General features: G+C 45.5%; 5 protein-coding genes across 10 annotated transcripts; 2 read left to right on the forward strand and 3 right to left on the reverse strand.

Moving 5' to 3' along the window:
* Positions 1–8,192: 8,192 nt before the first annotated feature.
* On the reverse strand, positions 8,193–33,778 carry drk (growth factor receptor-bound protein 2 drk). 2 transcript variants are annotated; one of them, XM_050176895.3, is made up of 6 exons: positions 33,263–33,778; positions 25,800–25,897; positions 22,332–22,479; positions 21,452–21,589; positions 19,919–20,047; positions 8,193–14,275 (listed from the first exon to the last, which is right to left on the reverse strand). In XM_050176895.3, exons 1-6 carry the CDS (start codon positions 33,338–33,340, stop codon positions 14,102–14,104), a joined length of 765 nt encoding a protein of 254 aa, XP_050032852.1. In that variant the 5' UTR covers positions 33,341–33,778; the 3' UTR covers positions 8,193–14,101. The 2 variants fall into 2 exon arrangements, with proteins under 2 accessions (XP_050032852.1, XP_050032853.1); XM_050176896.3 differs by lacking the exon at positions 19,919–20,047 and having other exon boundaries at positions 33,263–33,754.
* A 774-nt stretch (positions 33,779–34,552) lies between these two features.
* Ucp4A (Uncoupling protein 4A) lies at positions 34,553–64,345 on the forward strand. 3 transcript variants are annotated; one of them, XM_050176904.3, is made up of 10 exons: positions 34,554–34,940; positions 40,260–40,370; positions 42,544–42,606; positions 43,769–43,853; positions 49,549–49,671; positions 51,221–51,333; positions 54,692–54,776; positions 58,679–58,771; positions 59,362–59,464; positions 61,026–64,345. In XM_050176904.3, exons 1-10 carry the CDS (start codon positions 34,838–34,840, stop codon positions 61,095–61,097), a joined length of 951 nt encoding a protein of 316 aa, XP_050032861.1. In that variant the 5' UTR covers positions 34,554–34,837; the 3' UTR covers positions 61,098–64,345. The 3 variants fall into 3 exon arrangements, with proteins under 3 accessions (XP_054925724.2, XP_072145933.1, XP_050032861.1); XM_055069749.2 differs by lacking the exon at positions 59,362–59,464 and having other exon boundaries at positions 34,553–34,940; XM_072289832.1 differs by lacking the exons at positions 59,362–59,464; positions 61,026–64,345 and adding an exon at positions 59,148–59,184 and having other exon boundaries at positions 34,553–34,940.
* Positions 64,346–71,329: 6,984 nt separating this feature from the next.
* Positions 71,330–92,629, reverse strand: mRpL27 (mitochondrial ribosomal protein L27). 2 transcript variants are annotated; one of them, XM_050176900.3, is made up of 3 exons: positions 92,526–92,629; positions 73,810–74,015; positions 71,330–71,593 (listed from the first exon to the last, which is right to left on the reverse strand). In XM_050176900.3, exons 1-3 carry the CDS (start codon positions 92,614–92,616, stop codon positions 71,387–71,389), a joined length of 504 nt encoding a protein of 167 aa, XP_050032857.2. In that variant the 5' UTR covers positions 92,617–92,629; the 3' UTR covers positions 71,330–71,386. The 2 variants fall into 2 exon arrangements, with proteins under 2 accessions (XP_050032857.2, XP_054925723.1); XM_055069748.1 differs by lacking the exon at positions 92,526–92,629 and adding an exon at positions 87,999–88,135.
* LOC126529297 (uncharacterized) lies at positions 90,782–92,519 on the reverse strand. The gene has a single exon (XM_050176899.3). It carries the CDS (start codon positions 92,393–92,395, stop codon positions 91,793–91,795), a length of 603 nt encoding a protein of 200 aa, XP_050032856.1. The 5' UTR covers positions 92,396–92,519; the 3' UTR covers positions 90,782–91,792.
* A 61-nt stretch (positions 92,630–92,690) lies between the features above and the next one.
* On the forward strand, positions 92,691–118,623 carry mms4 (Methyl methanesulfonate sensitivity 4). Of its 2 annotated transcripts, XM_050176893.3 has the most exons (12): positions 92,691–93,148; positions 94,228–94,350; positions 103,161–103,437; positions 104,858–105,028; positions 106,107–106,265; positions 107,797–107,895; positions 109,041–109,153; positions 110,447–110,570; positions 112,363–112,478; positions 114,391–114,559; positions 116,885–116,941; positions 117,694–118,623. In XM_050176893.3, exons 1-12 carry the CDS (start codon positions 92,871–92,873, stop codon positions 117,802–117,804), a joined length of 1,797 nt encoding a protein of 598 aa, XP_050032850.3. In that variant the 5' UTR covers positions 92,691–92,870; the 3' UTR covers positions 117,805–118,623. The 2 variants fall into 2 exon arrangements, with proteins under 2 accessions (XP_050032850.3, XP_072145934.1); XM_072289833.1 differs by lacking the exon at positions 117,694–118,623 and having other exon boundaries at positions 116,885–117,199.
* The last annotated feature ends 25,048 nt before the right edge of the window (positions 118,624–143,671 follow it).

Here is a 143,671-nt window from a genome sequence, read left to right on the forward strand (position 1 = left end):
TGCTGAAAGGTCGGCCTGAGGTATGTTCCTCTAGCCAGCTACTCAGAGGAACTCACCCAAAAATGTGGGCGGAACCCGGAAACAGTGGAAAGAAGCGGTAAGCACACAGTGTGCTACTTTTCCCAAGAGGCATCACATGACGTCATCAGGTGACATCATCACTTGACGATGACGTTATCGCGTGGCGTCCCGTTTGACGTTACAACGTCAACTCATGACCTCATCAGGCGATATCGTCGCGTGGCGATGCCGTTATCACGCAACGTAACGTTTCATGTGATATCATCACGCGACCTTTGGTGTGACGATGTCATCACGCGACGTTTGACGTGATGATCCAATCATGTTACGTCATCATGTCAAACGTGACGTCACCATATGGTCACACGGTTTTGCTACCATCGGATGATAACGCCGGATTTTTCTCTTGAGTCATGTAAGCTTTCGCATTTATAAAGAATACCCCTCTCAGCAGATGTAGTGGCAGTTTTCCTCACCTTCGCCGGACATCCACTTTCGCAGGTCCGGGATGGTAAGCCATTTTTTTTTTACTTCTTCCAATCCTACTTGACCCCAACAACAGCCGAGAGAGCACTGATATATGCACGTATAGTCTGACGCACTTTTTTATTCTCTAACATACCTGGCGACGACGAGAAAGAAGTCGCGGCTCGTGGTGACGATATGTACAGATGAGGAAGATGAGATGCAAATATTGTGCTCACATCTCATTCATTCGTGTATATGAGCGCGTGTGCGTGCCGCCCTATGAGGGCCCCCCTCCGGTGAAGGGAGACTTCAAACCCTGAGCGTGGGAAGAGTTAGCCCATTACGGGAGGATTTGAGCCTTTGTACAACGTTTTCCCACTGACGTGCCCCAGCAGAGGGTCCACAGGGCACAGGGACTTCTGAACAGTTCGCCGAACCCGTTCGGAACGATTCCACCAGTAAGTTTCGGTTTGGTTTCAGCTTCAAGATGGCGGAAGAATAACGGTTAGGTTCCCGTTCAGCTGTGAATAACGGTTCAGCTCCGGTTCAGTTCGCCGACCGGCGCTTTTTTTGCGCTACAAGTGAGCGTTGGTGGATCGCTGAGGAGCCATATTCAGTCACAAACTGTGTCACAAAAGGCTCTCGCTTTCATCGTATAGCACATAATGCACCCGCTCAGTGTCCCCAGTGGCCATCGATGGCGCAAAATGCATGGGGCTCTTGCATTGCCCAGGGGGCGCTGCGGAAGAGGTGCTAAAAAGCACCCTCTGTCCTAAAATGGGTCGTACCAAGCTCAGTCGTCTGCTTCGGAAAGCACGTTTACAATATGGACCCGCCACTTTCGGTTGTGTTGTATCACGGCCTGCAGCGAATATCGGGCGCCGAAGATTTTTTCAGGGGTGGCACGCTGCGTAAAGGCAAGAAATTATGCAGTGCCGAATACGTGTACGCCGTTCAAGAATTAAGCGGCTAAGTTTTAGCGCGGTGTCAATCGCAAGTGAAGCGAATCGCGTACGAAGTGGAACATCAGGTTTGCACGCTGCTAGATTCAGGCGCACAAACGCGAGGAAATGCTTGCTATAGATGAATCCACAGCAGCGATAAGCAAGCATCATGTATACGGAACTGCTCGAGCACACGACGGTACGCGCCGCGCCGGCAGCGGTCTTTCAGCATGCCGCGATGTACGAACTGCTCGAGCGCACGATCGTACGCGCCGCGACGGCAGCGGTCTTTCGACATGCCGCGAAACGGCGGGCCTCCTGCAGTCTTTGTTGACTGCATGCCGCTAAACAAGTAGTTATGCCTGCGTTGTAGTAGCGGCCATCTGTCCCTTTTAGTAACTGGCAACAACTGATGCAATGCATATGAGCTCGCACGTACGTGCGAATCGCGCTGCAGCGCGAGCTCGTGCGCTGCTGGCTTTATGTAGCTTTTAATGACAGCGCTCGAACATCGATCTGCTGTAATCAATACTACCTTGCTGCGCTGCCTCAACATGCTGGCTTGAGGTCAAGTATGAGCACATTTAACTCTCTAACCTGTGCTGCTCGTAGTGAGGTAGTGAATTGTCACCGAATCAGCCCGGCCATTTGTGGTCATTTTCACACACCTGGTCACTTCACCACTTCGCATCGGTCGAATTGTTAACTGTCGCTGTGGCCGGGTTTCGAATCGTGAATCACCAGCCATGCTCGCTACTATGTCGGTCTGCCATCGGGACTGCAGATGCAAAAGACCGAATTTTAGAACGCAGATAATCAAGCAAGCTTCAAGACAGGTGAAGCAGTCAGCATGGCGCGAAGTTTCGCCTACCCAGCGCGACGAACTGCAATTAATTATCCAGCGCGCCCGACGCTCCGCTTCGTGAGGCCTTGAAGGGAAACGATAGAATCGGATGTTGGGATTCAGGCCTTCTTGTTCATGGCAGTCCACGACGCAGCAGTATCGACGGTGACGCTTTTTCGATGCTGAGCTAGGTCCCTCCGGATCGGCGTCGCCGATTCCTTCTGCTTCCAGCATTACGGCACACGGCACACGGATAGTCCGTTTTCGTTAAACTATAGGCTGCGGCCAGCTCGCAGCGTGGTCGGCGTGGTCTGTGAGAAGTGCCGAGCCTTTTCGCACTCGCAACAGGGCAGAAAAAAGTGCGAATCGACGCAAAACTCGGCCTAGAAACGTGCTTCGCCACATCCAGGGCTCAATACGACCCAAGCTGGTACGACCCAGATGTCGTTTCCCGCGCCGCCACCAGGCGCCGCTACTATACCTCAAACTCCAGCGCAAGACGCCCATAGGCAGCCATGTGCTCCGAGCATCGCGTTTCAGTCGCCGAGCACTGTACATGTACGTACGATTGTATAACACGTGGTCGCTGATGACGACACAATGCGTGTTTTATTTCGCTTACGCCCTCGTCCAGTACCTATTTCGAACCCATCAATCGGCATGTCGTGAGCTCACGTCGAACGGCTGGAGTAGAAATCACGACGTCGGCGTCGCACGTATACGGTCGCCGTCACCGTCGTCTTGCTGCTGTCGTCACTTACACGCTCGCGTCAGATGTATAGGCTATATCTATTCCACAAACACGAACGCTTTGCCTGATCCCAAACGATGCTAGGTCACCAGCTACCAGTAAAATGCTTTGCATAACATCGATATCCACAGTGCGTGGGATCTGCATCGTTTTTCTTTTTTTGCACAACTGATCTGTCGCGATCGACATTAAAAAAAAAAAAAAAAGAAAAACAAGTGCTTGACAGGCGACCGATTTATATACGTAGCATATGCGGTGATCTAGGAATTCGCTCAAACGGATCCAGGATAGAGTGCTTCGCGGCGCAGCTACGGCGCGGCGTCCGCATCGTGAAAATAGAGATTAGTAGGAGGCGATTGGTAGAAGTAGAAAAACGACAAACAACGGAGGCTTACAAAAACAAAGTTCCCAATAGGGGTTCACAAAGTTTGGTTATGAGAATTCATTGCGGTTTTTTTCTTCTTTTGTGACATAGGTGGGACATTAGGCAATAGAATTACAAGAGCTTGGTGGCACAACCTACCGCCCCGTTCTAAAGGGGACGCTCATACCATCCTTTCATCCATCACTTACCGCCCTCTCGAGTGCGTCTGACACCCAGCTCGGAAACTCTAAGGTCCTTTTAGGAAACTCCGCTGCCGCGGCGCTAGTGCGCATGCGTGAAGGCTGTTTGATCAAACGTTGGTATGACCTCCCCCCCCCCCGCCTATTTTTTTACTGTGCAAGGAGACGTCGGTGCCTGTGACGGCGTCGGCTACTCCTCCTATTTCATAGATGAGCTCAGAAACCTTCTCTTTCTTTTGCAGGAGGAGGGGGAGGAGATGGTCGTGCGTCTCCTCCATGGCCAAGTCGTGGCTGCATATGGCTGCCCGCGCGGTTTAGCGCATATGCGGCTCACGCGGAATATCGTGGAAGTACTCTATGACGGGTGCAAAGGCAAAAAGGCAATCTGAGGCGGCTGATAGCTCCATGCGCGCTTTGTTCCCGCGCGCCCTAGTGTTGGCGGTCGCGTAACCTCAAGTTTCCGAAACGCGCGGTGAAGCGAGAAGCAGCGCGAAGCGTTTGGTTTCCGCTGCAGGCGCTTTTCATCACCCCAGCGTTCCGACAGCGAGTGTCCGCGACCATTGAGTGAGATCAGTTAATGCTTGCCTGTGCGCGCGCGTGACACCAGGCTTAAGTTATACTAGTAAGCGAATGCTTGCTGCAATATATACGCCCGACAAAACAACGAACGTTATCGTAAGCTGTTTAATAATTTGCTATCAATATCAATCCATATCGCCTTTCGGTTTCGGGCGACAGTGTAACCTTTCTTTTTGCAGGAAACACTTATGCAAGCACTGGCGAGTAGTACACGGGGTTTTACGAGCTGCTCAGAAAGCTTTCCCTGTGCCCTGGAAGAAGTGACTGTGACACTTTCCATTCTGAGCGAACAGGGGGAAAGGGACGTTGTGGTTGTATGCTCGGGGAACGTTTAAAATGTGTAGGACGATTAGGACCATTGCAGAGAGCTACTTATGCGGGCACACGAGAACATTATCATCATCATCATCAGCCTGGTTACGCCCACTGCAGGGCAAAGGCCTCTCCCCCTTCCTCCGTGCCTCTCCCATACTTCTCCAACTACCCCGGTCATGTACTAATTGTGGCCATGTTGTCCCTGCAAACTTCTTAATCTCATCCGCCCACCTAACTTTCTGCCGCCCCCTGCTACGCTTCCCTTCCCTTGGAATCCAGTCTATAACCCTTAATGACCATCGATTATCTTCCCTCCTCATTACATGTCCTGCCCATGCCCATTTCTTTTTCTTGATTTTCAACTAAGATGTCATTACCTCACGTTTGTTCCCCCACCCAATCTGCTCTTTTCTTATCCCTTAACGTTACACCCATCATTCTTCTTTACATAGCACGTTGCGTCGTCCTCAACTCAAGTAGAACCCTCTTCGTAAGCCTCCAGGTTTCTGCCCCGTACGTGAGTACTGGTAAGACAGAGCTGTTATACAGTTTTCTCTTGAGGGATAATGGCAACCTGCTGTTCATCATCTGAGAATGCCTGCTAAACGCACCCCAGCCCATTCTTATTCTTCTGATTGAAAAGTCTTATGATCCGGATCTGCGGTCACTACATGTCCTAAGTAGACGTATTCCCTTACCGCTTCCAGTGCCTCGCTACCTATCGTAAACTGCTGTTCTCTACCGTGACTGTTAAACATTACTTTAGTTTTCTGCAGATTAATTTTTAGACCCACCCTTCTGCTTTGCCTCTCCAGATCAGTGAGCATGCATTGCTATTGGTCCCCCGAGTTACTAAGCAAGGCAATATCATCAGCGAATCGCAAGTTACTAAGGTATTCTCCATTAACTCTTAGCCCCAATTCTTCCCAATCCAGGTCTCTGAATACCTCCTGTAAACACGCTGTGAATAGCATTGGAGAGATCGTATCTCCCTGCCTGACGCCTTTCTTTATTGGGAACATTATACAGCCTTTAATATAGCAGCGTTCTAGAGCTCGGTGTCCTGAACGATAAATATTTAAAGTGTGTGGGTTAATTGTGGGCTTTGGAAAAGATTCTAAAGCAAAAACTTCGAAAATTAATTGTGTTGTGATTCTGGGAGGTCACACAATTAGACCTGCTGTGTTTTCGTTTTGAAACTGCGTGGAGCCAGCAGAATAGCAAGTGAGAAAGGAACCAATTACAGTTGTTTTCCCATCCCACAAAAACTTTTCGGTTAGTATTACAAATTGTGCGGCAAATCTCCGAAGTGCATACCAGCCACGTTGAGCTCCATAAAAGGCATATGCAACAACACATATTTTACTGAACCGGACTTTCGCTTTGAGAGTGAGCTCGAAATTTTCAACTGTAGCAGAGATCTCTCCACATTCTTGGTGAAACTCGACTAGAATAACGGAAGTCGCAGTTTCGCCCGAAAGTAGAAGCATCGCTTGCCATAGCAAATTAGTAGACAGCTATACAAATAGTAGTTTTATCGTCTGTATAAACTTGTACGCTTAACTAAATTATTAAGCATGGCGTCAGCTCGCACAGGCAAACATGAACACGCCACACTCAATGACCGCGGACACTCGCTGTCAAAATGCAGGCGGGAAGAAGCGCGGCAGCAGCAGCGAGCGAAATGACCTTCGCGCTGTCTATCGCTTCAACGCAAACTGAGCGGCGAGAAAACAGCACGCACAAATGATGCGCCGTCGGCGCACCTTGACTCTGCCCCCAACGCAAATCACTTTCAAGATACGGCCCGCGCGATGACGCACGGCCGTGCAATACGCAGTTGCTGCGGTAGTAAAGCCCCCCCCCCCCCCTTCTCCCCTTTCCTCGATGCCTCGCGCGCGATGCATGACAGCACCCTTCCTCCCCGCTTCCCTCTCCGCGGTCGTCAGTTCCCCTCGCACTTTCACACGCGCATACACCACACAGAGCGCGGCGACGGTGTTATCGGCCTTGGCCTTTATGCGGAACATCACGGCGACGGCAAAAATGCGCCTGGAATGTTCACAAAATTGCTATTGCAAAAAAAAAAATCCCGCTATTTTGTCTCTTAAATTTCTCAATGGGAATATTCCAAGAGTATGCGCCGCGGAAGGCGCCAAAATGCATTTCTTGCATTTAGTGTTGAGCCAGCTCCACATTCTCGGGGGAAAAAAATCAAATCTAATGCATACATTGGAACCTATGTGAAGCAAAGGTTTCGTAAAGCGGTTAGTGAACTACTGTAAACACCCATTTCATTTCTGCATCTTTAGTGCAAAGGAAAATGGTGCGTGTGCAGCGACCGTCTGTCACTTCGCCATGCCTCACCCATTACTCTGGATATTCAGTTTACCTCGCCGTGGGGGTCATTGCCCTATGCTCTTTCTTGGAACCGAGATGGCCGCCTGACTAAGGCGCCACCACAGCCACTCGGCAAACCTGCTTTTACTTTTGACTAAAGCCAGTTGACTCGCCGTTCTCAACGGATCAAGATGTCTATTCCTTGCCTCCGCTAGACAGAGCTCCCAACATGTGCGTGTATTCTTGTGTACTCGTGCAGCACAATGTGACAAATCTTATATAGACATGAATTATATAGTGACAAATCTTATACAGACGAGAATTCTACTTAGCCGGACTCACCCTCACCGAAATTCTATTCAGTTGGGGTCACTCGGATTCAGACTCAACAACCTTCTAATCAGCCGAGCTCACTCGGACTCGCAGTAGCTGTAGTCAGCTAGGCTCACTCGCACTCACCAAGAGCAAGCTTGGCTGGGCTCAATCAGACTCAGACTCGCACACACACACAAATGATAGCACAGTTTCATCATAAGGGCAAAGCAATGCATGCGATAGCACCGCGTCGCCGCCTGCCGGCAGCTGCAGGCAAGCGACACAAGTTTATGCTTACGCCGTTGCGGCAGCAGCTCGCATCTCCAAAGTGCAGGTCAATTTGCGCTTTTTCCTTTAAAACCAGGCAATTAACTACGCCAAGTGCTTTACTAAACAACGTAGACTCCCAAATGCAAGCTTGCTGCAAAATTTGAGCAAGAACAGTGCAGCTTCAATACATTGAAGCTGAACTCTTTCTAGTAGGCCATGCGCCATTGGCTATGCTAGCAGCAGTTGACTTGCTAAATATTTGATAAAGAAAGAAACATTGCTAATAGCTAAAGAAAGAGACACGACAACCAGACTGCTGCTCGAATCTCCACTGATATAGACGTCGGATGCCGTTAACAGGAGGGATGAAAACATGCCTCAAGTTTATGCCCGTTCATTACATCATCTACTGAGTATTTAAGTGGACAACAGCTCTACGTCTGATACATTGTGAACAAGGAACCTGTACAGGTTGCAAAACGTCAAACTTTGCGTTTTTCACTTGGTCAGTGACCATAATATTTCATTAGTACAACAAGCTACCTGACCAGACAAGCTTTCGTCAAACTCTTGATTACAGTTGACTTAAAGCGTGAACTTGGTACTCAGCTGACATGAGGCCATTGTTAGTTCAAGATATTTTGACAGGCTGCACCATTCTACACTGTAACCTTCGCAAAGAATGAAAAGTGACTGCACGAGACTTAGTATGTGCCTATTCTGTGGTGCTCACTTTTGAGCACACATTTAACTTGTCAGAAATCACACAACATGCAAGACATAAAGAAACAATTCATTTTTATTTTGTTCTCAAGTAACAGGTTTACTTCTTTTTTCATACCGGTCGCACATACACTTGTAGAACCACCATGCGGAAAAAAAAAAGCATCACACACACAACACACACACACTTGTACATGAAACTTGTTCAAAACAGTCATCACTCCAAAGCTCGCTTTGTGTTCTCACGACGAAAAAGAATTATAATAAAAGTCTTCTACAGGAAGGATGTCGTATGAAAGTATGGCTACAACTCAGGGACAGTGCTGAGCAAACAAGTGCGCGGAAGCACATGGAGTAAACACGGCACACCTCACATGCGCAGCTAAAAAAGAAAAAAAAAATGGAAAGTAAAATATACCACTAAGGCTGCTGCCTCATGTGCAGCAAGGTATTGCAGAAAGAGGTGACCAAAAAGACCTTGACTGTGCACAACATCACTGGAACGAGCAGCAACAGTAGTAGCCAAGGCAAGATTTGTTCCAGTAGGGGCTTCCTTGACGATGCTCCGTTAGGGTTCTTAAAGACTTCCCCGTGATGCAAGCGTCAACTTAAGAATCAATTACATTGGACAAATACCAGCAAAGGTGGTGCAACTTTGAATTGGGTGCTGCTTAGAATGCAGCACCTAGGCTTACTGTGGCACAAAGACTGAAGATACAGATACAGAAACACACACTCACACAGGGCCACAGTGTTGGCCATGAACAAGTCTGAAGCCTTCGAACGATCTGTGAGCACTTTGATCAACTAGGAAAGAGGCTGAATGCTCGAAGATTAGGAGTCAATGAAAAAAAAGTAAGAGAGGCCTGAATCTGTGAAACTGCACAAGGAAGCCATTAACAAAAACGTACAAAACAAAGTTGCAATAATAAAAATAAAGGTTGGCCGTCTGCCTGCAATGTCTCCGCACCCGACCTCCAACCATAAGATGTATATGTGTGACCGCAGGAGTGTCTAATGTGGGACAAAAACATGTGCACACAAAAGGACAAAACAATGGAAGACATTGCTAAAGATGTGTCTGTTTGAGAAGCAAGGGGGCAGCCGTCATGGGCAGTTAGTGAATATAAGTCAGGAAACGAAAGAAACAGATAACAGAAACTCAAAAAAGAAGACAAGAAACATGCAATATAAAAAGCAGCCAAAAGAGGTCCTCAATACTATACAGGATGGCATCTGTATCTCTCTAGCTCCCTGGTGGCATGACCAATCAGTCTAGGCCAGTCTTAAACAGACCTTAAACAGAGCAAGCCATCAACTACCTAAAAAGTACTGTATGCTTTGAGTTTACAGTGTAAAAAGCAGCGAGCGTAAGGCCCAGCATTGTTATTCATCACATGCCTGCAGTAACAAGACCTCACATACGCGGTAGGGAAGAAAAAAAAAAACGAATTAAATGCTGTACTATGTGTATGTATCAACATACAGTGTTGTCTAAATGAAATGTGAACGGGGCAGTCCAGTCATTTTCCCAGAATACAGAAGTTAGTAACACGCACACTGGTCCCATTTCGAGGTGCATTGCCAGTTACAGCAGCTACTGTGTAGGGCAGTAGAGTTCCATCAGTCGATGTACGACAAAGCAGAAAATGGTTTTTATGCACAAAGAACAGTGGACCATGCGACACACATGAACATACAAACAAAATGTCCAGCCTTTGGGTTTTGCTTCTCTGACCTGAATGTGCCCCTTCACATTTCACACAGTCACAACTGTACGAAACATCCGCGCTAGCATGACAGCGACTCAGTAAACTGGCCTGGCATATGATTGTGAGAGTCTAGAACGTCACTACCGCATTGTAGCCAGTGTGACACACTGGTTCGCCAGGTTCCACCGTGATTCAACAAGTGGGCCATCCACAGCAAAAGTTCACGTGCCAAGCACATGCGGCAAATTCAGTGCAGACAACAATGCTCACGAAGTACACCAAAGAAAGCTAAACACCTAATTTATTCATGACTCCCAGTACAATGGAGAAATAGAATGACCCTGCAAAGCCCTCAGTGAAAGTTTGCACTGTTTGTGCTGAAGCAACAAAGAAGCTCGGAGCAAAAACAATTAATGATGAATGTGCCTGGTGGAGCACCACAGGGATGCCAGGAGCCTCAAGGGAGGCCAGGGAGGACTGCACCATTTCACCATTCAAGATGCCATACCCTGCCACTTTCCTGGCTCACGTTCGAGTCGGGCTTGGAGGCTGCCGAGGCAGTGATGGCCGCAGGTGGCAATGCACAAGCGAGGGGAACGACACACAGAAGATGCAGGAGAGGGAGACGGCTGACTAGACGACACATTTCACTGCGGCCATTGCCTCGTGTCCCAAGACGGTGAGGGAAGGAGTAGACAAGCCTCAGGAACCCCGGCCACACAGCCAAAAGCCAAGTCGAGGGCCTATAGTGAGGGAGCAGTGCCAAGGTGGTAGAACAGAAGTAAAGCAGGCGACAGTTGTGATGGCAGATAGAGTAAACGAGACGGCAGCCCCTGGTCATGCCTTGGGATGTATTGAAGAAGTGGTGCTACGATGGCCCAAGGTCGCAACATGTCTGATTTCGTTATGGTGCTCGGACCAATAATGGTGCGTGTGGTTCGAAAGAAGACGAAAGTGGAAGGGGGGGGGGGGAATTAGCAGCATGTATACACACACACGAACACACACTTTTCACTTGCACGCTGCTGTCTTTGAACGGAAGATAAATGAGGCAAAAACAAGAAGTGACTTCAAAACAATCTTTGCAATTCAAGGAGAACAGAAACAGAGAGAACAATGGAGCAAGAAAAAGAGGATCCTCCCTGGCCCCACAAAAAGAAAAATAATGGAGGGTGGTAGGCGAGCAACGGCTGAAAAAGGACAACCCCAACTCGTGTAGCACTGATGAGAGATGTGACAATTACTCTGAGTAGCACGGTAACGTTACAGCGCTACGCTCACTGTCCTATAGCCATGCAGCTGATAACGAGATAAAAGCAGAGACACAAGCAGCTCTCCAGGCACAATCTGCGTGGAGACCAGCCTCAGCTGTGCTGCCAATGAAGGCCTTATGTGGATCGCACAGACGACGAAAGTGGGACTAAACTTCAGCGTGCTCAGTGTCAACAGCAATGCATGAGCAACACCACCGCAATGACGTGTTCGTAGCCGCTGCAAGTAACGCAAAAAAGAAATAAGTCCATTTGGGCTAAACAAAAATTTCCCGCACAGAACATCTGCAAGTTGCACAAAGAGATCTGCAAAGCTCTCCAAGGCTCACGACACAAATCAACTGTTCGCACATCTGAAGGCAGCCCTTTCAAAATGCTGCGAAGAAGCTTTCGTTTTGTTACATTTCTATGCCACATTTGGCCATTTGTGCATGCAAGAAAATGTGCAACACCCAGTCGACAGATGGCACCACCAAGAGGATTTGCTACACATTCTGCTAGCTTCGCAAGTGGAACGAAGCCACAAGTATACTACACATATGGACAGTTAGAGTTGCCTACAAATTTTACTCCCGAAAAAGCAACAAACACAAGCAACTCCGTGAAGTTGGGTAAAACGAACACAGTGCTGGCAGAAAACAACAGCTGTAACACTGCACTTAAAGAAAGGCTTGCACTTTTTTTTTTTCTTTAAGCTGGCTCACGACGCCAGCAGCAGCTTGAGACAATGCAGTGCCAAGGTAGCCCCTTTCTGGCGGCCTCCCAAGGAATACTCATCTTGTGGACTAAAACAGAAGTCTCCCGACAGCAGGGCGTCTGGTTCCACTGACTTTCACAGAGACGGCGTGCTTTTGGGCAAATTTTAAAGCACGAGGCCTCACTTGATGCGAAGCTCACAGGATGCGTCAGAAAAGCGAGCGGACTACTGCTTCCTCCAAATGCCGAAAAGTGCTCATCGCAATGCGTGCCGGATTGTCTTTTCCTATGCCACGGGCGAACCCGCCTACTTGCAAGAGGAATGGCCTACTCGTGACTTGGCACAGTAGCCGGCTGACCTTACTACTAACCGTACTGTTGCAGTGCCTTGGCAAATGCAGCAATACGGAACCCAGAAAAGCAGCAGTGTTCACTGCGTCTTTCTTGAATGTAACAATGCTGACATCACACGACAATTTCACAAAGCAGATAAGAATGTGCTGCAAGTAGTTGCCACCCCGTCGATAAAAAGAAAGGAGAAAAAAACTAATGAGCACTGGCTATAAACTGCGTTTTCCAGAGCTGGCAGAGTCGACTCCTTCAGACTACTTAGTTTTTCCTTTACCAAACTTTACCAAACTTTCCCTTTGAAGCATGGTGTCTTCCAGGGGCTGCTAAGACATTGTCAAGTGCCAGTGTCTCGCAACTCATTTCACAGTACAGCTACGGCCATTCCTCGCCGTGATCGGACTTTCCAACTGCACTGCCAAGTGTGTGCAAGTGTTTCTGGGGGCCTCCTTCTTTGCACCGTACAGCTGCGTACGCTTAGCTACACAGAAAGCACAACTCCGGGCAAGAGTTCAATGTGCCACAGCCTCCGTGCGAGAAGGCACCTGCGACAAGCATTGGCATGAGACGTCGCACTTGCGCAAACACACATCACATCTGTCTCCGAAAGGCGGGATAACGTGTATGTGGCTGCACAGGGCGTAATTCAGCTTAGCATGATGCCGGCTGAGGTGATAAGCTGTACTGACCTTCATCATGGGGGGAGGGGAGAAGGGATGAGAAAATCTTTGACCAGTGCAACGTACGGCGATTGTTGCATCGGATGTAGCTATGTCGCCCCTGTGTGGCACGAGCGCCCTCTCGTCGACAGTGATGCTTGCACCTTGCTTCGGTCACAGCAGTGAGCAGCTGTCACAAGCTAGCAGCCCAGCGACGCTCTCCGAAGCTCAGAATGCAACTAGGAGGAGGTGGCGCGTTTGCCCCAGAGCAGGATATGCATTCCTCCCTTCGGCAGAATGGCCCACATGATGGCTAAACTGTGCACAAAATAAAACATGGAGAGAAAAATTTGGAAGGGCCTCACAATCAGAGAGGGCAGTGACCTGGTGTAAGCCACATCCAATACACCCAGAGCATTCACGTGTCATTCAAGTTGTTCCTCTTGCAGATAACACTCTGATCTTGGCCTGCAACATTTCAGTTCGAAAGTGGCAACAAATACTACTGGCCACAGCTCTGCAGGAATATAATATGCAACCAGCTGCTGCGACCAAATTAAATTTTTTTTTTGAGGAGGGGAGGGGGACAGCTGGCCTGGCGTTAGTCCTCCATTGAGAAACAAAAAAGCATGAAGAATCGAAACAAGGATACGCTACTGGTCCCAGCAATCGTCCAGGGACACTCGCAGCATTTCTCATGACTGTGACAGATCTACACTCATGGCGACCTGTCAGCGTCTTTAGCTTGGGAGCAAACAAGTGGCGTCGTGGCCACCTGTTTTTCGGTGCCACAACTACAGTGGGCTGTGGAAAAGGGCCCCTTGCACTGCTGAAAAATAATGACTGGTGGGCCTGGCTGGCATATGCAATTCGTGCTGCCAAGTTGTAGCATGACAGAAACAAGATGAAAGAAACGGGCAAAGACCAGCACTACACTCACACCTGAAGTTCAAGGAAAGTTTTGTTGCAGAAAGTTTGTCCTACAAAGTCACACAGTCGTCTTTCGTAACTAACCTTAAGTCTGAGTGTAGCACCCATGTATGCACGTTTCTTCCTTTGCACCATTTTTTTGCTGCACTACGATTCGAGAATACCAAAAGCCCCTTGGGCCAGCTGGCTAGACAGAATTTCAGATCACCAGTGCGGTGCAGCTGGTGGACAACACACCCTGCCCCTGGCACCCCACGGTGGAAGGGGGGGCCTGTGCAGGGGGAACAAGACTGTGACAGCAGCGGTGCCTTTTGCGGGGCGCGGATGTGTTGGCCTCGTTGAGAGAGCGCACTACGTGTGGTAAGGCACCACGTAGGTGGCTGGGAAGTAGCCGCGGCGCGAGCCGATCTCGCCCTCCCACCAGTTGGCGTCCGAGCGGTCGTGCACGTTGATGATGTCGCCGCGGCGGAACTCCAGCTCCCCAGACTCCTGGGGCTGGAAGTCGTACATGGCCTGCACCAAACACTGCACAGAGAACGAGACCCGCCCAGTCAGATGCAGCAGCCAGAACACCCATGAACAATTGTTGTTGCAAGTAGAAGTAACGCAATCGACAACTTCCAATTCCTGGGGATATTCTCCACCAATGCATAGACACACTGTCTGTTCCACAAGCTTTTCTATTCATCACTCTTACGTCACCCCACCTGCATACATATCTCATGCCCATCGGTCGCCAACCACGCTCCTCGTGCATGCATGACAACTTAATTTTTCAGCATCCTTCTTTCCCCAGGCAGCCAAGTACTGGAATGTTCTTCCTCACAATGTCATTGCCATTCCCTGCCCGTCATCTGTTTCTTAGAATATGACCGAGTACCTGTAGCTGCCATTTTAAATGTCTTTATTGTTTCTTTCTGTATGCCCTACCCTTATGTAATACGCCTTTATGGGTTATTTAAATGGGCACTAACAAGAAACACTAAATCAAATTAGTCTGCTAAACTGTTCTTTGAAACCTCTATTGTCATTCATTTCGCGATTACAGGTTCATTACTAGAATAAAGAAAGTCGCAGTTTTGCCCGAAAGGCAAAGCACTGATTGCGATAGCAAATTAAAAGATGGCTATATAAAGTAAGGATAGCAGTTTTATCAGTCACATGAACTTGTAAACATTCGCTTACTAATTAAATTAACAACAAGCACAGTGCCATGCGCGCACAGGGAAACATGAACACATCTCGCTCGATGATCATGGAAACTTGCTGTCAGAACAATGGAGGGAAGAACTGCGGCAGCAGAAGTGAGTGAATTGACCTTCGTGCATCTCTCACTTCATCGCGAACGAAACGCCGAAAGCAGTGCATACGAAGCTACTGGCCCTGTGCACACTCTACAAACACTGCAAATCGCTTTGAAGATGAGGCTTGCACAGGCAAGCACTGTGGCCACATCGGAGATCGCTTTCAAGATACGGCGCCCACGTGGCAGAGCCAACAGCATTCAAGTTCACATCAATGCCACCACGCATGAACTGACCCGACTGAAATGACTACATGGTTGGGTGTTTCTGGCGACTATACGTGAAAGCCGCCACTAATTTTTAACTTCTAGAAGACAACACAATTTTGCTTTGCAAAGACCACATGAAATAAAGAAAAAAGGAAGTGCTTAAAGGGACAGCTTATATAATAAAAGAAGAAAGTTGCCAAGCTTGACTTTAAGGAATTTTGAAAAACACAATGATGCACAGAAACAAGCCAAGAACACAAAACAATCCAGAAGCAGAATAGCATATTTAATGAGAAGCAGAAAGAAAATTGTGCATCCATTCGCTTGGCTTTCTTAAATTACGTAAGGATCACACCTCCACAAAGTAGACCCACAATTAAGTATACCCATACGCTACAGCCAGCCATTGCATGCCACTGCCAGTGATGCTGCGGTCAGCGTGACCTGCAGCAAAGTTCCCAAAGTTGGAATACTACAATCGAACCCACTCATAACAATGCCGGCTTTAACAATATATCGGTTATAACAATTAGAAGCTGCTGCACCGTCAACTTGTTGCATGTTTTCCGAGGTGAAATAACCCGCTTACTGCAATGCCCCAATGCCACATTATCGGTTATAACAATGAAGTCTTGCTGCTGGATGTCCGTGCCGAAAGGCAGTGAAATACGAAATCCTTGAAAAGAAAAAAAAAGAAGAGGAATTTGAGCCGCTGAATGCTGGTCTGCTGCTCCAACAGCCGCCGCGCGCTCATTTTCCAGCCTTCTCCGCGTGCCTCTCTCCTGTCGCCCTTCCACCGCTCTGATCACAAATGGGCTGCGCCCACAGCTCTACGCCGCACCACCCTCTAAAACATGAATGGACCACGCCGACTGCGCTTCTCCCAGGTTACTCGCTGGCTCTTCACTCAGCACAGTTCTGCAAACAGCTTAATTGCTCGCGTTCGTCTTTGCTGGTTGCGTCAAAATCGTTCCTGGCCACATAGTTTCTTAGCCTCGTTTGACTCGCTGTCAAAACAGAAGATAGCTGATCCGCCCACTGATAATCGGCAGTGCGCGACGTTGCTGGTGAAAAGAAAGAGCAAGGCTATAGATTTGGGAACTAAGCGCTTCTAACTGATGAGGCGATCGTTGCGAATGTGCTTGCATCGGATAGCGACAGCGACGACGGCAGCGATGACGTGTTAGGGCAGGATGCCTCAACGTTGTCCTCACAGGAGGCCCGGCAGATGATTCAGTTTCTCCGGTGCTTCGTTTTTGCGAGGAACCTTCTACTGCACGATGTGGAGCACCTGGAACATCCTGGAAGGATGTTGGTATGCTTCGTGTAAAGCATACATGATTGAGGGACACAGGGTTTTTTCGTGCAAGCCAGCAAGTACGTGGCGAGACGCCTGTGGCGATCTCGGCTCAGCGTTTCTTCTGGATTTCTCAAATTGACAGGCTGCCGCAGCAACCTTCTCGCATTTTTTAAAAGGCCCCTTTTGGGGACACCAAAGTGATGCCTCGATGGAGCTCAAGTATCGCTTGCCACCCATGACCCCTCTTTGCAGCTGTTATAGCAGTGCCACCCTTTTAATCGACATCGACAGCCGCAGCTTGTTAGGGTATACACGATCGGATCACCCAGGAAGCAGTTAAACAAGTGAACACAATAAGCAGCTGGATGGAGAAAAGTGGTGGGGAGGGACATTGGCCTCCCTGCCATTATAGTTTTCTCAAAAGCTCTGCCAACCACCTATTTTGATTTTTTTCATGCAGCCCGGTTATAACAATTTTATCAGTTATAACAATGAAATTTTCGTGGCACTTGATTATTGTTATAAATGGGTTCGACTGCATCGCACAAGCAGACAATGCTGCTACACAATGCGTGCCTTTCAACACTCTGCAAAATGAGATCGAATTTGCTGGGGTTCTTACTTGCATGTCTAGCTGACAAGGCTGCATTTGCAGGATTGCCAGCACGGCCTAAAATGGCATACATCAGCCTCTACCCTGTAAAATGATTCGCTCGTGAACAGAACACAAGAAAATGGGCGACGACACACTGTGTTTCAATGCCGCTTATGAGGCAAGGTCATCCCGGGATGGATTGACACCAGTTATAACTTGAGAGGGCTTCTGCATGCCCATGTGAAATCAAGCACAGCGGCACTGCTCCGGCAGATTGCCCAGCTACAATGAGGAAGAGATGCCAAAAGACATGGTCGTTATGTAGCCAGCACCTCTGTTGCACGGTGCTCCGTGCTGCATGTTACTATCCTTCTTCGAACTCACTGCGGTGATGCAATAGTTGTGCAGTTAACACGTTGCAGTGGCCTCCCCTAGTTCAAGGTATGCTGGTCAAATAAAAGCACAGAGCATTGTCTCAAGATATCCCGAGCGTATTGGACCCCATCAGTGCAAGAAGCCCAATCAAACCATCTGGGTTGCCACGACTTCCAGGAAGAAGTTCAGAGAGGCAAGAAACCAGCAATAGTGGTGACATGCAGAAATATACGTCGTTTTCCATCAAAGGCTTTCAGCATGAAAGCCCGAAACTAACAAAGGCAGCTACACAAAAGGCATCACTGATGAATGATGGTGCTTTCTATCAGGGCATTGTCAGTCATACACCAAAGGTTTTTTATAAAAGGCTTCCAGGTTCTTTGTGCCGTCACAATTTGACGAGCCAGGAGGTTACCTTCAGCAAGGCATGCTGGTGTGTGCGCTCCCAGGTGCATGAGTGCTAATAGCATGAGCGATGCATACAAAATCTTGTAACGAGTTGCTTGGGCCTGGGCAGGAAGCGTTGTTCGGTTCCAAACAGCTTGTAGGTCCTTCTGGAGGGCTCAGGCTCTGCTCTTGGCTTGGCTTGGCTTAGTGGTCGAGTTCACATGCTGTTATGGAGGAGCCACAGTGCTTGTACAGAGGGCTTGCTTCTGCCATAATAAGCAGGGACTGTTCGACAATGAATCAGTTTTACAAAATGTTAGCGACATAACTGTCTTTGTGACTACTCACAGCACTGGAGGCTGCAAAGTGTATTTCAAGGCAAGGAGGGCTTTGGTTCTGATTGCCTGTGGTCTTTTTAGCCCACACAAGAAGATGAGCACCTATGCAACAAGTCTAAATGTGGCCACAGCAGCCAGAGACCAAACAAGCCTTTGTTTACCCATTGGCTCAGCCCCAAAACCAGACGAAGGAAGTTCCGAACATCCTAGCTCCTTCACATCTGCCTCCACAACGTTGCCATCTTGAAGGCATCGGCTTGACGACCGCACTCAAGAGTGCAGGCGACTAGGACTAATACAAGCGCAGTGGACTGCAATTAGTGGACTGCAACCAAGGACACTTCTAAGCACACCACCACGGCAGTGGATGGTGAAGTGAAAGATTTCAACAGGCAGCTCTCATAATCAAATAATATGGTATCTGCAAGCTTTACTTCTGCTCGTCTCGGGCACATTGCCAGAGACAAGCTCATTTCCTACAGACTGGGTGATCCACTCTCCACGTGGCAAGGCCGTGTTGAGATGCTTGCAATCAGGTGAACCGAAAAAGGGTTCTGTGAATGCACCGCCCTTCTGGTTAGGCAGCCTGTCAGTGGGCCTTTTAGAAAAAAGGCCATTACCCCAGTGCACAACATAGCAGTGGGCTGCAGCCATAACCGTGCTGGCGACACAATGTCTTCCAGGTCGAAACTAATTGCAGCAAGTTGAGGGGGCCTTCCAGAGTTTTTTTTCACACACCCTGGTGTGAAATTTCAGATCTCACGTGGCCGCATTGGTCATAGACGCACCAGCATAGTGCGGAGAAACCCTTTAGAAACAACATTGAAATTAAGACCCACAAAGACTATATGGTGTGCTGTGCATTTCGGTTTCTAAGTTTTGTGTTTACCACGGCATCTTCAGTCAATGCCAGAGAGACGTCTAGACATGACAAAGAACGAAAGAAGTTGTAACTCTTCCGGAGCAACTGTCTCAACCTGTAGTTTTCAACCTGCTCAGCTGTGTAGCTAAATACTAGCAAGGCGATGGTAGCATCATGCGATTGCTGCTTTTGAATTTGCCCCACTATCGGCGGGTCTGAAGCAAGTAACTGGCTACAACTTGTTCTGCAAACTTGTGACACAGCTGGAAAAGTAGTCACCAGTGCATCCAAATCATCAAGGTTCCCACGATGTCAGCTAAAGTTGAGCAACTCAGCACCAGGTGCCTGCCGAAAAATATGTTTGCTGCGGAAAGGGCAAATGCTGCTTTGGCATTTTATGTCTTCAGCCAGGCTCCCAGCAAAAGCAGCAAACAGGGGAGATCAAACCGGTCATTAAACCACAGGACTGCAAGTGGCCCTCTGCAACTTGAAGCTCTGAGGCAAAGCAGCAATGAAAAAGAAAGGGACGAGCCACGCAACACGGGACGCTACGGAGCAGCCACAGTAAGCAGACGACGTTGAAGCAGACATTGCAGAGCTCTGCCAGGTCACTTGGCAGCCGATGTCAAGTGGCCGAAATGAGGGCAAGACGATGTGGCATCCCAGTGACCGTCCCTCGTAGAAAAAGTGGCCTTCTTATGAAACGAAAAACAAACAAAGCGTCTTCGGCATCGGCCGAGCGTACAGCAAGCTGTCGGGCAGCAGAAGTCGTTGACTGGCGAGGTAGAGCGTAAATACCTGGCTCTTGTCTTCCTGTCCACCAGCTCCAAGTCTAGCTGTCTGGGCAGGGTCATTTCCTGTCGGAACCTTGAGCGGTGTCAATACGCGCTGATGCCGTGGCTGAGGTTGCACTCCGGGGATAGCCTCCTGTGCGTGGCATCCCGTGTTTGAGTGAGGGTCAGCAGGGTCTACTTGGCCATCAGGTAATGGCTCTCAGCAGACATTGTACTACCACGCCAGAATGAAATGAGATCACTAGAAATCAGAAACCAGAAGGCGCACTTCCCTTTCCACACTGAACTGTGTGTTTGAGAGGGAATGGTGTGTTTCATTCACAGACTAGTTCTTTAGGCTAGAGAACATAGGTTTGTTTTGTCCAATGCATACTTCATTCAGGCATGACAGCAGGGCGGCATGACACTACTATCCAGGCACTCATACGGGCATGCGCTCGGCAGCGCATGCGTGTTGTTGGTCTTCAGTCTTTGAGGAAAGTAAACACTTTCCCATTTTGCATCTTTATTTTTGTTACTTTGCCTGCTTTATGTGAAGACTGGCTCAAATGGTCCTTGGGCATTAGCCTTTGAATGTCCACAAATTTAAAGGCATGCAAACATCCCGGCTGCATGCTTCAATTGTTGGATATGCATGCTGTTTCATCTACATGCGCTTTGCATGTGTGCAAGCTTTGAAAACTGCTTTCACTATATGCAGCGTGGTATTGCTTGTAGTTAAGATATTCACGACTCTGGTGACTTCTGTTATAAGCAGTCTACACTGTGTATATAAGTAGCTTCTTGCTGCTGGGTACTGTGCAGAACACTTCTACAGTGTTTGACGTAGTAGTTCTGCGGAAACCCGCAAGGTGGAGAGAAGTAATGAATAAAGGGAAAATCAGACATCCACCTGTTCGTAGCAATTGCTACAAAGGAAACCCATACGGGTTCCTGGAAAGAAAAGCCTCATAGCTCAGATGGCAGAGTGGCTGCCCCGGAAGGGCGGTGGTCCCGGGTTCGAGCCCCGGACCAGGATGAATTTTTCTTCAACTATGAGGCTTTTCTTTCCAGGAACCCGCATGGGTTTCCTTTGTAGCAATTGCTACGAACAAGTGGATGTCTGATTTTCCCTTTATTCATTACTTCTACAGTCTTAGTCCATAGTGTGCTAAACCACACTATCCACATGCACAGCTCACTGCAGCTAAACCACACTATCCACATGCACAGCTCACTGCAGCATTATGTGCATGTATGATCATCACTTGTTACCACCGGTGGTACCACCGGTGATACTCCTGCTTCCCTGCGAATGCTGATAAAACCTCCAAACAAAGCGCTGCCAACAAGGAAAAGATGGTCGGCATCGTCGCTGGACCGTACGTACTTGGGCTATCTTTACTACCTCACTTCCTGCCCATTCATTTTACATTCATCAGGCAAAATGTCTGCTCTGATTGCATGTCTCATGAAGCGGCTAAGTGTAGCTACAGGGCCACAACAAATGTGAGCCTCTGTTAAACGACAGGTGAGCACCAGGTGCAACGATCCTCACCTCTTCGGGGTGCATGTCGCGAAGCTTGATGTCCTGGGAGCGGCTGACAGAAGCCGACCGGTGGTACTCGACCAGTTCGTTGAGCGAGGCAAACTTCACCACCCACAGGAAGAACTTGCCCATCGTGTCTCGTAGAACCTGCGCACATTCCGTTGGGTAAAAGAGGGTCACAATAAACGTGTCCTGGACAAGCCAGGTCGCGTCTAGGCATTGGATACTCCCAAAAGGTGAGTTGGTGTCACTGAACTACCAACGTTGCCAACTAATCGAGTGATGCATCATCTGCAGAAGTCAAGGGTCAAGCCTGTGGAAATATGTGGCAACCAACATTTTTGTTTTCTCTTCAGTTTTCTTTTTTTTAAATTCAGCCATCCCCCACATTGCACGAAAAGAAATACACTGTATGAAGTACGACTCATTCCAATGCATCTCAACTTGCAAAATTCCTTAAACGAAATATTCCACTTGTTTTTCAAAGTATTTTGGACAAGTATTTTGCTTCTTGCAAATGGCCGTGGAACTTGGGAATGTCGACAGAGGAAGCAGTTTTAGGCTCAGTTTTTAGCTTAGATCCCTAGACTTTAAAGCTATGGTCAGAAGCACTGGTCGTCAAGCAGCTAGGACCAATGAACCTAAAGAGGTCTCGGAAATCCATTTAACACGGAAGAACTCTGTCCATAAAATAAAAACATTGAATACAAAGATGTCTCTAAACCATACAAATGATAAGCTGAGCATTCTGGGGACAATTTCACGTTTGACACAACGGAGACTTGCACAACACTTGTTCAATTTGCTCCACGGTACGTGTTAAAAAAGATTGCACTGTCATTGAGCACTCGAGCTAGCAGACACACTTGCACAAGAAAGACCAACGCACCTTGAAGTGCTGGACACCGTCACCACAGCGAACTGAGAGGGAGAAATCACCCGGTGAGCTCTCGCTGACGCGAATCAGGAAGGCTCCCTCGTGCTTGTTCGACAGCAGCTTCTCTGCGTCGGCTCGTGTAATGCGTCCATAATACCAGCTGCAGGAAATAAACGTAGGACAAATTACAGTCATACCAAATAAAGAAATTGATTAAAGACTCACACTCGCTCTCAATGCTACAAAAAATTGTAGTGCATGCCAAAGAGCTTGATTACCTCGGTCAGCAGCTACATCCTATGAAATTGCAATGGGTAGTAATAGGTATGCAACTTTTCTGTTAATTACTTTCAATGCCACAAAAGCAATGCGATAAAAATTAAAGCTGTCGTTTAGTTGTAACAAAAACAGGCCAGTTGGGTGCTTTTTTAATCATTATTACTAATGCTGCTGCAAGCCAGCATTACCCTACTCCAAAGACCACCATGCCATCTGTCATGTTCCCTTCCAATTCATTCTTAGGCACTGGAAATATTTCAATTAAACTGCCACACCATTTTCTCTTGGACTGCCGGCTTCCTACCTGTCGGACTTCTGACAGCATAGGCATGCACAGAATGCCTATGCTGCCTGCCCTAGCACATGTGCATCTCTCTTGGCAAAGTGTGTGGAGCATTGTAAAAAATAACCACGAACGACGTGCACAAATAATAGCACATTTGACTTGTTGCTAGGGCACTCAGATTCTGTTAGAAGCAATGCAGAGACCTCCCGACATCGGAGCCATAAAGAAGTGCCCCGTGACGAACATTCAGCTGCTTCCAAAGAAATCAGAGGTGCCACTTGATCAGAATTCGATCAGCTCTCAGTCAGATTCCCGGTTTAACGGCGAAGGCACCTATGAGCACTCTCAGCTGGAGTGTGGTGCTCTGAGTGAGCAAGGTGAACATCTTTTGAGCCCTCAATTTCGACCAGCCAATGTAAGCTGCACTGCAATGGTGCTTAGAAGTGACCAGTCAAATCTGCCATCAGTGACACCTTGAGGTGTCACTAAAGGGAAATGTTAAATCAGTATACTGTTTCGAAACTGTGTTTCGTTGGTGCAAAAATGTTGGCTATCGCAAGAAGAAAGCGGACAGGGCGCCCCAGTGCCACCACACATTTGCTTTAAGTCGCAGCTTTATGCATTCAAAACCTCGAGGGTTCCCAGTGGCTTGCGCACCAAAAGAATAAAAAAAAAAAAAAAAAAGAAAGAAAGAAAGCAGAGAAACACGCACAAAGCAAAAAACGTGCAATGACATCAGCCGAATCTTTCAACAAAAAGAGAACAAAAAGCGGTGGACGCTCCAGCTGTAATGAGTTAAGTACAATCGCAACGCATGACGGAGAAGCCAGCAAACCATGAGCAGCTACCATCCCACCACCAAGGCAGCCAAACTTCAACTAATCGTAAACTCATTGCAATAGCCAATTGAAGAGGTCTACATTTAGTGCTGCAAAAGCCATGTGACGAAAATTAAAGCAGCCATTTTCCTGTATTCTCAGATAGCCAGGTCACTCTGGCGCATTTTCCCCCTTAATGCTGCAGCAGGTTGGTATTGCCCAGCTTGCGTGCTTACTTGAACTCCACTTAAGCTGGCCTTGATTAGCAAAATGGAACTAAGCAGCAACAGCTCTGACCAATAGCAGCAACTGTCACCATGAGGCTAAGAAATCACATAGCAGATGCAACAACACATTTGGCCTGGCTGCATGTGGTAGAGAGAGCAGGGCTGGATGAAGAATGTCGACAAACAAAACGGCAGTGTGCTCGGAAAAGCAGCACAGAGACTGAGAGCATGTGTTGATACCAGGTTATGTATAGACCATGAAGCTATCAGGCTAAACTGAGGGGTTTAATGTCCCAAAGCTGCGGCACAGAGGACTATGAGGGGAGGAGGCGTAGAGGGGTCAACTTGCGGGTTAATTTTGGCCACCAAGGGTTCTTCGTTTAACATGATCGCTGTGGCAGCACTTTTTGAAGTCTTGATTCCTGTGCATGATGGCCTACTGGTTAGTTACCAGGTAGTTGTGATTCTTTGAAACTTCCTCAAAGTCTAGAGAGGTTGCACAAAGAACCCACAGATAAGAAGCAACAATAATTTTTGCTACCTGCTGATTTCTAGCAAAGATGTCGCTTGCACTCGGCAGGAAAGCTTGGAACAGTCACACAAGGAAGGTAACAGCTGCATGATCCCCCCGGAGTCCCATGGTGCAATGAACGTGTTAACGTGCATCCGAAGTGTCAAACATGATTCTGAAGGAGGTGAAATGCAACAGCCGCAGTTGGTCACTGACTCTGCGACTCTGTGCTCCGAAGCAGAATTTTTAGCCAAATCTGTGCCTTCCTTGTCGTTTCAGAACTGTCCATCTTTTCTGTTCAAAAAAATGTCCACTGTCATCAAAGCACACAAGGGACAAGCTTTCCCTTCTGAGTTTTGCACGCCATGTCAGGTCATGTCAGTATGATGTCACAAATTTCATTGAATTTGAGGATTTGTGCGTGTTTTTCGTGTTTTATTGCTGCTCTGTGCATTATTCGTCCAAATGACCACTGGAACGTGGGAACTCACTCTATGTGAACTTCGTGTCAGAGAAAAAGTTGGGCAGAAACCATGAGGATGACTGTCACAGTTAAGCGATAGCTTCCTCGTAAACCTGCTGAGATATGCTGCTAAGGGCACTCGCTGGTTAGCTGTATCGTTCAAATGCTATGAGGTGTGTGGGTGCTGCCACACTTCAACCGATTCAGACGACCCACAGTACAAACCACACTAAATCCTGTATCCTCGTGTATCCTCGCGAGAACACACATTGTGCACTGGTATCAGGATCGGCCTACCAAATCACCACCGTTGACTACACTGTCTTCAGCATTGGCACAGTTTTCCAGATAGCCTCACCTTACGAAATGGGGTGACAAAGTCAAGAAAGTTTCGCTTCAGAAGCTTCGCTCAGTTCATTGTTAGTTCATCTGGGAAAACACAGAGAAATTGTACACTCCGAATGTTAGAGAGGCAGGAACTTGCAGCCGTCTGCTGTCACGCATAACACACTTGCCAAGTATGGAGCCAAACACGACAGAGGCTCAAAGTGATTGCCAGTGGTAGAGCAAGAAACGTCGCTGGAGCCAACTTTTCGACACGGGAACCTTTCTTCAAGGCAGCAAACACTTTCCTTGGCAACATTTTTATGTATGCATAGCTCACTCTTCCACACCTCTCAATGGGGGAGGAGCAGAGCAAGCTATGCGTAGATGGAGGAAAACTGAGCTACGTGCACATAAAAACGCTACGAAGGAAAGCCAGTGACGTTCCTTGCTCAACGATTGTTTGCCAAAGGCGAATGCCTTGTGATGTGTGTTCCTCAACTGCACGCTTCCCAGAGCTAAGTGTGAGCTGCCCTTTCGATGTAACTTAAAAGGAAGGGTGCAATACTCACTCGTGCTTCTTCATCTCGATGTAGTTGCTAGGAATGAGGCCCTCCTTGGAATCTAGCTCAGCCCGGTACCAGTTCATGTCGTCCTCCATGTTCAGCACCTGCAACAGCAGGCATTGCATGTCTTTAGCAAATTGCAGGCATGTTTTTACACCATGAAAGGGAGAAAAAAAGATCACAGGCCCAAAGAGTGCTATAAAAACTGGGCCAAAATATGGCTGCAAAAGGTGTTAGAACATACACGAGCATATATTTCCAGAAAACATGCCAATAAAAAAAATTCACCTATTCCCTACACATCCCAGTAACTGTACTGGGCTTGGCCATCAATTTATGGAAAATATAGTCGCATCACCCAGGGTAAGTGGATATGGCTGATAAAGGCGTTCACCTAAAGTGTACATAAATAGTATAGTGATCATGATGGTTATCAAAGGAATCTGGTCATACTTAAATTAAGCCAAGTGGAGCCAAGGCATGTCCGGATTTTTAATACCTTACAAGAACCACCGAGCAGATGATCAGCAGCCCACCAAAAATGAAAGAAGCAAGGATAAGCAATTTAAAAGCGTGTACGAAGTTCACTTATCCACAGTGATGCACCTTAAACAAATGCTTTGGGCTCAGTGCCCACTACAACTTTGCCCACTCAAATACGTGGAAAACAGACACACTCGCCGTGCAACAGAGAACATAGAAAGCACAATAAACACACCTGTTCTAACCAATGTTAGATACGGGGCCGTTTCCTGAGCCTACTTCGAGTTCCCCAGACCACATCGAATCGCACCACAGCTAAGTAAGGAGCGCAGAAACACGGATGCCACATTCCAGAGGCGCGCACGTGCAAACAAGTTGAAGGCCCCCACTTCGTACGCCGCCGGTAGAGCTATTCAATGCTTGACTCTTCCAGAAAGCGAGGGGATAGCCTGGCACTGTTGCAAGTAAAGTGGGTCCCGAAGCAAGATGGCTGTGATGTACTGGGAAGGCCTGGCAGCGTAGCCCCCATACGCCCATTGTGCCGACGCGTTGCAAGCCAGTGAGGCAAGACCGCAGGGAGAAGTAAGACACCGTGAAATTCTGCCCGCCTTGGTCCGCCGTCGCCCCCACCTGGCTATTGTGACGGCGAGTTGTAAGTCAGCAAGGCAAGACCGCAGGGGGACCAAGCGGCGACTCTCTTCGCCGGGTATGACATCATCGCACGGGCACCTACCATTGGCCGAAAGTGGTGTCATCTGAGCGGGCTCGCCCATTGGCCGAACGTCGTTTTAAGCCAAGACACCGAAGGGCTTAAAAGACGCAGACCGGGAGCAGCAGGAGAGCATTCTAGAGCATTCCTAGAGCATTCCGGGATTCATCTCTTTCGAACTTCTTGCGACGGGCCGCAGCGTCCGAGTTGCTGCCGGCCCGTAATGACTCTAAGACTGTTCATTGACCCTCACTGTACATAATGTAAAATAAACCTCCCAAGTGTTTCATACCGAAGTCCTCCTCAACTCCTACACCAAGTAAAAGGCAAACCAATTTAAATCAGACCAAACTCTAGCAAATGGTAGGGGCAAAACTTGGTTGACTGACTGATTCAAGGGACTAAACGTCCCAAAGCTACACTAGTGCCATGAAAGCTAGACCACGTAGCAAGGGAGCTCTGGATAAATTTTCCCCACCAGGATTTCTTTATTGGACACCCAAAACACGGCAAGTGATTTAAAAAAAAATTAAACTGCCATTGCAATGCGGCCACTGTGGTTGGGAATTGAACGTGACCTTGCGCTCGCAGCACCCGTTCCGTAGTGCGCCGTGCCTGCCGCCGCCGAGACAGTAGAGACACTTCAGTAATTCCGGAGGCCGCAGCACGTGATCTAGGTTGCATGCATTCGCCACAAGTGGCGCTCGTCTTCTTTTGCGGAAAGGAGGAAAGGGAGAGGGCACGGAACCGGGTCAGAAGCTCATGCGGCAGGCATCTAGTAAAGAAGGCAATGCACAAAATCAAGTATAGTTTATGTGCACTGAGCTTCCAGTATGTTGGTGCACTATGTACCGGTAACGAATACAGGTGGCGCACTCTGCAAGCTCTGCAACAGGTGCAGTTGGGCAAAGGTGACACTCCTCACATCGTTCTGTGGTCATGGTTCAAATATGCGATGTTCTCTATGTGATAATTGCTTTGTGTGTTATGACTATAACCGATGATGTCAACATGACGCCGAATCACCTAGCACATTTATATATTTTTGCTGTCGTGGCAAACGTGCCACTACTTAGTCGCGAATGCAGAAAATGTGAAAAGTTGCTCTATCATCCACAGCACGGCCTGCTATGTATGAAATGGAGTGTAGTCTTCAGATGATTCATTTATTTGGAGACACAAAGACCCTTGATTTTTGCCAGGTCATATTGTTAGAAAATCTGTGACATTTCTCATGAAAGAGAGACAGGAGAGAGAGAGCGAAAGGCAAAGGAAAGACAGGGAGGTTAACCAGAAGTTATCTCCGATTGGCTGCCCTGTACTGGGGGAGGGGCAAGGGGATGCAATAGATGAGAGAGAGGATATTAAAAAAAGGGAAAGAAACCTACACACGCACGTACACACAAACTGTTTCTGTGGGCACTGTCACGCAGCCTGCAAAGACGTTCCTAGTCTTACAGTGTCACCATACAATCCTACGTCACACAGTGTACAGTCACAATCTGTCAAAAAGTCCCGTGTCTTTCAGGTACCGCAGCAGCGCCTTCATGGCGGATCGCGCTGAGACAGGAGAATATTAAACGGACATATGTAATGTAAGCGTACCAAAGCAGTGGTTGCAGTCCAAGTCAGAATCATGAAATTAGTGGTCCCTCTACAACACAAGTTGTTGCCGCACAACCATACCATACTGATATAATCTAAGTGATTGTAAAATGTGCACCAAAGAACTTTAATGTGAGAGGAGGGTTTCACAAGCCAGAAGAGATGCCAAAACAAAAGATTGGTGGCGATCCCACCTCCAAAGTTCCCAAAACAACTCGTACTGCGACGTCATGGATTTTAACAATGTGTGCTCGGGCCTAGTTAATTTTCTTATTAGACTTGCTTGAATTCTGAACTAGCCAAGAAAGACTGAACGTAGCAAGCTTTGAACGCATTCACGGTGCCACAACCGCTCAAATGCAAGAAAAACATTATAAAATCCATGGCATCAGAGATGTACCGACTGGGTTTTCGGAATGAAATTTAAAATATGGGACTGATTTTTACTTTCCCTTTTAATACTCAAACCATTAACAAAAAATTAACAAAAACAGAATTTTGAAGTAATATTTCTATCAGTCTACAGTTCTAAAATGATTTATTGTTTCCTTTTGGTGCCCCCTTTTAAAGGGACACTGAAGAGAAACACCGAATCAGTTTAGACTGATGAATATTTTAAAAGTGCTTTCATTATTCATGTGGTAAGAGTTAGGAGAACAAAAAAGGGGGCCAAATTTTTCCCTATTGGATTTCGTGCCAAAACTTCAGTGACGGTACGTCTCTGTGATGTCGCCACTGGTGCCAACCTTATTTTCTCGCATTTGGGCAGTTGTGGCGAAGGTCTTCAAAATTTGCGAAGTTCAGTCTTCTGCTCTGTTAGAACACGATGTGGTCTGCTTTAATTGATTAGAGATTAACTAGGCCCTAGCAGACGACGTAGAAACCCATGACGTCACGGCAAGTTGGCGCAGGAGCTGTCGGAGGGCGTCCTCAACAGTAATTTGTATTTTTTTAAGCCTTTTTTCTGGCTTATCAGGCCTGCTGTCACGGCAAGCGTGATATTTTTTTGTACTGTTAACAGCTAATCTACTTATGCATGGCTTGCACTGACGTCATCTTCGGCGCCATGTCGGTGTCGCAGCCATGTCGGCTGCGTCTGCGACGTCCCCGTGCACGCTTATTTTTCTTCAGGCGTCAGGTGTCCGGATTAATTTTAACCAGCAGACGTCCTTTAAAACCACAGCACGCTGGACGAGCGTTCTCGTGCATCGCACCATCGGAATGCGGCCGGAAATCGAACCTTCACCCTATTTCGCATCCGTAAGTGGGACCGCGAGAGCGCCGGGAGTTTTAAGCAAGACACGTTTTCCCAAGTCGGCTTTGGCTTAGGCAAGCACAGACGACTCAGCTTAGACAGAAGCGAGAGCCCCAGTTCTCCAGATTCCGCCCCCGTTCCGCACAGCCGGCGCGACTTCCCCGAGCGGGGCTTATTTTTAGCCCAGGCTCATCACTTGCTCGCGATGGGGGGAGAAAAACAAAAGAAAGAACATGCAGACAGAAACAAGCCGCTCGAAGAAGAAACGAAATTAAAGAAACTAAAGAACTAAAGGCGCTAAGAAAAGAAGCCCCCAAGGCTCGCCGCGACCTGCCATGCCGGCAACGCCGGCTCCACGAGGAAGCAAAAATCTTTCGGACGGTGGGCTGTAACAAGAAGAGGCGGGTCCAATCAATATGCCACCTCGTGAGTAGGTCGCGCGGCTGATCTGCCAACCGGCGGCCCCGCGAGAAACGACTCTTCGCCGGCGAGCGCAATGCACCCGTCGAACGAAGGTCATCTTTTGGAAAAAAAATAAATAAATAATACACTGCGACGCTTGAGGTCTCCAGACTGTACAGTGGGTAATCGGGGTTCCGGTTTAATTTGGACCACCTGGCATTCTTTAACGTAAACCTAAATCTAAGTACGCGAACGTTTTTGCGTTAGGTCCCCGAGAGTCTCGTTATTTCTGCACTTATCAAAAAAGAAATTAAAAGTGAGGAAGAAAAAAAAAAAGCCTCACTCCTACTGGAATGCAATAACGGCCTAAGGCCATTCGAGAATAAACGATAAGGTGTTTGTAAAAATTTAGCGGTAAAAATGAAATGTCGACACAGCACGCCTGGTGGCCATCTACAGCGGAATGCGGCCGTTAAATGCTGGGAATCAAAGTTCGAACCCGCGACCTCGACAGACGAAACATAGCCGACGAACGGCGCGTCGGAAAAGGCGGCTGTTCGGACTGGTGGAAGCTAAGTTCGAAATTCGGCTGAAACTTGTTTGGTGGCGGTAGCTACAATTTGTACATGGATTTCTTCCTCTTTTTTTTTTTTAAGAGGGTGCGTTTTGGCGCTAGGCAAACTACATGTGACCATTATTGCCGGCGTATTTTTCGGCTGCAATCAGGACGAAACTCGCTCTAGGTAATTGCAACCCAATGACGACGAGACTGCATTTGTCCTTTGGACCACTGCTGCTACGACTAATTCCTGCAAAAATAGCTTTACCAGCTTACTTCCTTGTTACACACATCGGCAGAGATGTTGTGTACTTGACAACGCAAAGCGGAACTAAATCAAGCCCCCCCACGTTTTTTTTTTTTTTTTTTCATTATGGCAGTTCTTTCCTGTTGTATCTAGATATGCATGCTGCTCAATCCGGCAGGGCTGGTTCATTGACTCCTCCGAAACTGGGCCTGAAAACGCACCCATTCAAGACCACCTAGAACTGTTCAGTCAACACCAGCCTAAGCCACGCCTAAGCAGAGCTGGAAGGGCGCGCTTTCGGGTTCAGTTTTGGAGTGACGTAATCACGTGGCACCATGCACAAGTTGCGGCACCAGCCTCCGAGGTAGTCAGTTTACAATTAAGCTAACAAGAACGGCAAATTGGTTAGAACCACGGAACACCCGTATAACTTCGCAAAAGTGCTGTTTATCAGCTACCAACAGGCGAGGGGGTAAGTGGGTTTCCCAGAGAGGGCTTCTGCGTAGGATACCGACTTCAGTGGCTGCGCCAAGCCAATGTAAAGGAGGCACTGGCCAAGCTGTCAGATGGCAGTTTTGTTTCTGTCGCGGTCTGCGCGACTCCGTGAAGTATACGTGCCACTTAGTAACCGATAAAGAAAGACTACAAATCGCGCATTTGTAGCTCTCTCCCGCAAGCTCGCACTTTCAGACTAGAAAAATACATTGAAGCTTCGCCCGGACCTAACAGAAGTGATGGTGGCACGCAACGCGACACCACAGAAGCGGCAGCTGGAGGCAGTCGCGTCCCCTCCTAGAAAGGACGTCGAGATAGCGCACGGCAGTCCAAGATTTCGACGAACCCGATACTTCCGAAAAATAAAAAGACGAATGACATGCCCGTGTTTCTTTTCTTTCTCAACGGTTTCACCGAGGTCACCCGGTCCCCGATCTGCAAAAACAAGTTCCTTGCTCCCGCGCCGGTTTCTGCGCGTTCTTTCAAGAATGCCGAGAAGACCAACTGGTTTGCAACTACTGCTACTGAAAATCGCTGGTCCCGCGAGTTACCGAACCTTCCTGAAAAAAAGAAAGCAGTAGGAAGACGATTCCCTCGCAGAGCGACGACTTTCCTGCACAAACAAATTAGAACAAACTGTCGAACACAAGAAAAAAAAAAAAAAAAAGGACCACCGCCAGGCAAGGAGATAAGACTTGGAGCCTGAAACCTCTAGGTCAAAGACCAGCGCGGTGATCGGATAAACCCTCGTAGAAGGCATGGAGGCCCAGCCAGCTGGCATGACCCGACGAAAGCGGAACGAGAAGGCAGCCGGTAGACGGTCAAACGAAGAAAACACTTGTTGGCTGCTGCCGCTGATGCGGCGAACTTGGAAAGCAACAAATCTCAGCTGCGGAGCGCGGTTACGGCGCGTTGGGCCGAGCTCAGCCGTGTCGGCGAACCAAAGCAACATCAAAGCAGCGACAACAAAAAGAAAGCGTTTTTCTTTCCTCCTCCGATCCCTAGCATCATTACACGACGCCGCGAGCACGGCTAACTCTTGTCTAAAGCAGCGGTACGAAAAAAAAAAAAAAAATGAAATTCGCTGCTTATGGGAGGGGTCGTCCGTGCCCCTTCTCCCCACAATGCGAGGACCTGTCGCAACGCCGGGGAAGCAAGTGGGGGACGGACATCGTCGCGACAAGCCCGCCGAGCAAATCAGACCGACAAAGACTCGGAATGCCATGCATACGTGCAAGAACGACCGCCTTTCAAAAAGCCAGCAGCAACGGCGCCTCGATTTCCTTCGCCTTTATTATATCATTCTTTAAAAGTTCTTTCACGACGCCAGAGGGCTGCTTGCCCCCACTCGTCAAGAGAATTCGCACTGGCAAATGCGCCCATCTTTTGCCCCGCACGCCGACGTTCGTTGTCGGCCCAGTTATCGCCGCGATAGAAAAAGCCATTCACGTCATAGGCGAGGAACTACAAAAACAAAATAAGAATAAATAAAGGAGCGAGAAAACGGGGCGAGACACGGTATCGTCACTAGCGAGACGGGAGCAGCGTCAACAGGCCAACCAGCCGTACGTATCACGTACAGCGGAGCTGCTCATAAGCGAGTCGAACACCGTCAACGCGCTCGACTGCACACAACACAACAATCAAAACACGGGCACCACCGCCGTCGGGAGAGCTGCTCGCAGCGGTTCGGCGGAAAAGCCCACCGCCTCACCTTCAACACTTGGCCCTTGCGAAAGCTCAGTTCGTCGTCGGCCGTCGCGGTGAAGTCGTGTTTCGCGATGGCTTCCATGCTTCTCCGACTTGCGCCGAGCCCCTGTGGCTGCTCACTTTCGCTCACGAATGACTCTCTTCTTGGTCGCGAGGCCTAGCGAAGTGCACCAGTTCCCCGACGGGAACGCCGTAGTGAAATCACGACCCCAAACGTCGGTAGCCCGCTGGCGCGCGTCTTCCTCTAGTTGATTGTTATGCGGCTCGGCGCACAGAAACACACCTCGAGAGAGAGCACAAGGAGCACGTGTAGATCCGACGATCGCGAAATTGTAATCCGAGCTGCACAAGACTTCGACGACGTAGAACGAAGAAACAACACCGCACGAGCACTCCTCGATCAACGCACACTTTTCATTTCGAGGAACAACCGAACGCAGCAACAGCCACCGAGCGCGCAGGATCACTGCGGATGGACACTTGTCGCGGGTAAAGTAGGTCTGAGTCACACGCCGCCTCAACTTGCACGCTGCGAACGCTGCTCTCATTTATGCAACCCACGTCTATTAAATGCAGGCATAAAACTTTATGATATTTTATTGGGCGCAAATACGTGCGTGTATTATTAATTTCTGGCTAAATGCGCAACTCAGATATGCGGCACTATTTGATGAAGCGGACGCAATAGGGATCTTGGACTTTGGCACCCGAGATCATGTGCTCAAGGCCTTCAAAACACAAACACTTCAAAAAATTCTTTTTAGTGCTTGAGAGCGTGTGATTGAATCAGCAGTTAACGTGCGTCTTCACGCAATGTCATTTTTATTTGTTTACCTGATTTATCTTTATTATTTCTACCCATAGAGTTTCTTGTTTTTAACTACTTGCTTACCCACACGATGGACAAATCTATCCAGTCCGTGAGGGAATTGCATTGAGGTGTTGCGAGAACTAAACAAATGTTGCCCCAAATGATGAATGTAAGAAAGAAAGAAAAAGATGCCTGCGCACTGATCAGACTCTAACAAAAGTTTGTGAGGTATTGCCTCTTATAAACGCACAAGCTGAAGAGATCATTGCAGTGTACTCTGTGGCATTACTAGCTTCGCATCTTAAACTAGAGCTGGAATAAGTCGCTTTGTTAATGTCATTCGACAAACAGCGAAAAAAGAACTAACGCAAATTTAGTAACTTTCAATACACCCATTAACCAGTGTTCCAGCTCGCTTCAGTTTATCCATGAGTTGTACAAGATGGCTTCCGGTTTTTCTTTTGTCACACTACATCCGGCGCCGCGGCGGCCGTTCTTTATTCTATGGCACAGCTGGCGACGACTGCGCGCATCTAGCGGGGGTGACGGGTATGCTGCACCGCCGGCGAGCAAGGTGCTGGCGACCCCGTATACCCGACCCCTTCTAAAGTCCGAAGGACGGCTCGTAGTCCAACCTCTTCGCGCGAAGGAGCAAGCCGGCCGCGCCGCACGGTGATGGCCGGCGACGCGTTGGTCAGAGCACGCTGCTTCCGAAGACACCGCTTCTCCTGATCGACGATTTTTTAGTTTTTTGGCTACCTCGTCGCCATGGCCGCTACCATCGCCCGCATCCCGTCCGAGCCGCGCTACATCGACAGCTTCTTCTACAAGTACGCGCTGTCCGTCGCCGCCGCAGCTGTGGCCGAGACGAGTGAGTGCCAGCTTTGTCGCCTTGCGCGCAGCAAGGCCGTAGGAGACTCCTTCGCCTGTTGTGTGACCGCGGTCACCACTCGCCGAGTGGTGCGACCGCGGGCCTTTCGTTGATTGTTTTGAGTCCCGTCTGTGCTGCAATGCTTCATCCCCTATCGAGCTTACACGTTGCCCGTGTGTGTCCTGTTAACGTTTGGGGAAAAAATCGCGACTTCATGCACCTCTCACAAGGTCACAATGGCCGGTCATTCAAGGATGGTGCGAAGAGCCCTTTAGCGACAGGCGAAGCCGAGCTTACTTTACCAGTCGTGTAGCATAGACAGCTTTTGTGTGAATCTACAGGCGACATCGTGCTCCGATTTGAAGGCTGTCATGGTTAAGCGGCGTATGTCGCACACATGAGGGAGGCATGGTGGTGCTCTCGGGTCGACTCGGACCTAAACTTGGGCGAACAAAAGCGTTTTGCATCTTGTCATTATCAGTGCGCGCGCGCGTTTGATGCACGGAGAGGTCTTTAAGGGCTCGTGATCTTAGAACGAGCGATAGAGGTCCCTGAGCACTGGTCGGTAAACAAGGACGACGAGAGGGAAACGTGAGAAGATTGCGCGCTTAATTGACTTCGTGCGAGCGTCTTATCGTCGCTGCTTTTTTGGGTCGTTTGTGGCCCTTTGATTCTTCCCAGGCGGCTGCGCGAATTGCCGGAGAAACATGGAGGAGTTCCAAGCTTTAATTTCCCGGAAGCACGAGCGTATAAGGAAGACTCGTTACGTAAGGGTAGACGTGTATGAGGAACAGCTAACAGTTGCCGTGAAGCAAATGACCAGCCGTGGAGCTAATGACCAGCCGTGAAAAGGTCAAGTTAGGGCCTGCCTAGAGGCCTGCAGATTCCCTGCACCACCAATTACATTGTTTGCAGCAGCTCTGCAAACTATGCCTTAAGGCTCGTTTGCAGAGCTGCTGCAAGTGCTATGGGATGTTTGCCGGACGACGCATTCTTTTCCATGGTCCCTTAAGAAATATATCAGCAGGGTTCTACTGCATATATATAATGTAGAAGTGCATCCCATTCCGAGTACACGTCTCCTAGGAGACTGGGAAAAGAATACATGACCCGGGAAACAAAACACCCAATAAAAATTGCGCCGGCACTGCACATGGGGCAGAGCTACCTTCACATTTACCCAAACTTTTATAGAAAGGCTACAAAATATTGAAAACCCATGAAATTCAGGCTGTTAAGGCAAACTATTAAAAACCTGGAAAATGACCATTTCCAGCGGTGACGTGCGGTGGTCAGCGTAGGTGGTGCCAACAGACAGTGCTGCATCAGTGAATTTTGCATTTTTTTTATTGAAGCAAGGAATTCAGATGTAACAAATAAGAAGGAAATACACACGGCGTGATGGATTATGCCGGCATTTCTGAGATAGGACTAGCATTTCAGAGCATAAAAGCTTTGAAAATGCAATGGGAATGTATTAACGAGGTTCTGCTGTAGTGAATGGTTGCGTTCCATGTGTGGATTTGAGGAAAGACGAGCATTCAGCCAGTCAATAAGCTCGATGCCAAGTGTTGGCTTGGAATGTCATTGTCGAGTCGTCCACAAAAGTTTATGGGATGTGGGATTTTCAGTAAAGCTGAGTTCCTACAAAGTTTGGTCACATAGCCTCATTTAAAGCTGAGTTCCTACAAAGTTTGGTCACATAGCCTCAAATTAAATGTTTTAATCTGTAGTAGCATTTGCAACCTACACAGTGAACTATTAACATAGAAGCTTAGCAGAGCAGAAATTTACATCTGTCGTGGCACCTGTGTCCTGTAAAGTTTTTTTCTGACTGTACACAAATTGGAATAGGTACCACAAATGCTGGAAAAAGAAATCGTGGCACTACTGTGCTATGCCATGGACAGCCCTGGTGGGAATAATCAACCACAACTAACATCACGTCGCATGCATTTTCTTGTTGCCACTAAACTGGCACCTGTGGTAGCAGTGGCTCCAGCAAATGTTTCATTAAGAGGGACACTAAAGAGCATTGGTTGTAGCTGTATTAGGTACATCCCATCACATGGGGCACTTTTGGTCATGACCAAGCCTGGCCGTAAAGACATTACTCGATCACAGTTGGCTACCTTGTGCAAACTGCTGAAGGGAGTCGCTCATGATCGAGAAATTCAATTGTGATCGAAAATGCCTGGGTTGATTGGGGTACAAGTCACACCTCTGCAATAAAAAGACAGCCGCTCTTACTATCAGGGGAAGCTTGATAAGTGAGAAAGGAGGCAGAAGCGAAAGACCGGTGGCCATGACGGCTCCGAAGTTTGCACGCCAGGTTGCCACGTTAGGAATTTTCGCAGCGTTTGCATGGGCCTGAAAGATTGCAGGTTGGCAATGAAGGACCGTATGGCATTCTAAATTAACCGCTGACTTAACCTAGAGAAAGTGTCGAAGAGCATTTCGTGTGCCAACGCTGCCCAAATATGAGAAAACATTTTGAAATTCTTGACATTTTTAGGTGCACAAATCTTTTGAAGTATGACAGCGAGGTAGCCTGTTTTCTGGAACGTCTTAGTGTGCAGACGAACTCAATGTCTTGCATACTCGTTGTGAACTTGCATAAAGCAGGGAGTTTGAGCATAGTGAAGTAAAAGTAAACTCGCAAATAAATTTAACATTGGGTTAGCCCGACTCAGCTCATCACGCAGGAGAGATTGTGAGTTCAAGAATGTCGAAGAGCCACTGAAATTTTTTTTGTACTATTCGCTCTTGTCTCAGCCACATCTGTGTAAATGTCACCACTATTAATTAGTACACTGTATCACATTATGTCATCATTTCATCTGTTGCCGAGGTGCCTGTTAGCAGAACCCACCGAGAGCCTCGGTTCCCACTGTGTTCAGGTTAGGTGTGCATTTGAATCATTCACTGTCAAAATGACACAAGCACTTGCCTAAGGTTGAAAGAAACCAGCATATAATTGCTGTTACTGGATCCATTACCGGTCCCTGTTCACAATAGTCAGACCCTCTCGCGCTCCTCTTTATTGTGAACAAGGGTACTCACCTTGAAATGTCAATTATGTGCCAGTTTCTTTCAGCCTTGGGCAAGTGCTTGTTTTATTTTAGCCAAGTACAACCCTCGCCCAACAAGTTTTCTGTGAACATTGGACTGCAAATCTTTCACCGAGTCCACATTAGGCACGAAGAATGGAACCAAGCTGACCCTGTTTTCTTAACAGCTGTGCTTCAGGACAGCCTCTGATTTCGCAAAAATGTGCACATATCTCTCCACCTTGTCTAATCTGGAGCACCCGCCGTGCGCAACAGGGATGACTTAACAGGATGTGAGCCGGCGTAGATAACTGTGGAGTGGATGAACGTAGCGATGACAGGTGTGGAACCCTACATATGCTACACTTCCTGCCGTACAATATATGAAAGGAAATGCGTGCATTGCAGTTGAGAATTGCCCGTTGGACTGCTGCTTAGTGACAATACATTTAGATATTTATAACAGGCCAGCAAACCTAACGCTTCAGGAGAACCACTTCAGAAAGTGTCAACTGTCCTGCCCTTTTTATGTTTTTAGTGTTGTACAATATGTGGGGGTGTTCGAGTACGTGTCCACCATGGTTGTTTAGTGGCTATGGTGTTGTGCCGCTAATCACGATGTTGTGGGATCGAAACCCGGCCACGGCGGCCGCATTTCGATGGAGGCGAAATGCAAAAACACCTGTGTACTTAAGTGCACATTCAATAACCCCAGGTGGTCAAAATTTCCAGAGTCCCCCACTGGAGCGTGCCTCATAATCAGATCGTGGTTTTTTGGCACGTAAAACCCCATAATTTCATATTTTCTTTTAGGGGTGTTCGAATAACAAAATTTTATAATTAATACAAATATTTGAAAATGACCTTTGAATATCCACAATTTGTTCAAAATGGGAACTGAAAATTTTTGTGGAGTCTGTTTAGCAACAAAAAGCTTGTTTGCGTTAACTCATACATGAAACACCGTTAACAACTGCATGCCATTTCAACTGAAAAGCTTGTGAATGAGAAACAAATGAAAGGACGATTGTATCTGGTGCACCGTGGCAGTGACAGTAAGGGGGAAAAAAGAACAGCCTGTCACCAGGTGCATGTAGTAAAGCACAGTTCTTGTTGAAAGAGCTAAGGCAAACACCATAGCAGCGCACTTCGTTTTGAAGGAATCCAACTGTTATGATATTGTCCAAGTAATAAATTGGTTTGTCTAAATTGAGACAGCAAATTTATACGCTGCATCAGGCAAGATATGCTTACTGAATGGCTGGTAACTACGGTGCATACTGACCTTCTTCATATGTTCGTTCAAGAACTGGATCTCTGGCACCAGAATAATTCAGAGGCATCTCCATTTGTATCAATCTTTCTCCCTCTAGATTGCAAGCACTGTTTTCCCTGATGGGCATTTGAACGAAACGAATATTTGACAATCTTGAATAGTGAATTCTCAAGTAGGAATCGAATATTTGAAATTTAAATATCCTCACACCCCTAATACTAAATAAAAATTTAACTAGTACCATGCCAACAGGCTTATAGCTGCTGAGATCTGAAATGCTTTGTGCTTGTTCATGATAACAATGCTTTCTATTGAAACCCCTTCAAATGGTTGTAGATTTTCTTCATCATCTTTGCTTGCCACTGCAGGATAAGCATAAAGCATTTATGTGATATTCTCAGCTTTCATGAAAGTTTTGTGATGCATCACCACCGTTACTTTGGCAGAGCTTCTTGCGGAGCGAGTTGGTATGTACTTGTGAACAGGAAGCAGCAATACAGATTTGAAAAGGCAGCAGCGCAAAAAAGACGCTGATGCGGACGAGACGACAAGGACAAGTGCTTGTCGTCTCAAGTCCTTGGTGATGATGTAACTGGAAGTTCCAGTACGTGACGTCCGGGAAGTTCATTAATGTGGAATTACAAGTGGACAGAGCCTTGTGGAACACTGGCTGATGCGTTAGAAAGTCTTCAATTACAGCTCTCAGCACCTGCAAACTGAGTCTGATTCGAGAGAAAGCTTCTCATCCAGTTGAACACATTTACGTTGCAGTTCAGCTCAGTTAGCTCCAAGTAGAAGTAAAGTATGAGAGACAATGTCAAAGGCCTTGATGAAATCGAGAAATGCGCAGCTTGAGTATTCAGAGCTGTACATTCGTGTTTCACAGGAGTAAGAAAAAAATTTTACAACAAACATGTTGACAGTGACTTAAAAAAGAAGTAAGATTAAAATATAAATGCCTGCTCTACTTTCTTTTGCCCGGTTTTGCTGCAGCAACCTACCCGCTGGACATCGTGAAGACGCGACTGCAGGTCCAGGGGGAGCTGGCTGCCAAGGGTCAAATAGTCGACCGACGGGGCTTCTTCAAGACTGCGGCAGGCATCGGCAAGTAGACCACTCTGGCATCTGCACTTACGTCGACGCCACCACCAAAAATGAACAAAATGTACAAAATTTTTGAAAGGGGATGATCTGCCTTAGTTATGGAAAATTTGTTGGCAATGAAACATTATTGCTTTTTATGTTAGAGTACTTACTTTGTTAACCCCTTCCATGCCTTGGATGAGCTTGGTTCATCCACTCATTTCTGATAAAATCGACCAAGGACGAGCTGAGCTTGTCAATGGCACTTTGCATTTTTCTAGCAATGCCGTATACTAGCCTAGTTTTGTCACAGTGCTTAGTCATGCTGTTGGTAGATGGCAGCACACAATCGTGGGACAGTGCTAGCAGAATCGAATTCGTACTTTCTGGGGAGGTCTGCTGCTTGATTTGGCCATTTTTGGTCAGAATTTGGGATAATATAGAGCAAGGAAGGGGTAAATGAAAGTTGCAAAAGAATGTGTACATGCATGGCTTGGGTGTTATTTAAAACAGTGGCACCTGGCTTGATGATGATGACATTAATGACAAGAATGAAACAGCAGGAAAGACGTTACAATGTAATGTAGATGACATATGCAGCGTTGACTTCACTACGTCCCGCCTTTTTCGCTCTTCGATTCTCTTCAAAGAATACACCAACCATCCCTGTTCAGCACACGCTTGCGATATTGATGATGATGATGACAATGATAGCGCAATGACTTGTCGGCTCGCAGACTTGGAATTGAATCCTGAGTAGTCTCTTACTACACCATTTCAAGCCAGCGTGTACCAGCATGAGTGGCCGATTGAAAAAAAAAATGAGGTTGATTTTGATTATGGCTATTGCTGCATGATGCCCTGCATCATTTTGAGACAGAGAACAGCCCATAACAACTCTTGATGGGAAAGATTACAGGAAAGCAAGGTTTGTTTTGCTTTAACATGCAGTTTTGTTTTCTCTTGTTTTAATTACACCACAATGAATGATGAGGTAGTCTTGCATTCTTTCTTGAATACTGTCACTTGGTGCCATCATGCCACCAGCTGAAGCTGTGTGCAACAGGAAGACAACTCAAAATGCTGTCCATCGGACCTCCATCCCCATAACAGGCCACGAAGCCACTTTGTTAGATGTTCTTGTCATTAGTTTTCTGTGAGCTCCATTTTAACTATTGGTCAGCTCACTTGGCCTGTCATCAGGTGTGTCGGTACAGGGTGTGCTTTGGATTAAGCTCAGTTAGTGTGCCATCGAAAATTTTTTTTTTGCACCCATTGCAGATTACCTCCAAGGTAGGGGTGGGGGGCGGTGTCGTACACACTCAGCCATGCAAACAACTTTGCACAGCCATGGCTAGGCTGGTAGAGGAGATGCATACTCACCTGCTTCCCTTAGCATGTGCTTGATAATAGTACTGCATGTTGGTCACTGTCCCGTTATCAGTGATGCATGCATGGTTCATGTACAGAGGTTTATGAGGTCTCTATAGAGACGCACATTGCATCTGGCTGCAATAACGATGAAGCAAAGTGGACATAACGTCAACACTACATTCAATCACTTCGGTGCCATAGTGAGGACAGCGTTTTGCCTTTTGCTGCTGGCATGAACGTTGTGCGCATGTATTCTATTGGCTCAACTTGAAAAAAGCAGCGCTAGAAAACGGGGCAATGACGAGAGCAGACTGCTGTAAGCAAACTAGCTTTTCGGGCTTAGCTGCTGTGTGTATGTGCTGGTCCAAGTGGAATGGATAGTAAATGTCAAGCTAACGTTATCTAACATTTCACTTGGGGCTGACTAACGCTGACGGGAAATCTTGTGCACCACTGAGGTGCGACGCGTCCAATGCCACTGGTGGCGCTCCTCGTCGCACCAGCATTGTGAGACACCAGGTAGCTGCCAGGGCGATGTTCCTCCTGCCCAGAAGCATTTGCCTTGTGTGCTGCGTCGTGTCAACATGTCACACCCACATGTTGTTGGAACACTGTCTGAAGAGTTCAAGCATCATGCTAAGCCTTGCTATCGTTACCAACGCTCCACCCTTCAGTCAGAACTGCCAAATTTTTTGCAAGTCTCGTATCGTGTAAACATTTGTGGCCGACTGTCCGTTGCATTTTCAAATATGGACGCATTCTCACGTGTTTGCAGTGCTCTGATCAGTGAGTGTTTCTCATGGCCAATGCACGATTACAGTGCAGGAGGAAGGTGTGCTAAAGCTGTGGAAGGGGCTGCCACCAGCCATCTACCGGCACCTCAGTAAGTCGTTATCTCACCTCTTCAAACCACCCTGGCAAACAGCTGTTAAGTTGCTTTGTCTCAGAATTCTACCACAAGGTAAAATTATAAATCCTGCTGGTACTTTCCTAGTACTTGTTAAAAAGCTTGGCTGAAGAAAAAAAGAAAATATTTGAGGTGATCTACAACTTGAATATACCGTGTACCGTAATGACATACATTCATGTGTACATGTTGTTGAAAGATTGTGTTGTACTTAGTGCTGCAAAGGAAATCCCACAATAAATGCTAAGGGCTTTTTGTGGTTTATCTCGACATTAATTTTTAATAGTACTGGAGACATTAGAGAGTTAGTGTACCATTTGTCAGGCTTAGTGATGGCACTGCTATGGCACTAACCACCATATTGTTAAATGTTCCTCCATCTTAACATCCGGGGCTAGGTGACCCTGCTTGACTCTAATGCAGGAGTGACAGATATTTTTTAAGTTGTAAAAGCTTTACTATTCATTTCTTGCACGTAAAAGAATCTCTATACTGCACGAGGCATTATCAACATTGTTGAGATGTGATGGAGCAAAGTTTGCTGACGTGGAGCAATTAGGCTAGGCATGGTGACGTTGCTTATCATTATCGAATTGTCATGTTAAATGGAGGAACATTTCAAAAACACGAAAATAAACAGTTCCACGTAGCATCTCAACTACAGACATCAGAATGTACCTCGATAGCATGCAATAAGTTCATTTAGGGGCAAGTTGCGACATGCTTCGCTGAGCCTGTTGATTAACACATTCACTGCGACATGGGTCACAGGCAAGCTGTGGCAGTTATTCCCCCTGTGCGGCTGTTGTAATCAGCGGATATGAAAAATTCTGATTTGACGTGTTGTGGAGCCATCCCTCTGCGCCTAGAGAAAGCTTCAAGGGAGCATAACTCCTTGGTGGCTCAATGGTGGGTCACAATGCACCAGAGGAATATGGCAAGTGACCCACCGGTGAGTCATCGTGCACAGGGATCGGGATTTCAGAAAGCGCTGCCGCAGTGAACGTGTTAAAAGAAGGAACGACCTTAGGGTTTGCTTTCTGATCGATGACCAGTGTCTTGCTCGGTCAGTGTACCTCCTTTTCTTGACTCGGTGACACTTGTATGTGCATGTGTTTGTGTGTGTGCGTGTGTTCAGTCTACAGCGGCTGCCGGATGAACTTCTACGAGAGCATGAGGGACCGGTTCCTGCGGAACAAGGACGGAACGCGCGCTCCCCTCTGGTGAGGGGCTCGTCCGCCCGTCTCGGTCGGAGTCTATTGGTGGGGGACTGTAGTTGTCTTGTGTGTATGGATAACTGACGGCAGTTGCCTTTCTTTTTCTGTGTTGAGCTCTTTTTTTCCCAAGTTTTGCCCAACATACCTCAAGTTAATAACTTTTGGATACTAGCTGCATGGAGTGGGCAAAGAACAACGCAGAAGGCACAAAAAGTTTGAGTGCCCCAGATTTTTTTCTTTTTTGTCTCCTCCTGTGCTGTTCTTTTTGTGGCTTCACGCACTTAGTACTGAACAGTTCAACTTGACCATCTATACCTTGAATATGTCCTGGTCAGTACCTCAAGTCCTGGGGTGTGCCTTCCATGTTTCTTGCGCAGTATGTAACCTCCAAAGGGAATTAAACAAATCTTAGCTACAGGTGTTAAAGGGAACGCACCTTGTGACTTCATGGGAATGTGAAGCTGCGTGCGCTGTAAGGCAGGATTTCATTGCTCTGAAGCGCCACTATTAATCAACACAATACAACAGTCAGAGAGGCAATGACTGAGCATGTGAAACTAAATTTCTGGGAGCTTTGCTCTTGAGCAGAACTTCTAGCTCTTTATTTATTCATGATAATCTGATAATAATTTTTTTATGCCGTTAGAGTGGAACCATGCTGATAGAGTCTCCCTTCACACATTTTGTAGATTGAGCATCTTACTTGAAACTTCAAGGGGACATACAGACTCAAGGCATATATGATTGACAAAGATGCCCACCCCTGTGATTTTCTGCTGCCATAACATTGATAAAGGCTGTTTTTTTCCAATCTAGTAATCCCATATATTAAAATGCCCTTTGATTGGTTTCTCGGGTAGTACAGTCAAACCTCAATACAACAAAGTTATACTTGCTGCGAATAGCTTCATTACATTGTGAATCTTGTTAACTCAAGGTTTCAGAGTTTCTGCAGTAAAAATAATTTCACAAATTCCCAGAACATTCCTTGCGGATAGTATTTTGTTAGTAAGCACTCAAACGCAAATCGTAAGAACGGTGGGCCACAACAGTGCAGTTAGAAACGCCAGCATGTGCCGTGCAGATCACGCCGAGAGCAATGCATCGGCGTGGCTTATGGTGTCTGACATTAGCACGTGTAGGGTTGCGCGTCGTCGTAAACCTTGGATGTCATGGACAACCATGCTTAGTGCCTGCAGCTGTCATCAGCTGGCGCACCCAAATTAAAAACGTAAGTGTGAAAGGATATGGATATTTGTTCTGATAAAAAAAGAATGTCGCAGTTTTCCCGGAAAGGTGAAGCATTAATGATGATAGCAAAGAAACAACTGCACGAAGTAAGGTTCGTAGTTTCATCAATGTCTTACGTGCTAAGACAAACATGAACATATCTCTCTCAACTATTATGAATGCTCGCTGTCACAATGGGAGTGAGCGCTTTGCATCGTATATCGGAAACTTGTGATTGTGCGACCGCCAACACAAGATGCGTGGGAACACACTGCACATCTAGGCACCAAACGTCTGTCACACATGTCAAATTCTCAAGGTCAGTTGAGGAGAAACATTTTCTCACATGCCTATGTCATATATGTGCCATTACTTGACAGTGATTACACTGCGATAGTCCCCTGTGGTCATAGCCATTGTAGCTACATGATGGCAGAATTCTGCCACTGCATAGTTGTTATGCAGGGAGCACCAGAAGCAGTTACAAACTGCCTTCTACCATTTAAAAAGTGATCCAACAATGCACTCCTTTGTTGTGTCACTACACCAAGAGTTATATTAACTTTGGCAGATCATTCATGATCGATTCAAATCATACAGGACATTGCTTTTACCCCTCGCAAAGTTTCGATTGAATGACATCTTCGTTACTTGAAATCACTTTTCATGGGAGTCTGTAGTTGGGCTCTCGAATATCATTTGACCTTGCAAGGTCAGTATGCTTTACTTTATGCTGTTAGTATTTTAGTAGTTAATAAGTGCACTGCTAAGTGATATTACTTTCTTCTAACTCATGGTAGTCAAAATGAATGTAAAAGCAGGAACGAGAAGAGAAAGGGCACTTGGGCAGGAGCTTTTGGCGGTGTAGAAGCCAGAGACAGTTAACGAGAGTACAGAAGTGAAGATTTCAGTTTGTGCTGCGTGAATGTAAGTTACTTTGTCACTAGCTGCTCCTGAATTTTCAAGCAATTTGACTGACACATTGTACATTTACTATGGGACTTTTGTGTATTTCAGTAGCTATATTGTTTGCTCATTTGGCTTCGCTGAATTGCTTGCATGGTACCGGCCACTGGCTGTTAAGACACTACCGAGGGATATCAATTTAAGCTTGACTGGCAGACTTCACTTTTGTAATATCAATGAGGTCAATTTTTCTGTGAGCCGAGGACTCTGTGAGGCAGGTGAGATGCAGATAATATACGAATCTAATGCGCATGTTGAATCTATGTGAAGCGAAGCCTTTGTTAAAAGGTTAGTTGAATGATATACAACTAACAGTGACGCATACCATTGTGTTTATTTTCATCCTATGCAGCATGCAATTTCATGCGATCTTTATTTCATGTTTATGTGCAGCAAAGGTCACAACTTTAACGTCTTGCAATTTTTAAAACAGGCATTACCAAATCCTGACTGGGAGCTTACCACTATAGTTGAAAAGAAAAGTATACAATCATTGCATTCTACCAGTGCTAACCTATGGGGCAGAAACTTGGAGGTTAACAAAGACACCTGAGAACAAGTTAATGACCATACAAAGATCAATGGAACGAAGAATGTCAGGTGTAATGTTAAGAGACACGAAGAGAGCGATTTGGATGAGAGAACAAACGGGAATAGCCAATATTCTAGTTGACATCAAGAGCAAAAAATAATAATAATAAAACTGGGCAGGCCATGTAATGCAACCGGTGCACCATTAGAGTTACAGAACGGGTGCCAAGGGAAGCGATGCACAGTCGAGGACAGCAGAAAATTAGGTGGGGTGATGAAATTAGTGAGAATTGCAGGCGCGAGTTGGAATCGGGTAACACAAAACAGGAATGATTGGAGATCACTGGGAAAGGCCTTCGTCCTGCAGTGGACATAAGAATAGGCAGGTGATGATGATGAATTTTCAGACTTATGTGCTACACTGTTCACAAGCTACGGTGAGATGCAAACACCAGTGCATGCCAAAGCACATTGAGACGTCTATGCGGCAATGCCACAAGGGTGAAAGCGATGTGTGATGATTGTTGAGGGAAGAATGGGGATGACAGGTGTATGCACACAGAAGTACGGCACGTATGTAGCTACATTCAAGGATTTCGTACCTCTTGTATCATAGCAGATACCAGTTCTTGAGGATTGGCCAAGATAGGCACGTAGCCAGTGGTGCATACCTAATGGCCAAATCAAAGAAGATCGATTAGATCAAAGAAGCCTTTGCATACAATTTGCTATTTCATTAAGTGGTCAGTGTGCTTTAGACATACCTATCAGGTGGCATTATGTGTGCAAGTTCTATGTCATGATTTTTGTTTGATATTACATAGCAAAGAGGTGTTCTCACTGGCACTGCTTTGTCGATCAGCATACAGCGCTAATATAAGCCAGTTTGCTGGGGCTTGTATTCGGCACACACGTAGTGTTTATGTATATATCCACAAATATATCTGGCAAGATACTGACTGACCCAGCAGCAGCAGCAGCCATGCCAAATCCTGAAGAAGTGGGAGGGGGGGGGGGGGGGGCGAGGGCAAGCAAAGGAAACTTTGCTGGAAAATGAATAATTAACGGCATTGCCTGCCACATTGAAAGTACTGTACCAGCTTCTGGAGACATCATTGCTTTTGATAGCATCTGCAGGCACTAGTTCAGTGTTTATCAGCAAGTGTGTAGAAGGTAGAATGTGTAGCTTTCGACTTACTAAGGAAGGTCATTTGTTAGTCAGGCACTGGTGTTGTGTATCTCTTGTCGCTGTCCATGCTTTTGCACTTTCTACCAAGCCTTTTAGCCATTTGAGGGTCAAATTTTTTCACAAAGCCATGCCCCTGTGGTCAGTTTTCTTTATTGCAGTTTCCACTAGTGGGAAATTATTGAAAATTCATGAATACAACAAAAATTTATTGCAAGCAATATTATTTTCTCAAGAACGCTTTACTCGCACCAACAGCATATACAAAATATGCTACACAGTAGAAGATCAAGAAAAATGTCAAGCAAACTTTATGGCTGTCAGTTTGTTATCCCTAAAACACATTTCACAAAAAAGAAACGCTTGAGCAGTTGTCGTGAGAAGAGGCACTGCGCGCAGCCATACCGATATCACAAATGCATGCACCACAGTATACAGGAACATGTGAACTGCAACTGTGAGGGGACCCGGAACTGAAAGGGGAACAGAAAACTGATTAATATCTGTGAACTTTGGCCACGTCTGGCTGCCGGAAATGAGATAGCGGCAGCTGTAAAGAAAACTATAGAATCTCCTCCGTGTAGCCTTGGAGGTAGGAGATGATGCGCGCGCAGCCACATGATCGAGAGCTTGGAGGTAAACAAGTCGAGTTGTGCACGCCGGTGAGCAGAAACACAATTTCAAGTTACTTTGGGCAACTTCATAGAGATGGCAGCACCTCTCAAGAACCAGTGGGGTCTAACATGTGCGAAATATCTAACGTAAGATCAGCACCATACATGTACGTTAGAAGCCCTCAAAGGGTTGATTAATTGCGTTGAACTTCAAGTTATGTGAGGACTCGGCTTAGCAACTTCTGGAAGCCTTCGCTGTGCAATAATGACTAAAATACATAATACTATAAAATCAGTGGCATTGCACTGGCTTCTTTGATGCTGCTGCTGGGACACAACTAAAGATGGGGAAGGTGTCCTTTGTTTTGTCTGGCAGTAATGACCTTATTTTTTTTTTAGATAAATGCACATAGTGCATTAAAGGAATGCCCCACACATCTGACATAAGGTTTCCTAGTAAACATTTAACCAGGTGTTTCACATTCATATCACTAGTCTTTTTATTGTAGAGAAACGTACGTGTGCCCACCTTTTAATGTCACTGAACTGGCAGGTCAAGCCACGTGAAATTTTGTGGAAGACATGAGACTGTGCCTTTAGTCTCGCCAAAACGATACTGGCCACCACAATGTGGGCACCAAGTTATGATTTGCTTAAAGCATAGTCTTCTTTGCTTACCTTCCTGCAATTTAGTGTGTCGTCACCAGCTGTTTTACTGAGTAGAAGATGGCGCTGTCGCATCATACAATCACCTTCACACAAGGTTTCGTGTAACTTGGCACCGGACACGTCGGCATATACAGCTGGCAGCTTCTGTGGCGCTATGCCAAGCTCATGCCTTTGCAAAGTGTTGAGAACACTTTCAGCCATTTACTTTGACGCACCTGGTGATGATTCACGCAAAATCTCGGGGAAGGATGGTACTGCCAAAAGTGGTTGCTTCTGAATTGAACTTACCATTGCTCTGCAAGGCGCGCCACTGTGGCCAATGACTGCTATGGAATACCTTTGTAATGGAAATCCGTTGAGTGTTTCCTATCATGTATTGTCTTGCCAGGTTATCAGAGCTAAGCTAACATCGTTTCCCACGCTTTGTGGAATCTGCATGATTTTTCTTGGTACAGCCTTGAAGAGATGTGTGACAAGGTGCCCATGTCCCCCTCCTTTTCTGCAGGAAGTGTGTCCTGGTGGGGGTGGCGGCGGGTGGCATGGGCCAGTTTCTGGCCAGCCCCACAGACCTGGTCAAGGTGCAGATGCAGACGGAGGGGCGTCGTGCTCTCATGGGACTGCCGCCCAGGTAAAGCGGCTGCCCCCTTGTGCCAGATCCTGTGGCCACCATGGCAAAATTTGGAGGGTCGGGAGTAAAAGGCTTGACATGCGGCACCACTGTGATTGATGCACTGATGAGCCCTCCTCATTATTGTAAATGGTGTACTTCAGGAACATCATGCATTTTTACAAACTGTACATCCTTTAGAGTGCACCAACTTACACTTTGAAGGATCTGCATTAAAGGGAGTACAAGGTACACCCTCCACTGTTAGGGTGTACAACACACATACTGTGCACTTTTGCTCCCCTCACAAAAAATTACACCCTTTGGGACTTACCGGTATCTTGTTCCTCCAACAGTAACCAGTTATCTCGTTTGCATTTCCTTTTTTGAACTCTGTGCTCCCGGTACTTTGAGGTAGACTTTATGCTTTCGTGAATGAAAAGAGCATATTAGCCTGACATACACTCCAAACACGGTTTACACCCTTTGGGGCCTTACCTTTGTATCTTTTGTATCTTATATTTGTGTCCTTGTCCAAAAAAAATTGCCATCTGCCTTACTTATGTTTCCTTTCTTCAGTGCTCTTCATTCGCTACTTTCTTGCCAAGAATGCTACGTCACGGCAATAACACACACGTATGCCGTTTGTGACCTGGGCACCCAGCATTAAAGAAAGAAAAGGCTGGCAATATAGATGACAGTTATAGTTGTGGGACAAAGGTACACCCCAATTGGCGTAATCTGTTTTTTTTTATTGTAGCAGTTCTGATAGAAAAGTAGACTGCATTTAGGGTACACTATCCATACCCTAAAGGCTGTACAGTTTGTAACGTCCAGTGTGTTCGTGCCAGGAACGCTAAGTGCACTTTAATGTTGTGTAGTGCCTTTGACAGGAGACATCATGAAGTGTTAAAAGAATATGAGCACCTCATCATGACCACCCCTGTGTGGAAAAATTGCACCCAGTTTACTCCCAGTTTAAACTATGGTTTGTAAGAGTGATGAAAAAGAGGCTATGCTGACCAAGAACTAAAAAACTCATCATGCCTCTTCCCGACCAGACAGGATTCCGTGAAACCCCAGACTTCATTTGTAAGAGTACAGACGGCTTGTACGGCTCGGCATCTCATAGCATTACTGATGGGAAAGTAGAAAATACAGTGTTAACTGCACACCAGATTGATGGTTAATATTGTTGTGACAAAATTACACCCTAAAGTGTGCAAAAAATGTTAAAAGTGCTCTCTTTGTAGCTAGCAGAGACCAAGATGGCACTGCCTGGCAACTGAATGCTAAAGCTTGTGTACCTCATAAGCATCTTTGGGGCATTTCTAAGGTACTTTTAATGTACAAAGCAACAGATCCCATACAATGTGGGAGTTGGTCTAAGCGACAAGACGAAATTGTGTGTCACGACAAAGGACGCACATGATGAATGGTTGGAAAAATCATCTGGGAGGGTTTAAAAAGAAAGCTTTGCTTTAATATTGTGAGAAACTTTATAAAGGTGACACATTAGGTCAGAAGGCAGAAATGTGAGCGAGAACTGGCTCCTTCCGTTTGTCTGCAGGGTGACAGGTACTTGGCAGGCACTAAAGAAGATTGCCTCTGAGGGTGGGATCCGGGGCCTCTGGAGAGGGGCTGCCCCAAACGTCTACCGCGCTGCACTCGTCAACCTTGGCGGTCAGTGTGCCTTCCTTCTTTGCCATAGCTCCTACCCTTTCATACTGCAGGGTTTGAAAACTGTCTGCTGTTTTGCGTGTAAAAAAAAAAAAAAAAACCTTGAATGCTAAAATGTTATAAGCAAAGCAGTAACCACTCTGAAAAATCCCAGAAACTCGAGAGATTTACTATATTTTCATATATTCGTAAGCTCTTGCGTGTTCTTACAAAAAAAGAATGCTAGTCTTTATGTTGTTTGGTTGATCTTTTTGGCAGCTAACTTTCCGAGATGTGTGCAAAAAGTGAAAAAAAAAAATGTAGGCAGAGAGCCTGAGAAGGGTCACGAAAAGAATGCGGGGTGAAGCATGCCACTGTGGCTGGGTATTGTAATCAAGACATTGTGTGAAATTATATAGGCATTCCACATCAGAAGAAAAGGTAAAGTGTATGTTAGCCAGGCATGAGTTTGACCTTGTGATAAAGGGCTCAGGTTCTTGACAGCCACTTGTTACGTTCCCTGAACAGTTCCTTATCATTGTTAAGCTACCATGTAACCTTTTTTTTTTTTTCAGCTATCACATCTGTATATATACTATATTTCCATGAACAAAAGAACTAGTTGTGAGTAAGCACTTATCTCGTCGTATTATGTTTGCGTCCCAGTTCCATTTTTTTTTGTTATGATGACATTTTATCAACTCGCCCACTTTCCAGTTCTTCATCTGTGCAATTTCTGCCTTGCAATCTGCCAACCCCACTCTGTAAGTGGAAGCCAACTGCCTCCATCATACTTAACCCTTTAAGGATGAGACATATAAATACTTGAAAAAAAATTATATTTAATTTAAATATGCAAAATACACTGGGAATGAGCATATTCAGTGAAAAGAAATATACAGATCCCACACACTGTGGGAATCGATGCAGACGAAGCTTTTTGTGCTGTTTGCATCCATTGATGGTATTTGGCAGTGATGCTGATGGCATACGACAGGCGTGATGTGACATTAAATGTTACCTCGCCTGCACCACGTGTGTTTGTCTATGTAGTACGCAGAACACAGAGAGACGTGTCATTAATTTGCTGATTCCTTTGCTGAAGAGAGCCCATGTGAGCAGTGCATTCTGACTATGCATTTTCTTTCTCCCATGTAATGTTAGATGAACTGCCACGAGTGCAGAGGGGTAAGGTTAATCGCCCATTTCCCGACTGCATCAGTATGGGATCTGGTCAAACCCATTCCCTGCCTCCTCTCCCTGTCTACTCCCCCTCTAACATTCTCCCTATCTCCTCCCTGGACTGTCATTGCTGTTGCATGTGAGCATGGCGGCAACAAGTGTGGCAGCTCCTGCAATGTCTTTGCGGGGGGTCACGCCTAATTACAGTGTGCAGAGGGAACTGTGGCCCTGCTCTACCTTTGATGTTGCCTATCTTGTCTCTCTCTCGTGAGCTCTTAACCCCCCCCCCGATGCAGCGTGCTAGGCAGCAGCAGCAGTGGAAAAATTGAAGGAAGAGGCAAAAACAGCTTCGCTTTAAAAAATTTTGCAGAAACTTTTACAGCGATTGGGAGATTGGGGGAAGTTGGGGGTGGCAACACCAAACAGAACACTGGCAGTGAGCTTCTCCCCAAGCCACCTGTGGCTTCGTTTGGAACTTGTACAGGCAGTTCTTGCCATGTGTGAACCATAGGTATACATTGAATTTGCTTTACATCACATGTGTGACACCACTCAAGCCCTCAGTCTGTCTCCTCTGTCCGTGCTTTCAAAAGAAAGCAAGTCGTGTGCCCAACTTCCTCCTAGTCCTGTGTTTCTGCCCTAATCCAGCCAATGATGCTTGCTGCCTGTCATTCACCGTTGGCTGAAGACATTTAGCCGGAAACTTCATATGTAATAACAAAAGTCAGCTTGAAAAAAAAAAAGGAATTTCTGGTGTGTTGTCTGTAGGCAACATTTATCCATAGAGAGCCAACCAGAGTGCATCTAAAAGCCGCCTTTTTGTTTCTCCTGGGGAGCGTGCTGGTGATTTCTGATTCGGGTGCCTTGAATGTGCTAGCTTGGAGAAATGAATGTGCTAGCTTGGAGTTGTTCGGCACATTGCCTGAACCACTCCTCAGGCTTGGTGAAACAACATAGTCTGTGGGTAGCATGCGCTCTTGTGAACATCTCAGCCGTTTTGTTGTCGTACACGGTGTGTGGAGCTCGCCAACGAAGCACGAAGTCACCTTTCTCTCATGCGCTCTCTTTTCAAACAGAAGCCCACTCCTCGGTCTCTTCTGGATGGTTTATTTCGTAATAAAGTGGATTCCCATATGCGACTGCTATTGCTAGCTGTGGTCGGCTACACAGCACAGATACCGCGGCCGCCACGGGTTGCCCCCATGAGTCCACTTACGACGCGAACTGTGGCTCGCTGAGAACAACTGCATTGGGCTTATGTTTAGCCCGTCATAGGCACCAAAATCGGAAGTCGTGGCATTTACGTTAACATCCAAAAGGAAATTTGAACTGCGTATCATCGTGACATTTAGGAGGTGGAGCATTGTGGGCATGCCCCACTTTGCCGCTGCCTTCGCAGTGCAAGGCATTGAAGAAGCAGCGGGAGCAGGGTGGAGGCCGTGTTTGATTGCCAATAACTCCGCTTCTGCTGAACGCATTGAAGAAGTACTTTTTGCAGCAAAGTATTTCTGAAATAGCCTATTTTCACTTCAAATGTCTTTCTCCACTTCATTAAAAAGTGGTTCAGGGCCCCTTTAACGCATAATCCTTCGAAAGCATTCAATGCTTTTTTCATACGACCTGTTTTTGTAAAAATTAGAAGCCCCCTGGAGATGTGTCTTTATTGTTTGGATGAAGCCTGATGGCAGCCGTACATGTGCAAAAATATATTCAAATGGCAAACTGGGCAAGTTGGTGAGCGTTAAATATTGTGAATAGCATGAACGGACTAAAACGAGTTCTGTGTTCTTCACTCGTCCTTGGCACTTTGTGCAAAAGTATAGAACACCTTTAAAGTTGCCTTCTCTGCAAAAAGAGGCATCATGGGGAGAGGCCCTCTTCTGGAATTGCCTTTGTTCTACAAATGACAGCCCTAATATTGGAAACACAAATATGGGCATAAACTAAAGATGTTGGCGAGCTAGACAAAAAAAAAAAAAAAGAAGAAGGTTGATGAAAACATTGAGAACAGTTGCAGCACAGTACGCAAACAGTTTTGGAAGGCTATTGGCTATTTTCTTCTTCGCTGTGTAAAGGGTTGTTTGCTGCCTAAGCACTGAGAGGTGCACGTGTGCAAGTACCTTTGATTCTTTTTGACGTGTGCTGGCAGTGTGCCATTTGGAACGGCTGTCCTCTGACGTCCTTGCCTTCCCTGGCGCAGATCTGACGACGTACGACACAGGAAAGCGGCTGCTCCTGCAGCACACGAACCTCAAGGACAACTACTTCACCCACTCACTCGCCAGGTGAGCCACTCATTGCTCTTGGCAGGACAGTTCTAATGGAAATACATTCGGCCACATACGTATACACATAGCTGTGCTCATGGTGGAAAAAGAAGGGTACAGCTGGACTTTTAAGAAAAGGTCACAGTTTCACCCGGCAGGCAAAGCATTGATTGCAGTAGCAAATTATTGCCGTATTTACTCCATTGTAACACGAGTTTTTTTTTTCTCATGATTTTTGTTGCTTGAATTTGACCCTCGCATTACACTCGAACAACAGGAAAATTTACGATGTTAACACATTTGTTTCAAATTCCATGCTTTTTAACATTTTGTTGGCAACCTCTACCTTTACGTTGAGATTCAATCCATAGACAAGTCGACGGAAGTCAAAGCCTGTTCTTTGTTGAAATCAACTCCATTCTTGCTGTGCTTGTGACGTGTTATGGTGCTGCATTACTACCCTGCGGCCTTTTGCGCTTTGACTACGTTCAGTTGCAACACTCTGGTGTTGCATCATACCGACGCAGACCGTTCGGTATGATGGTCGCTACAGAAGACGAGTAATTTTGATGGCTGAGATGCTGGGAAACTCCTCGGTGGCTCGACGTCAACGAGTCAACAATTCTCAGGTGGTGCCACCAATGGAAGGCCCTTTGTAAATCCGAGGTCGTTCAGAAGGGCATTGTAGTGGCCTGGTACTGTCCCCGAATAGAATGGTTGCGGTGTCTTTTAAGTACAGTCGAATCTCGATAATTTGAACTTGAAGGGGCAGAAAATTTGTTCATATAAAAGAAGTTTGAATTAAAGGAAGTAATTGAATGGAGGACTTGCCTGCATTGGTGCATGTGAACTGAGCTAGCATATCAGTGGGAAGTTCCAGAAGATTTATTCACACGTATTTACAAATTGCAGTCAACGTCCGATTTTTTCGGACTCCCTAGGGGCCGCAAGAACGTCCAAAAAATCGGGCAGTCTGCAAAAATGAATGCGAGCCTTTTACCGCTCCAAGGGCTCAAATCGCCACAGGCACGTCCGAAATAGCTCTGAAGGCCTGCCAGTACACTTAGCAGGCGTATCGGTGATCATACTGTGATAGGAGACGGCGTGTGCACACATGCGTAATTAGAGGAAACATACCATCTCCCGTGACATTTGCCCCTTCTAACTTTTGGTATGCTTCGTCCCGTTACACCGCTGTAATGGGGCGAAGCTGACTTTCTGGAACCAGCATTATGCAACGCGCATTGCTTTCCGCGCTCCGCATCCATTGGCGGGGATTACAAACGCAGAGTCGGCGCCATTGATAGCAGCGGCGAATTGTTTCAATGAAACACACGGCACCGAACAGCAAGAAGCTTGATAGCGAACGTCGAAGTTGCTAGGCCTAACATTGCCGCTGCGTTGGCTACGGCTGCCAGCGGTCTGCGTGCAAGAGCGCCGGCTCGAGGCGGCAAGAAAATCAAAGTGGTGGTGGTGGTGATGCCGTTTTGTACCTGCGGTCATGGCAAAAAGTCCGGAAAATCGGATGGTGAAGGTTTTTTGCATCCGAAATTTGAGATGTTCTTATGCATTGACTCTGTGAGGTACATGGCGGTGCCGCGAAGGCGTCTGAATTATCGGGCATGTCTGAAAAAATTGTGAGTCCCGAAAATTGGTCGGTGACTGTACAGGACACTCATCACTAGCAGAAGTAATCAGTCATGCGAGTCTGCACACGCCTGCGCACAAATTTCTGCCATGGCTATTTTTTCTCTTTGCACGCGGCGTTCAGGGGTCTCTCCTAAGCTCTTCCTCTATGGTGGGGTCAGAGAAATGCTGGTCGGAGGCACCACTGCGTGATTTGGCGCACTGGTGAGAGCATTGTCGGGGCGCAGTATGCTCAAATTAACCGTCACAAATGCTTGCGCGTCTGAATTACTGGCCGTTTTCCTCTTCATTGCTGATTGTTTGAGGGAAGCCAATTGAGTAAGCACTGGTGAAATTTTTATCCCAGCACCCCAGGGGCTTGTCCTGTCGCAATGTGCGCATGTCTTGTGTGACATATGTATGCGCGCAGGCTCTGTGCTGCGCACGTACTGCACACATTTGTGCGGCGAATCTCTGTCACTTGTGCTGCCTGGAACATGCAAGGGCACCTATCAAGTGAAGCATTCTGCTCGTGTCTTGCGCAAGAACTTCGGCAGTTTTTCTTAGCGTGACCGAACATATGGAGTGACATCTGAGCCAATGCCTGAGGACGGCTTCATCTTGTAACATTGCACTTATGGTGAACCAGATTCCATCTGATCCAACAGTTGGCGTTGGTAGGATAGAAGTATAGGCACGTTTGTGGCCGAATGGTTGGAGCATCGGGCTGCTGTGCTGATGGACCGAGGTTAAATCCCACCATAAGGCAGGCAATTCAGTTTTTTTTTTAGACATGAGCTATTCGGCAAGACAGCAGCAGCACCCAGAAGCCACGGTCAGGAAAGTCCGGGAAGGTTCGCAGAGAAAGCTTCGCTTTAAAATTAGGGTAACACTCATCTACCGTGACTGTCCAAGTATGCGTGTATTAAAATGTGTTACGTATGTGGCGTGTGCTGCACTCAGGCTCCTCTCTCGTGCTTCCCTCCAGACACACTGCGGCATCTAGTGGCACTCCCGTAAAGTCCAGGCATAGCCTCCGAGATGGTGTGGTGCGCCGGTGCATGTGAACACTGCGAATTAGTCCCTCCGTCCCCATGAGTATTTGTGGCACAGCACACTGAAACATCTGGCTGCTGCACATAACACGAGTGATGTGTGTTGATGCAGGTTCGAGTCCGCCCAGCACCGGATAAATTTTAAAAGTATCTTTTTTTTAAATTGAAAAGTGCCATAAATGAGGTTACGCCCACATTTTTACATTGCGCATTTGAAACTGCACTGTCTTCAGGATTGGCCCGCACGTTTAGTCTGCACTATCATTGGAATTGGCCCTTATCTTTAGTCAGATACTGGTCTGACAAAGCCAAGAATGCCAGTTGTATTAGAACCTTTGGCCACATCAGGTGTGGCTGCTCACAAACTTTCAGTGGAGCAGTAATTCTCAGTGTTGCTCTCACAAAGACAATTCTTTTTCACTTTCCGACACGCCACTCAACAAAGTGTCGTGATCATGAGTATGCCACCGCCGTTACTGTCGTGCCTTCGCCATCATGGCCATCGCACTACCATCATGTCATGCCATTGTCTTTGTTGTCATGCATCGTCGTCATGCAGTAAGTGGCTTAAGGACGGCGCAGGTGTCCTGTGTCATTGTTTTTATTTATTGCAACGACAGTTATGTGGACACTCAAGGTGCATTTGTGGCGCTGCCGTGCTGTTAAGGTGTTGATGGGGCATGCACGATGTGTGCACGCGGTGAGTTAGAAGGTAGTACTACCCAAATCTAAAGTTATAGAGACATGCAGTGCGTTTGGGTGCAAGAACGAAAAGAAGCCAAGTGGGCGCACCGTCACGCTCCGTTCAGTAGGCTCTGCAACAGAGCCAGATCAGTGTTCTGCCTTCTGCTGCTGGCATTAGAGTCGTGCGCTTGAACAGTAGCGTCCCTGCTGAGTGGCTGTGTGTGTGCCATACCGTGGAGCGTACAGTGGTCTGAGTAGAACGGACAGTACACTTCAAGCTGCGAAAGCTAACAGTTTTCCTTCAGTCTCATTTGGTGCCCTATTGAGGCGGGATGCTTGCAATGCAAGTGGCAATGAATTGCCCAGTTTTTCTTTTTCTCTGTTTCCATAGGTCCCCTGCAGTATTGGCCTTTTTTTGTGAATGAATCAGGTCATGTAAATAGACAAACGAAAAGCAAGCAGCATTCTTCAGTCTTCATTGCTTGCCACCAAATGTTAATGACGCACGGTTGCTTTAGTGATTGGCCTTGACGAGCCTGTTGCTGCGTGCCGCAGTGGGATGTCCGGCCTGATAGCTGCAACCCTTGGCACGCCTGCTGATGTGATCCGCACGAGGGTCATGAACCAGCCAACAGACAACCGGGGAAGGTGAGCAGCTCACAGAACCCCGATAACATATCTACATTGTGAATGCCACTGTAGCTGCAACAAAAAGAGAGAGAGCGAGAGAAAGAAAAATAAAGCTATATAAAGCAGTGTTAAAGCAGTCATTCTGGGAGGGTTTCCACACGTTGCCCTTTCATCTGGATCCTGTGGCAACCCTCTTGGAAAAGCTGCTTTTCAAGAACTGCCGACAGGCGGCAGCACTACTTTATGCTAGCGCCGCCTTTGCGGCAACTAGCTTCCCCATAAGTGAAGGTGGCTTTGCATTTTTTTTTCTTCTTAAGAACCGTGCAAGCAGCTGTGCCAAACATTACATTGAACAATCCAGACTATACAATTCGACATTTCTGAAAAATTTCAGTAAGAAAACAGAGCAGCGGTAAGCACGCAATCTCGTTTCCTAGCATTTCAAGAGGAAAGTGCACGTCCCGCATAAACACCCTACTGTAGTCGCATGTGAATGAAATAGGTGAAGCTCTGATTCTCAGAATAGGAGCTGCTCACAAAATGCATCCGTGCTGTGCGACATGTGTGAATGTGCGATGATGTCGTTTTGCTGTTTGTTGCTCGTGCAGGGGTCTGCTCTACAGCTCCCCCCTAGACTGCCTACTTAAGACAGTGCGGGGCGAGGGTTTCAAGGCGCTTTACAAGGGCTTCTTCCCCATCTGGGCACGCATGGTCAGTGCCCGCGGCTCTCCCTTTTCTGTTTGCCGCCGAGTCTGAGGTGGGCTCGGCTGGTTGCTGTGGTGGCTGCCTTTTCAATGTACTTTCCTTGAAAAGAAAAGTATACAATCAGTTGCATTCTGCTGGTACTAACATATGGGGCAGAAACTTGGAGGTTAACAAAGACGTGTGAGAAGTGAAGGCCCATGTGACGAGCAATTGAACAAGGTATGTTAGGCATAACAATGAGGGACAGAAAGACAGCAGCGTGGATTAGGGAGCTAACAAGGGTAGCCAATATTCCAGTTGACATTAAGAGGAAGAAATGAAGTTGGGTGGGACATGAGATGCATAGGGCAGATAATTGGTGGTCTACTACAGTTCTAGGATGGGCACCAAGAGAATGGAAGCACAGTCAAGAATGACAGAGGAATAGGTGGTGTGATGAGATCAGGTTATTTGCCAGCATAAGGTGGAGCCAGCTGGCACAAGCCAGGTTAATTGGAGATCACTGTGAGAGGCCTTCATCTTGAAGCTGACTTAAACAAGGTGATGATGATGATGCTGATGAAGAAATAACGGCATGTTTCTGCAATTATGGAGTCCTTCACTAGAACAACAGCAGGTTCTAATTTTCGTCGGGTGGTACATACTCAAGTCATGAAAGGTAATATAACTTTTTGACAGGGCATAAAGCACATAACGTACAAATGCTTGTGTGTGTCATCTGCTTTGTCTCACGTGAAAAAACCCTGCTTTTTTTTTTCATTGTCTTGAGCATTTCATTATGGTTCCTGTCAAAACCCAGGTGTTGCTTTGCGATCAGTCGGAGAGCGCACAACGATATGCATTGTGTTTTGTTTTCAGGGTGTTTAGCCCCAGTGGTCAGTCATTTGCTTTAATCCATGACTGTGTAAGCGGTGAAACTTGGGAGGAGGAACTTTTAAGTCACATCTCCGACTAACAGCGGGGTAGAAAACTTCGGCCATAGGTTAGGTTAGGTCAACCTGGGTCACATTGCGCTAGGTTGGGTTTAGGAATAGATTATGAAAATGTTGACATAACGAGGGCGCTAGCTCCAGTTTAAGGTGACAAACTCAATACAGTTTGTCAGCCTTATGTCATTTGTGCTTTCTATGTTATTTATATATTTGTGTTAGATTCTGCCATCAAGCTTTCCCTTAATGACACTATTAAGGATTACCCGCCGTAGTTGCTCAGTGGCTATGGTGTTGGGCTGCTGAGCATGAGTTCGCGGGATCGAATCCTGGCCACGGCGGCCGCATTTCGATGGGGGCGAAATGCGAAAACACCCGTGTACTTAGATTTAGGTGCACGTTAAAGAACCCCAGGCGGTCAACATTTCCGGAGTCCTCCACTACGGCGTGCCTCATAATCAGAAAGTGGTTCTGGCACGTAAAACCCCATAATTTAATTTTTTAACTATTAAGCATTATGTTTTGCAGAGCAAATGGTGTGCATTTTCCCTCAACTTCATCCCCAAATTTATGCACTCATCCTTATTTTCGCCACTATTTTTTCACTTCCTCCCTAATTACATTAATCTACTTTGCAGGCACCATGGTCTTTCACATTTTGGGTCACGTACGAGGAGTTCAGACGTTTTGCCGGCGTCCGGTCATTTTGAAGATGTCCCTTGCCGACTTCTCTAGACCCACAATCCCATGTTCCTGCCCATCTTTCTAGTTTTATTTTTCATCTTCATATCAGAAAGAAAAAAAGAATTATATGTTGCGGCTCTTTGATAGAAGTTGCTGCTGGCATAAAGCATGTGCAGTATTTTTTTTTAACTTGTTTGTTTGTTTCGGTGCTTCTTGGGACACTTGCAAGAGACCGTGCAAGCCACCGTTTTCTATTTTGTTGTTGTTGTTCTTGTAGTTGTTATTGTTGCCATTGTTTGTCGCCATTGCTTTGGACGTGTGTGGAAGTTAGTGGGATGATGGCTTGGCGGGGTCAGGGCGTGCTTTGTGCGTCGGCAGACGCATCGTCGTCGCATTACAAGAGCTTTTTCTGTGTGCGTGCACTGCGGCTGTGATGCTAGAGCACTAGGTGGTACGTGTGCAAATGACAGTGCTGTTTATATGAAAAGGTCATGTCACTGCGTAGAGTCGTGGTGGATTGGTTTTTATTGGCCGGTGGCCATCTTTACTCATGGGGATGAGAAAACGGCATGACCCTATGGCAGTTAGATTTTGGGAGCGTTTAATGCTTTGTTTCACTCTGATGGTGAAAGGACGCTGGGAGCGGGTGCTGCTGCGAGGCTTTATTTTCCTGCTTGTGGAAATATAAATGCGATCATAGGGTGGCATTGGAGCTCTGAAACGTGTGTGGTATAGTGGTGACTGCTTAGCAAAGTTAAGGTATGTTTCTTGCCCAAAGTGCGTGCAATGTTTGGTGGCTGGTAATGTAAATGTGGTTGTGCCTTGAAGGGCTAGCAGTCGCAAGTTACATGCATTTAGTTTTATGTATTGCGTCTTTTCTTATCCCAATGCTCTATCCTTCTCTTGTGCTGTTCGCTTTTCACATTGCTTCCTGTCCGAGTTTCCTGCGCCTAATCAAACACGTGACTGCACTAAGGGCAGAGTTTTGCTTGGTATCTTGTATTTTGGCATTGTAAAATGATCCCCTTGCCTGATTATACAAAGTGGCTGTAAACTTGAGTATTTAACGCCATAATGGTGAACTTGTAGACTATAAGTGCAGTCCTACAGTCATTATCATACAGTGAAAAAAAAAATATGACGCAAACGTGAAGCAGGGTCAATCAACTCAAGTGCCCTCTCAGATGGGTGTTTGTCGAAAACATGCGATTGTTTTATACAGCGGATAACTGACTGTGTAATCTTTCACCTATCAAAGGGTTTCATACTGTATAAAATGTTCACGTATCTTAGTGTTTCTGACTTATGTGTCGAAGCATTTGTTGCTGTACAAAATGTTCACATTGTTTCAATACAGGCCATTAGCTGAAAATCAGTGGCTGTGTCCTTGTTTGTGCCATTTTTTTGATGCTGTAATATTGTGTTGGTAGCACTTCACTACGGTGGTCTTGGCTAAAGACACTTTTCCGGAGTGTGCCAGTCTGAAACAACTTGAAGGTGAACATGTTGCGTTTGAAGAAGCAGGGTTAAACTCCCTTCCACAGCTGATTCCTTGTGAAGACGTGTAAACGATGCGCCAGTTTAGTTTGCTCTTTACTACTGCTATCCTGGAGTGTCGTTTTCACTGAAGATCAAGTCACCATTGAGCCAGAAGTGACCGCTCATGCAGCTTGGTTAATGTTAAGGCCGACCACAGATAAGGGACTTAGACAGGCTGGTTGGCTACTGGCTTGATGAAACATGGTTAAATCGGCTTGTGTAAGGACGGGACAGAGAAAGAATACACAGAGGACAAAGCTCAGTTGAAGTTCAGTGATTGTCCTCTGTGCATTCATTCTTTGTCTCGTCCTCACACGCACCAATTTAACCATGTTTCATCAAGGCCGATCACTTTTGTGTCACTCCAGATGGCGTCCATTGCTTGTGCGAAATTTCTTTCGACGATCACGATTGGTCAAATGGTTTGCGCACATTGATGAAGCATGATAAATGTGCTTAAAAAGCTGACCGCAGCCATCATCTTATTTCTCTTTGTCCGAGAAGCTGATGTTGAAGAAAAGGGTAGGCACATTGAAAGTACGTGTCTAGGAGGGGTAAAAGCTACTGCTTTGAATGTTTTTTTTTTTTTCTTGCATGTCTTGGCGGAAGAAAATGTGGATTTTCTCATGGTTTGTTAGACCAGCCACCAGCAGCACAGCACAAAAAAAAAACATGCCTTGCTTTTCTTTGTTAGTCAAGTTGTTTAGTAATACTGCTAATTTGTTTTGTTTTGTTTATTAACCTCTTTTGAGTTATGCTGATTTATTTAGTACGCTTGAGTTGACTGCATTTTGCAGTGCTTTATACTTGTTACAGATATACTGTGTGGATACACTACCGAATGTATGAAAAAAAAATGTTGCTTCAGACATGTTTTAATGTTTGATCGACCATATGACACTGATCTCAAGGTTATGTGCATAGCATCTGTGAAACATTTTATATGAACTCACCTAAAAATAAAAATTGGTTTTTAATTGCAACGTATATATCATGCCTGCACGTTCTGGAGGAAAATATTTTTGTTATTTCGTTGTATACGAGCCTGTGTGGCGTGCTTTGAGAACAATTCTTGGGGGCAGGGGGGGGGGAGGGAGCTGGTAGTGCTGAAGCCAGATGTTTCAGTAAACGTTGCGAGCAACGTTTTGCTTTTTTTCTAAAAGACGTTTTATTGTAGCTTTACTACATCTGGCCAAGTGCAAAGTTTCATTGCAGTTGCTCGATGTCCAATATACTGCGTAGGTTTTAGTTGACGTGCTTAAAACCTTTCCGCGACATCTATGTACATTTGTGTGCAAACTGCAAAGCGTACGGAAACTGGGGTGGTGTGTATGAGCACTTTACACACTCGTGTTTTGTGAATATGTAAATTCCCGACGTGTGTTTTTTTGTTACCCTCGAGAGAAGCATAGGTTTATGACATATATATATACATCCACATTACACACAAGCCTTGACAATGCAGTGCCTAGGCGGAAAGTGAGAGCATTGTCGGACGTGTTGAATGCATGGCAGTCAGTTGTGCTTTTGTATGTACTCGTTGAACGTGGTGACGCTTTGCATGCGAGCCTGTTGGCTCGTGGTAATTGCATTTTCTGTTTGGAACAGCAGAGATCCTGGAATGCACAGATCCACGACACTCGCTACACGGCGTGCCATGTTTTTTCAGCCGACCAATAGTGTCGCCACGAGTGGTGTTTTGTGCTAATAAAAACTGTCCAGAAGTTGTGTTAAATGTGTCTCGCCTCTTGAATGTTTGCATGCTGCTTTCATTGCCCCATACCTTTAGTGCATGTAATGCAGCTGCGTGACATATACGGAAAGTACTTTACTTGTTAGAGCAGTTTCTATACAGGGTGTCCCACATAACTTTAGCCAAACTTTAAACATGTGCAAATCCCATGTAGCTGGACAGAACAAAGGTAATGCTGTTTGCCCTCACTTGGAGATACTCAGATCATTTTCTTTTCATTCCACTTATTTGGATAATTAGTCTTAATTAATCAACTTCTCAGTTATAATTAGATGAAAAGTGTCAATCAGTTGGATTGTTCTACATACATTTGCCTCGTATTTTCATGTAATAACACTTCATTATATCCAGTGAGCTTATAGGGAAAACAATCTAATTACTAGCAGTTCCTGCCACAGTGAAACAAAGGCCACCTATCATAGCTAGCTTATTTACTGCCAACGTGTGTTAAGGCGTCATTCATTTTTCCCATCGGAAATAATGTACAGCACAAATGTGTAAAATGTTGGTTGGCAAGGACAAAGCAACACATATTTGCGCAAAATACAAGGTATCGAAAAATAGGGAGGGGGGCACACCTGGCACATGCCTCCCTCTCCTTTCCACCACCCAAATTTTTCCGTATCAGGGTGCATGGCATACCGTGACATGTGACAATGCTCGTCTGACCAGCCACACCTCCCACAGTCAAAAGCACCTTCCCGGGAGCATTCTCTCGGTCAATAATTGCACCACAAAGTGATGACCTGCATACTCATTTTGGCTGCGGCAGCTGAAACATTTGAATGCTCAATCGGAAGCATGGATTTAGATGGTTTAGCTGGAGGTTGGGTGAACCAGGGGCGATAAAAAAAGGATTAGCAGACAGAAAACGGGCGCGTTGTTGAACACCTATAAAAATTGTGCACCAGTCAGCTGCCCTGCCAAACTATTCATCTCAAGGTTTTCTCCTGAACATGCAGCAGTCACCACACATTGTTGCTGCCCTCCTGCTCCTCAAGCTTCTGGAATGGGAATTTCTAGATTAATGCATCTGGTTCCATCAATGCATGTTTTTCTTGCATGTTGCAGATAGCCTTTCATTTAAACAAAGTAATTAAAATAAAGCCAATCGCTGAACGCTTGGTCTATGTACGCATTGATGACTCCGTCTGGACAAGGGAGGTTTTACAATAAAATTTTTGGACTGGGGATGATGTTGCAAAAGTGAAGCCACACTGCCGCCATCTTACTAGAGGCACGTGAAAGCATTAATGCATAGTGTAGAATTTAGGAAGTACTTTCTTACCACTTTGTGCAGATTTAAGGTGGATAATTTCGCTTTGCATATCTTGCTCAGCGTGTAATCTTGTGTTGCTGGTTTTAACTTGATATTTGAATGTTTTGCCAAATTCTGTGGTAGATTATGATAGGAATACTCGTCCAAGGATAGTACTGTAGCCAGAAATGAGCTTTTATTTTTCAGTTATCCTAGCATTTATGCTCAAAGAGCAAGAACACTTGATCTCCAGACTCCAGCTGGTGCAGATCTCTTTCAGAGGTGACGCAGAGGCAAACGCTGGCGTCACCTCTACTCGTAAGAAGTGGTGGGGGGCTGTCATTCCAGTTTCTTCTTTTTAAACCTCCTCGGTATGCATCCGACCTTGAGCAGGGGCCCCTACTGATGAAGGAGGTCGCACTCAAAGAAACGCATGGGCACCTTGGTAACACCGGTTGAAACTTTTTCTCAGTCTATCGTCAGTTGTCCTTTGGCGCGATTTGTTCCTCTGTCCTAGCTCCGCTGCTCTCGCATCCCTGCTGCACCTCTGGTATTGTTGCCTCGGAAAATGCTAATAAAGGCACCACTACACATCCCAAAGTGGGGCTAGGTGCAAGCTGTCTACCAAACTACCATTAGTTGAGTTATAATGCTCACCAGAGACCTCTGCTGGACTTCACTGATGACTTCATTGAAGTGGGCAGATGACATATCAGGGGAGCAGTGAGACGAGAAAATTGGCAGGTGTGGCATAGATTCTGAGGATACTGGAAACTGCAGGAAGGTTTAATTTCGGATATATAAACAGTGCGAATAAAAGGCGGGGATGGGCAGCGCACTCGTGGTGTGCGTGTTGTGATATCTGTCTGTCTGCTTTTTTATGTGTGCTGTTTTATGTTCAAAATGAAGCTTTACCAACTTGCCAAAGTTGCTGTTTTACTGCAAGGCGGTCCTTGCAAGTTGGTCTTTGCCCTGCAGTGCGGTTAACTACACCTGCCAACACCCAACTATTCAGCGCGAGCTCCGTTCACAAAACTTCACTGCATTTACCATCTATGCTTTCTTGTTTAAAGCACAGTTCCCGAGAGGCACCGACACCGATGAAAGAGGTTAATCTCTGCCATGACATCATGGAAATGAGCCAGCGTAATTGGCCGACACACTGTGTAACTTTTTCCCAGAGTTTGACAATGGTGTGTTTGTCACTGCACTTTTCGTAAACGTAAGAAAGCAAAGGCAGATACACTGTCCTCCAACTCTGAGAATTTGTACAGACGTGCCAGCAAGCCTCGTTCGCTCATTTCTGCGATGTCGCATGACCTTTTCCTCGGTTGTAAAAATAAGTACATGTATAAATGAATGTATAAATTTGTATAAATTTGCAGTAAAAGCCAATCAAGGATAGGAAAATGATAAGGTACAATGTCAGTTTTTGGTTAGGACAGTCAGGCTATATATTCAAGGAATCGAATGATTGTGTGATATATTTAGCATGCAGAACCTCGTAAGTCAGTCTTCTGCTCTTCGGTGAGGTTTCATTCTAGGAGGGGAAGGTGAAGGAGCATGGAAGGGAATGAACAGTAGAATAATGATAAGAATAAGAAAACATCCTCTACAAGTACAGCCGACTTCTGTTAATTCAACTGTGACAGGGCCGACAAAATTTGATGGAATTGTCTGGCAGGTCGAGTTAAACAAGGCGCTTAAAAAGACGTCAAAACACAGTGCTGATTCATTTGGCACTACATTTGCTCGATTATAACATGGCTCCAAGTCAAATACTTGCCCACTTCCTGAGTCCAAAGTAGAAAACTATTGTATAAATTACATTAAAGTTCCCAAACAATGCAGAAATCTAATGTGCGCCCGATTTCGTAGCAAGAAAAATGGGAAAGGGTCCAATACATGTATGTGTTGCACAAAGACTTGCACATGTTACAGAAAAAAAAAAAGTCACCAATTACAATTACTTCATTCAGAAATGTAATTGATTATAGTTACCAACTACTTCACAACAAAGTAATCGAGCAATCACTAAATATTAATTGGTTTCTTCAACATTACTTTCCTCCCTACTTTTATTAACATTGCACAAATATAGTGTATCGAGTGAGCTGGCCTGGCTCTTTGAATGCCTCCTCTGCAACCCTTCACACGGTGTTTGCCTTCACTAAGACTTCCTTTTCAAAATTTCCTTCAGTAACCTTTCCTCATTTCCTTGTGAAGACATCTGGCAGCAACACTGAAAACTCACTTTAGGTGTGCGCTGAAGAGAAGGGCCGTGTTGGACGTTTGAACACCTTGCTCACAAGATTGTGGCTACTCAATGCCGTGATGATCGGGTCTAGGTCCTCTATGAAGTGCAGTGCTTTATGGTTGTTGGGGCTATGGGAAGATGCTCCTAATAGGGCCAGTGAAAATCAGAAAAATTGTCCATAGGTGATTTCCTGGCATCAACGCACAAAGTGGCCATTGCTATCAAGCCAAGAAAGCTCTGTTTAAATTTTCCAACCAACGTTGGTGGACCTACGCACAAGGCCCTTCACTCACTGGCCATTTAAAGACTTGAATGACTAATTGTTAATTGGCAAACGTTCATGATCCTTAAAAAGGCGGCCAATCTGTAATGTAATTCAATGTAAAGCTGCACATTATTCAGCCCTCAAATGTAAAAACATTGTTTGTGTGCTGCAATCAGGGTGTCGAACCGAACCCGAACGCAAAACTGTACCGAAACCGCAATTTTGGGCAGAACTGAACCCGAACCCAAACCAATATATTTGGAACGTGCCTGAACCTGCACCGAACCTGAATCAGAAACAATAATAACGATCACCAGTTTGGCAAGAAAAGCTTCGAACATGATATAAGGCGAGAGCAGGTGCTCAATAGTTTGCACGATTTTTTGAACAACTACTTCTTCAATCGGAGCACCCTACCAGCAGATTGTTACGACTCACAAGTTGCGTTGTGCGCAAGAATGGGGATATATGATGGGTATGTGCTGGTAATTATGGCCTCCTCCTCGGAGACACTTGAACTTCTGAAATCCGCCTTGTCAGCTGTGTTTCGCGACGGAAAAGTTGTTTCAGGGGCTCCACGGAATCAACACCTATGGTGACACTCCCGATTCAGCTGTTAAGGTCAACTTGTTACTAAAAGAGGATAACCTAGATAAATGTGGAGGGTGGAAAAGACGATGACCTCAAGGAGGGATATCAATGAGTGACATGGCTTATTGTAACCATAACACTGCGGTTGCTAATGAATGTCATCACCTTCTCAGAGAGCGGTAACTGCGGCTGTAGGCGGCATGCAAAATCTGCTTTTGTTATGCGCCATGGTTCAACACACGTTAGGAGCTTAGCAAAGCAGAGTACAACGCTCTTCCAGTTGTAGAAATTATTCGTGGGGCACAATGTGCCTGCCTTCGTCTTCTCTGTCTACCCTTAGCCAGTGCAAGACCATGTGCGCATGCAGCTGTGCAAGAAACATCAATGCATGGTTCAGCACAGACTGTCCTTGTCCATATTTCACAAGCATCAATGTCTTCAGCTGCTTTTAAATAAGCAAACTCAGCGAAATGTCATATGCTGGCTAACTTTTTTGCTACAGACTAGAGCTTTGAAGTTGCAATTAATGGAAAGTACAATGCAAATTCACGCTGTCTTCAACACCATAGATCAGATACCACAGTTCGCTCACCACCAGTCCTGTAGTAAAGAAATGAAGGAAAATGAAAATTAACTGACTCTGCTGCTGTCAAAGTAACGAGTGTGGAAGCTACGCAGACCGTACACTGACACTGGGATTATCACAAATTACCTCTGTATTTAATACGTACATGAAAATTCCCTCATATCTGTGCAACTTATTTGTAAATTTCTATCTCCTCTAGATGACACTTGTGCGTACACCATGCAGACAAGTCGATAGTACTATGCAGCATACCACCACGGGGCAGGACAAAATAGACTCTGCCAAACTGGTCTGAGAACTGTTTCAGTGTTGTGAACCAGTTTGCAAACTGTTAAACGTTATTATTTCGCGGAACCGTAACGGAACGAGAGTGCGCTGAATGCAAACCTAACGGGTATTTCTTTCGGTTCAACACCACAAAAATAGGCATAGATGAGTCATGTATGTATATCTCAAACAGATGGAAACGTGTGTGTTCAACAGCCAGAAACGTCTGTATGTATCAGGGATGTCATAGAATGCACTAAACAAAGAATTGAGCAGCAGCTCTTACTGCCTATGAAGGTGGCTTCAAAGCACTTCCAAGAGAGACAGAGATAAATTTATTGTAAGAGAAGGAATTGGAGGTCAGAGGTATGGAAGCGTGCCATGTTCTTTATCCCGTTTTCAGGCACACCTGCTTTCTTGACTCAATCGCACATCGTTTATTTGCTCTTTTTTATGCATTCTGTCCTTTTTGCCATGCTGAATTCAAGTGTCGGCATGATTGCTTGAACTGTGTGTTTGTATGAATGTACTTGTATGTTCCCACCCTGCTAAGATCTTGTAAAATATAGCAGTACTATCTATAAATAAAATAAAATGTTCAGGTGATCAAGGTGTAGCTGCAGGACGCTGATTGCAGGCGAGAGGTAACCCATGTACATGTTTTCATCTTTTTGGACACTGTAGTTGCCACAAATTTAAGTGCTCAAAGCTGCGTCACCTGTTATATCTTGTCTCATCAAAAATTTAACTGGTTACATGTAATTGAATTACAGTAAATGTTACACAGCAAAATATGTAATCCTTATATTACAATATTACCAAAAATATTTAATTGATGGCAAGTGATTAATTAAGTGTAGTTTGTTACGTACAAGTCTGGTTGCACAATGACGGCCAGTTTACAGAGTCGGTTTCGCTGTAGTTTATTTAAAGTCTGCTTTGCAGCGATACAGGTGTGTTATGTGGTAAAGCATACAAACGTCGCTAATGCGGTTTTGGTTTTGTACCAGAATTTACCCTGCAAGCAATTCCAAGCCAAATTTTTCCTTAAAAAAAAGCTGCATGATAGAATTGGGCAAATACCTTAACCAGACACTGTCAGCTACCATCACTACTTCAAAATATTTCTAAGGCAAGCCAAGGACAGCCATTTCTGATGCAAGATTTGGCATATGTTCCACACATTCCCTGTCCTGTAAGCTCCACCGAGACATGCTGTCACTCAAGGGACCACTACTGAGGTCACCACATAGGCCCATAGGTATGCTGACTCATCAAGTTCGACTTATCCAGCAAAGACAATATTAGGCTAGAAATAACGAAAGTTAAGGCCCATAGAAATGCATGTGTGCTGTCCGAGAGCTTTATCGGGATCGAATTAACCTGAGTCAAATTAATGGAAGTCTACTGCATATCATTACCTGGTGAAAACCATGAACCATGGCGGAGATAAACTTCTTTCAAAGTTGGTGCTTCTGTGGAACTAAATTTTTTAACATGAAGTCCCACAGGGCAGTGCAGTTTTGTGGTGTGGAACTCGCACTAAATTCATACGTTTGTCACCGGCTACAGCCCAATAATGCTATCAAATGGACAACTACCAAGACATGACATCAAAGTGATAATGATATCAAAGGGACAAAAACTGTTTACACATGGCATTAAAGCAATAAAGACATCAAAAGGACAAAAACTGAAAACACATGACATTAAACTGATAACAGTATCAAATGGACAAGTACTTGTAACACATATCAAACACGTTTATTCTGCTAATGGTAAACATTCGTCGCAATGTCCTAGATCTGTGAAACAAGCCGGAATGTCTGTCCCTGTGGATTTGGGATGACATGGAAGTACTTCTTGTAGAGGGCGTCCGTGTTTCTCCCTTCATAAAACTTCTGCACACGTGGGTGGCGGAAGTTCAGGTTCACTTTTTCCCGTGTCAGCATGACGCGTCCCTCAACAGCCGCAATCAGCGTCTGTCGACTGGGCCCGAACACCACCTGCATCCATGTGCATCCCTAGTTAGGCCTCTTGGGGATTCAAATCTCACACGTCGCTTCTAGTGATGATTAAAAGGGGAAAGTCAGACAACCTATACACTATGTTAGTGTTTACAGAACATATGCCAGAGATGCAGACACGAGCAGCAATACTGATGGTGCAATCTTGTGATACTGAGTTACACTAAAGCATGAGGTACTATCTACAACTTTCGTAACCATGTTCCACTTAGCTGCGAGGGTAAATACACTGGTAGCAGCAATGCTTAATATTATGCTACGAGCATGTTATCTTGTGCGAGAAGTTGTAGCGCAGTGGACAAGAAAAAAAAGTTAACCAATGATTATGAAACTCCCTAATGCAAAATCTGAGCGCAACTCTATGTTTTCATTCCGCGACATATTGGCCGGCGCAGAAAATTTGTCTCGTGTGGCACGTTGCAAACGGAGCGAAGTGTGGTGTGACTGCCTCGCTAATTGGGAGCTCGTGAGAGGCAGAGCGTGGGTGATGCGTGGGCGTGATTCACAGCAGCCACCACAGACGCACCTCCCCTCATGCAGTGCTTTGTTTCCATATATGGAATCGATAGACTTGCTCGCCGCATGCCTTATCACTGGCGCCATCGGTGAACAGATGACACGCGTTAGTCTGGCGCCATCTTGTAGTGATCGTCACCGCAGAGCCGGTCTTACACGTCGCTACACTTTTCTTCTCATGCTTTCACCATACCCTCCTCCTCCACTTTCCACCTCACACTCGCTTAGCTATCGCCATCTTTCATCCCCCGGTGTTCTCCGTGTTCACTCTTTCATCGTTCCTTTCATCACGTTTAGTCAACGGCTTTCACTGTTCGCTGTGCTCGTTCGCTCGGTAAAGCTGAAGCTCAACGCAGAAACGGGCGCCTAAAAGCTTCACTCTAAATGTGCAAGGTGGTGTGTCTTGGTCCATCTTAAAACTTTTTGTGCGCAAACAAACAGGGACGAAGAATAGGGGCAACACAAGGACGAGCGCTTTCCAACAACTGGTTTTATTTTTTAAGAAGTACCTGCTTAAATACCCACAGAGTATCATATGCGCTATAGGCGTGCTCTGTTGACTAGATCGCGCAGATATGTGGGTATTTAAGCAGGTAGTTCTTCAAAAATAAAACCAGTTGTTAGAAAGCGCTCGTCCTTGTGTTGCCCCTATTCTTCGTCCCTGTTTGTTTGCGCACAAAAAGTTTTAAGATGAATCTGTTCCAACTAGGCCGACTCGCAGTTATGCTGTCTTGGTCCTGCGTCTTTGTGGCCCCACTTGCTGCCTCCATGTACAGTAGAATCGCGTTGATACGATTCTGCATAATGCGTTTTTGGGATAATACATTCGTATTTTGCCGGCCAACGTCTCATAGAAGCAATGTATTTTGATACGGATAATAAGATTTTTGGATGCTACATCTTATTTTCTGGTTCCCTTGGAGATCGTATCAACGAGATTCCGCTATAAATAGTATAAATAAACCCTTTGCTTGAACATCTCCTGTAGCAATGCTACAATCACATTTTTGCTGCACCTATAGGAAATAAATGAATAAATTCGAAACAGTAGTGAAGCACACACTGAATGAGTGCGCCTTTTTGTATTTTTTTCCAAACCTATCAACCTGCCAGTGGTACTAGTCACATTAGATACTGTACACACACGCACAAGTACTCATGCCTTAAAAATGAAGTTTTACATAGGAAAAACATTGCCTTACTCTTATGATCAATGCTGTTATGCTAAAAGCTCACCTACACTGTTATATTACACTGTGACCATTGTGACAGATGATACACAATGGTTACAATAGCCATTGGTGCACTATTTTGCTCTAGACAAAGAGATTGTGGGTGAAATACCATGCTAGGGTGGCCACATTCCAATGGGGGCAGAATGCATGAAAGCTGTGCAATAGTTTAGGCGCGTGCACATAAACAACTCCGAACATTCGAAATTACTTGGCAGTCTTCCGCCGATTTCCAGACAGGCCTCTGAAATCACAATGGCTAGACAAATGCCAATCCAAAGCACTGACTTCCTGGCACTTCACACGCAAACAACAGCACTACCAATTTTTGTAGTTACTCGTCAAGAACTCTATGCTTGCAATATCTCTCAGTACAACAGCAACGTGTATGGATAAATGCGCAAATAATTAGTGATATCATTATCTTTCCCCTTAATGCGGTCTCACATTGAGTCCCGGGTGGAATTTGAGTCGGTTCTGCTTGACAATCATGTCCCCCTTGTGTGCGATCATGCCATCGTGGATGTAGACATTCAGTCTCTGTCCTCTGGCTGTGGGGCCCTGGCGGCAGGGACGGTTGCCCTTGGCGGCACCCCGCACGCACTGGAGCTGCACTGCACTGGAGCTGGGTACTCTGACAGATGGAGCTGCCACTAGAAGAGAAGGTGAGGACAATGTGAGAATACGTGCCTGTGACGGTATAGGCTCCAATCAAAGTTGTAGGCAGCAAATTGTCAACCCTTGAAAAGGACGATTAGGGAGATATGATGTCAAGCCAATAGTAACCGACTAGTATTTCAACAAGTTTTAAGTGTCAGTTTCAAAGTCTTTGTGAGAAAGAAGGTGATGTAAAAGTGAGACAGGCCAGGGTTTCCTTTCATGGTACCTAATGTGCAAGGTGTTAGAGAACACGGTTTCGAGTCGCCATAGACATCATCATTATATCTGTCTAGGTACCTAACTTTGTCTTCACCAACCCCTCTGTCACCTACCTATCACATTTATTCCGGGGTATCAGATTCCAGTCTGACACAGAAGTTGTACCTTGTCTTAATTCCCTCACGTGCAGACCATAGTGACATGGAGACTGCCACCTTCTTTAATGTCTACAAATCCTTTACGTTTGGATAAGACAACAGCTTACAGCCAATTAGCATGCGAGACAAAGAGAAATAAACCAAGCCAGTAGTCTGTCACCATTCAGGTGGCTGAGTTTCTCGAGCCAATGTAGACCATGACGAGTCCCCAAAAAGCCCATTATGGCCTTTGTGAAGCAGCTTCAAGTGGCACAGTCAACAGCCAAGCTTCTTGCATTTGATGTCACCAGGTGCCACTCCGAAGTAATCGCTTCGCCTGCTCCTACGTGGCCTGTGCGGTCCACGAGAACTGGCTGTGAATTCCTGCAGCCGTGTTGCCCCCAAAGTGCTGTCCTAGTTCCCCAACGTAAACTTGCTACGCTGCTATGTGTGCACTGCGTCACTGAGGGGAAGACCAACAAACAGCCACACAACGCTTAAACCTTACTAAAAGCTGCTATTGTGCTAGCAGTGCCCAACATCAACATGCACTATCTGATCTGAGCATTCAGCCCTTACAGAAGCCGAATTCAGTCAATAATTAAAGCTGAAGATGATTTTATTGAACAGCCTTAGAAAACAATGTAAAGAATGTAGAATGAGAATTTCGATTCTTGCCTGAAATCTTGTTGCTATTTGTGAAGTTGTCATTAGTTTCCTCAAATTCCTTGTGCACCCGATATTCATCACAGAGCACAAACAACTCTTGCAGGCAACAAACAGGTAAAAGAGCCAATGAGACTCTTGCACTCGCATGGTGATGTAGCCAAATCCCCATACAAAACGGCCCCATAAAGCTTCTATTCATCCTTGAAGACTTGCTGCTCAGGCAAGTTCAAGCTTATGGTAACAAGAAACACTAAAATGGTGGCATGGACAGGTACCTTACCAATATAAAATACCACTATGGGTGGAATTCAATTGGACTATCACTTGAGTAAAGATGGGCTGCTGAGGAAATTAGAGATTTGGCACTTCGCTCCAAATGTGTGACTCCTGAGCGCTATGCATTCCCATAAGTTATCAAATGCTACATCATCACAACTAGCTGGCACCACATATTGCAAAAAATAGGGATTCTAGAAAGTGGATTTGTCATGAGCGTCCATGAAGTAACATGTTCCGCATAAAATCAGGTGGGCTGCATCAGGGACACAGCCGCAGGTACATGAAACATCTTGTGCATGCTGCGGACAGTGTATGGGCGTTAGGGTACAGGAATGACGCAACCAAATACACAAGTTGCATTTATTCTGCATTAGGAAAGTTACACATGTAGCTTATATTACAGCTAGTGGGGGTCTTATGGCCTAATCTTGCAATCGTCCTCACTCCCTATTTGTAGTGGGCCCACTTGTTTTGCACAGGATCACTCGAACCCGCAGCACTCGTAGCTGGTCGGGGCTCCTTGCCTCAATCTCCTTCACTTGTGCACCCCATGGAGACAGAAACGTTCCGCTGCAGTCAGTGAGGTTGGATATTCCCCCTCTGTTTTTTTTTGCTTCCTGTCTCTTCGTGCCATTCTTTTAGACCAAATTTGTCACACGCAGTGGGGGGGGGTATTAGCCAAGCAAGTGTGAAATTTCTTTAACATATTGCACATCTGTAGGTTTTAGAACACCTGATGAACACCAGTTTGAGTTTGATAAATTACAACTACTATGGAAAACTGAGCTCTCTCAAATGTGACTATTCCTCCCACTAATTGCTTCTTTCCTTTACACGATGATGCCAAAGTGACATGCATGGGTAGTATGGTTGCAAAGATATAAGTGATAATACCATAATCTGTTTTCGTTGCATGGGTTTAAGCAAGTGACCATTTTTTGACCGCTTTTAAAGACATTTCACAGCAAAAACTTCCACAAAATAACACATCCAGTTAATAAAATTGGATACAACCACTGCTCGTAAAGCAGTTGAGTTGCATTTTTATACACGAGAGACAACAGATTTTATTGAATTCTCATACAGAACACAATGGTGCTACCTCTTCACATAGCTCTGTTGGTGCTATTTCTGAGTGTGGCACTCTTTCTATGCGGGCCTCCGACTCAAAGATTGTTGGCGCAGCTAAGCAATAGACCCAGAGCACTGCGAGCGGAATAATTGTAGGATTATGCGACTCAATATGTCTGGATTCTCTCAGTGACTAAGGTATCTATGTTGCTAGGTTTCTAACAAGGGCAATCTGACAATCTTGGTTGATTCAGTGCTTGCCTTTAGCGCTCCATTCAATCAGAAGTACCCTCTGGAAAATATTACCTCAATAAAGCACAAGCTGTGACTGGTAACAAAATGTATTTACACTTGAAGGTGAGGTGCTGAAGAAAGGTTCTTTACTACAGTGATGTCCTTTCCATATATTTTGGTAGCCCTGTAGCAATATGTCCAATTTTTCTCATTTTTATTGCATCAACATTTTATAGCACAATTTGCATTGTTAAGATGCACAATGCAAATGGTTTATCATTTCTTTTGTTTTTTTTTTTAAAAATATTGAACGAGTACAGCTGAGTAGGAAACATGCTCTCTAACAAAATCCTTTCCCCCTACAAATATCCGAGTTCCAAGTGTTGCCAAGACAATGCATTGTTGGGCTAGTTGTTTTGACATGGCGATGTTTTCCAGTGCAAAAATGGGACATTCAAATAGGCAAGACAAGACAGAGCATTACTATAGCATCACAAACGCTTTCTCAGGGCATCTTGCATTTGCACTTCAAGGAGTGCAGATGCATTGTGAGATTTTATGAAGCGACAGAGCTACGGAGAAGTTGTGACAGGTGGATGCCAGAGATAATAGAGGCAAGATAGATTGCAGAACTTGATGACAGCTGTGTCCGCATTCTTGCAGCTAAAGCCCAACACAAAGGCCTCGAAGGAGAGAATATTCCGAAAATTTACAGGAATATATAACTGTCGGAATGGAATATTGAAGTACATATGTCATTCTCTAGTTTCTAAATCCACGGCAGGTCCAGAAGAATTAGTCAATGGTTTCAGGTTCTTTACAGATATGGTATAGAGAGGAAGGCGCTGGACTAGACCTGTGTAGATAAAATGTTTATGATGAAATACGGCACTGAAATATTGTGAGGGACATTTCCAATTTAGGTACGGGACACCAATGATTGTGCCAAGATAAAAGCAGATGGTTAGTTTGATAACTGAATGAATGGACAGTTTTGTAGAACCTTAAAGTAGAGATAACTTTCTAAATGCCAGTGTCATAAGCTGAAGTTAGCAGAACAGGGTTATAATGTGACATAACATAACTGCCGTGCACTCCATTTTTACATTCGGTAAAGAAACTGAGGCACTCATGCAAGAGGTTCTATGGTAAAAAGACAAAACAGATGGCAATGGCACCACATGTGATAAAAATAACTGTTTATGGTAAACAAATGCAAAAGAAAGAACAAAAAACAGTACGTCTAGAAGTCAGCTGTGGTAATGAAAAATGACAGGTGTCACATTAAGACATAGGAAGATGACACTGTGAATTCAAGATCGAACTGATATAGTTGATATTTTATTTAAAATTCAGAGGGGCAGGTTACATAGAGGCAGGTTATGTGGGCAGGTTACTTAGTGTGTGCAACATAGTACACAGACAACTGGTGGTCTTTCACAGTAACGGAATAGGCGTCAAGGCAAGGAAAACACAGTCAAGGATTGAAGAAGATTAAAAGGTGTGATGAAATAAAGAAATTCACAGTCACAGGATGAATTTAGATGATGCCGGACATGTGCAATTGGAAATCACTGGGAAAGGCCTTCATTCTGTAATGAACATAAAACAGGCTGATGATTTCAAAGTATCACAAGGTGAGAACATCAGATGGGTAGCTTCCCTAAACCTCTGCAATGCCTTTAAGAACATTATCTAAAATACATGCCGTCAAAGCATTTTAATAGCAGTAAATATGCACGACTGTTGCCATGATAAGAAGCGCAACAAGAACTAAATGCAATATCATGGGCAAATGAAGATATGAATAAGTTAGGGCTAACTAGAACACATTATTTCCTTTCTGCTTCGGCCGCTTTGTGTACTCTCAGTATGATTTCAGTATGCACGCTTAGTTAAGGGCCATGACTCATAGCAGAGCCCTTGATGATATTTCTTTTCAGACAGGAAAATTCTGTGGGAAAGCTTACAATGTTGTCCAAGGGCACCTGCACTATATGCTCCTGTGTTTCTAGCAGTTTTGAATTGAAGGAATTAAAGGAAGAAAAAAAGAAAGCTGCCCAAAGATGACAACACCCCCCTGATAATAAAAGAACATAAAGGCACCAAAAATGGCACCAAAAACGGAACCAAGATGAGGGAAGACAAACGTGACACTGTGTTCATCTTGTTTCGTCTTTGTCCCGTTTTGAACGCTGTTACCTCAAAGTTCCAATTCCTACCAACCAGCCCAACTATAGATGCTACTCTGAAAATGTCTATGCAAGCAAGAAACACCACAATGAGTCAAATGCCTGCTTTATACATACTCAAAAGGCTTCAACGAAAGTACAAAACGTTTACTTCAGGCTTCAACAAAGCACCTTCTTGAGGAGACAGGTGAAAGCATGAGCTGAGACAATGAATAACAAGCGTAGATGAATGTGGACGACTGCCAACCTGTCTACTGTCCATTGTTTCGTCTGACGCTACACTTCGTAAACCGTGCGTAAGCACTTGCTTCCTTGTGCATTGCACCGAGACTTCAAGCGTGTAGATGCCACGGAATAAGTGCCAACACTAGCAGCAGGTGTGGCATAAGGCCCATGCTGGCAGTGTGATGGTCAGGGAGAAGTTCACCCCACAATTTATGCCAGAACATCAGCAACATTGAAGAAATAAAATTACTTGACTTATTTTTTGCGAGGCCTATACTGAAGCCACGACAACCTTTCGTTTACTTTCTGAAATGATTTAACACTTTCATTTTCGTGTATTAACACTTTGTTGATTGCTTGTCTCGCGTAAAGCACTTTTATGCTGCAGACTTATTATTCATGTTATTATTAGGTGTATTTAAGCCCCGTCATTGTGTATTACCTCGTTCCTGTCCATCGTTTCCTATTGTGCATGTAGTAATGGTGCACGCAATAGGCAGACCTTCCAACCTTGGAGTATGATAAATACTATAGCCATGGCCAAAAAATGCTAAAAGTGGTTTGATTATTCAAGATCTTGAATATTTATTAAAGATTTGCCCGCTTTGTACTGTAAGGACTCTGTCAACAGGCACCCTGCTCTGTAGCTTCAGTGAGAATTATCAGAATCATGAATGTTTACAAAGTGTATTGACAAAATGCATTCATGTAACGACGGCTTCTGTATGCAAGGTGGTATCACTGAGCAGGTCCTTATGATTGACAGGCCCGAAAAATTGACCAGCAACTGCATTTGCATCTTTTAGAACAAGTTTTGTCCTTAACTAGGCACAGATGAAAAATGATAAAATTATTGATTTCAATACGACAGTCATAAACAAGTTCTAAAGATAGGCCTTCTTGCAATAAAACTCAAAGCTAGGAGGTATGTATGGGGTTCTCTGGCAAAACTTATGCATGCTCCGGCGATATGCTTGTATAAAGATGTGAATAACATTTTTATTGGCAATTACAAACATAGACTAAAGTACCCTGTTAAAGCTAGAACCAGTGCGTGCAAAGAAGTGCTCAAGGAGTCATGCCTTATGATGATGAGGACGTTTGTTTAGAAAACTATGAGTGCTTGTAAATTTGTTACAGGTAATGCTACAAGAATTTCGTGAGCTAGAGCACAAAGCTTGGACCAATCCATGTAGCACTTGTCATCATTTCCATGGTTAGCTGGACAACTGCAGCACCAGAGTTCTCTCTGGTAATTTTTGTAGAAAGCTCTATGGTCGAAATGTCGTCTCCGAGCTGAGGATTCCCTTGTTTTCCCACTGATGATTACTTTATGTCTCCATCTTGTGACCCCTTTGTCATTGTTGGGAATCAATAAGTTTACATTGAAAAGCACTCTTTTGAAACACCACAGGTATTTCTGTGGCGGAAAAATGAATACTGGCAGAGAAACAGCTCTCCAGTTATGACGTTCCAAGCCATGGTGCCATAGATGTCAGTGTGACATTGCCAATTTTGTTGCACAGACACATATTTCGGCCCATTTCGTGCAGTAAAGAATCACAGATGTGAAATTCAGTCTCTGAACACTTTCTTATGTAATACTATGCTTCTTTATTGATATAAATTTGCTGCAAACAAACTCCATTAAAATCCGTGATATTGCGAGAAAGTTGGTGTGGGATTTTTACATACAACCATCACCACCAATCTTGCACTTTCTCTCTCCCCCTTCTTTCCTTTTTTATTTCTCAATTCTTTGTTCAGTAAGAGCAAGCTATTGGATGTTGCAGAACTGTGATTTACAAATAGTATAGCACAACATCTAACATGACACATTAGTATTTAACACTAACCTACATTCTCTTTGGTCTGCAAGAAAGAGGGGGCAGCGTTTTCATGTCGCACACAAATCGATGCAAAAATAAAAATAAGCACCAAAGGTTAGCTTGCTACAAGCCTTGCTATTTATTCACTTAGGATATGCTGTATTATTCCACCAAATAATGATATGCTGCTCTGAAACACGACTTTGAAAGTGATGAATTTTTCACTCTGAAAGCCTTTTTTGTCTTCTCTAAACAGCTAGTCAAATGTGTTATTATAGAGCTGCTGTTTCTTCGGAGACAATGTTTAAAATGGTCAGAAAGCTGCTCTCAACAGCCAGAGAATTTTAATGCCCATGTATTCGGTATGCATGTAAGGTTTTGTAGTGAATTGAAGCAATGAAACACTCGTATGGCAGTCAAGTACAAATGTAATTACCTAGAATTGAGTTTAAGTGATAGGGAGACAGGCCGCCATTGGAATATGAACCTGGCAACGTTTAACGCTAGAACGTTATCTAGTGAGGCGAGTCTAGCAGTGCTACTGGAAGAATTAGAGGGCAGTAAATGGGATATAATAGGGCTCAGTGAAGTTAGGAGGCCAAAAGAAGCATATACAGTGCTCAGAAGCGGGCACGTCCTGTGCTACCGGGGCTTAGCGGAGAGACGAGAACTAGGAGTCGGATTCCTGATTAATAAGAATATAGCTGGTAACATACAGGAATTCTATAGCATTAACGAGAGGGTGGCATGTCTTGTTCTGAAACTTAATAAGAGGTACAAAATGAAGGTTGTACAGGTCTACGCCCCTACATCCAGTCATGATGACCAGAAAGTCGAAAGCTTCTATGAAGACGTGGAATCGGCGATGGGTAGAGTGAAAACAAAATACACTATACTGATGGGCGATTTCAATGCCAAAGTAGGCAAGAAGCAGGCTGGAGACAAGGCAGTGGGGGAATACGGCATAGGCACTAGGAATAGCAGGGGAGAGTTACTAGTAGAGTTCGCGGAACAGAATAATATGCGGATAATGAATACCTTCTTCCGCAAGCGGGATAGCCGAAAGTGGACGTGGAGGAGCCCGAACGGCGAGACTAGAAATGAAATAGACTTCATACTCTGCGCTAACCCTGGCATCATACAAGATGTGGACGTGCTCGGTAAGGTGCGCTGCAGTGACCACAGGATGGTAAGAACTCGAATTAGCCTAGACTTGAGGAGGGAACGGAAGAAACTGGTACATAAGAAGCCGATCAATGAGTTAGCGGTAAGAGGGAAAATAGAGGACTTCCAGATCAAGCTACAGAACAGGTATTCGGCTTTAACTCAGGAAGAGGAAATTAGTGTTGAAGCAATGAACGACAATCTTGTGGGCATCATTAAGGAATGTGCAATAGAAGTCGGCGGTAACTCTCTTAGACAGGATACCAGTAAGCTGTCGCAGGAGACGAAAGATCTGATCAAGAAACGCCAATGTATGAAAGCCTCTAACCCTACAGCCAGAATAGAACTGGCAGAACTTTCGAAGTTAATCAACAAGCGTAAGACAGCTGACATAAGGAAGTATAATATGGATAGAATTGAACAAGCTCTCAGGAACGGAGGAAGCCTAAAAGCAGAGAAGAAGAAACTAGGAATTGGCAAGAATCAGATGTATGCGTTAAGAGACAAAGCCGGCAATATCATTACTAATATGGATGAGATAGTTCAGGTGGCTGAGGAGTTCTATAGAGATTTATACAGTACGAGTGGAACCCACGATGATAATAGCAGAGAGAATAGTCTAGAGGAATTCGAAATCCCACAAGTAACGACGGAAGAAGTAAGGAAAGCCTTGGGAGCTATGCAAAGGGGGAAGGCAGCTGGGGAGGATCAGGTAACAGCAGATTTGTTGAAGGACGGTGGGCAGATTGTTCTAGAAAAACTGGCCACCCTGTATACACAATGCCTCATGACCTCGAGCGTACCGGAATCTTGGAAGAACGCTAACATAATCCTAATCCATAAGAAAGGGGACGCCAAAGACTTGAAAAATTATAGACCGATCAGCTTACTGTCCGTTGCCTACAAAGTATTTACTAAGGTAATTGCAAATAGAATCAGGAACACCTTAGACTTCCGTCAACCAAAGGACCAGGCAGGATTCCGTAAAGGCTACTCAACAATAGATCATATTCACACTATCAATCAGGTGATAGAGAAATGTGCGGAATATAACCAACCACTATATGTAGCTTTCATTGATTATGAGAAAGCGTTTGATTCAGTCGAAACCTCAGCAGTCATGGAGGCATTGCGGAATCAGGGTGTAGACGAGCCGTACGTAAAAATACTGAAAGATATCTATAGCGGCTCCACAGCCACTGTAGTCCTCCATAAAGAAAGCAACAAAATCCCTATAAAGAAAGGCGTCAGGCAGGGAGATACGATCTCTCCAATGCTATTCACAGCATGTTTACAGGAGGTATTCAGAGACCTGGATTGGGAAGAATTGGGGATAAGAGTAAATGGAGAATACCTTAGTAACTTGCGCTTCGCTGATGATATTGCCTTGCTTAGTAACTCAGGGGACCAACTGCAATGCATGCTCACTGACCTGGAGAGGCAGAGCAGAAGGGTGGGACTGAAAATTAATCTGCAGAAAACTAAAGTAATGTTTAACTGTCTCGGAAGGGAACAGCAGTTTACGATAGGTAGCGAGGCACTGGAAGTGGTAAGGGAATACATCTACTTAGGACAGGTAGTGACTGCTGATCCGGATCATGAGAGTGAAATAATCAGAAGAATAAGAATGGCCTGGGGTGCGTTTGGCAGGCATTCTGAGATCATGAACAGCAGGTTGCCATTATCCCTCAAGAGAAAAGTTTATAACAGCTGTGTCTTACCAGTACTCACGTACGGGGCAGAAACCTGGAGGCTTACGAAAAGGGTTCTACTTAAATTGAGGACGACGCAACGGGCTATGGAAAGAAGAATGATAGGTGTAACATTAAGGGATAAGAAAAGAGCAGATTGGGTGAGGGAACAAACGCGCGTTAATGACATCTTAGTTGAAATCAAGAAAAAGAAATGGGCATGGGCAGGACATGTAATGAGGAGGGAAGATAACCGATGGTCATTAAGGGTTACGGACTGGATTCCGAGGGAAGGGAAGCGTAGCAGGGGGCGACAGAAAGTTAGGTGGGCAGATGAGATTAGGAAGTTTGGAGGGTCAACATGGCCACAATTAGCACATGACCGGGGCAATTGGAGAAGTATGGGAGAGGCCTTTGCCCTGCAGTGGGCGTAACCAGGCTGATGATGATGATGATGATGATGATAGGGAGACTTCAGAAACAGAAGGCCACTAGCAAGCTAGATCTGTCACACAAGTTTCACTCGTAGCTCATAAAAGCATGGCTGCTGGTAAAGTATGCAATCACTTACAGATTGCCAAGTAGAGCAGCATGCATACAAAGAAGGAATGAAAATGTGGTTAGAATGACGATGAGGAAAGCAAATTTGCCAGAAAAGGGTGAGCATGCATGACAAAGCATTTTGGGAGCATTGAGTGAGGCCCTTGTCCTGCAGCGGCTGAAAAAGAAGAGCTCACTATCCGAACATACATGCAAGGCTTGTGCTGCACAAGAAGTTGTTTTGAAACCCCTGACTACAAGAGCACATCACGCCTGCGGGTTAAAGGATGCCCTACACTTGCCACTTCGGCCGTGAGTGGTGCTTGTTGACGCTCCCGCCGGGGCTAATCTTAAACACAAATACCCAAGTAGCTGGAGAGATGGGACCATGGTAGCGCAATTGGTAAAACACCGTGCTCACAAAGCAGCAGGTGTGGGTTCGACTCCCACCTGCGACAAGTTTATCTTTTCTTTGTCCACTTTCATTTCTACATTTGAATTAAACACAATTATTTTCCCATAAGCTTTCCCTAGCTTTATTATTTCTTCATATGGTCGTGGCTAACAAAAAATTGAGCTCCTCAGATTTCCTTATTCTAGCTCGTTGCATAACATGAATTTTAAGTACAACGTACTTCTGCGTACCCCCACCCACTTTTATGAGCCCGGCGATATAGCCTCATAGCTGTACAAACACAACTTACGTGGTTGGCCCTTTGTCATAATAATTCACCTTTGTAGTCAGCCCGATGCGACTGCATGCAAAGCTATTTGAAATGTGATGCTATTAAATGTGATGACTTTGCTTTGTGTACCTCCGAGAGTTTTCTGAATCAGTCAAGCTAACTGGCTTTGAAGCACTACCAACATAAAGTAAGAAAGGAAGAATTCTACTACTGCTACTACTACTTCACAGCCACAATGCATTTCCCCTAAAAAAAGGTTGCATTGTAACTGTGCTTTCCTAGTACACAAGATCGTTTTAACATGTCCCATCGAAGGTAACATCACACACTATAAAATAACTTCTATTGTGACGTAACATGAAGCCTCAATCTTAATATCCACCACAAGGACCAGAGATGTATAATAGATCGTGTATTCGGATAAATTTAGTACAGAGCCACCAGCCTAACTGGTCAGAGAAATAACACAACAAACTTGTTAGTAATGTCAGATGCCGTCACATTCTCATAATCATCAGGCATGACTCCCTGTAACAATTTTTCTTAGCACACACTGATTCTAGCTTTTACAAGGTACTTCAGTCGATGTTGCCATCTGAAGCCAATAACATGAAGCTTAGGCTACTCCATCTTCTACACCTCATCCCAACGGTGGCTGAACCAACATACTCATAGCTCCCATAGATGCTAGCATCAGAGTTTCCTCTAGTAAAAAATATGCAGCTCACACACACTGTAGGAACTGGTGCAAGTAAAGCTTTCTATGCTGTTTGCTTTGACTACATTTAGTGGTGACGTTGACGGCGAATGTGCAATTTCTTCAGTGTTTAGTCCAATATGAGAGTGGTGAGTTGATATTAAACGTTTCCTTGCATGCACTGCTGCTATTTGCATGCGAAGTACACAGAAAACACAGGGAGACGTGTTTGCTCAAGGCGTTGTTGTGTGCCATTGTTCATAATTTCCGAGAGGGTTGAGCATTATCATTGCCTCACGTGGCACATCGCATCGTGAGAGAAGTGTTAAACTTTAACTGAATTATGGGGCAGTACGTGCCAAAACGACAATCGGATTATGAGGTACCCCATAGTGCTAGACTCCGGATTAATTTTGACACTCTGGTGTCCTTTAACGTACACCTAAATCTAAGTGCACTAGCGTTTTGTATTTCGCTCCCTTCGAAATGCGGCTGCCATGGTCGAGATTCAATCCACGACTTTGAGCAATGCCATAGCCGTCAAGTTATCGCGACGGGCAAAAGTATTGATTTGATGCGCAACCGCTTTCGTAGCGTCACCTAGGCCCTATGGTGTTTCAATGCAGCTTTGTGTCTGCATGCCCTGCGTCAGTTGTCCACTTGACGAATTTGCATGGTGTTTATTTTTTAGAAATAGCAGAAGCATACCGCACCTCCAGTTTGCCCGCAAACACTGTTTCCTTGCCTTCTCACGTCATCTTTTCCCTCTCCTGCCCTTTCCCCCTGTGTGGCAACTGCGAGAGTGGCAAGATTGCTGTTCACTTGTTTTGCGACTGCGTCGGTTATACCTATTCTTTTTCTCCTCTCCCCCTTCTCTCTACAGCTTTATCTACATCCCCTCTGGACTTGCACTTTAGTAGAAATGCAAGAGCGGCAGCTTCTGCAATGCTTTTGGGGGGGCTTACGGATCATTACAGGTGTCAAGAGGCCAAGTGGCAACACCCAGGGAGCTCCAGAGGGCATTGTGCACATGCAACGTAATGGAAAGGTCCACACGAGTTTCTCGTGTGAGTTTCCCCTCTGCCATGCTCCTTCCACGTATATAAACGCTCTGAACCACCCCTTGACGCAGCGTGCAAGACAACAACAGAAGCAGCAGCAGCAGCAGCAACGTAAAAGTGGAAGAGGCAAAGAAAGCTTCACTTTAAATTGCTTTACACATATTTACAGGGATGGCTTGTTCAGCCTCTATTTTTTTCCTAAGAAAAGTCATCAATCTGTTACTGCAGAAGTTTAGTCGATTAATTTAATTTGAACGTATCCTTCGGCAAACATTTAAAGCCCATAATGCAAAAAAGAGGTGAGGCGTGCAGACAGGACACAAGGACGCCTCACCTCTTTTTTGCATTATGAATCCTTACCAACTAGCTCAGCTTTCTGTCGTTCTAAAATTTAAAGCCCTGCAGTGTGTCTGTTGTCAAACACTCCCTGCAAAAGGTAGTGTGAGGATGTTCTGTGCATGTGGCACACATTAAACACCTTTTAGGAAAAGCCACACAGGTAAACAGCTTCTTTTTAATTCATAGCCTCCAGAAGTGACACAAAACTTGAAAATAAACCATTCACGGCAGAAAGTCGAATGCATTCTCATTGTAACTTTCACTTTGAGCCACAAAGATGTGCACTGAAGTCGGCAATGAATCGCTTATTGTTTTTTTGGTGTGGCAAAGGTCATGGAGTAACATGTCACTACAGCAATCTATTCTAAAAGCCTTAATAGCTTTCTTTAAAGCGGCATTGTACCCATGTATTACCATCTAGCATGCTTTTTTTCTTCATATTTGTGTTGCGTTATTGGAATGACTTGGTTGATTGACTAGAGCGCAAGTGAAGAAACTGCAGAATGTGCCATCTTGCTGCTATATATTTAAATATATATTTATCTGCATGTTTGCGAAATGCTTTTTTGCCAAAATGTTTCTCATATAACCTCGCATTATCGCATTCCCTTGATCACTGAACAATTCGTTGTTCGCAGAGAAGCCAAGCAATACAAGTTACTGTTGTATTGTTGGCTTCTCTGTACAGTATGTTTTCTTTCCTCCCTCCCATTCCTCTTACCACAATTGGGGATAAAAAGCAATCGCAAACCCTGAATAACCATTTCTTTCACGCTCGAGCTGAATGCACCCTGGTTACTGCTCAAGCTAGTGTAAGCTATGCAAAAGCTACATCTTCAATTTCATACAAATAAATCAAAACCAGAAGCAGTTACCACTGACAAGGCTCCATTCTCACAATTACATTGCAAACTGACACCATCACATCCGAGAATGTACTCACACAGGTTAGAGGCAACTGCAAAGCCCAACATTTACGAGCGACTGCAACATGAAAAGTGGCATTAAAAGGAGAGAGTGAGAGATAGGTATGGTCCCTTTTTGAAGATGGCTTCCTCTGGCATTGTCATGCTCACAATCCTGGCAAAGCACAGAGAGAAAAAGACATAATTTCGCCTAATCTGATGCACAGCCAGCTGCAAAAGTTTACGGACTGTGGAATTTGAGAAAAAGCCGAGTACCTCCTCGGCCTGGTATTCCAATTTCTAACCTGCACTTGCATATGTGAAAAATATAGTGTTGTATGGTTCTACTGGCTACGGTCCTAAACTGTAAGGAAATTTGATGTTTTCCAAGATCCCATGCTCCAAAATCTTTAGCGGTTTATCATACTTCAAGCAGTGAACATTCAGGAGTAATACACCAGATAAGGTGTCACATTTGAGGCATTTAATGCCAGCTCATTGGAAGATCCTGCTAAGGACTAAAGAAAGTGCACCTTATGACCTGCATCTTAACAGAGCCTAGCCAAATTCTTGTCTTTCCTGTCATGTTTGTATGCATGCAAGCTCATTCATGAATGAAATATAAATGGGGTAAAAGAAATGATTAACAGATAAAATAAAGTGAGAGGATTTCAATGGCACTTGCCAAATAAAGGTGTCTCATTATCCCCCCCCCCCAAAAAAAAGCTCGATGTATTGCAGACACACAAGTATTTCACCCACCATAAGCAATATCTTTGAATTTCAATGTTCTGCCCTGAATATTACCATTTAAGTTTCATTTGTGCATGACAGTACACATGCTTGCATATGAAACAAAAACTATTTTAAAGAGTTATTTGATGCCAAGGCACACTACAGAAATGTGCTGTGTGCACCTGTGATGCTAAAAGAAGGTTGTATGAGACATCACAGATGCTATACTGAAGTTTCATTCACTGTTTCTATGGCAACGTCGTAGATAACCTGGAATAATGGATTAGCTTAAAGCCCGACTTTTAAGGTTATGGCAGTGGTGCACTAGAAGGTTATGATGTTTCATGCAGCCTTCCTATATACCTTTTCATGGCAGCCGAGGCATATGCATATTGAACTGTGCCCCCCCCCCCCTCCCCCCAATCAGATCTGTGCTTAAACTCTTTTTGACTTCTACGTGCACATGGCTAGCAGTCAATTGCCACATGATGACAGCCCTCAAAATTTTTAAAATAAAAAAAGACGAGGTACAGATATTGAGCTCAGTATCGTTAGGATTATCCGTTTTATGCATATTTGTGGCTAACGGCAGAGGTCCTATAAAAAATGCACGGGGCACTGCAGGCGTGACAAGGGCTGCGACTTTGTAGCAATGCCTTTTCTGATGCTATTCCTCTTGGCGCTTTGTCAGCGGTCAGAGCTGCGCTCCGCCTGTGTTATCAATAGGATCAGTCGTGAACGGTGGAGGCTAAGAGTGGCATAGAATTGAGCAGAAGGCATCACTTAAAAATTGCGAACAAGAACTGCTTGCAGAACAGAGCAGGGCTCGCAAGAGTGATAAGATGGTCTAGTTGGTTCTTGTTCAGACTCAACATTGTCTAAGTGGAAAAGGACGTGCAGAGAGACAACATGACAGGCTGGACAGGCCTCACCATCCTCTCCGCTCACATATGTGCCTTTTTTCCTGCAAGTACAACGCTTAGTCCCAATAATATTTCTCGTACAGCACTCTCGGAGATGCTTCAAAGATGACGGTGGCAGGAACTGACATTTCTAATGTTCTGGTGCTTTTGACTGCTCCGAGTGCCCAATTGCTTGGCCCAGAAAATTCCTCTGCACCCAATTGGGAGAACTGTTAAGGTGAACACATGAGCAGATACGATGAGAAAATTTCCTTTCGTGACTGGCCTGGAAACACCAAGCTCTGCAAAAGGACTGGTTTCTCTTTGTCCACTTGCAACCTGCATTCCCACTACTTCCATCTGTAAGTGCAGTTAGGATGCCTCCAATGAGTAAGCTCATTGTTCTGGTGTGCTCCTTTTAAAGGGACCCTGGAACACCTTTTTAAGGCTGCCATTTCTTCTATTCTGAGTGTGTGAAAGAAGACAACACAAAATAAATTATAATACTGCATGAACCACAGTTATCAGTTGCAGAAACTTCGAAATGCAAGCAAAATAAGTTTTGGGTGACTGGAATTTTCGCTGCTCTTAATGAGATATCAGTTTTCCATGACATAAAACTGTGGCACCCAATAGCCACAGAGCGGTGATATTAAGTAGCCATAATTGGCATGCCATGGTTGCCAAGACCTGCTCAGTTTTTCGATGGCATCATTTCTATGGTTGCATCAGCTTCCGCAAGGCAGAAGTTGGCATGCCATGTGCTCAGCATATGGCAAGGAATGCCATGTTATTCACCCTGCCAGGACTGTTGGGAAAGTTTACCTTCCAGAAGTGCTGTAGTTCAAAGATGAAGGGAGATTTTACTGGTCAGCAGTTCAGATAAGCAAAGTATTGGTGGAAAAAAGAAGCAAGGAGGAGATACAGCTGAGGCTGTCACACCCATGGGTGCCTTTACATATAGCGACATGCTTTAATAAAGAGAAATAATATATATATATATATATATATAAAAGCTAGACTGCAATACATGTAAAACCTGGCTAGCTCAAACAGGCCCTGTTTCAAACGCTATGCCATTAGAAGTCATGAACCATCAGCTTGGCATGTTCATATGGAATTGGCCTCCATGGTTGTTACGAACTACCGCGTGGCTGTTGTGAAATTAGGCGACTATTGAAATGTCTGTAGAACGAAACATACATTTTTATGCAGTACTCGCAATATTGTGTGAATGCAAGTCGTACATTACACTTTCAATCAATGTTCATAGTGCCTCAGATCAACATTACATATGTTGTTTGAAATCACATTATGATGCTAGTGATGCTGCCCAGCAAGCATTCTTAGGCATACTGCAAGGCCTTGTTAAGAGAGGGTGCCACTGTACTTTAGACAAGGCCTGTACATTCAAAAAGACAATACTCATGGAAAAGAAAAATGAAGGAGAAAGGCACGCACAGTAACCTGACGTCATCTTCGGCCTAGACAGTCAACGAAAAGACATAGAAAGCAATGTTTCTGGGGGCGAAGCCATGGTTTCCAGGCCAACTTTTGCTTTACTTGTGAACCAGATGGACAGGTAAAACTCAGCGTGGTTGATTGTGTCTTAAGCCAGGTTGCAACAACTCCTGGCACCGGCTAATAAAATAATCTTTGACGCCTCCACGGGTTCTCTGCTCCGGTTCACCGCCACAGTGCGCAATTTTGCAGGGTCGACGGGCTCCCCGAGCCTATCGGTAATTTCGGCACCGCTTGACGTTATTCATTCAGGCGCGAAAGCGTTCACGAACTGCGGGGCCCGCTCGAGCTTTTGAAAACCCCGTCTAATGAGCACCTCGAGACGGTTGCTGTCTCTTTACAATTCACCGTGGCATAGGTGCAGCTGTGCGGGTGTGATAGATGTCATCCGTGCCCACCTGACGCACGGCGCAATCACGACGACTGTGCGATCACATCGTCCTCGCTGTCGTGGCAAATATAAGTCTGTGTGGAGTCATGCGACACGCGTTTTATGGCGCATCCAATGTGCCAGGCAACACGAACCACAAAGGCTGTTGCCGCGTCCGTTTCTTCCCGATACATTTTTCAGCACAAGGAACGAAAACACTCGGGAGGTTTGACGGTCACAAGTCGCTCTCACGTGTCATTTTTAGTTCGTCACTGGAAAATCGTTGCACCACAACTTTTTTTAATCACTCGGCTTTCTCCTTCTTGTGCCGTTTGTGCTTCTTTTTGGTCTTTTTTTTCTTCTTCTTCGAGTGGTCCCGGTCGGTGCTCCGCGCCTCCGACGTCGTCGGTTCCTTGTTGGAGGACTTGGAGCGATTCTTGCTCCTGTGCTTGTGCCGCCGCTTCTTTCGTTTGCGATGCTCGGAGTCGTGGCGACCGCCTTCCGACGCGCTCGATGAAGAGATCAAGGACGAGCTGCTGCTCGACGTCGATGACGACGAGGAGGAAGAGGACGACGAAGACGACCTGCGACGTCGCTTCTTGCTCTTGGACGACGAGGCATCGGCAGTCGCCGTACCCGATGTCGAGGCGGCAGCACGCTCCGCCATGATGCGCTCGCGGTTTTTGCGCAGTTCCTCCTCGAACTTGCTGTTCAAATGGTCCTCCCAGGCGGCCAGCGTGCTGGACCCCTGCTTCTTCTTCTCGATGATCTGCTTCACCTCTTCCCAGGTGGGCCGGTTGCGGCTCAGGTAGTCCTTGATGGTCGGGCCGCTGGCGCCGGACGGCCCGCGGAGGCGCGCCATCGCGATTGGGTTCATGAACGCGTACCGCGTGTCTCGTTTCCCCATGGTGCTGACGCGAGGAAGTAAGATCGGTCAAGCAACAGCAGGAGGCACAGTTCCGCGCTCCCGGTCGCCCGATGTTCGACCAGAGCAGGGCAAACAACGAGCGTCAGAAAGAAACAGAGTCAATAGTTACCTAGTTGCGATCCCCTCGCTGGTAGCGAGGAAATAATGCGCTGCAGCGCTGCCGCCATCTTGAAGGTCAGGAGAAAGAAAATGCGAAACATGCGCGTTAAAAGACAATTTAGAGTAATTAGCTTAAAAATAAACAATAAACATACGCTGTATTAGTATTATAATTAGATATTGCTTTATTAGAGCATAAAGTATTACTAAAAACTTTTTTTCTTTTGTGCGCCTTTGCCGTTTCTGTCTACCATCCCAAGGTCGGTAATGGCGGGCTGCTTGGATTAAGTTGGTTTCACGCGCACCCGATGAAAGTGCGTGATCAGTGACCAAAATTTAGGCTATTAATAAAACTATGGCCGCTGCGTGCATAATTCTTGACTCGGACGGTGATGACGAAGTCAACTGCGGCTCGTGCGAGGCTCCTACCACGCCAGCGCGCGACATTTCGCGGACTGGCGGCGCAGTGCCGTTTGTGGATTTGTGCAGTGATGTCGAAGAAAACGACTGCGACGATCAGCTGGTCGACGCCGCACCATCGAAATCCCAGCAAAAGTCACCATCAGAAGAACGCGGCAGCAAGGGCACGGTGACGATGACGTCGACTCCTGCTGAGGCACCGGCTCAAACGAGGTGGTTTCTCTTGAAAACATGTGGAATATCAACGGCAAAGTGCGCACGCCTGTGCCAAACGCTCCTTTAGTGTGCAGACAGGCTGGAGAGTATCCGTGGTTGTAACTGAACTTTGCCTCTCAAGGCTGCACTTGTTGCTACGTAATAAGCTACGATGAATACTGTCGTGCGATTTCCCACGACTAACGCAGACCAGGCAAAACATGATTGAACGCTGCTCCAGTGCCGCTTATGTTGGTAGCAAGAGTATGTTTAGTTTAAAGGAAGGAATGGCAGCACTAAAGAGAACGCTATAGTTGATAGCTTCGCAACATACTATTGCAGTCTGTAATCTTGGATTATGTTCAGAGCTCTTTGTACGATATTTAGATTTATAAAAGCTTCTTTCTTGTGCGACCTCGTCTGTGAAACGCCTGTCCTTAGTTGCTTTAGTGCTTGGCTTCGACAACTGTCCACCAATGATTTCTGTCCAATTTTTTTTTTCGTCTTCACGAACAGAGCGTAACATTGCCCTGTAGAACAACCACGAGCTGGGAAAGTCAGAATGAATTCATTTGGAGAAAGGCCCAGTATGAATGACGACAATGAATGTTCATCACTAAGTATCGACTAGGCACTAAACATTCATCAGTCATGTAACCTGAGTGCGAGCCAACTGCATGATTGCGCTGACGGAAGGCAAGATTCCATACGTGAGGTGTATTGTGACAGAGTGGTTGGTTTTGATATCATGGATTTTATCATGGACGCTTTTCAAGGTGCACGTTTAAGATGTTAGAACAATGCCATGTATATTCCTTTTTTTCATGTGTGTGTGTCGCTTCCGAGTTTCTTTATAAACTCTGCATTCTCATATTTCCTTGCTCTAGTGTCTTTGACAACAATATGTCAGCATTTCTGCTTTTTGCCTGCTTGGAAACACGGCCATTGTTACTGGGTGTCAAACCCATTAACCTGTGTTTGGCAGTAGAATACGGTAGCCACCGAGCTCCCATGGCAAGGTATGCTGTTTCGTGCTGCATTCGTTTGAATGCGCTGTTGGGGTAAAGTTCTTTCCTCTTGCTTTTTCACACTTGCAGTGTGAACAGTGGCAGGAGCAGCACCTCTGAATGTGAGGCCCATCGTGGCAGCCTGTGGGACAGCGATGATGAGGAGTTGGCACCGTTGTCGGCTAGGCTGCAGCCACAACAACCCAGCAGCAGGTTGGCATCTACATTAATTCTAAATAAGGAACGGGAAACAGGGAGGTATAAATTATGACTTACAATTGAACCTCGTTATAACGAAGTTACATCCTTCACAAAGATACCATTGTTATATCCAATATTTGTTATAAGCAAATATTTGTGATAAGCATATGTTTGTTATAAGCATATATTTGTTACACACTAATATAGGCTAGAAAAGCTATGGACTGGCTTTGTTATATCCAGTAATCCGTTATACTGAGGTTTGAGTTATAAGGGCGAGCACTGCAAGCAAAAATGAAGGGTCAGATGGGACATAAACAGGCTGTTGAATATAAACTTGCTATAGATAGAACAGAAGTGAATTGGACATATACAACAATAAGGTTCTACTTCTAACAAAATATGTGCCAAGGAAAAACAGAAAAGCATGGAACAGGCACAACAGATAATCTTGCTTTGTGTGGTTAAAGTATGCGTGCAACTTGCCTAAATTCTCACCCAGTTCAGCTTTGAGTGCCATATTAACAAAAGTGGCATCTACTCCATTTCATCTTAAAGGCCAACTGCAATGAAATTTTGAACAGCATAAAAAATCTAGTTTCTGATATTTGCTGACACAAAGCAGCCTCTGCGCTAAATTTCAAGTTAGAAATATGAGTGGATGCACCGTAAAGAGCTGAAACTTGAACAAACAATGCTAGATAAAAATGATGCAGAGCATAGAATGTTGAAAACCAGGGTCTGGCTTGGACTGGCCCACAGGCCTGGCCCATGCATTCAGGTGCGACAGTGAGATCAGCGTGTGTGTGTTGATCTGGAATCTGTCATATGCGTGCGCTTATCACTTGGAGCCTGCATTATCTGCTAAGATACTGTTTAAAGGCTGTTAATTATGAAATCAGGTGATTACCAGCCCTGTGGCATTGCTAAGGCTATTTAAAAGGTGTATGAATGCGAGCTAGTTGGTACAAATTCATCTGTGAAAAAACAGCGCGAATTAAACGTGGACAAGGGAGGAACACAGGACGAGGTTACTTTGTGTATACTACTCATTTAGGAAACGAAAAAAATTGTGATCCGCATGATGGTAGCCGCAAAGTATAAAGAAAGTGCATGTTAGTTTTTAGAAAGAAGGCTTTGCAAATGAAGAAAAATTCATTTTGGGTTCGAACTCTGGGCCATTGCCTTTTCGGGGAAGTCGCCCCACCATTTAAGTGTGTGGTTGTAACACGCTATTATTATTGAAATTCTTTTAATGTGTTGATAAAAAAAGATGTTGTGTTACGAAAAACAGAAATATATTTTAAGGCAAGGGTGTTAACAAACTATGGAAAGAAAACAAGAAATTATTATGTCCCTGATATTTCTAATGAACTTGATGAAACACTGTATGATACAAAATTCGAAAGGTAAAATAATGAAACATGTGAGGAAGTGGTATTCAACTGTTTATTGTAATATGTGATTTTCTCTTGGGATTCTTGCGTGACTGGAAAACATAGTATTTATTCTTTGTGTGTTAGAATATGTTACTTTGAAATTGTACAATTTTGAACCGTAATTGTATGTTTCATATCTCTATTGAAAGCTGTACCACATGTTGCTTGGTCTTCTAACAAGCACGATGTGGTTAGATTGACCAGCAAACAAGATCTGTCAAAAAATTTATTTGAGATAAACTGTGATTTGACGTGAGCTAACCAAATGGCTTGCAGATTGTAGGGAGACTGGTGGGTGACAACTTTGCCGTTTCGTGAATCTTCCTCTGCCTTATGGATTTTCACTGAACTAATTTACACCACTCATTCATAACAAATTAAGCCCCAATGAAATTTTGTTGAAGTTTGCTTTTAATCCAGGACCCCTAATTGTCTACAGGTAAGAATTACTGCTTAGTGGCATCCACTCTGAAATGTTTGACATTGAAGGGGTCAGGCCATCCTTTTAAAAGCCTGTGCACATTTTCAATTCTTTTGGCCTCCAAGAGAGAGAGAGAGAAAGCTCTTTAAAGAAATGCAGATAATTCTGCCGGCATATATGTAAGTGCCTGCATGCTACTCTGCGAAGGACTGAAGGGCCCAGATGTGTGTGGACTACGACCATTAATGCGACAACAACAAGAGACTACCACCCTTTTAGTCGAGAGCGTCTGTCTTGTTTGAATTGCTAGATGCCATGTTTTACAGTGGCTTAATCTCTGTCCGTTACACAAATTAGACCTTTATCAGGGTGAGCTGCTTGTGATAACTTATTAAAAAGACCAAACTTAGAAGGTCTGCTACAACAATAATGTTGCCGTGTCTGAAGCAGCCATGCATTGGAATGTGTTAGCAAATTTGCTTTGTTTCTGTTACGGTACAGCTCTTTTTGAGAGGTACATAATGTCGTAGATATGTCTGGCAGTCATGGTGAGACTGTTAGAGATTGTCCCTAAGGAGTGTGCTCCAGTTGGTGTGTCATGGCTAGTCAGAGGTAGACACGGCCATGATATGACCTTTCATCTTTGATATTTATTTTGTTAAGAGAAAGAAGTCAGGTAAACTAATACAGTTAAACCTCGATATAACGAAGTAGGTAAAATCTGCAATTTGCTTTGTTATACCGAAATTTAATTGTATTGAGATTCAACCTTTTATGCAAGTAAGTACAGTCTCCGACCTATTTTTCTTCCATGGAAAGGGGCCACAGAATTTTCTCAATTGTCGGGCAATCGAAAGAAGCAAATTTGAATGAGAAAACAAATAGTTTTGATGAATTTGGGAGCCGGCGACAAATGATGCGGTTTCATACCACGTCGACGATATCTTCGCATAGGTGGTACGAATTAAGCAAAGCCAGCCATGCTTTTGCTGCATGCACTCCGCCCTCGCGGCTGATAGCGTCGCCTGCAATGGGATGACGCCATCAGGAAAAGCACCGGCAGTGCGGAGCCAATGCTTTGTCTGCCTCTCGCTTCAACGTGTCACTGAAACTCTAGATTATGCAACCTTCAATACTAAATGCGCTGGAAGACAGCTTACATGATGCCACGATGGCGTCTCGGCATGCCCACTCCTTTCACACGTGGCAGATTACCTCTAAAGCAGGGTGCGCAGCTCCGTATGCACTCAGCCGCGCTTACAGCCACGCGCAGCCATGGCCGAGATATGCGCCAGCTTACCCCCCTCCTCACCCCTCATGCGTGCCTTTATCATGTTACCGCAAGCTCCCCCCTGCCCCCGTTTCCCTTTGCTTGTGCGTGGAGGCGGCACTCGTGTGTGAAGCCACCATCTTTCTTAGTCACCCTCGTACACTTTCACTCACACCTAAAGCACAAAGTGTGCGGGGCACAATAGGATCTTATCACACTTAGACTTTATATCCCTGCTTTCTCTCATTATTTCCCCCTCCTATGCGGAACATGATGCGGCTTCACTGTGGCAGTCGCTCTTGTTGCACCGCACGCGATCTGAGGTGCGTTTGCAAGCAGCTGCTTGTAATTCAATTATTTGACCATCTGCATTCGTGTAATTTTCCATTGTCTCGGCATTCCTTTGCTGCGGAAGTGAAATTGCGCTATATTGAATCACGTGCAAACACACTTCGTTATATTGAGGTTCTAATTACATGGTGTTCTATGGACAAGAGGTTATGAAAAGTGAAATACTTTGTTATATAGAGGATTTTGTTATAATGAAGTTCGTTATATGAAGGTTTAACTGTATATAAGTTGAATAAGGGCATTCAACTGCAAGTATACCCGATTTTTTTCAGTCTTAAACTTGGTGACTGAGAAACATACATCATGCACAGTCCAGCATCCAGGAATCAGCATTGTTAAGCTGGCCTGTCAAACTCTTTTATAATCTGTCAAGCAACTGGTGGTAACAATGCTGATTAGCTTGATTAACTGAATGCTCTTGAGAGACTCTCAATGCCTGATACATTATGTTTTCAATTAGTGAACACTGAGTAAAACATTAAAATGGGCAGGTTGGTACTGGTTCATGTTTGAAAGGTGGAGCAGCATCCTGTTCTATCCTTCAAGCATGAATTGTAAACACTAGCAGAAATGGTATATAAGAAATGTGTATTTGTAAACAAGGGCACTGTAACATATAATGTTGCACAGGGGTTCAAAGCTGCTGGGAGCATTATCCGACCAGTGGTCGAGATCAGGAAGTGACGATTTGAATATTGGTGAAAAAAAAAGAAGCAGGAAAGAATATATACCAACTAACCCAGCTCTTCACCATCCTGAAGTGGGGTAGAGATGAGGCTGAGGTCATTACAAGCATGGGTAACCTGACAAGATAAAGCAGAGATTTGCAGAGTACTCAAGCAGATTGAAGGTTGGATGTGTTGGTGTTCATTTTTGGAATAGCGCAAAAAGACGGGAAGAAGGAAAAGACAAGACAGCATGATTTTGTGCTTTCCTTCTTCACATCGTGCCTTTTCAAGCTAACCGCCGCGGTGGCTTAGTGGCTATGGTGCTGTGCTGCTAAGCACGAGGTCGTTGGATCGAATCCCGGCCGCGGCGGCCACATTTCAATGGGGGCACAATGCAAAAACGCCGGTGTCCTGTGGACTGGAGCCACATTAAAGATCCCCAGGTGGTTCAAGTTAATCCGGAGTCCACCACTATGGCATGCCTTGTAATCAAGTCGTGTTTTTTTTTTAGCACGTAAAAACCCCAGAATTTTTCAAGCTGTTCTGAAAAAGAGTGCTAGCTTGCGACACTGTAACAGCTAAGTGGCTCATGCCATCATTCAAGTAATTGAAAAATCTGTGGAGTACGACCAACCTATCTACATGGTTTTCATAGATTACAAAAAGGCATTTGATTCTGTAGAGATACCAGCAGTCATGCAGGCATTGCGTAATTGAGGAACACAGCAAGCATACGTGAATATCCTAGCAAATACTTATGAAGGCTCCACACCTATCCTCATTATTGACAACAAAATCAGAAAAACAAAAATCAACACAGGGATCAGACAGGGAGACTCAATTTCTTTAATGTTATTGAGTTCATGCTTAGATAGAAGTACTCAAGCCATTAGACTGGCAAGGAATATGTGTGAGGATCAATGGCAAATATCTTGGTGCCCTACAATTTGCAGATGACATTGTCCTGTTCAGCAACAATGGAGCTAAATTGCAACAAATGATTGAGGACATTAGCTGAGAAAGTGCAAGAGCTGGTTTGAAGATTGATATTGTAAATTGATTGTAAATGATGTAAATTGATGTAAAAGATTGATATAATTATTGTAAATATTCTGTAAATACGCGTCTGACTGTTTTTAATCCCGTAACAATATGCAGAGGACAAAGGTAATGTTCAATGGCCTGCCTATAGAACAAGAATTTATGACTGGTAGTCAGCCTCTAGAATCTGCGCAAGAGTATGTCTATCTAGGCAAATTGCTCACAAGGGACCTTGATCATGAGAAGGAAATCTACAGAATAAAAATGGGTTGGTGTGCATACAGCAGTGATTACCAAATCATGACAGGGAGCTTACCATTTTCCTTGAAACAAACAACGTGCAATCATTTCATTCTACCGGTACTAACATGTAGGACAAAAATTTGGAGGTTAGCAGAGAAGCTTAAGAAGTTAAGGACTGCGCAACAGGTGATGGAACAAAAAATGTTTGAAATAACATTAAAAAGACCCTGAAATTATTTTGACTATGTTGTAGAAATGTGCTGAGTCATTAGGGTAGGTCCTTCTGATAATTAAGTGACATATTAAAATGCTCTGCTTAATGCATGCCGCTCCCCTGACTTTTCAACCACGTGATGTCAGTTGGGCAAGCTATCCAAGTGGCTACCCAGGTTGCTTCATGTTAATTTTTCCAATTTTATAGGGAAGATATGTTGTTTGTTAAGTTGGAATATTGGTTAACTTGTTTCGATCAAAAAGAGGTAACAGAAACAGAGTACACAACGACAGTTAATCATTACACTCAAGCACTTTTGGCACACAGCAAGTTTTGTCCGCTTGTGTTACCACATGCTCTGTGTTGACGTGAGCTACGTGGTCAGTGTTGGTCTCGACCTTTCTTTTTGCGAGCACCACAAATCACCCTTGTTGCGTTGTGGGCTGAAAATCTGCCGATCGGCGACATGTCAAGCTGCGACATCGTGTCCTTATGCAAGGCAACAGGTGAGCAGAGTGGCTGCAGTGCATCGGGCTGTCGTTATCCGGTTGGCACCAGGATCTACGTGTTTGTGGCCGTCACTTCACTCCAGAAGATTAGTTCCACAATTCCGTGCTCGTGCAGTAATTGGGCACTGCGACAGAACGCTCGCAACGCACGCTGCTTGGATAGCTCTCTCTGGGGATCGATGACCAGGTGGCTAGCGGAGAGGTTGGAGAGGCTTTGTGTGCTGGCTCCAAGGCACTGGAAGTAGACGACATGACGTCAGATCATGACGCAGCGCCAGTGAAGGTTCGCTTAGCCCCAGTCATTCGGCGAACGAGTTGAAAAAGAAAAGCATGGTTGGGAAGGAGGTTAACTCGTAGTCACCCATATTTTGTAGTCGCTCTTAATATGAGATGCTTCACTTAAATTGTGGTGTGAAGGTTTTACTGTAGCTGAACCTCACGCACCTACACAACTTGTTCACACTTTTTTAGGGACTCTTTAAGAGAGAGTGGTGTGGATTACAGAGCAAACGGTGGTGGCGATATTCTAGTTGGCATTAAGAGCACAAAATTTAGCTGGACTGGCCATGCATCAGGTGAATAACCGGTGATCCATTAGAGTTGCAGAATGGGTGCCAAAGGAGGGGAAGCGCAGTTGAGAACGACTGAGAATTAAGTGTTGTTTTGAAATTACAAAATTTGCAGGCACAAGTTAGGTAGCGAAAGACGGGTAATTGGAGATTGTGGGGAGATGCCTTCATTCTGCAGTGGGCATAAGAATAGGCTCATGTTGATGACGGAATAGCTCACACAGACTATTTGTCTGTGTGACTGTGTGTGTCGGGGTGGTGACTATTTGTCACCACCCCAACACAAAAGGGAAGCCATTGTAAATCATGATCATCGTAAGATGCTGCGATGTTCATCTGAGGTGCATACGTGGCTCCAGTTAGCTAACATCATGCCCCTGGTTTTTTTTGGCCAGTCAGAGAAGTCTGAATAATGAATGGTGGCAAAAAAGGTGGAGAAGAATGCAGTGAATGACTGCATGTTGTATAAAAATATTTACACTTAGAAGATTGTTTCTCACAAACCACTATCAGTTTTAAGAAGAAAGACAACATGTCAGTAGTGCGATGTCAAGCTCGGTGGCATCCACAACTGCCAAATTTCAAATTGCATGCTCAAGCTATTTGGAAGAGATTGCTTCAGAAGTTAGTGAAAGGGCCTTGCAGTCTTTTAAGTGAACAGCTGCTGCATTCGGTGCTTACCCGGACCATCGCACTGACTGTTGGTAATGGAAAACTTTCTCTGCCAGGCCCTGCACAAAATTATTGTCTAATGAGTAGGGAGGAAAGCAGCCTTGCTGTGCCACCGGCACTGACCACCACTACTCTCTATCCCTTTTGCCACGCTGCAGCTATGACACACTTAGGGGCGCCACAGGAAGAACAGTACTGTAGTACAGTCTAACCTCGAAATAACAAACACAGATATAAGGAATTATTGGATATAGTGAGCAACTCCATAATGTTTATTGCCAATGTCAGCATGTGACAAATATACCATTATGAATATCGGATATCATGAAGTTATTTTTGTGTTGGGCGTAAATTCGTTTTGACGAGGTTCGACTCTACCATTTGCGAGTAGCCACTAGTTTGGAACACTTTTCATTGTAGTTCGCTGGCGACCTCTTGTGGTGACTTGAATCAATCTGGTGTTGACATAATCCTAGCTGATGGCCAAATGGAACTGGCTGGGCAGAACGGCAGAGGATTTTTTTTCACTTCGAAGCTGTCAGGTGATGCCACATTTGCGCGCTGCATTGGCAGAAGAGTAGAGAGAGAGAGAGAGAAAGAGCGTCATCTTGCTCTCACGCAGCTGATTTCGTCATGATTCCACTAAGTTTCTTGCTGTGCCATGGTTGAAAGTGTCATCAAAACAGCATCACAATGATTCTGCCGCTACTTCTAGTGCTGCGAAAGACTTCATCAACGCTGAACCACGGACTACCACATATATGAAAGTCTGATTGCTCTTCTTGAGAAATTCAGCACTCGCAAGCAATTAGAGTACAAATAGAAGGAACACACAAAACAGAAGTGCTGACTCGCAACTACATTTTTTATTTTTAAAAATTGCAAATGAATAGGGGGAATTACAAAAATTAAAAAGGCAAAAAGTAGCAACAAGCAACAAATGCATCTCAGCATGTGCAGATGAGAGGCGATAAACGTGAGTTCAAGCATTCAAAAATTCAACTTCTTAGTCAAGCAGGGCCAGTGGTGGTTGGCTAACCCACCTCTCAGATCTTTTGATATAAAGCACTTCTGTTATTTCATGTGCAAGTTGATTTTTGTGAGCAAACAAAATTCATGTGTCCTGAAAGATAGCTTGACAACCACTGTTCTTTCCTCTAGTGCTCTCGTCACTTGTGCATGCTGAATTTTTCAAGAAATTGGATCCATACCAACTCGCTCATCTCGTCTTTTCGTTCTTCTGCAGTTTGCATCATAACAGCAGCTGCAACATAAAACACCTTTTTGCTCTTGATCATGTGTAGGTGCTAAATGTCTTGTGAATTTTCTCCCCCTGCACCCTTTTTTTGTTTTTCCTTCACTGCAAAAATACGTTATGGCATCTGTATTCTGCATTCTTCTTTATTGTGCCTTTGTCCTTTCTAGTCTACTAAATATGAAGACTAGCCCACAGGATATCAAGACAAGCTCACAAGACATGAAGACAAGCCCACAGGATGTGAAAATGAGCCCACAGAATATGAAGACAAGCCCACTGAAACGGACCATGGTGCACAGAATTTCAGACAGTGAGGATGAAGGTGGGCTTCCAGATGTGGGACATGTAATCAGTGCTTGTGTAGAATCAGGGGTGACCGCTCGTCCTCCGAGCTTGAATGGTCAGCCTGACCCCGCAGTGACTGCGCCAGACACAGTTACACATGTAAGTGTTTTTTTCTTCTTCTTTCTTTTCTTTTGCTGCGGCCAAGACTGGTACCAACAGCGTAAATTGAAATGCGAACATTAAAACACTCATTAGGACACCTGTTCTGTGTAGATACAAGGGATTGCCATGTGCACTCGTTTTGTAGCCAGTCTTCTTAAGCGTGATGTGCACCAAAATGCACATTCTGGAGTTCAGATTAAGCCTCCACTACAAATGCAGGTGAAACTGGAAATGCAATAACACAGCATAGTAGCCTTCTGTTTGTTTGGGTTTGAACTTATGCGGCTTATACAATACAGTTCCAAGTCACTGATGCGTTCTATTAGACATCATCGCTAACATTGAGGAGTCCATGTCACACAATTGCCATTCTTACAGAAGAATAACTCCCTCTCCCTGTTGCATGCTCTAGAAAATGTACCTAAATGTGGAAACCTTCAAAAGTTCATGTGTCTTGTATCGTGGCCCTTGGCTTTTCCTGTAGTCAAGATCCTCACGGTATGCATGTCTGTTCTCTATTAGACCACCTGTGTGTCTGCTCATTCGATCAGAAGTGTCGCAGTGTTGCTCTGTGATCTCTGTGTGTGATGTTGCAGGAATAGACGATGCAGCAACTGCACTTGTGTCATCTGTGATGCTTTCCTTTGTGTTCTTCAGTGATCTGCTGCCCCCAGCAACAACTTTACTCAGTAACTAAGATGTCTCTTGACTGTGAGGACTGTAATCAGTCAGTCTAGCTCAATTTAATGTCAACCTTTACTGTTTATTAAAAAAAAGATCCTGTCATATAGCTTTGTGACCAAGGTTACAGTCTTGAAAAAACAAAAATGTGTCATGCAAACTGCACAAAAAATATAGCCTTCATTCTCCTTCAGTGGCCTGTTCATTTCAAACTTGCATACATACCGACTCTTCTGAATGTTTTGTAAAGTTTACGAATTTGGGCTTGTTCTACAATTTTATGATATGGTTCATTAAGTTTTACGAAAAATAAATTCAGGTCATGAAGAAAAACTTTGGTCGTCGGTTTTGGTCGGAGACTTCCAATATTCGTCTCTGACCATACCCTTGGAAGTCTTTTGACTGTGAAAGAAGTCGGAGAGGCATCTGATTCGAGCAAGTTTATTCTGATAAGTTTTGGACCAGAAACTAAGTCACTCCAGAAGTCACTGAGATTAAAAAAAGAACTGTGTTGTTGTCAGTTCGTGCTGTTCTAAGTTCGCAGCAGCTTGTGCGCTGCCTCTCAAGTTGGGAGAGTGCACATGTATTTCAGAGAAGGTGTGCTCACCAGGCGTGCTTAAAAAAAAAAGATGTTGTATACTGTAACTCGCTCTCTCTCCCCCAGGATGTCGTTGTGAATTTTAAAAACTGCAGGTCAGCACGTATGAACCTGACCGGTGCAGCGCCTTTCGTGCAGGTAGATGAAGAGAATGTGGTGGCACCGGCATACACCCAGCTGAAGGCTAAGCGCGTGCGCATCACACCTGAGGAGCGGGAAGCCCGCCGTGCTGCCAAGGAGCTCGAGAAGCAGCGTAAGGCCATGGCCACCGAAATGGGGCGTGCCACCAAGCCGGGACACTGCATGAAGGCGAGTGGTCGGCACTGTCTCTTTGTGGCTTGGAGTTGCGCAACATATACAGGAACAGGGGTGAAGATGGATGCTATTATGTGCATCTGTTCAATGTCTGTCTAAAGCCCCTCCTTCTACGTGTGACCGCTGCTTTTGCTAAGTAGTGCCAACCCATGATGTGCATTGCCATTCTCTGATTCGTTGCTTACACAGCTTCCGTAATTTCTGCCTCTGAGGTGTCTGCTTCATCTAGTTCCGTTTCTGTAATATGCTCTTCCTGAATTTCTGCCTTCACTGCTGTTGCATGCTCATGCCTCTGTGCAGCCATGGTAGATGGCAGATAACGTGTCTTCAACTCTGAACCAACTCTGAGGAACCATGAATAGTCCGTGCATAATATTAAATTCGTATTCGAAACTTTGAATATTCACCAACCGCTAAATGTTAATAATGATAACGATAACCCCTCATTGTATAAAATTGTTCTATTTGAACTATTACTTTATTCAAAGTTTTCTGTAGCCCCTACCAAAGTGCATGCATTTTGGAATTAATTATTCTATTTGCAGCGGCACTAGACTCCACTTAGTATGAAGTGAGACTGGAAATTCATGTGAGACCTCTCAGTGCAGCATACACAATGAACTTGTGCATTCTTTTTATATCAACTTGGCAGGTTACCTCAAAGCACTTTGGAGGAGTGGACCACTTGATTACAAAAGTTGGAAAAAGCATGGCGGCCAGGAGGCCCATGCTTACCAAGAAGACGCACACTGGGGCCTCGGTTCCTTTGGGACCAGCTGATGTTAATTTATTAATGTCTTTGCCACGTAGGGTCAGCTTTTTGGGACTATTAAATGCATTATGCAATGATAACCGACAGACGAGGCAGCTGCTCGCATGCTTCACTATTTAACCTCTGTCATTTCGCCACTATTTAGTGTGGCTTTGTTTCAATATACACATTACTAAGCCTCGTTTAGGGGCTCTGCACATTTAACAAATTACTGCTTAGAACGAAGTCCATTTCCTGATCTATTTGCTTCATCGTAATGAGGGTTTGGTATAATAACAATAGCAATAATGTGTCATGCAGTACGTGACAGTGGTGCTGGACTGCCGGCTTCTGGACGACGAGGCGTCCCTGCAGCTGCTGCACGAGACTCTTGAGCAGGCGGAGATCCGTGCTGAAATCCAGACGCTGCCCGTGGAGCGTGCCGTCTGCTGGAGGCGCACCGCACTCTCCCTCAATGAGGTATCTGATGTGGAAGTGTTTACGAAGTGGCGGTAGTCAAAGCAGAGAGAAGAGACTGTGGTAGAGCAGATGATTGCTTGATCGAGGCTCGGGGGCTCTATTTAGCACTGTTTTCATTTTCATTGCTTGTGTCCTTTTTTCATTGGTTCGCACGAAGCTGTACCCTCACTATCACCGGGACTGGCCACTCAGTGGACCAGAAAATAATAATAAAAAAAGATGAATAGGATCGTAGCAATAAACTCTTTACAAAATACACAATACTCCCGTTATTTTGACTACGGTTAATTCGTTCTTTCGGTTATTTCAATCCCAGCCAGCGTCCACGCATTTATATAGGCTGAAACTTTCGTTAATTCGGTCCTAAAATTTCCCTTCGCCGGATAAATCGAACTTGACCAGTCAGCACGCACCTGACCCCTATGGTGAAGCCCAACAGTGGCCCCTTTATTGGAAGCATCTGTTTCGGCGGAGCTTAGAGGAGAGTGGATGCATTGAACATACGTCATCTCCTGTCGAAAGCCTATTTTCAGCCTGCCCTAGGAAAATTTTCAAGCAATTACCGTAGCCCACAACGACCCATTACGGTATTTACCTGATTCTAACACGTGTCACCTTTCTTTTTTTTCAGTAAAATTGGGGCGAAAATTACTTGCGCAGTGCAATCGGACACGATGTCAAAATCGCCTTCGCGGCGTTTGTATGCTTTACAGCATAACACGAATGTATTGCGGCGAAGCTGACTTTAAGAAACCGCCCTCCATTGTATTACACATTTGAGAGACTATTGCCTATTTTTCTTGCTAAAAATCGGGCGCGTGTTAAATTTCTGCTTTGTTTAGGAGCTTTTGTGTTATTTGTATGTTAATTCCCTACTTTGTACACATAGAAAACGGCCGTACGTTTGATTCGGGGGCGTGTTAGAATCGGGGAAAATACCAAATGAATCGGCGATTTTGTCATTCTTTTTCTGCATTTTGTTTAATTAGACCCGCCGGATAATTCGATCAGTTTCGCCGGTCCCATCAGGGTCGATAAAGGAAAGTCGACTGTATGGCCCCTGTGCTGCATTTTCGAGTACTTCTTGCCTAACTTCTGTTGTGACTTTGTGCTTATTCACATGTCTGTACTCTCTTTCTACTCTGTTTTATGCATAGCAGGCAACACTACAAAGGCTGGAGAGAGTCTTCTCACCGTTTGCGTTTGCAACCGAAAAAATAGCGCATCACATATGAAAGACAGATTAGGTTATGCATCGTGCTATTCGATGTAAAAGTAAGTTTCATACATTTATGTTGCAAAATAAGACACAGTTATTATAAGGTGTCACACATATGAACCAATTCACATATGTACTGTACGAGCAGAGTGACACATTTTCGCGACAGGCAGACACATAGCGCACAAAACACCTAAAATAAAAATACCGCCAGCATACTGCACAGATTGTCCCCCAACTGTGTGTAAGGTGTGGTGTGGTGGCAAAGCTCTTGGTGTACTGTATAGCCCACTGTGTTTTGTTCTTCTGCAGGACGACTGCTTGTTGTCCAGGGAACAGATGGAAGAGAGAGACGTCATGGTTGTGCTTCCCTGGGACCAATTCCTGCACCTGGTTGCATCCCAGAGGCAGGCAGGTGCCATACCAGCCATCTGTAGCACACTTGAAGGCACTCACGTGCTTAACAGCAGTAAGATAAGGATATTTAGATCCTTTGAAAAAGTAAAAGGCCTAAAGGATTGCGGTTTGACTGCATAGTAGGTCAATCTTGTATGGTAGATCTTTTTGGCAGAAAAAAAAAGTTCGAGAAGCAAACTTTTCTATGTTAATTCCTTTCATGCATGCAGTGGTTAAGACATTGCTCTAATTCCTCGCATTGTGCTGCCCTCGGTGCACACTCAATACTTTTTGTTGGCTCTAGGTTTGCACAACGTTGCTCTACTCCCATACAGTGCAGAAAATGAACTTTCAGTTCCTAGTGATAACTGTTAGACTGACGCTATGCATTGTTTGTCGTGCGAGTGCTACATGCATGTGTGAGTCATTCGACTCCATAGATTTTCATTTCTGAACTACAAAGTCAGCAGTGTGTGACATCACTTGACAGTGTGTGTGGCTGTGCAACTAAATACTTTTGCACCAACTGACAATGCACTTGTCATTCACTTGCCCACCCTTCTCACTTACTGATCGTCTCACTGACCCACTTCCCCGCCGGCCCCCCACTGTCACTTGTTTGCTTGATTAACTGATTTTACCATTTACTACCCACTGGCTTGCTCGGTGTTAACCAATATAATTGGCTCACCCACCCATCCATTCACTTGGTTGCTGTCACTCACTCGTGCATTCACTTACCTATTCATTTGCCCACCCATTTGCACACTCACCTTTCTATTTGCATGTCAACTAAATCACTCTCTATTCACATGCTTCTGCTTTGCTTACTGATACACTGATACATACAGTCACTTGCTCACTCCCCAGCTCACTCAACCTGGTGGATCTCTTCATAGCTCACTCATACGTAAACATCATGGTCAGGCAGAGTGATTGCCAGCATACTATATACTAGTCCAGTGTGTCACATGACATCCATCTGTCAATTACGATCCGCTGTTGCTCTTATCTGATTTAGTGAGCACTCATTTAGGGCTCTTTTGAACAAACGGTTTAGGACATTTCAAATGGGTTTGTTGAAGGCAGGTATTGATTGAATCAAACAAGAGTAACATTACCTTCCTTGTAAAACATGCCCACAATGATGTGCGTCGCAGGACTCTTCAGCGAGGACCCAGACGTCTCTTAGTGAGCACATGATGAGCATCAGTGAAGTCTACCCAAACAGGCAGCTCACCTACGTCGTCTACGGCCTCGAGAAGTACTTCAAGTAAGTCGCCAGCTCTAGCACTCACCTTGTGAGCTCTGTGCTTGCCTTTACTCAACCTCATTACTAGTTTAATCTTTTTCTCATTGCCAAAATCAAAAGCATGCTACATGTCTCTCGTTGAAAAAATTGGGGATGTGATAGACTCACACTTTGTCTAGAAGGTCTAATGTCATTTGTATCTCAAGGTCATAGGAGCTCTAATATGATTTCTACATTAATTTTATAATTTGAGCCCATAAAAACTGAGTGTGCATTAGATTCAAGTGCGTTTTAGAGTTGGGCAAATACAGCCAAATGAAGCGGTGGTGTGGCTGGGATTTTTTTTTTTACTCTTTAATTTGACCTGCCAGACAACTTGATCTATTTTGTCAGTCCTGTCAAGGTCTATAACGAAATTCAGTAATTGATTACTTGATAATATTGGCAATGGACATTTTAGATACAATGACGCTATACTCGATCCATGTTCATTATAATTTAGGATCAACAGTAGTTGTTTTTTGAGTAAATAGTACTATCGGTCACCTGCTGCTGTCTCATTAATTGAGTTGAGAGCATGAGGAATTGCTGAAGTCTGCTGATTATTTCATTGCCTTTCTTGTCTTTCCTTCAGCATGTGTGTCATTACGTAAGCATGGAACTTTCTTTGATGACACTGTGTCTATTTGTGAGTGTTCGCTTTCCATGATGATTCTTTCAATTGTGCATGTGCCACCACTCGTCTTTTAACGTCCTTGACTTTCTCTGTCGGTGTGCCGGTATTTCACAACTTTACCAACTGAGCAGAAGGTTGCAGGCTCAATTCCCAGCTGTACTGGCCGCATTTCAAAGGGCCAGAAAAAAAAAATGCTCGTGTGCTTAGAGTCAGATGCATGGCAAGGAACGCCAGGTGGTTCAAATTGATGTGGAGCATTTGCTATGTAGTTTATGATAGCCCTAGTATCACTTTGGTACAGCAGGCACCATGATTCATTAGAGATTTTATTAACTAGCCCCATGTTCAGTTTTCCTTTTCAACTGTCACAGTAGCTCAGTGGCTAAGGCGCGCTGCTGCTTAAATACAAGGTCGCAGGTTGGAGTCATAGTCGTTGTGGCCTCATTCCAAATAAAACAATATACAAAAGCACTCATGTGCTGTGCTCTGGGTGTGCAATAAAGAACACTGCCTGGTCAAAATCGATCCCGAGTCCTCTACTACAGAGCTCCTCGTAGTCTACTGGGCAGTTTCGGGCCGTTCAAACCCCATAACCTCATTTTTGGCTTTCCTGTTCACCCCTGGCTTTACAACTGCAGGCAGCAGAAGAGTCGAGCAAATGCCGAGTACCGTGCCCTGGTGCTGGGCTCCCAGCAGGCAGTTCGCAGGCGCAAGCCGGGAGTCTACGACGGAGTCCCCCTCTCCCGCAAGGACATCCAGGAGGTAAAGCAAGGGAAACTGGCACCATGCAGCCAAGAGCACTACGAGTGCTTGTTCCTGGGGTGGCTAAACTTACTTATTTGTGGCTAACTGGGCTGCTTGGCATGAAAAATTATTGTGAATGTGCAAGGGATATCCATGAATAAAAAAAAATTTTTTTTTTTTTGTTCTGACGTTTCCTCTTTCTTCTTTTCTTTGACTTTTGAAAGAGCCAAGTCAAGCTCTGCGATGGTGGATCAGTGGCTACTCCGTTGATCTGCCGTTGAGCTCGATGTCCCAGGTTAGAAACACAACTACTGAGGCTGCATTTTGATTGGGGCAGAATGCAAGAACGTTTGTTTGCTTAAACTAAGTGCACCTGGAAGTGCAAGTACTCAAGGTGTCCAAAGCTAATTTAGAGCCCTCTGCTACTGTTTTTCTCTTAGCCGCTGTGTTGGTTTGATGTGCCAAGCCCGTTGGTCTGTCCTCAAAGGCGTGAAACAACCAGTGACCAGTGCTGTGTGTAGCAGCATTGGCCATCTTCTAAAACTTTGCTGGAATCTTACAAGGTCTTCGAAAGTTAACTAAACAGAAGGAAACATGAGGATTCGGTTTTATGCCATGTTCCAGGGACGCTTGCACTTCAGGGCCTATAAAACAGTTTTGTGAACATTGTGCCAGTAATCTTCTGGCAACAGCATGTCTTATTATGGATTAGTTGGCCAAGTTGGTTGGTGATGCCAAAGGTGAGGCAAAACGGTGCAAGTCATGGGACAGATGATTTTCCCGTGGCAGCGACGACACATGGGAAGGGGAAAGCAACAAGCAACACGAGAACTGAACAGCGTTATTGTTTGTCGTAATTTTTTGTTGCCTGTATGTTGTCCATGCTGCACGAAATCAGTCAAATTACCAACTGGCTAATCTCAACATATTATGAGGCAGGACAGACGGTGCGAAGTAAAGGCGAAGCACAGGTAAAACAAATGATGGGGCAAATTCGTGATCTATCACATCTGGCTGTATTCTGTTTCATACTTAGCAGGTAATGCTACGGAGGCTATACAAGTACCTAGCGCAGTCATAGAAGTCTCAATTGTGTGTTTCTCATTGTACTTGCTTTTGTTGATCTGCAGTGCTTTTCACGGAATAACTACTTCATATAACTACAACTATAGCTTGTGGAGGCAATGCTATGTCAAATGAATTATTATTAGTGCATCTTTCTTGTTCCACCAGGTGGCGTACTGTGTTTTTGGTCACAAGTGCTGATGCAGCTGTGGCTGCTGGTCACAAAAACACATCCCGCTGCTCATTGGATTTATAGATAGGTTCAGGTCTGTGACACCTTCCATGTAATGATTACGTCATAGTCCGTGGCATAAATGGACAAGACCTAGTGCTACTTTGAATTACCTAACACACACCTTTGTTTTTGTTTCATATGTGACACACTGTATTTTTGGTTGTGAATGCAAGCAGTGAGACTAAACCTTCTAGCCTTTGTACCATTGCCTGCTATGTATGAAACAAAGTACGTCACACATACTCGCACACTAGGGCTGAGAGACGAAAGGATGGATACGGATGATGTGTTTTTCTGTCCTTCGTCTTTCAGTTTTCATGTGTATTGGCACATTAGATGGAAATCATGGCGCGGCATGGCATCCGTGTTTGGCTTTCTTTTCTTTCTGATCATCCATCCTGTCTTGCTCATTGCTTTTCTTGTTGTCTTTCATATTTGTTTTGGCATTGAGAAAGTTGGTATGCAAAGTGAGTGGTTTCTAACATTCCTCGGTTGCCTGTGACGGCGCAGACGCTGGTGCCGCTGCAGCTGGACAGTGGTGTGACTGTGGCCACCAAGGAAAGCACCGAGGAGCTGGCCGAATATCTGGCCAAGTTCACCCGTGCTCTAGCTGAGCGGCCACACAGGTACAAAGTGGCATCTGTCCCTATGCTGTAGCCTTGTGTCTGTTTCTTTTAAAAGTGCAGTTTTCTTTACCTACCTCCCTGTGGTTTGGCATGGGTTGGCTGCTCTTTGCTTGTCTTCTCGCCATATAAACTGGGCTGATTTCAGAGATGATGCAATCTAGAGTGGTAATTCAGTGGGCCAGTGCAGGGCACGTATCCCCTTAAGTTTTTTAATACGAATCGTAATGCAGGCTATTTCTACAGGCAATGCAATCCTGATATTTCTGATAATGCTGTCACATTACAGTTGCTCAGATGTACCATGTGTGCCAAGCTTCTTTGCCTCTTTCTCCAGGTTTGGCGTTGGCGTCTTGCCCAGTAGTCTTAGCCGGGAGTCTCGCACACAGCTGTGATTACAGGACAAACAACATTTACAAAGGACAAAGGTCATCCCGCTGGATAGGCTCAACAGAGGAGAGGGTCTCCACATTTGTATTGGTTTGCAGGCACCGTGCATCTCTTTGCACAGCATTTACTTGAAATGACGCAAGAAAGCATTGCATATCATAGATTTCCACAAGTGTGTCTTATTTCCCATAATTTTTTGGCTGTTGCCTATGTCAGCGGTTCCAAAAACGGGATTCCGTGAACGGCATCTTAGGGCTCCACGAGTGGCCCATACGAACCCGACCCCATCCCCCATTCGGTGGATTTTTACATTAGAGTTTCAATTTAACAATTAAAACCACCACATCCACACTTTTGTAGACTTCACGAGAAAGGCCATCACAGAAGCAATGTTAAGGCTCTTGGCTGAATAAGCATACTGGTGGGAAAAAGAAGTAGGTAGGGGCTTTGTGAGACTCTGGGAAGCCAGGTGGGGTTCCCCCAGGCCAGAAAGTTTGGGAACCCTCGGTCTGGTCTATGTCATGGTCGGTATGCCAGTTGTAAGGTTATCAAAGCTAAAGTAAGCAATTGGCTCAGCCAGTAGTTTGAACAGAGACTGAATTGGAACTCTGGGTGCTGATAGATTCCCTTCTGCTATGGATTGCTCCTGGCGTCTCCCTTCATTAAGTGAGAGACCAGTTGCAGTGTCCACAGCAGGAGACACCGGCCTCCATCCATGCTTCACAAGTGCTGTTAACCGTTTTGAACTGTAGTGCAAGAGAAGATGAAGCACAAGAGAAGAAAGGGAGGCACATAATTGCTAGACTTGCAACTGAATTTTTATTAGGAAACCTAGAGCTTAAATAAAAACCAGGAGCGCATATACACGGGCTGTGCAACATAAAAAAAAAATGCCACTTACACAAAAAAACAATAACACCAACAAAAGTCCAAACTGTGTCATTTGAGATTGAGATAGGAATTTTCAGCTGGGTTTCGTTGCACAGAGGGCAAGTCACCCAGTTTTCTGTTTTGCTAAAGTGCTGTTAATAATTCACACAGCATGATATACATGCTTGCATGCCAGTGGGAGGAAGACTGTTTTTTTTCCTGTCTTTTCAAGAAGTTTCGGATATACTGAGAAAAATTGAAACTCCTGTAGAAATGGCTTGTATTTATTATCCCAGCAATAAAAAAGAATTATGCTTAGATACATGCGATAACCTTCCATCGATAACTGTCCCCTTCTTGCTTTCTTTTTGGGGTTGTTTTCTGGGATATTACAAATTTTAACGTTCTTGGTTTGGCAGGTATGCATTGCTTACCTTAAGTAAGTGCTGCTTTTGTGAGGACAGGTGAAGGGAGCTTCCAGAATAAACTTGCTTCCTTCATCAATACTTTGTAGAAAGGAGGCTCAAAAGGTCCTTAGCATGAGGCTAGGAAGTTGTTCAAGTAAAACAAAGGGTTTCAGAATTTGTGCCCGAGGTATCAAAACACGGGGGGGGCACCTGCATGTTCTCATCCCTTCGCGTCCCATACTGCCCAGGGAGGCCAAGCAGAGTCGTCCACTGCAACACCTGGCCCCCGGCTCGCTGTCCAAGCACGACAGCCTGCGGCGCACCTGGCAGGCGCAGCTGGAGCAGTTTGCCAGCGTCAGCCGAGACGTGGCTGAGGCCATCGTGTGCCGCTACCCGGGGCCCAAGCTCCTCCTGCAGGTGGCGAGTCGTTTGCTTGTCTATGTTTCGCCAGAGGGCAATGCACTGGGCTGCGCCTGAGGCTCTAAAGTAGCCAACCGTGTTTTTGCTTTTGGCTGACCTCCCTTCCTTTACGCTATCATCTCTCTCTTGCCTAGGCTCTTTGGTCATGCAGGTGGGTCTCGCCATAACAAAATGGCATCAGGGGCAAGGGCATATTTGGCATTAATGCTTGAGAAAAAGCTAAGTGCAGTGAAACATGTGATGGACAGGGTGTCTACCAACCGGGAAAACTGCGAAAACCGGGAATTCTCAGGGAATTTGAATAGTCTGGAAATACCCAGGGAAAACTCAGGGAATTTGTGCTTCTATCAGGGAAAATTAGCTGTAACTTTATTGAAAGGGAACGAAAGTCGTGTTAATGCTGGCCCCTGTAATAGAGGAATCGCAACAAATTGTGATTGACGCCGTATCATCGGCACGATGTATTTACAGAGTAGTTAACGACCGATTTCCCAGACGCCGGATTTTTCGGACATGCCCGATAATTCGCACGGCCTTGCGGCACCACCACGTACTCCATATAGTCAATGTATATTGCCCTGACTGCAGGTCTAAAATGGCATTAATCAAAGCCATCACCGCCGCCATTTTGATTATCTCGCCACCTCGAACCGGCATTCTCGCACGCAGATCCGCTGGCAGCCGTAGCCACCACCTTGACAACGTTAGGTCTAGCTGCTTCTACGTTCGCTATTAAGCTTCTTGCCGCGCGGTGCCGTGTTTTTCATTGAAAGAATTCGCCACTGTCGGCAATGGCACCGACTCTGCCTTTGTAATCCTCGCGATGGGCTTCGAAGCTCGCAGAGCACAGCGCGTTGCGTAATGCCAGTCTCCGAAAGTTAGCTTCGCCTCTGTACAGTAGTGTTAGGCGGTGAAGCATAACAAGCATGGGAAGGGGCAATCGTCACGGGACACAATATGTATTCCTTAATTATACACGCGTGCACCCCCGTGTCCTGTCACAGTACGAGCACCGATATGCCTAATAAGTGTACTGGCAGGCCTTAAGAGCTTTTTCGGACGTACCTGTGGCAATTTTAGCCCTTAAGGGCAGTTAAAGACATGCATTCATTTTTTTCGGACTGCCCGATTTTTCGGATGTTTTTGCGGCCCCTAGGGAGTCCGAAAAATCGGACGTTCACTGTACAACTGACCAATAGGATGCTTCAAATGATCCATGGGGTGAAAGCGTGGCAGAAGGAGGATGAGAACAGAAAGGACGGACGCACTGAGGAATTTACGGAAAACGAAGCGTGCTGCTGCCTCTTTGAAGGAGCTTGAGCTCAAAAAAAGAAGTGTTGGCTGATGCCGAGATGCAGGTGTCCCTCATCCAAACCAAAATAAACTATTTAAAGCAGTGAAACCCAACACTGAGATGTTGTGTATGGGCTGAGAGTATGTCAGGACAGTTGAGGTTGACTTCTCAGCTGCTGAGTGAGAATCCTAGTTGTGACAAAGTTCAGGCCTCATACAGATGAGCTTGCTATCAGTTGATAGAAATAGCTCATATTGAAAAATATTTATGCATGCACCTCCTTTTCATTCGTCTTTAAAAATGTTCCACTCAATTTGGAATGGGCTTCACCATTTTTTTTCGCTGTGCATTTTACTAACACCTTCCTTCTGTTTCCTTTTTAAATAAAATAGATATTACCACTTACTATTCAAACAGGATTATGTCATTTTTTTGTTCCAACATGCTTACTAGAAAGTGAAAGCATCGGGCAACATGGTGTCAGCCTGTCTTGACATAGAACAAAGTTCTGGCTCATTCAGGGAATTTTGCAAAGGTGTTCAGGGAAAACCTGGAAAACTCAAGGAATTTAGAAATGTCAATTACTTGTTAGACACCCTGGATGGAACAAGAAAAATGACGTGAGTAACATGAAATGATAGGATAATCGTGGTGTGGATTGCAGAGTAAACTGGTGTAACCAATGTTGTTGTGATTGAGAGGAACTAATGGAGTTGAGCAGGCCATGTAATGCATTGAACAAAGAACCCTTTGTTCTATTAGACTTGCAGAACGGTTACCGAGTTAAAGGAAATGGGAGTAGAGGAACAGCAGAGAGCTAGGTGGTGTGACAAGGTTAGGAAATTTGCAGGCATAAGTTGGAATCAGCTGGTGCAAAACACAGGTAATTGGAGATTGCTGGTACAGGCCTTCGTCCTGCGGTGGACATAGAATGGGCTGGCGATGATGATGACGACACGAAGAAACGAGAATTTGTGAACGTTAGTTTGGATGGTGTCCACGTTGTCATTGAATGCACATTTTCCCAGGCATATCAAGCGTGCAAGAATCGTGCAGAAGGGGAAACGCTGCTGGCAGACATCCAGGTAGGCTATTGCCATCATGCCCTCTGGCTGAAGCAAATTGGCATATGCACAAAGTGTGCTCCGGTTACTCAACTTACAGATGCATGCCTAAATAAAGAAAAGGAGAAGCTGCACTGTTACTTTATGAACCCTGAACCTGTTGGAACACAGGTTCAAAAGATATTTCTTGTACAGTGGAGCCTGAATATATGTGCTAGCAAATTTCTAAGCAGCAAGCATTGTTTAATTACAGCGTAATCTGTGGAAGAGAAGTGCATGGCTTAAAGTTCAAACGGAACAGTCAAGGGATACCGAGATGGGACGGGTGCCTCATCTGTTCCATTTGCACTTTAAGCCATGAATGTCTACAAACCAGCCCTGTCGTGTATCCTTGAGGGATGAATTCCGTGTCGCTAATGTGTTTAATGAGCCGAATACGTAGTAGGTAGATTGGAGTTTAGGCTAAACTTTTGATAAAAGTCCCTTTCTCTCGCGCACAGTAAGACTGATGTTTCTGGCATTACAGAAGTGTACTTTACTAGTCCGACCTAACCTAACGTTGCTCCTAGTGTCCTTTCAAGCAGCGGCCCTGTAGTGCTTGGTCTGGTCACTACAGCCTTCTGTTTTAGCTTCTTTGTTGTCGGTACCTACTTGATCAACAAGCAAACTGAAGGCAACTGTCAGTTTCATTTGGTATCTCATCCGTCGTTCCAAGTGTTGCAGACAAGCTTCAAGCTTGCCGCAGTGATTGCTGATCTTTTCACCAACTGCAGGTGCGAAGAGGTGCGGGGGCGCTGCAGTCGACCCGCCGCGTGGGCCCTGTCGTGTCGGGGCGCATCTGCCGTTTCTTTCTGGCGACAGACCAGCATGCGTACTTCGATTGAATGGCATTTGCGATACGTGGGGGCAGTGGGTGAGGCAGGCCCCAGCTCAAGACATCGCAGCAGAAATGGCTTGCCTTTGCGGCAGTACATTAACGCACTGCTATGCGCCTCCAATTTTGCCGTATTGCTGGTTCTGAAACTGCCTGTGCTCCACTTCAGCAGCTTTATGCAGTGCTGTGAAGGCTTGGGCTTGTGTCAGCCAAACACTAGTGAGAGCTGGCTGTGTATTCCACAGAAGGGATGAGGGCTAGCCCATTGTGCGCCACTGATTCTTCCACAAAGCTTCTATTCAGTTGGCGTCGTGCAGGAGGTGGACAATCGGGGATTGTATCAGTGTATGTCACCTGCATGCAAATGCTTCTATATTTTTTTCTAATCGTGTTTGGGAGCGATGGCTTGCTGAGTAGGCCATAACTATGATCACTTGGTGCAAAAAAGGAATGTTGCCCCCCTTATACCCTTCCATCCTACCTTGTTTGTGCAAAGCGATCATTTACGGTCTACTCAGCAATATGAACCGGCTAGCCCAGCAACATGTACTTCTGGAGCGATAGGTTGCTTTTATGTAACTGGCACAGCAAGTGTATATAGTTATGTAAATACTTAACTAGCAATTTGCGGAATTATGCGTATGTAATTTGCACAGTGTCGCAGATAAAAAGGCATGGAGTAAGTACGAGTTATGCATACTAAGCTGAAAAAATATATCTTTCGGAATCTCTCAGGCAGGCATTGATTTGAACATAACCAGGACATCATAATTTTTATTTTTAGCAATTCACATTTTAGATTACAAATTTTACCTTGGCTGTATTTTAATCTGCTGCATATCTTCTTATATTCTTTATATATATATATATATATATATATATATATATATATATATATATATATATATACGTTCTTTTAATATGACTTAGATTGCGGGGTCGATATTTTGTGTACAGTAGTGACAATATCAATACTGGAGCAAACAGTTAAAATTGACGCTGTGAATTCTTGTGTTGAAACTTACTTTCTCTTGTAACTGTGCATCCGCTGACTTGCCCATTTATATTGGTGTAAATAAAGTTTTATATATTTGTAACTTGTTTGCAAATAGTTGTCGTACTAACATTGCACCACAAGGACTTGTCATCAGTGGTTTCCCATTAGCTTGTATGTCCACCACCACTGCTTCCTAGGAGGGGGGGGGAAGGTTAGTGATCATCTGCTTTTTCTATCCAGCTTATATAGCTGATGGCTTTGTATGTGCTGTGTTATCGAGTGCCCAGTTCGCGTTGAAGAAAGCGGCAGCATGAAGGGTAATTCGCTAGCTGCTGCTGCCGCTCTTCATCACACCAGCGTTCTGACAGCGAATGTTCTCAGTCATTAAGTGTGATGTGTTCGTGTTTGTTTTTGCTCGCTGGACAACGTGCTTGTTAATTTAATTAGTAAGCGAATGTTTACAGCACTTTATTAGGCGACAAAACAACCTTATTTCCTATAGCCGTCTAATGATTTGCTATCATAATAAATGCTTCGGCTGGTGCGCTTGGACTTTGTACAGAACACCACGGCGATGACGACAGCGTAAATTCACCTGGGGTGTCGATATAATTGCTATCGCAAAAAGTTTACAGTCACTTTAGCATGCGCTAAAGAGGATGAAGGCAAAAGCCGGTGTGCTCACGAAACATTCATTAAATTACTTGACATTCGAATGCGTTGTTACTTCCTGTTACTTGATTTCTCCCACCAAAGGTCATGGGTTCGAGTGCCTCAACAATATCCTAATTAACTTCGCCTTAATTAACACCAAATGTCGCGAGTTCGACTCCCACCTATGGTCATGGGTTCGTACAACAGTATAGGCACTATCAATTTTGTGCCATTGAATTTTGGCTCCACCAAAGGTCATGGCTTAGAGCCTTAATTAATTTCGCCTTAAATATCGCAACGCGCTGTGGGTTTGACCATAAATGGTGGCACCATAAATTTTGGTGCCATTGAATTTTTGTCCCACCAAAGGTAGTGGGTTCGAGTGCCTTAACACCAACAGTCAAGGGTTCGACTCCCACCAATGGTCGTGGGTGGCACGGTCAGTTTTGGTGCCATAACGCAGGACATCGGATTTTTTGTCCCATGAACCGTCTATGGCTTTCGCCTTCATGAAAAGAATCAACAGTTCAGTATGAAGCAGCAGTTCAACATGCGTGAAGCTGCACATAATATACACCCAAAACATAACTGCATGACAGGTCACATAATACCAACGAGATCCATCTTTGCAAGCCTCAGCAGCTTTAACACACAATGCGATGCATTCGTACAGTCGTGCACCATAGCAAGAACAGCTTGTTGAAGAAGCAGCAAATGGCAAAGGCAGAAAGGGGGCATTCAGAACGTAAGCTAAATGCTTTTAAGCCGCATGCTACACTGCGGACTAACCGAACCGTTTGACAGATAGGCCGTGATTAACTTTGTTGCGTACCCGTGCATGATCGAGTGCAACAAACACCGACATGATGAAAAAAAGCGCGATAAGAAATTTCTCGCCAAACGGTGGCGATACATTGCTGCTGTTGGTCTTGCTGTTCAGGCCTCGAGAGAAATGCTAGAATCGTGTCCCCAGCACGTTCTTGTAGGTATTTTAGCAGCCAACCACACAAAATTGTAATTCGACATGCCTTGAAGCTTCGGCTACGACAAACATGCGACAGGTTATGTTTATTTCGCTCCGACAATGTGAATTAAACAGCAACGATGCAGAAAACTATGGCGGATAGCTGCCTCCTTCCCCGAGTACACTTAGCGAGGCCGCCGCTTATGGCGCGTTCATCGGCATGCTCTGCGCTCATATAGGGGGGCGAGCTCCACCAGTGGAAAAGCTGGCACTGCCATAGGCGTGACATGGAATGAGGGATCACATGGACACAGCGGCCGCGTCGGCTGCTTGGGAAGTGCCGAAGCAAACCGAAAACGAAACTTTAGTCCCACCTGCGTTGCAGTTCTGATTAAGTGGGGAGGTTTTCCCGCTTCGGGTAGCTGTATGACAACACCTGAAAGAACTATAATAGTAAGTGGCCGCCTTTGAAGGCGTCCAGAATGGTGGGCTACTGCTCGGTGCCGCAGTGCCGGATTTACGCAACAGAGCCCGATGTCAGCCTTCAAACGTACCTACAGGACAAGAAACTGCGTAAAGCTCGGATCACGAAACTTGGAACCAGCAAGCAGCCATTGGCTAGGGTGTGCAGCAAGTACTTCAGCGAGGAAAATTTCTGCTACGGCATCGGGGCTGCGATGTTTAGTGAGTAGCAGAAAGTGCGCACTGAGACGTCAGCCAGCGTGCGCGCTGCCTGGCTAACCTCGCGAAGCTCTGTTGATGCTAGATACTAGCAAGTTCACTGGAATGGAAAGGGAATGGTAAGAAGCACATTAAAAAAAGGCATGGCAGATACGCCCACGTTTGTGTTGATATCAAACGATGGATCATCATCATGAAACGATGAATGTATACTTGGTTAGGAAAAAAAAGGGGGAAATTGCTCGCTGAGAAGACCGATAAACACACAGTGCAATGGAACTTGAGAAATAATATTGAAACGTCCAAGAATTTAGAAGAAAAAAAGGTTGAACCGTCCTGACGGCATATCAAAAGGCGATAGGCGTCGAAGTCCCTAGCTATAGCGAAATGATTTTTGAACAGCTTTGACAGCGTCCACGCAACGTTGGTTGCTTGTGTACGGTCAAATGCTACACCCTAAAGCTCACGGCACGGTACCAAATCGCTCTCGTAGCGAAAACGAAACATTGTGCGCGGAAATGCATGCAGGCGCGCAGTCGGTCGCTGCGAACTCGTGCGATCGCTTCATTGAGGCTTTATTTTGTTCAGCTGCACTTCATTACACAAACAGCCCACTACAAGAACATATTTCACATAGTTTGCTCTCGGATATTGCTTACCTTTCACGCAAGAAACCGGTTCGGGGGACTCCATCGTGGCGACCGCGAGCTGTAGGCGTTCACTCTACGTATTCAGCAAAGAGATAGCGTCTGCAAACCTTTCTATGCTTTCTGTTTGCACAAGATTATTATTTTGACAGGAAAGAACTTCTGTCGTTCCGGGAGTACTTACAGAAAGGTCCAGGAGGGCTCCCGCGTGGTGTTTTCATTGAGCGCCGACAGCCATACCTGTAAGGAGCGGGGCCTGTTATCCCTCATACTATGCAAGCGAGGCGCTTCCGACAGATGGCGACTCCGTAAGACCTCGTCGCCAATAGCGGTACTGGCGCTGCCGAACGCGGCAGCGCCACTGCGGCCAGGTCCAGCATATTCCCTGTGTTCCCTAGCTAGCTCCCCAACGCCTTTCCCGAAGTTGCGTGCGGCGGCTGTCGCCGTGTGATAATGGCATCGCGACACCAGCCTCGCTTCTCCTTTTGTGGATAGAGAGCGATTAGTAACATCGACGAGTACTTCAAGTGAAGTTGTTTGGTTAGCGGTGCTGGCTAGTGCACCGCTAGTCATGTATTGCGTGATGGAATAAATCAGCAGTGCCGCCGCTTTGTCAGAAATAATCGAAAAATGCATGGCATAAATAAAAGAAATATTCAGCGACCATTAGATACTCCCTAATGCGAAATTTCAGCGCAGCTGTGTACGTGTTTTCATTTCATACGTGTCTGCAGCAGCCGCCGCAGACAGTCCTTCGCTTATGCAGCGCTGTTGCCATATATGTTGTACATGGGTAGAGACTCTAACCTGGGTGCTCGCTTGCCGCATGCTATCGGTGAAAAGACGACGGCGTGATACTCTGGCGCCATCTCGTAGCGGTCGTCCCCGCAGAGCCCGTCTTGCGCGGCACTGCAATTTCCTTCTCACGCTTTCGCCATACCCTCCTCCTACTCTTTCCGCCTCGCGCTGTCTTCGATATTGGCGTCTTTCACCCCCTGCTGCGCTTCGCGTTCTCTTTCATCCTTCGCTGTGCTCGTTCGCCGAGGGCCGACGCGAAACGCAGGAACGGGCGCCCAAGAACTGCGCTCTGAATGTCGCAGTTTCGCCCGGAAGGTAAAACATCGATTGCGATAGCAAATTAGTAGACAGCTATGCGAAATAAGGACATCAGATTTGTCGGCCGTATAGACTTGTAAACATTCCCTTACTAACTAAACAAGCACGGTGTCGCGCGCGCAGGCAAACATAAACACAACTCACTCGATGGCCGCGGAATATCGCTGTCGAAACGCTGGAGTGAGGGAGCGTGGCAGTAGCAGCGAACGAATTGACTTTTGTGCTGCTTCTCGCTTCAGTGCGAACTAAGCGGCGAAAACACAGCGCACACGAAACTACCAGCAGTCGGCGCGCACTCTGTACGTCTCATTGCAAATCCGACCTTGGCAGATCGCTTTCAAGATAGGGCCCGCGCAGTCGCGCCATACGCAGCAGCCGCCGGAGTATAACGCCCCCCTCCTTCCTTCCCTGCCCCGAATGCTGCAAATTTTTTCAATATTGGTCAGAGGGATGCGAAAAGGAAAACAGAAAGCAGGAAATTTTATTGTCTCGATCAGTGAATTGTTCTTTTAAATGATATTTTTACACGTTAAGTGGCTCAACCCTTGTGTTCGCAGCCTAGTAAATGTTATTCTAGCACTAGGTGGGTTTCCTGTGAATTTACGTGGACAAACAGATCACCTTATAAACGGACGAAAAGAAGGAACACTGCGTTGCTTACGCTGTACACGCACTGTACTGAAACAAAAGTAGACATATAGTAGACGAAATTTACATATATTGCGAAACAAGGATACCTGAATTGCCGAGTGGAAAACTGACATGATTATAATGAAGCCGAGTAAAGCAATAAAAATGTCATGGTCCGTGTGAAAATATGATTGCACATCAGGGTTATCCTTGCGGATTACCAGTTTCTGTTAAATGAAGATAGCGTCTAGTTGCCGTGTATTGTGGCATTCCTGAAAGCCAATAGACAAACGTATTTAAATTTACATTCGCTCCAAATGTATTGGCTCGAGTTCCATCACTGTGCATCTCAATTATTATATGAGATTCAAAAGTGAGATGAGATGGCTGGCGGTGCGTACGGGAGCGTTTACTTATGCCTTCACTATAGTAATTACCGGAAAACTATTTAGAAACAGTAATGCGACCGTTTGTTTACTTTAAAATTTAAAGTCACTTTAAAGGAAGGACATGGTGATTAACGGATGTACTTTTAAGGCGAAAGCCTTCACACCCCCGATGGCCTTGAAAAAAAAAGCGTCGTCCGGTCCAATGGTACAACAACTATCATCATCAGCAATGGCTCATAAGTCCCTAAGCAAGCAAAAATGCAATGGCTCATCCCTTTCGTAATTCAGAGGCTACAAGCACCCAGCAGCCTGAAGCGTGCAGTGCATACATTCATTGGAATCACGCATTCAACGCACAGAAACGCAGCGCTTCGTCGAGTTGTACAAAAAAAAAGAATACGTGACCTTCTCAATGGCTCATACTCCCGTAAGCAATAGCTCATACCCTCGCAAGCAAGCAAAAAATGCAATGGCTCTTACCCCCGTAATGCTGAAGCAAACAGTGCATGCATTTGTTGAAATCACCCATACAACACACACCACAGCATACGTTTCAATCTCCTGCTGAGAGGATGCAACATAAAGTTGGAAACGTCTTACAAATTATTCCGGAGTACCCCACTACGGCGTACTTCATAATCAGATGGTGGTTTTTGAACGTAAAACCCCAAACTTGACAGGCCGAAGGCGCTAACAATATACGGTACATGTACCCAAACCCTGCCAAATTGCACGTTTTCTATCCCTACGCATAACCCAGCAACGCGTGTACCTCATGCGGAGACACGGCGATACACATGCTCTGGGAGTGTGGAAACGCTCTTCCCGACTCTACCTCGGACAAGTGGGAGAAATCCCTCAAAAGCTCACTACTCGCCGACCAGCAATGGACCGTCCAGCAGGCCCGCGAAGCGGCCGCCAGGTACTCCCTGTCGATCCCTACGTGGGAGACGCCCGCTACGTGCTAAGCGCGTCCTGCAGGACCACAATAAAGTTTTACAGTCCAGTGCAGTCCTGATCTGTTTAATATCATCAATATTTTACCCAATATTTTTGATTCAGGACGCGAAAAACTGGTTGACTTCCGTCACCTCGCAGTGGCGCATAGCCAAAGAGCACCACTGAAGAGATCAAAACACAGCGATGATGCAAATCGGAACGTTATTCTTTATTTTACGAATGATCCAAGACATGTTCACAGAAGACGTAATACAATGCTTTGAGCTATGTCACCATTTGAGCCCTTTCCGATAAGAATCCACCAGATCTTCGGGTAGTGGGTGCTGTGCACTGAGGCAAATGCCATTTGATCCTCTTCCTCCTACCTCATCTGTTGGGAAACAATGACATCCAGGCGTGCAACCACTGGGACAGTTATCCAGCTGGCACTGTAAAATGAAAGGCAGGGTTATTTCTTTGCGCGGGATAAGAATACCAGAATATTTATGAACTTGTAAGTTTTCTTGTCTTCATTTATCATCCGCCGTAATTAAGTTTATGGGAATCCTATCAAATACGGTTTCTGGAACCTGGCTTAGCTCTTATGTTTAATGCAGAGGTATTACGGCCTTGTAAATTTAGTTCCTTACATTGTGCGAAAACAGCGCGTATGGCACTTTGCTAAGAAAGCTGCCGCCCATAGATGCCGACGCGTTCGGTGCCCGGTAACACGGTATGCGCTAAAGTTACTCTATCCCCCAAAATTGGACTACCGATAATATTGACCCTGAACAACACGAAAATCGAGAATTGGTTATTTTCTTTCCGTGTGATTTCTGCTTGCGCATTTCCTGGATGGCCAGGAGTTTATGAAAGTAAAATAAAGATGCTTGCTTTAATAAGAAGTCCTGGCTACGCGTAATCAAAATACAAGATATTGTATCGCTTGCCATAGGATGTTATTGCGTCGTGAACCTAAGATCGAGGTCGCAGGTTTGATCCTGGCTGTGGCGGTCGCATTTATATGAGGTAAAAATGCAAACACATTCGTGTACTTAGGTTTAAGTGCACGTTAACGAGCCCCAGACGGTCAAAATTATTCTGGAGTCTCTCACTACGGCGTGCCTCATATCGTGGTTTTGGCACCCCACAATTTATCACATTTAAAGGAACAGTTCCTTGTGCGCACTTGCTGGTGTAGTTGAAAAACCTGCGGCTATGTGCAAAACCAGTAGGGACCAGCAAGTAGCGTTTTATTGCGATAACAACTATATGAACACCCCAGGCGCATTTTTGCCATCGCCGTGATGTTCCGCGTAAGATCCAAGGGCGATAACATCATTGCCACGCGTGGCATGCTGTGTGTGCGAGTGAAAGCTTGTGAGGGTGAGCCGATTAACAATCGCGACTCAATCTCGCGCGCGCAAGGGAGCAAAGCGGCGAGGAAGCGCGCCGTCTTCCGTGATAAATGTATGATGAATGGCTCTTCAGAGAGCGCGAATGCTCGCTGTATAGCCTGTAAAGTGTGTCTACCCAAGTGGTATAGCCTGCTCTACCACGCAAGTTCCAGTGTTTTATGTCTATAATATGCCCATGGGGGTGAAAATTTAACGTACATTTGCTACAAATTTGTGTTAATTTGGCCGTAGTTGAAGGTTTAATATATTCGAAAAATATTCAAAAAATATTCGCCTTTACAAATAGGCACTATTCGATTCGAAGACTGATTCGAATAGGACACTATTCGATTCACTATTTAAAAGTTTCGAACATTCGCCACCCGTATACTGATGTCACGTCAGCCTCACCCGATTTCTTTCGGTTAATAACAACCTTCAGACGCTTAAACTACAGATGCAAATACAGATACATGTTCAGGTAAGGGCGTTATTTATCACAGTGATAAAGCGGCACGAAAGCGTTTCGGTCAACGGCCAAGCAGGGCGAGCGCGAACATCAACGGTATCCCTTCACGTCTTTGCTGGCGTCCGTATTCGTCACTAGAATTACTCTCCAGTTAACAAGGAGCCAACATGGCGACCTAAGGAAACGGTGATGCGGGCGCGTTGTAGTGCTGTTTCAGCTGTTCGGCGTGAACCATTTCGTGACCACGGCGCTGTTTGTTCGTAGATAGCTGGGTGGGCTCAGTGACGTAGTTGACAAGGGACGTCTGACATAGAACCCGGTAAGGACCGTCATGCTTAGGCAGCAGCTTTGTGGAAAGGCCAGGAGCAGAGAAGGGAACGCGGCGCCACACTAATGTCGTCGTCGTCGTCGTCATCATCATCATCATAATCATCATCATCATCATCATCAGCAGCAGCCTGGCTACGCCCGCTTCTCCAACTACCCCGGTCATGTGCTAATAGTGCCCATGTTGTCCCTGCAAACTTCTTAATCTCGTCCGCCCACCTAACTTTCTGCCGTCCCCTGCGACGCTTCCCTTCTCTTGGAATCCAGTCCGTAACCCTTAATCACCATCGGTTATCTTCCCTTCTCATTACATGTCCTGCTCATGCCCATTTATTTTTCTTGATTTCAACTAAGTTGTCATTACCTCGCGTTTGTTCCCTCACCCAATCTGCTCTCTTCTTATCCCTTAACGTTACACCCATCATTCTTCTTTCCATAGCTCGTCGAGTTGTCCTCAATTTATGTAGAACCCTTTTCTTAAGCCTCCAGGTTTCATCCCCGTACGTGATTACTGGTAAGACACAGCTGTTATACACTTTTCTCTTGAGGGATAATGGCAACCTGCTGTTCATGATCTCAGAATGCCTGCCAAACGCACCCCAGCCCATTCTTATTCTTCTGATTATTTCACTCTCATGATCCGAATCCGCGGTCACTACCTGCCTTAAGTAGACATACTCCCTTACCATTTCCAGTGCCTCGCTACCTATCGTAAACCGCTGTTCTCTTCCGCGACTGTTAAACATTACTTTAGTTTTCTGCAGATTAATTTTTAGACCCATCCTTTTGCTTTGCCTCTCCAGGTCAGTGAGCATGTATTGTAATTGGTCCCCTGGGTTACTAGGCAAGGCAATATCATCAGCGAATCACAAGTTACTAAGGTATTCTCCATTAACTCTTATCCCCAATTCTTCCCAATCCAGGTCTCTGAATATCTCCTGTAAACACGCTGTGAATAGCATTGGCGAGATCGTATGTCCCTGCCTGACGCCCTTCTTTATTGGGATTTTGTTGCTTTCTTCATGGAGGACTACGGTAGCTGTGGAGCCGCTATAGATATCTTTCAGTATTTTTACATACGGCTCGTCTACACCCTTATTCCAGGTGAGTATGAATATGTGCCAGGTGAATATGACGGCGAAGAGGCGTCTCGGTCGTGACTGTCTTTCAGGCGGGCTTGGTCTAGCGAGGTAAGTGAGCACTCGAGCTGGCGACATTCCTTGGCATAGGTGGCGACTTCAGATAGAGTCGTGGATTCAGAGGAACCAGTGCGATATGGGAGGACAACGTCCATGAAGGAGGAAGGCTCACCGCGGTAAAGAAGGAAGAACTGGGAGGACTGTGGTAGGCTGAGTAGAGCTGTTGTAAGCGTAGGTAACGAAGGATAGTATCTGGTCCCAATTGGTATGGTCAGCGGAAACGTACATGGCGAGCACGTCGTCTAGTGTGCGATTAAAACGCTCATTCATTCCGTTGGTTTGGATATGATATGCGCTGGTATTGCGATGGACTATGTTTACTTCACATAGAAGGGCTTCTACGGCTTCGGAAGGACAGGAACGTCCGTTATCGCTCAGTAGCTCACGATGTGCACCGTGCCGTGGAACGAGGTTATGAAAGACGACCAAGACGACTTCACGTGACGTGGCAGACAGAAGCGCTGAATTTTCGGCGTAGCGCTAAGTGGTCCATAGCGATGATGACCCAGCGGTTTCCATTTGAAGTATTTGGAAGGGGTCCGCACAAATCGATTCCGATGTGGTCGAAAGTCCGGGGGCGACAGGGCAGGAATGGGAGTGGCCAAATGGTCTCGAAGCTGGGCTCTAGCGGCGTTGACACTCGTATCTCGAACGGACGTACTGCCGCACGAAGCGCTACATTCGGAGCCATTAGTACCGAAGCCGCGGGCGTGCACAAGTTGTTAATACTCCGGCATGGGCGCATTACGGGTCCGCATGAAAGTATATGGGCATAGTGCATGGTTGCTGTTCCCAGGGAGACACCAGAAAGCGGTGTCGTAATCTTTCACAACTCGCGACATAGTTCACTCATAGAGAAATGGTTCACTACTGAGCACAGAGACAGCGGCTACGGCATCAACAAGAGCTTGCCGAGCGACACCCTCAATGTACAAATTCATTTCGTTAGCAGGAAAAAACCGAGGCTTTGAAGTTTTCGACAAGAGTGCAGTTCTTGATTCCGGAACTGCGACGGTCAGTTTTCCGTTTGGATAGTCTGGGATCAACGGAGCATAGGCGAAAGTGAACGGCGACGTGGTGATGACGACCGGCGTGTGCTAGAGGCACGTTGACCAGACGAGATATATTCAGGCGCTGGGCCTGACGAAACCGGATGTGGTGGTGGCTCAGAACGAGCGTAACCTTGACTTCGGTTGTCGTCTGGTGTGCGGAAGTCGCGACGATAGCAAAAGCGCGCTACATGACCAGGAAAGGGACAGAAATAGTAGACGGGCCTACTGTCCGCGGTGCGCCAAGGATATGCAGGCGGTGGGGCGGGACGCACAAAAGGGAGCGGGACCGGAAGTACAGGTGGCCGCGCCACGTGGGAGGCGCTTTGTGTTTGCCTAGGGACCGCGGCGAATGAAGCGTGAGGCCTGGCTGTGATTTCAGCGTAGGTCAGAGGTGCGGAGGCAGCTGGATGCTGTTGTGCAGTAGGCAGTAGGCATAGGGAATTAGGCAGCGCCTCGGAAACTTGGTGTTGGATGACCTGCCGAAGCGCTGGAGCGAGCGATCGAGCAGGCTCCGGAATGCAGGGCATAAGGTATAATCGTCGTGCCGCCTTCTCGCGAACAGACTGCCGTATTTGCCACAGAGCGAAGTGCGGTTACCATAAATACCACTAACGACGAGAGCCGATAGGCTTGATGTGTCAGAGTTAGAGCACGGCGTGAAAATGCACTATTTCCGCAGGTGGTGGTGAACCCTTTATTTCGCCCCAAAAAGAGGGGACCGGTCCCTAGCTCGCCGTAACTTTGGCAGAGCTGAACCACGTCGGTGACCATTTGGGGGTTTTTGGAAACGAGCGTGCAGAAGGCGTCGTCCTCGATTTCTTTCATTATTTGCCTTATTTTGTCAACTTCCGACACGGCGGGGTTGATGCGACGGCAGAGGTCTACAAGATCTTCCATGTAAGCTTTAAAGTTTTCGCCTGATTGCTGGGCGCAACCATGCAAGCTCGGTTGTGCGCGGAGCTTGCGCACAGCGGGTTGGCCGAATACTTCCGCAAAGCGCGTTTTAAAAGACGGCCAGTTGGCAATGTCGGCGTCGTGGTTACGTCGTCGCAATGTCGGCGTCGTGGTTACGTCATCCGGCGTGCCCGGTCGTGGGCACGCAGGACGGCCAGGATTTGCTTTTCTAGAGCGGGGCTACGCAGAAGCGAGTCCTACTCTTCCTTGATGAACTTGGGGTATGTCGACCCGCACTCCCAGAGCATGTGAGGTTGAGTGGAGGTCTGGCCGCAGGACGGGCAGGCGTCATCGCGATACACGTCGGGGTAAGTCTCGTGGAGAGCGGACAGACACGGATATGTGCTGGTCTGTAGAAGCCTAAGCGAAACGGCTTGCGCCCTATTCAACTTGGGGTGAGGGGGTGGAAAGACCTTTCTGGACATATATAAATATTTATTAATCTCGTTGTGAGTAGCGGGAGCGTCCCTGTGACCGTAGAGAGGAGGGGAGTCAGTGCTCCTTATAGAGGAAGCGCGGTTGGTGAGGTCACGCGCAGCCTCGTGGGCAGATTTATTGAGGTTCGGGGGAGCACCCTCGACCAATCCTACGTGAGCGGGAAACCAGTGAATTGAATGGTATGTGATAGCATGTGGACTCGAGCCGCTAAGAAGACGAACAGCTTCCTTGGCGATGCAACCCTTCTGAAAAGCCCTAACTGCCATTTTGGAATCACTATAGATTTCGGACCCACGACCGTCTAGCAGGGCGAGGGAGATGTCGATTTGCTCGGCGACTCCGGGGTCTGAAGTGCGAATCGAGGCGCTATTGGGAATATTTCCGCTCGAGTCGACCACAACGACGGCAAAGGTCTTCCAGTCACTGTACTCCGCAGCGTCGACGAAGCTTGCGCTAATGTCGTGTCGCTTGATCTGTTTGAGGATGGCTGCTGCTCTGGCCTTGCGTCTGCCCTCGTTGTGGACGGGATGAACGTTTCGGGGCACAGGGGCCACTACGAACTTGTCTCGAATGTACCTAGGGATCGGGGTACTGACCATCGAGAATCCCGCAGGGTGGTAACCCAGCTCTTCGAGGAGGCGTTTACCTGCCGCTGTGGTGGTCAGGCGACGGAGTTGCGCACGTTCTTGGGCTTCGGCAATCTCCTCGGTGGTGTTATGTGCCCCCAGCTTCACGAGATCCTTGGTATGGGTCCTGATGGGTAGCCCGATAGCCCTCTTGACTATTTTGCGGATAAGAACGTTGAGCTTGTCTCGCTCCGCTCTGAGCCAGTTGTGCATAGAAATCGTGTACGTGAGGTGGAAGAGTACGAAGGCATTGATCAGCCTGAGAAGATTGTTTTCCTTCATGCCTTGATGCCGGTTTGCGATTCTGCGAACGAGGCGGAAAGCGTTGTCCGTCTTTGCGATGATCTTGCGGAGAGCAGTTCCGTTCCCGCCGTTGAATTCGACAAACATGCCCAGGACCCGAATAACGTCGACCCTGGGTATCATCCCCCCGTCACAAGTGCGAAGTCTGATGCTGCTTTCAGGCACTGGTCAGTTGGTTTCCAATCTTTGGGTCTGCCTCCCTTCTCTTTACTTTACAGAAAAGAGAAAAGAGGCAGACGCAAAGATTGGAAACCACCTGACCAGTGGGATAGCGGAGTACTGTGCAGGCCGTGCACCAGTTACACATCTCCATCCTGGCCTTAGGGCTGTTTAATTAAAGGCCGATTTATGCTTGAGCTGTGACACCGCCCGCTTGCCGCACGCGTGCGGTCGTGCTCAAATCTGCACATTTCGCACACTGGTTCACAAATTTTGGTATACACTGGGCTCGTACATGCAGTGTAAACCGAAATGTGTTTACCAGTTTGTGAAATGTGCAAATTTTCACGCGACCACATGCGTGCGGGCAGGCGGCTGGTGTGGCGTGGGGCTCGAGCATAAATTGGCCCTTACCATGCACTGCTATTGCAATGCCACCAATTAGCTTTGCAACGAGATAATCAGGTCAGTGCACTCCGCGATATAAATAGTAAGCCCTAAGCTGGAACGTGTCAGCACAGTAGCGTCACGATATTTGTTAAAAAAGGAAAAATAGCCGAAACTCAGGGTAACACAGCGCGGGAACGTTGCCGCTCAAATATCCAAAAGGCTGCAAAATACAGCTGCTGCTGAGTGAGAGAGAGCGTTGACCTGAGTAAGCGCACAGGTTTACTAGAAAAGCTGAAATCTTTGCAAGTGACACCTTTCTGTGGAAAAAAGAATGAAATTGTCCTTACTGTATAAAAAATGTAGTTTAGTTCACGTCCCTATTCGCACGCTTTCGTCCCTGCCTCCTACCGACGGCTTCTGCACATTAATGGAAACTAATAGGACGCCGCATCAAAGTGAAGGCAAAGTAACTATGTCAAATGATCTGCTTTACGGCCATCGCAGCTTGCTGTATGAGAAAACAGATCGAAAAGGAATAATTATGCACTCTTAATATTCACTGCTTTCGCTTCGTAACACCGCGACAAAATTCTGAACTCCGACAAGGTGTTGCGGTGCCCTTATGACGCCCGTAATTATGGCATTTCGGATACCAAGAGCCAGGATATCAAAGGCCATCCTCTTGCCGTGCTTCGGGCGTCTGAAAACCGGTAATGTCATAGCCGCCACGCTCTGGACGTCTATTTAACTATAAAAATACTACTACAATAGACTTCAAAATTATTTTGCGCCGGGCGCCTTGAAGCAAATTTTTGTCTTTGAAAGCTGCAAGTATGGTATGGTATGAAGAACTTTATTGGGTCCTGAAGGTCAAGCCTAGGTTGACGCGGGCCACTCCCACGTTGGGACTGTCAGGCCGAGCCCTTCAGCCTCATCGCGGGCCTTCTGGACTGCCCGTAATTGGTCAGAGAGTGATGCACTGTGTAGCATTTGCCGCCACCATTCTTGTTCCTTGTCACAGTCTGTGAAGACCGGGGGGCACTGCCAAAGCATGTGGTCAAGAGTAATAATGCTATTGCACTTATTACACTTGGTTTGAGTTTCCCTCTCCGGAGAAATCCTGTTAATAAAATCTGGACTTGGGTATGTCCTTGTCTGTAGCAAACGTAATGTGACCGCTTGGGCCCTGCAACGCTTACCATGTGGCATTGGGTATTCCCTTTTGCTTAAATAATAGTGCTTCGTGATTTCGTTATATGTTAATAATCGATCCCTGTGTTCCCGGGTGTAGTGTAAGTCGCTCGGTCTTGAAGGGCACGGCTAGAAAGTCCTCGTGCTGCTTCATTTGCCACCTCATTGAGGTTTCTCCGAGTTCCGTCCACCACCCCCAGATGTGCAAGAAACCAGCGGATTTCGATCCTCTCACTGTTGACCTTCTCTAGTAACCTTGTTGCTATCCGTGTCACATATTCGTTAGTAAAGTTGCGTATGGCTGTTCTAGAGTCACTGTAAATATGTGTCCACCTATTAGCCCGGATGGCTAAGGCAATTGCTACTTGTTCTGCTACTGTTGGGTCCTTGGTATAGATGGTGATGGCATCTCGTATGTTACCTAGAGTGTCTACAACAACGGAGGTATGCGCATCCTTATTTTTAACCCAGGCAGCGTCAACGAACACCTCCTGCTGCTTATGTTGATCTATGTCTTGAAGGAGTTCCTTCGCCTTTGCCTTCCGTCTCTCGAGGTTATGTGTCGGGTGCATGTGCCTAAGAAACGGGGTCGTCTTAATTGTTTCTCGTAGTCCCGCTTGCAATTCTGTTAATAATTCTCCTTTGTTTGTGTGGTTGTTAATTTCTACGTCTATTTCTTCAAGTAGCGCCCTTCCAGGTCATGTCCCCATTAGTCTTTCCTGGTGTGCCACCTGTTGAGCCTCAGCTATCTCTTCTAGTGTGTTATGCAGCCCTAGGCGCAATAGGCTATCAATGGCCGTGCTGATGGGAAGTCCTAGTGCAGTCTTTACAAGTCGTCTGATTAAAGCGCTTAGCTTGTTTTTATCAGCCTGTGTCCATTGTAGCATGCCTGCCACGTACGAGAAGTGGCAAAAGGCGAATGCATATGTACTAATCTTATGGCACTGTCTTCTCCTAGCCCCTTATACTTGTTGGTGATTCTACGCAGAAGCCTAATTGCTTCTTCTGACTTGTTAGAAATACGTTCTATCATCCTGCAATTAGATCCATTCGCTTGCAGGAGAAGTCCTAGCACTCTAATAGTCTCCTCCTGCCTGATTGGTTCTCCATTCTTAGCGTATATGTCAATGCGGGGTACTTCCTCTGGGATTTATCCGTTCGGCTTGCGCCCACGCTTACTGCTCCGTAGTACCAATAGTTCTGATTTTTTGGCAAAGCAGTTCAGTCCCATACTCTCAAGTATTGTTTCCACCACATTAACACTTTCCTGTAGTTTGGTCTCTGTTTGTCTCATATTACCTTCGGCACTCCAGATTGTTACATCATCTGCATATATTGCAAAGTGGATAACCCTGAATCTGCGCGCGACCTCGAGCCACTTTTGACATTGCAAAATTAAATAACATGGGAAATAGGACAGACCCTTGTGGTGTCCCACGATTCCCAAGTTCCAGGGTTGTCGATTGGAGTTCGCCTAACCCGAGACAAGCAGAACGGCAACCGAGAAAGACTTTGACTGTATTATGCAATCGCTTAACCAATCCCATCTTCGAGAGGATATCCAATATAGCCGTGTGTTTGATGCGATCAAAGGCCTTTTCTACATCTAGGCCTAGGATAGCTCTCGTATGTAGCGGGCTAGCAAGAATAAAGTGATGTTTGATTAAAAGCATTGCATCTTGAGTCGAAAGTCCAGGGCGGAAACCGATCAGGTTATGCGGAAGAACATTTCTGTTTTCTACATACTTAGTCAGTCTATTGAGTATGACATGCTCCATGGTTTTGCCCAGACATGATGTTAATGATATGGGTCTTAGGTTATCTAGATTGAGTTGCTTGCCTGGTTTGGGAATAAGAATTGTGTTAGCAATTCTCCATTCCTTCGGATAATCACCGTTTTTCCAGAGTTCGTTGAAATACTCTGTTAAATATTTTATGGAATGATCGTCCAAATTTTTCAACAGCCTATTGTAAATGCCATCTGGACCGGCAGCAGATCTACTGTTGAGGTCGTACAGGGCTGCACGAACTTCGCTTTCTGTGAAGTCTTGATCCATAGGCTCACAGTCTTCCCCTGTATATTCAGACAGGTCTGTACTCTCATCGCTATCCTTAAGTGGTGAATACTTAGCTGCGAGCCGATCCAGAATGGCCTCCTCCGTTGTGTCCTGACTCTCACGGTGGACGAGTCATGCTACCGCTGTTCTCCTATCAGATTTCGTGTCGTTCTCATGAAGCAAATGTCTAAGTAAGTTCCAATTCCCACCACGTCTGATTCGACCATCTATGGAATTACAAAGCTCATCCCATTGTTGTTTCTGTAAATTTCTGGAGTGTTCTTCAATCTCCCTATTCAACAATGCTATGCACTTCCTGAGTCTCCTGTTAAGCCGTTGCGTTTTCCATCTTTTTAACATAGATTGTTTGGCTTCAATCAAGTGCGCCAGCCTACTGTCCAAAAGCGGCAAGTGCTAAAGTATGTTTTTTGCGCAAAATAGAATAACCGCATCATTTGCCCTATGTGACCTTATTTTTCTATTTTTATTGCATTTGGAGAAATAAGTCGGTTTTCAGAACAATAATTGTCCAATCAATAATCAATTATCTAATCAATACGTTCGTCGAACGTATTGATTATTTCACTGCGAGACAGCTGCTTGCTGCTACATTCAAACACGTGTGATTTCAATAAAAAAACGATTTTAGGATGCTAAAGAGACGCAAGGAAGGGAGAAACGTACACAGACAAACAAAGCTCCAAATACCAGCTGATTTACTGGAATAGAAGACGGAGCATGGTTCAATCCTGCGCAGGCGCAATACAAGAGATATAACGTGACATTGAAGGGTTATCTCTGCCGTTACATCTGTGCTTCAAACAAGTGCATCTCAATAGCATACAACGTGACTGAGGTATCGTCCACACAAATGGTACCTTTCTCTTTGATGTAGCGTGCGTTCAATTGTTCACGACCAGTTCTATTACCGCTCCTAGCCAGTATGGCAACGCACTTAAAATATGACTCACATGCGCAGGCGTTGCAATGCGCGCTAAATGGCGCACCATCCAATTAGCTTAACTTTTCGGAATGCTCAGTGTGACGGTGCTCTGTGTGTCTGTGTGTGTTTCTCATTTGCTAGTGTCCTTTTAGCGCCTTAAAATAATGTTTTGCAAAGACGTGTGAGTGGTATCGAACTTGTGCTTCACTTAGGGGAAGTTTCACAGTGCTTGTCCTTCATAGTAAGGTTCTCAATAAAACGGACAGAATCAATTGTACTTTAAAATGGAAAAGCTTGATGAGAATGCTGTGGAATAATGCAGCTGATGATATTATTTACACCACCTGTGTATTCCAACAAAGCAAAGCTTTGGGGGAAAAGTGCGCTAAGAGAAAAATCCCAGAAATATTCTCCATAGGACTTAAAATTGGCCGTTTAAATAGACCATCAACTCCACCGTGTTCGAATATCAAACAGTTTACTCACCACTCTCACGCACGCAGAGTGGTTTACGTTTTGTGCCCACTGGACGAGATTTCCACTGTGAGGAAACAAGCGTCATGTTACCAGCACATTAAAACACGCATGTATCACTAATGTTTTAATATAAGTAGGTCTCAAGGACAACGAGAAACTGTACGGCATTCCGCTCACGCACGTGTCAAGAGCAATAACAATAATTTAGATGGGCATATTGATTGAATAATTAGATGGGCCAACATACTGCGTGTCACTTTCATCACGACAGACGGCGACGCCTGTTAGATCGCATGACCGAGATGTTCGAATAAATCGAATAATCTGTGTCGTCTTTCCCACCATGTGTGCATGATATATTGCTAGGTGGCAGAGGGCCACTCCTGCTACGCAACGATTATGCAATGAGGTTATATCATCTCTCTGACCGCTATGTCACCTGACTTTATCAGAAATGAGCTGCACGGCTTTTGGTTTGCTTTCTTTGTCTTTTTAAAGGAATCGGTCTCCAATCGTGCTTCGCAGTATTATAAGGCATTTCTAAGGTACAGTGAAATGTTAACCTGTACGGAATGTACTGCACTAGTTGACAGCTTAGCCGTCACATTTGCCGCAGAAAAATGCATCCTAAATCACTTTGCACTACAAGGCACACGAAAATTTGTTATAATACATTTGAATCTCCGCCCTTGCCAAGGCTTCTTAATGTCACAGTTCTTTTTGTGAATGTATAGACGAAGTCTACAAACAAAAGGAATAATTTAGGATGCACACCAAGAATAAATTTTTCTGAATGAAAATGAATGCAAGTTGCTATGAATAGCATTTGCCAGCTATAAAGAATGCTTTGTTCGAATTCCTTCAATATATATATATATATATATATATATATATATATATATATATATATATATATATATATATATATATATATATATATATATCACTGGCTCTTCTTATTCCGCGACGTGTGCTTTGTTTTCATGAGTGTCATATCTATTTGTCGCCTAACTTATTTAACTTGACGAATGTCTTTTAAATAACGAGCTAAGTCTGTCGTATCGGCACCATGGATTGTAGCACATAGTAACACAAAGCAGTGCTGTTTATTGTTATCACACATTATGGTAAACGGTAAATGCGAACAGGTTGTGTCTCACTCCCTCCTTTGATGTAACTACAAGACACATTTTCAAGCTCGGGTGTTCGTTGACTAAATGAAGAGCCATAAAGCATGCGGCCTGGAGCGCTTTTCCGTGTGACCTGGTGGTCCTCCACGGTACTGGCGGGGTGCCATTTTCTATATTTGTCTAAGCCTTGGAAAAATTCTCATCACCTCCGGCCGGCTTCAGCAACGCCTGTGCATATCTGCCACCACGTAGCAGGCCCTCCTTAGTCACATGACTTTCTCATCCCTAACTGAAGCGTAGCATGTCAGATATTAGGTCATTGTGGTGCCGCTGTAGCACGAATGTGTCACATTCGAGACGGACGCTTCGTATGCTCCAAAGTCTTTGTGCCGCAAACGTAACTTTTGGGAACAATTAGCTTGGAGTCTCACGGTCTCAGTGTTGCAGGCAATCTTGAAAACATTTTCCCAAAGAGGGTTTCCTCTGGCTGACAAGAGGTAACTCACTGTAACCGCGGCCATGGCAGTTCTTCATCTTATTTTCCATACTGAAGCGGTAAAAGAGCACTTGATAAACAACACAAATGACGTATCTTAATCTAACCACACGAAGGCAGTATGTTGTTATTTTACGAGAACTAACAAACACCATACGTTGAGTAGCAGGTCATCATCATCATCAGCCTTGTTACGACCACTGCAAGGCAAAGGCCTCTCCCATACTTCTCCAACTACCCCGGTCATGTACTAATTGTGGCCATGTTGTCCCTGCAAGCGTCTTAATGTCATCCGCCCACCTAACTTTCTGCCACCCCCTACTACGCTTCCCTTCCCTTAGAATCCAGTCCGTAACCCTTAATGACCATCGGTTATCTTCCCTCCTCATTACATGCCCGGCCCATGCCCATTTCTTTTTCTTGATTTCAACTAAGATGTCATTTACCCGCGTTCGTTCCCTCACCCAATCTGCTCTTTTCTTATCCCTTAACGTTACACCTATCATTCTTCTTTCCATAGCTCGTTGCGTCGTCCTCAATTTCAGCAGAACCCTTTTCGTAAGCCTCCAGGTTTCTGCCCTGTAGGTGAGTACTGGTAAGACACAGCTGTTATACACTTTCCTCTTGAGGGATAGTGGCAACCTGCTGTTCATTATTTGAGAATGCCTGCCAAACGCACCCCAGCCCATTCTTATTCTTCTGGTTATTTCAGTCTCATGATCCGGATCCGTGGTCACTACCTGCCCTAAGTAGATGTATTCCCTTACCACTTCCAGTGCCTCGCTACCTATCGTAAACTGCTGTTCTCTTCCGAGACTGTTAAACATTACTTTAGTTTTCTGTAGATTAATTTTCAGACCCACCTTTCTGCTTTGCCTCTCCAGGTCAGTGAGCATGCATTGCAATTGGTCTCCTGAGTTACTAAGCAAGGCAATATCATCAGCGAATCGCAAGTTGCTAAGTATTCTCCATCAACTTTTATCCCCAATTCTTCCCACTCCAGGTCTCTGAATACCTCCTGTAAACATGCTGTGAATAGCATTGGAGATATCGTATCTCCCTGTCTGACGCCTTTCTTTATTGGGATTTTGTTGCTTTTTTTGTGGAGGATTACGGTGGCTGTGGAACCGCTATAGATATCTTCCAGTATCTTTACATATGGCTCATCTACACCCTGATTCCGTAGTGCCTTCATGACTGCTGAGGTTTCGACTGAATCAAATGCTTTTTCGTAATCAATGAAGGCTATATCTAAGGGTTGGTTATATTCCGCACATTTCTCTATCTCCTGATTGATAGTGTGAATATGGTCTATTGTTGAGTAGCCCTTACGGAATCCTGCCTGGTCCTTTGGTTGACAGAAATCTAAGGTATCCCTGATTCTATTTGCGATTACCTTAGTAAATACTTTGTAGGCAACGGACAGTAAGCTGATCGGTCTATAATTTTTCAAGTCTTTGGCGTCCCCTTTCTTATGGATTAGGATTATGTTAGCGTTCTTCCAAGATTCCGGTACGTTCGAGGTCATGAGGCATTGTGTATATAGGGCGGCCAATCTTTCTAGGACAGTGTTACCACCATCCTTCAACAAATCTGCTGTTACCTGATCCTCCCCAGCTGCGTTCCCCCTTTGCATAGCTCCCAAGGCGTTCTTTACCTCTTATGGTGTTACTTGTGGGATTTCAAGTTCCTCTAGCCTATTCTCTCTCACCTTATCGTCGTGGCTGTTACTGGTACTGTATAAATCTCTATAAAACTCTTCAGCCACTTGAACTATCTCATCCATATTAGTAACGATATTGCCGGCTTTGTCTCTTAACGCACACACCTGATTCTTGCCTATTCCTAGTTTCTTCTTCACTGCCTTTAGGCTTCCTCCGTTCCTGAGAGCCTGTTCAATTCTATCCATATTATAGTTCCTTATGTCCGCTGTCTTACGCTTGTTGATTAACTTCGAAAGTTCTGCCAGTTCTATTCTAGCTGTAGGGTTAGAGGCTTTCATACATTGGCGTTTCTTGATCAGATCTTTCGTCTCCTGCGATAGCTTACTGGTTTCCAGTTTAACGGCGTTACCACCGATTTCTATTGCGCACTCCTTAATTATGCCCATAAGATTGTCGTTCATTGCTTCAACACTATGGTCCTCTTCCTGGGTTAAAGCCGAATACCTGTTCTGTAGCTTGATCCGGAATTCCTCTAGTTTCCCTCTTACCGCTAACTCATTGATTGGCTTCTTATGTACCAGTTTCTTCCGTTCCCTCCTCAAGTCAAGGCTAATTCGAGTTCTTACCACCCTATGGTCACTGCAACGCACCTTGCCGAGCACGTCTACATCTTGTATGATGCCAGGGTTCGCGCAGAGTATGAAGTCGATTTCATTTCTAGTCTCACCATTCGGGCTCCTCCATGTCCACTTTCGGCCAACCCGCTTGCGGAAAAAGGTATTCATTATCCGCATATTATTCTGTTCTGCAAACTCTACTAATAACTCTCCTCTGCTATTCCTAGAGCCTATGCCATATTCCCCCCCTGACTTGTCTCCGGCCTGCTTCTTGCCTACCCTGGCATTGAAATCGCCCATCAGTATACTGTATTTTGTTTTGACTTTACCCATTGCCGATTCCACGTCTTCATAGAAGCTTTCGACTTCCTGGTCATCATGACTAGATGTAGGGGCGTAGACCTGTACAACCTTCATTTTGTACCTCTTATTAAGTTTCACAACAAGACATGCCACCCTCTCGTTAATGCTATAGAATTCCTGTATGTTACCAGCTATGTTCTTATGAATCAGGAATCCGACTCCTAGTTCTCGTCTCTCTGCTAAGCCCCGGTAGCACAGGACGTGCCCGCTTTTTAGCACTGTATATGCTTCTTTTGGCCTCCTAACTTCACTGAGCCCTATTATATCCCATTTACTGCCCTCTAATTCCTCCAATAGCATTGCTAGACTCGCCTCACTAGATAACGTTCTAGCGTTAAACGTTGCCAGGTTCATATTTCAATGGCGGCCTGTCCGGTACAGGTATAGGCTAGCAAACGCCTCTCGAAAAGGGCACCACACCAACCCACTTGATGTGGAGCTACAAATAGCACAAGAAGAGAAAGGCACACCACGGCACGTCCCACACAGACCTTAACTTATGAAGGCCACAGATGAGGGCTGAGTGCCGTCGCGGGTATAACTGTAGGTCGGCTTTGCCAGCCTCATATCGACTGGACGCTCGACTTTTTGAAGATAATAGGCCAATAAGCGACGCTGGTAATGACCTTGCTGTTAGAACATGTGGAATGTCGGACATGTTAAAAGCAAGTGCGTAAGTGATTCGCCGTTGTACCCACAAGCCGGCACGAAAGGCTTCGCACATGTCCTTTCCGATGCTGTTGTGCCAAGTTAACCTAACTTGCCGCGGGTGGGTGGCTATAGTTTGGCACTATGAAATTCAGCTGTAACTGATAAGCCAGAAAAGACGCAGAAATATGTCTGAAAAGGCACGAGCGAAAAAGCGTACTTACAAAACACAACCAACCATGCTGGCGACTACAAAGAGACACAGAGCGTTCGTAGATTTTATGTGCATGCTTAGATGCAGTAACTCGCGCTGCTTCAGAAGTACGTACTGACTACCCCCATGAAATTGCTCCTTATATACGCGCGGCAGAGATGAATGAAAAAAAAAATTATTCCGTTGTTGAGCGCTGCGCACAGCAGTAGTGCGTCGTTTAGTGGCTTTTTGCAGCTGTCTTCTTTGACGCCGTCGGCGTGGCAAGAACAGTGGGATTTCTTCGAGCTTGTGAAACATGGAATGCGATGGCGAGAGACAACGTGGAAGTCCACGTTTCACCCGTAGTAACGCCAAAAGTAATTCAAGTTGGAAGCTTGAAATAGCATTCTAGTGGGTACGAGGACATTGCATCATTCCTGGCAACACAACAGCCGATGAAGCAGCACGACAAGTACAGCTAAAAGGTGACGTGGTTCCACTCCCAATATTAAAGAATGAATTACGCTTCATTATAGGCGCAACGTCTTTCAAAATGTGTAGAAATACGTGGTTTGACTAGAATTCTAAGAACTCGGATTTGTACCGTATCGATCCGTTTATAGAATTCAAGTTTTCATCGTAATAAGACATAAATATGGAAACCCTTATTCATCGACTAAGGCAGGCACTTCCGACAAAATATATTTCTTACACAGAATTGGCCTTGAGCAAAGCCCCGAATGTGATTGTGGATTTGTAGATGAAGATATACATCACCTCTTTCTAGATTGCACACCATCAAGACATATCATGACGCCGACTTAAATCAACTCTAATGACATTGGACCGTACACCCTTCAGTTTAAAAAAAAATTCGGGGCTTTGGTCAACAACGGCCTTTCAGAAAGGTGGTTGAAAAGCATTAAAAACTTTTCTCGAAGACAGCGGCGTTGTTGGCCGTTAGTAACGATTTTAGCGTTCCTTTTATTTCAATGTGGCTGTATATATGTATGTGTTTGTGGCCTATGTTATCTTGACTGTTCTGACTATATGTGATAATGCATTTACACGATGTATGCACCATTCACTGACTAGAGACTGTATTGTTAGGTGACAGTATCATTTGTATTTTTGAGACTTTCTTCTACAGTGCTGTAGAGTTATTTACCTTGTGTACCCTATGTACTATGTATTTTTTACGTCATAATGTTACTGTGAAAACGTAGCTTGAAATGTTGGTGCTTGTATTATAAGGTTGCTTGATATGTAATCTTGAATCCTGTATGTTGTACGTTAGATCCATTTAAGAGCTAAGGAGTAGCCGGTGCCTTTAATTGTGCGTCAACATATCCTCATATCACATCAATAAAAAAATGTTAACAGAGTTAACCTGCAGGAACAGATAAAGGACATCCGTGCTGGAAGCTTATACCGTATTTTCACGATTCTAAGCATCGCCCGATTCTAAGCACCCCCCTCTATTTTCGCAAAAAAGTTAGGAAACATTTTGCATGCGAATCTAAGCACCCCCCTATTTGTTAGGAAGAGCGCGTAGCCAAGGCCGCTAAACGCGCTTGCTCACTCTGGAATCATTGCTCGGCGGACATGTAGGCACGCGGTCGATCCTTCTGTTGGACGCGTTTCGCGACCATCTGACTCCGGAGGTAAAGACAAAGCTTCGGAGCATCAATAGCGAAGTGGTTGCGATTCCAGGTCGCATGACGCTAGTGCTGCAACCCCTCGACGTTTCAGTCCACAAGCCCTTCG

Source organism: Dermacentor andersoni, chromosome 8 (assembly GCF_023375885.2).
Source record: "Dermacentor andersoni chromosome 8, qqDerAnde1_hic_scaffold, whole genome shotgun sequence".
In the NCBI taxonomy this organism is placed as follows: domain Eukaryota; kingdom Metazoa; phylum Arthropoda; class Arachnida; order Ixodida; family Ixodidae; genus Dermacentor; species Dermacentor andersoni.

What these genes read in the sequence shown, in the direction of transcription:
- drk (XM_050176895.3), bottom strand. Translation starts at nt 33,340, where the DNA reads ATGGAAGCCATCGCGAAACACGACTTCACCGCGACGGCCGACGACGAA. An exon ending in GCAAGGGCCAAGTGTTGAAG is followed by an intron (nt 25,898 to 33,262) that starts GTGAGGCGGTGG and finishes CTGCTGTTGCAG; the next exon opens with GTGCTGAACATGGAGGACGA. An exon ending in GCGACATGCACCCCGAAGAG is followed by an intron (nt 20,048 to 21,451) that starts GTGAGGATCGTT and finishes TGCCACGCACAG; the next exon opens with GAGGCTATCCCCGGAGTGCA.
- Ucp4A (XM_050176904.3), top strand. Translation starts at nt 34,838, where the DNA reads ATGGCCGCTACCATCGCCCGCATCCCGTCCGAGCCGCGCTACATCGAC. An exon ending in CTCATGGGACTGCCGCCCAG is followed by an intron (nt 49,672 to 51,220) that starts GTAAAGCGGCTG and finishes GTTTGTCTGCAG; the next exon opens with GGTGACAGGTACTTGGCAGG. An exon ending in TGCACTCGTCAACCTTGGCG is followed by an intron (nt 51,334 to 54,691) that starts GTCAGTGTGCCT and finishes TCCCTGGCGCAG; the next exon opens with ATCTGACGACGTACGACACA.
- LOC126529297 (XM_050176899.3), bottom strand. Translation starts at nt 92,395, where the DNA reads ATGGGGAAACGAGACACGCGGTACGCGTTCATGAACCCAATCGCGATG.
- mRpL27 (XM_050176900.3), bottom strand. Translation starts at nt 92,616, where the DNA reads ATGTTTCGCATTTTCTTTCTCCTGACCTTCAAGATGGCGGCAGCGCTG. An exon ending in AGCGAGGGGATCGCAACTAG is followed by an intron (nt 74,016 to 92,525) that starts GTAACTATTGAC and finishes CTTCTCTTCTAG; the next exon opens with TGGCAGCTCCATCTGTCAGA. An exon ending in AATTCCACCCGGGACTCAAT is followed by an intron (nt 71,594 to 73,809) that starts GTGAGACCGCAT and finishes ACATGGATGCAG; the next exon opens with GTGGTGTTCGGGCCCAGTCG.
- mms4 (XM_072289833.1), top strand. Translation starts at nt 92,871, where the DNA reads ATGGCCGCTGCGTGCATAATTCTTGACTCGGACGGTGATGACGAAGTC. An exon ending in TGGTTGCATCCCAGAGGCAG is followed by an intron (nt 107,896 to 109,040) that starts GCAGGTGCCATA and finishes TGTGCGTCGCAG; the next exon opens with GACTCTTCAGCGAGGACCCA. An exon ending in GGCCTCGAGAAGTACTTCAA is followed by an intron (nt 109,154 to 110,446) that starts GTAAGTCGCCAG and finishes TTACAACTGCAG; the next exon opens with GCAGCAGAAGAGTCGAGCAA.